Source organism: Notamacropus eugenii, chromosome 6 (assembly GCF_028372415.1).
Source record: "Notamacropus eugenii isolate mMacEug1 chromosome 6, mMacEug1.pri_v2, whole genome shotgun sequence".
Lineage (NCBI taxonomy): Eukaryota > Metazoa > Chordata > Mammalia > Diprotodontia > Macropodidae > Notamacropus > Notamacropus eugenii.
This window is the reverse complement of record NC_092877.1, coordinates 250,177,547-250,321,725: the sequence shown is the minus strand read 5'-3', so window position 1 is coordinate 250,321,725 and position 144,179 is coordinate 250,177,547. Positions and strand designations below refer to the sequence as shown.

Sequence of the window (144,179 nt, the reverse complement as noted above, 5' to 3'; positions counted from 1 at the left end):
GTTCTCTTTCTCAAAGACAAAACCTTAAACCTATTTCACTCTGGAGTTTATAGATTAGACAACAATATGTCCCTGCCCAAGTACCACTTAGTGGCTATTTTGAGGGCCCTTTTGGCTCAGAGTGAATGTAAATACTAATTGTTTCTCTTTAGGCCAGCCACCCTGAGGGTTTTTCCCTTCCAGTTTGATTTTTTTTCTTCTCTAATTTGACTCAAGAGCAGGTCAGAGAAAAGCTAAGAGGGGTAGGGCAGGGGCCTATGTATTTTCAGAAAACATGACACCTCAGTCCCCTATGAGCACATGCTTCTGGATGTCAGTGATGGTAAACCTGGTGATTTCATCCTGCTTTGCATATATGCTTACACACACTTTCATATGATTTGAATTAGTAGAAGGCACTCACCAGAATAAGTTTTGTCTGTACAGGAAAAAATGATTATCAATGAACAAATTCTAATTCTGCGATCATGGAGCTCCTACTGGAATGGCTTTGAGGATGTACCCTTGTCTTGTTAACTTTATAACTCTTTACTCTTTCATGTCTGTTTGTTACATACTCTTTTCCCATTTCCAATATACTCTCCATATTGCTCAAATCTTCCTTTCACAGATCCCTTCAGTTTCAATTCATCAAAATATGCATTAAAAAGAATTTTAATGAGAGCTGCATTGTTTGTTCTCCAGTGTTCTTTTGACTGGTAACACCTTCACACATTATCTTGAGTCATGTTTTTAGTGCTGTATTTTGACCTAGACTTACTGAGTCATGGTGGTGGAGGTTTGTAGAGCAGTAACAGACACCTGAATGCACTCCCTGTGGTCTGTGTCAAATGGAAAGCTAGCATAAGCACCTGTGTATGAATGTAAGCATTTGTTTCCCTTCTCTCTAAGTATTTTATTTAGATCTTTTTTTCTTATGGAATTATTTTGAAGACAAGGATCATTGTTCTTATACAGAATGCAGAGCAGAGATGACTCAGAATAAAGTATAGAATGTATTGTGTACCAAGCACAGTCCCCTAAACATAGCTTCAGGTTAATGAACATTCACTGAATGGAAAACAATCATATCAACTAAATGTACCCCTGAAGAAATCTTTCCTTACTGGACAGAATATTAATGAAAAAAGTTTACAAGTTAAGGTCTAAATTAGTCAATAAATTCTGTGACTTGCTTTAAAAATCTCTTCAATTTTTCCTTCTACTTCAACATTATCCTTCCTCTTCCTTTTCTTTCTCCTTTACGTTTCCTTCCATCTACTCCTTCCTTTATCTCAAATATCAGAGACTGGGTTCACTAAAATTTCATAGACTATAACTCCTAGTCTTGACAAAAAGTTGATGCAAAAAATGTGCAATTTAGAATTAAAGCTTGATGAATTATTCAGCTAAAAGAGAGAGGGCATTAATAGCAACATCAAACTTGAAAACAATAAAACCAAGCAAAACAGTGTTTAAAGTGCCATACCAATGTATGAAGAAAGGCAGTTTATATGTACTTTACCTTCATACTTTTTATCTTCCCCTTCATTTCATATTTTTCATACTCTATGCTTAATTAAATTTTACTATAAAATGAATTTTCAAATGGCATATCTGACAGAACAGATGAATCCGACTTTCATGATTATTTTAAGCTATTTGGAGACACAGTTCTTTTTTTTTTCTGTATTGAGATATTAATTAAGGCAGCATATAATCCACATCTTTGTATGACTAATTCTACTAGTGGGTATTGAAAAAAACAGAAACATCAAATCAAGTAGTAGCTAAGGATACAACAAAATAAGATAATTTTTTAAAAACAAAATCAAACCTAAAATTATAAAGGAATTATTCATATATTCATCATGATAAAATAAAATGTATAATAATAAATTATATTTGGCCTAGTGAATCAAGTAATTTATGAATTGACCCTTTAATTTCTCTGTTATAGGATTATGGTACTTTTCCAAGCTATCTTTTTTGGATAAGAAAATATAGCAATTAAAAGAACCCTTCAAGGAGTCCGGATGGCAGAGTAAGTAAGACAGTAGATATCTGTCCCTCACCCATTCTCCCATTCTCATTCCTGAACATCCATAAAACAGCATCTAAGAACAGATTATGTAGCAGCTGAGGCTGTGGAAAGATGGGGTGAACTAGTCTTTTGATTCAGTAGACTTAGAGAAACAGCGAATAAGGTCTGCATCACTCAGGTAAAAGATAAGAGCAGTTCAAGACAGGGTGAGTCATAGCAGGCTCCACATTAATAAACCAGGGAAGACATCCTGAGACCCAGAGAGGTAGAGTGGGAAAATGCCAATACCAGAACTCTCTCATGTGCCTTAGCACAACCAGGGAATCAGCATACTCCACCATGTGCACCAGAACCACCACATGGGCTGGCACAAACCTGTACAGGCAGACACCTTCTAACAGTGGAACTTCCCATGCTAGAGTGCAACCCAGGGAAAGCAGATATTTTCCTGCAGCCAAACCTCCTCATGCCTCAACACAGCACTGGGGAAGTGCAGAAAAACACTAACTGACCTCAGCACATGCCAGACATTACCACTAGGTTTCTAGTTCAGAACCAGGTGAGTCGCCAGACACCTACAGCCTATAGTAGCTGACACCAGAGGCTCCAGTGACCAGACCCCTGAACCAAAGCAAAAGGATCTTGGTTCAGTGGCCCCTGTGCTCTAGTAGGAGAACTCAACTTTAAAAGCCACAAAATAGGAAAACAAAATTAGCAAAAATCAAAAAAGAGCACTTCCCATAGAGAATTATTATGATAACAGTGAAGATCAAAACATAAACAGAATAGGACAGCATTGTCAATATACGCAAACCTGAAACCTCAAAGGGGAATATGAACTTGTATCAAGCTTGAAAAGCATTCTGGGAAGATCTCAAGATGAATTTTAAAAGTCAAACATGAGAGGTAAAGAAGAAAAATTGGGAAATGAAAAAAAATGCAAGAGAGAATCAACAACTTAGAAAAAGGACAAAAATTGAATGTAGAAAACAATTCCTTAAAAAATGCAATTGGCCCAGTGGAAAAGGAGGTACAAAAGCTAAGTGAAGAAAACAATTCATTTAAAATTAAATTTGGGCAAGTGGAAATGAATAACCTTATGAAATATCAAGAATCAGTCAAACAAAATCAAAAGAACAAAAAAAAATGAAAATATAAAATACTTCATTGGAAAAACAACTGACATGGAAAATACATCCAGGAGAGATAATGTAAGCATTGTTGCTCTACCTGAAAACCATGATCAGAAAAATAGTCTGGACAGTATCTTTCAATAAATTATAGGAGCAGAGCTAAGATGATGGAGTAAAAGCAGGGACTTGCTTGAGCTCTCCCCCAAATCCCTCCAAATGCCTGTAAAACATGACACTAAACAAGTTCTAGAGCTACAGAACCCACAAAATGACAGGGTGAAACAAACCAACAGCCCAAAACAACCTGTAAGGTTGACAGGAAGGGTAATCGCAATGGGCTGAGAGCACACAGTCAGGTACGGGCCATGCCAACACAGACAGGGACATAGTAGTCCTCATGGGAATGAATCACTGGCAGTTGTGGCAATTTCCAGAGTTCTCAACACACAAATACCAAAGGCAGCACAGAATGTTAGTGAGAAAACTCTGTGGGACCTGGGTGAAAGAGAAATGCAGTCTGGCTGGGATCTGTCCCCAAAGCAGGGGGTTAGTAGCAGCAGCAGCCCCAACACCACCACCAGCAGCAGCAGCTTCCAAAGCTCTGGGACCATGGGAGAGTGCAACTGATTGAAGAGGGATTGAGCAACTGATACAAAACCCCCTGAAGCCTTATAGTAAACCCACTCCCAATCCATAATCCAATTGGAAGCAAAGCCCTATCTTGACAAAGAGTCAAAAACTCAAGTATTTGGCTGGGAAGATAAGCAAACAGCATAAAAAGGAAAAAACACCTCACATGATAGAATCTTGTTTTGGTGAGAAAGAAGATAAAAATATGCAACTAGAAGACAACAAAGTCAAAGCTCCTGCATCGAAAGCTTCCAAGAGAAATATGAATTGGTCTCAGGCCATGGAAGAGCTCAAAAAGGGTTTTGAAAATCAAGTAAGAGAAGCAGAGTAAAAATGAGGAAGAGAAATGTGAGTGATGCAAGAAAACCACAAAAAATGAGTCAAAACCTTGCTAAAGAGACCCAAGGAAATACTGAGGAAAAGAATACCTTAAAAAAATAGACTATCCAAAATGGCAAAGGAGATCCAAAAAGTCAATGAAGAGAAGAGTAGTTTAAAAAGCAGAATTGGTCATAACATAAGAATTACGAAAATGTTTTACATAATTACACTTGTATATCCTATGCTGAAATGCTTGCCTTCTCAAGAACAGTGCATGGGGAAGGAAGAAGGGAGAGAATTTGGAATTCAAAATTTTAAGAGAAAATGTTAAAAATTGCTTTTACAGGCAACTGGAAAATAAGATATACAGGCAATGGGTTATAGTAATCTATCTTGCCCTACAGGAAAGTAATAGGGAAGGGGGTAAGGTGGGGGTGATAGAAGGAAGGGCAGACTGGGGGAGGGGTAATTAGAATGCATGTCATTTTAGGGTGGGTGGGGGAGGGGAGAGATGAGGAAAAATGTGGAACTCAAAATTTTGTGGAAATGAATTTTGAAAACTAAAACTAAATTAATTAATTAAAAAAGAAATTATCTAGGAAAATTGCCCTGGCATCCTAGAAGCAGAGGGTAAAATATTCAAAAGAGTCCACTGAGACACCAAAAATGAAAATTCCAAGGACAGCCAAATTCCAGGATTATCAGGTCAAGGAGAAAATACTGCTAGTAGTCAGAAAGAAGCAATTTATATGTCACAGAAGCACAGTCAGGATTACACACGAATATACAGATTCTACATTAAAGGATCACAAGTCCTGAAATGCGATTTTCCAGAAGACAAAGAAGCTTGGATTACAGCCAAGAATCAACCATCCAGCAAAACTGAGTATAATCTTTCAGAGGAATCTAATTCTAAAGAATAAGTGGGTCAGATAACAACTCATAGAAACAGCCAATATCTTCATATAAGAGAATAATATTAATGAGACAACATACAGAAACTTATGCATGCAGTGAAAGTAATTCTTAGGGAAATTTTATATCTCTAAATGCTTACATTTAAAGAATTTAGAGAAGGTTAGAGAATGATTAATCCCAATACTATATAAACTATTTAGAAAAAATAGGTGAAGGAATCCTACCAAATACTTTTTATTATAAAAATATCATGCTTATGTCAAAACCAGGAAGAGTCAGAAAAAAAAATCATAGACCAGTTTCCCTAATGAATATAGATGTAAAAATTTAAAACAAAATATTAACTGAAATTACTGATAATACAGTATGAAAAGGTGAGATTTATACCATGAATACAAGGCTGCTTCAATAGCAGGAAAACTAACAGCATAATTGACCATATCAAGAGTAAAATTTTCAAAAATCATATTATTATTATTTTCTATAGCCAGAAAAAATAATAACAAGATTCATCTCTAGGATAAAATATCCTGAATATCAAGAGAATTAATTATAGCTCTATAATGTTTTGTTTTGTTTTGTTTTGTTTTTGTAATTTGATTGATATGGCACTAAATAAGTAAATACATTTTAGGTAGAATTGTCATTTTTGTTATATTAGCTTGGCTTACTCTTGAGCAACTTATGCTTTTACAATTATTTAGATGTGACTTTATTTGCATGAAAAGGGCTTAAGACTAGTAGATATTTTTCTCTGAGGTTTCAGATGTGGCTATATTGACAATGTTGTCATCCCTTGAATTTGTGTTTTGATCTTCCTTGTCACCATAATAATTCTCTATGGTTACTGTTTTTCTTTGTTGCATTTTGCTCATGGTATTTGCATTTTTCTTGGCTTTTAAAGATGATCTCTGCTTCTGGGGCACAAGGGACAGTTTTCCACACTTTTTGTGCTAGGGTCTAGGGGTCTGGTTACTGGTTTTGTGTGCTGGGGATTCAGGTGCCCAAGGCTGTAGAGGTCTAGTAGCTTACCTGGTGCTGAACTGATGCTGGTTTTGGTGACTGGTATGTACCAAGGCCAGGTGGGGTTTTTCTATGTTTCCCCAGGATTAGACTGAAGCTCACTGAGGTGGAGGGTAAGGTGGGGGTGCTCTGGCCACTGGAAATTGCCTCCTCACTCAGGGTAACTTCAGCTGCTGGTAGATGTTTACTTGTTTGTGTACATGGTGGTTTTGGTGCTGGTATTTGCTAGATATCCTCACTGTACCAAGGTACATGGGAGTCCTGGTATAGTTGCTTGCCTGGTCCACTACCTGGGGGTTCAGGATCTCCTTTGTTTTGCTGAGGTGGGGATTGTTGCTTACTTTCTGAGATGTCTCCCATCTTGTGCTGGTCCCCTTCAGCCAGAGCAAAAGGGACCTTTCCCATTAATCCCCCAAACCACTGAAGCTAAAACACTGCCACACTCCATCTTTCTGCTGCTTTCACTGTTCCAGTATTTTTCCTGGGGCAGCATTTTTCTGGGTATTTCAAAGTCAATTAGAGAGGATAAGAGTGACTTAACTGCGTATTCCACCTTCTTGTGTTCTGGAAGTCCATGTCTGGCTATTTTAAATGATGCTGTGCAAGAAAATACAAGTATTGTTAATTATATTTGTGCAAATACAACATTGTCAGTTTCATAACATGTTAAAGTTGAATGATGTATTCAGTGTGGATTTGCCATATCATTCTAAAATGTGTTGGCTATGGCAGGGACAGTTGTAAGCTAAATTTTTATCTTTGTGGGAAGACATAGTTAAATTTTATGAAGAACAGAATCAGCAATGTGAATTATTGAAAGATTTCCATAAGAATATTGCATTTCTGTGTAATATCATGTCAAATCAAAACAATTTGAAAATTTCTTTATTTCTATATTTTTTACTTTTTTAATAATTATTTTATTTTCAGTGTTGTACAATTACTTCCATGCATCCCAGATTTGTTTTCCTCCCTCCCCCTTCCTCCCAATTCCCTCCCCAAAACAGCTTTCAACCTTATATAGGTTCTAAACATACATTCCTATTAAATACAATTTCACCATATTCATATTGAATAGAAGAATTAAAATGAATGGGAGAAACTATAAAAGAAAAAAAAACATACCAAAAAAGAAAATGGTCTGCTTCATTCTGTGATTCAATTTCATAGTTCTTTCTCTGGATGTGGAAGACATTTTGCCTCGAAAGACCACGGGGAATTTTTTACATCCTTGCATTGCTGTGAAGGACAAAGTCTATTAGAAAAATTCCTTGCACACTGTGCTGGTTCCTGTGTACAAAATTCTCCTGGTTCTGCTCCTTTCACTCAGTATCAGTTCATATAAGTCTTTCCAGGCCTCTCTGAAGTCTTTCTGTTTATCATTTCTTATAGCAGAAGAGTATTTCATTAAATTCATATACCACAAATTGTTCAGTCATTCCCCAATTGATGGGCATCCCCTTGATTTCCAGTTCTTGGCCACCGCAAAGAGAGCTGATATAAATATTTTTGTACATGTGGGAACCTTTCCCATTTTTATGATCTCTTGGGGATATAGTCCCAGAAGTAGTATTGCTGGGTCAAAGGGTATGGACATTTTTATAGCCCTTGGCATAGTTCCAAATTGTTTCCCAGAATGGTTGTATCAGCTCACAACTCCAGCAACAATGAATTAGTATTCTAACTCTCCCACATTTTCCCCAGCATTTATCATCTTCTTGTTTTGTCATGTTAGCAAATCTGAAAGGCATGATGTGGTACCTCAGAGCTGTTTTGATATGCATCTCTCTAACCAATAGTGATTTAGAGCATTTTTTTTTCATATTAATAGAGATAGCTTTAATTTCTTCCTCTGAAAACTGCCTGTTCATATCCTTTGGCCATTTAATTGGAGAATGACTTGTATTCTTGCATATTTGAGTCAGTTATCTCTATATTTTAGAAATGAGGCCTTTATCACAGACACTAGCTGCAAAAATTCTTTCCCAGTTTTCTCCTTCTCTCCTAGTCTTAGTTGTATCGAGTTTTGTTTGTGCAAAAACTTTTCAACTTAATGTAATTAAAATTATCCATTTTTCACTTCATGATGTTTTCTATCTGTTGTTCAGTCAAAAATTTTTCCATTCTCCATGAATCTGATAAACTATTCCTTGATCCACAAATTTCTTTATGGCATCAACTTTTATACCTAGATCATGTACACATTTGGATTTTATTCTTGTGTACAGTGTCAGGCATTGGTCTATGCTAATTTTCTGCCACACTGTTATCCAATTTCTCAGCAATTGTTGTCAAAAAGAGAGTTCTTATCCCAGAAACTGGGGTCCTTGGGTTTATCAAAGAGTAGATTGCTATACTCATTGAGTACTGTGTCTTGAGTACCTAATCTATTCCACTGGTCTACCCCTCTATATCCTCTCAAGTACCAAGTGGTTTTGATGACTGCTGCATTATAATACAATTTGAGATCTGGTAGGGCTAGGCCACCTTCCCTTGCACTTCTTTTCATTAGTTCCCTTGAAAATCTTGACATTTTGTTGTTTCATATGAATTTTGATATTATCTTTTCTAGCTTTAGAATGTAATAATCTGGTAGTTTGGTTGGTATGGCACTAAATAAGTAAATTAATTAAGGTAGAATTGTCATTTTCATTTCATTGGCTCAGCCTACCCATGAGTAACTAGTGTTTTTTTCCACTTACTTAGATCTGACTTTATTTATGCAAAAAGTATCTTGTCATTCTGTTCATATAGTCCCTGGGTTTGTTTTGGCAGGCAGACTCCCAGATATTTTATGGTGTCTACCCTTGCTTTAAATGCTATTTCTTTCTCTGTCTCTTGCTGTTGGGCTTTGTTAGCAATATATAGAAATGCAGATGATTCATCCAGTTTTATTTTGTAACCTGCAACTTTGCCAAGGTTATTTATTATTTCACAAACATTTTTACTTGATTCTCTGGGATTCTCTAAGTTTATCATCATATCATCTGCAAAGAGTGATAACTTAGTTTCTACTCTGTCTATTCTAACTCCTTCAATTTCTTTTTCTTCTCTTATTGCTACAGGTAGCATTTCAAGTACCACATTAAATAACAGTGGTGATAATGGATATATATCCTCGTTTCATCCCTGAACTTATTGGAAATGCATCTGCCTTATCCCCATTGCATGTAATGCTTTCTGAAGGTGTTAGGTATATGCTGCTTATTATTTTATGGAAAGTTCCATTTATTCATTTGCTCTCCAGTGTTTTCAATAGAAATAAGTGTTGTATTTTTTCAAAAGCTTTTTCTTCACCTATTGAGAAAATCATGTGGTTTCTGTTAGTTTTGCTGTTGATATGATCAGTAATGCTAACAGTTTTCCTAATATTGAACCAGCCCTGCATTCCTGGTATAAATTCTACCTGATCATAATGTATTATTCCCAAGATAAGCTGCTGTACTCTTTTTTGCTAACATCTTATTTAAAATTTTTGCATCTATATTCATTAGAGAAATTGGTCTATAATATTCTTTCTCTGTTTTGGCTTTTTCTGGTTTAGGTATGAGAACCATATTTGCATCCTAAAAAGAAATTTGGTAGGATTCCTTCTCTGGCAATTTTCCCAAATAGTCTATATAGTATTGGAATTAACTGTTTTTTAAATGTTTGATAGAATTCACTTGTAAATCCATCTGGCCCTGCAGAATTTTTTCCTAGGGAGTTCATTAATGGTTTGCTCAATTTCTTTTTCTGAGATGAGGTTATTTAAGTATTCTATTTCCTCTTTTGTTAATCCGGGCAATTTTTATTTTTTAAAAAATACTTATCCATCTCATTTAGATTACAAAATTTATGAGCATAGAGTTGGGCAATGTAATTTCTAATGCTTGTTTCAATTTCCTCCTTATTGGAGGAGAGTGCACCATTTTGATTTTTGTTATTGGTAATTTGGTTTTCTTCTCCTTTTTTAATCAAATTGACCAAAACTTTATTAATTTTATTAATTTTTCCATAAAACCAACTCAGTTTTATTTATCAGTTCAATAATTTTCTTAATTTAAATTTTATATTCTCATTTGGTTTTCAGTATTTCTAATTTGATATTTACTTGGAAATTTTCAATTTGTTCTTTTTCTAACTTTTTCATCTGCATGTCTCATTCATTGACCTCCTCTTTCTCTTTTTTATTCATGTAGATATTTAAAGGTATAAAACTTTATACTAAGAACTGCTTCTGTAATATCCCATAAAATTTTTTAGGTTGTCTCATTATTGTCATTCTTTTGAATTAAGTTGTTGAGTGTTTCTATGATTTATTGTTTAACCCACTCATTCTTATAAATAAATTATTTAGTTTCAAATTCATTTTGGTCCATCTTTATATGACCTTTTATTACATATAATTTTCATTGCATTATGATCTGAGAAGGATGCATTGAATATCTCTGCCTTTCTTCACCGGATTGTGAGGTGTTCATGCCCTAGTGTGTGGCCAATTTTTGTATGTGTTCCATGTACCACTGAGATAAAGGTGTATTCCTTTCTATTCTCATTCATTTTTCTCCAGAGATCTATCATATCTACTTTATCCAGAGTTTTATTCACCTTCTTAACTTCTTTCTTCTTTATTTTGAGCACAGATTTATCAAGTTCAGAGAGGGGAAGATTGAGTTCCCCCACCAGTATTGTTTTGCTGTCTATTTCTTTATGTAACTCCCTTAACCCTTCCTCTAAGAATCTGGATGCTATACCACTTGGAACTTGTATGTTTAGTAATGATATTGCTTCGTTGTCTATGGTGCCTTTTAGCAAGATATCTTATCTCTTTTGATTAGACCTGTTTCTGCTTTTGCTTTGTCTGAAATTATGATTGCTACCCCTGCTTTTTTTAACATCAGCTGAGCTGAAGCACAACATATTCTGTTCCAACCTTTCACCTTTACCCTGTGTGTATGCCATTGTTTCAAATGTGTTTCTTGTAAGCATCCTATTGTTGGATTATTGTTTTTAATCCATTCTGCTATCCATTTCTGTTTTGTGAGAGAGTTCATCCCACTCTCATTCACAATTATGATTACTATCTGTATCTTTCCCTCCATCCTCTTTTCCCCCATTTGTACTTTTAGTTCTCCCTTCCCCTCCACAATAGAGTTTTAGTTTTTGATGACTGCTTCCCTCAATCTTCCCTTCCTTCTTTCAGGTCCCCTCCCTTTTATTCTCCTTTTCCCTTACTACTTCTTCCCTGCTTTTTAGCCTTCCCTCTCTTTCCTTTTCCCTCTTTCCCTCCTATAGTCTACAGAGCTAGTGAGATTGCTATACTTAACTGAGGTTGTTGTTCCCTCCTTGAACCAAATCAGATGAGAGTAAATCTCAACCAGTGCTCATGTCCTTCCCTTTCCCTCTACTGTAATTTATTTTTGTGCCTCTCCCTGTGATGTAATTTAACATTTTCTGCCTCCTCATTTTCTCGTCTCCTGTTACAATCCCTTTGCATTGTTAAATCTCAGTTTTGTCATGTCATCATTTACTTTATATCTGTTCCCTCTATCTATGTGCATCTCTTTTATATATCGTCATAAATATACATTTCTCAAGATTAGCAAGTTTCTTCCCTTATAGGGATGCAGGCAGTTTGGTCATATTGAATAACAACTTTTTCCACCCTTTTTACCCTTCCCCCGCCCCTGTTTACCTCTTTATGCCTCTCTTGAGACTTGTGTTTGCAGATACAATTTTCTATTGAGCTCTGGCTTTTCATCAGGAAGGTCTAGAAATCCTTTATTTCATTGATTATCCATCTCTTTGTCTGAAATATTATGCTCAATTTTGCTGGATAATTGATCCTGGATTGTAGTCCCAGCTTCTTTGTCTATGGAATTACATATTTAAGTTCCTTTGATCTTTTAGTGTAGAAACTGCAAGGTCTTGTGGGATCCTGACTCTAGCTCCTCAATATTTAAATGACTTCTTTCTGGCAGTCAGGAGTGTTTTCTCCTTCACTTGATAGTTCTGGAATTTGGCAATGATATTCTTTGCTGTTTTTATTATGGGATCCCTTTCACTAGTTGAATGGTGGATTCTTTTGATGACTAATTTGCCCTCTGGATTGAGGACTTCTAGGCACTTTTCTTTCATGATTTTTTGGAAAATATTGCCCAGGTTATTTTTTTCATCATAGCTTTCTGGTAGACCAATAATCCTTAGATTTTTCTCTCCTATATCTATCTTCCAGGCTTTTTTCAATATGGTATTTTACATTTTCTTCTATTGTTTCCCTCTTTAGATTCTGTTTGACGGATTATTGATGACTCATAGAGTCATTTACTTCTACTTGCCAAATTTTAATTTTTAATAAATTGTTTTTTTCAGTTAGCTTTTGCATTATCTTTTTCATCTGTCTAAGTTTTCCTTTTAAGGAGTTATTTTCTCTAGCTAGTTTTTGTACTTCCTTGTCCATTTGTCCAATTTTCCTTTTAAATTCTTCTGTGATTTCTTTTTTCATATTTTTAAAATCATCGACCAATTTTTCTTCTCTCTCCTAATTTGGCTTTTAAAATCCTTCTTCAGCTTTTCCAAGAATGCTCTTTGGTCTTGAGACCAGTTCATGTTCCCTTGTGAAGTTTCAGGTGGGAGTACAATCTCAATACTGACTTCTTTGGTATTTGTGTTTTGGTCCTTGTCCCCACAGAGCAATTCTATGGTCTTTTCTTCTCTGCTTTGCTTCTTACTCATCATGATCACCCTTTTTCTTGCTTTTAAAGTAGATCTATGCTTCTGGGGCATAGATCCCACATCTGATCCCACAGCTCTTGTCCCTTGAACTTGAGGCTTTGTGTGTTGTGGCTTCTGGTTCTTTCAACTAGAAGTTAAAATGTTTATCTGGTGCTGAGCTGGCTGGTGTTGGAAAGTAGACACCAGGTGAAGTCTCTCTGTGTTTCCTGGAGTTATTCAAGAGCTAGCTGTATTAAGTATGGGGGAGGGATGGTCTGGCTACAGCAGGTCTCCTCTGCTGAGCTAGAGCATAGGCAAGCTCATTTGTTTGTGATCCTGTCTGCTCTAGTGTCTTCCCGATTCCCCTGGGGTACTGAGGCATGCCTGGTGTCCTCGTGTTGGTGGTTGCATGCTCCAACAGCCAGGGCTCAGAATCTCTCCCAGGTTTGCTGAAGTGGGGCTGTCTAGGACAACAGCTCTGGTTGTGCACTCGTCCCTTTCAGCCACAACAAGAAAGACTCTCCCTACGAAATTTTCCTAGCCTCACAGGCTAAGAAACTGTTTGCCCCTTCAGTTGATCCCACTGTTCTAGGATTTTATCTGGGGAAATATTTTATGGATCTTTCAAGGTCAAGAAGGGAAGGGATAGAGCATTTACACATCACTCCACCATCTTGGCTCCAGGAAGCTCAAGTACATGACTTGTAGACATTTAATCTGTGGCCTATAGTCTCAGGAGCAACTGCTGGAAATACCTGTGGCACTGGGCTCTTATTTGCTTGGTTCCTGTTGGACTTCTGTTCAGGGCTGACATGTCCAAGATTTCACAGTGCAGTTACTGCCTCAGACTGCCTGGGGCTTCCTCCTAGGCCTGTCCATTGTGGGGTCTGGACTAGTACAACTTGTGCACTGTGCACTCTGTGCTCTTACAGCCATGTACAATAGATCCTTCCCATTGACCTTTCAGATTGTCCCAATTTGAAAATTTCTTTACAAGATAAAACTAAGCCTACATATGGTATATGGCAAAAACCCCCCAAAAAGCCAAACATTTCGATAAAACTATCTTTACTGAAAATGCTCCTTTTTTCAAAAGAAAATTTCAGACGAACCTTTCCCCAGTTAGCAAAGGATGTGAATGAGTAGGATGATATATGTGAATAATCTGAAGACTATGCAGCTGTTATAGACCTATTAATTGGAGAGTACAATGAAAGATTCACTGACTTTGAGAATCATGATATCACATTCAAACTAGTACTTCAGCCTCACCTAGTTGATATCACCTAGACACTTAAAGAATTACAGATGGAATTGATTGAGCTCTCAAGAGCTGACATTTTAAAGTCATCATTTGATGGTAAGAAAGATGAAATTGAAATATGAAAAAATGCAGCAGAATACCCATGCCTTTGGCAACATGCCTGAAAAATGCTTTCTTGCTTTTTAACCACTGTCTGCTCAATTTACATTCTCCTACCTAAGCCAATTCAAGATGCCCTTGGAGTCACAAATGCCTGATATCCATCTAGAGGATCAACTGAAAATGTGGACCTCCATGCTGCAACCAATATTCAAATACTATCTAACAACAGCAAAAATAAGAAATCAGACAGAATAAAGTCATTAAAAGGTTAGTTAACATTAAAATTAACAGTGTGAAGTACATAGTAGTTAGACTTTTAAAAATAATGTACATTTTTAGGTATCTAATTAAAGTTTCTTAAATGCAGCTTTATTTGATTACAGTTAAATATTAATGTGGCCTTCCAACATAAGAAAGATTCCCTACCCATGCAATAGATCATACTATGGAATTTCCAGTTCAGGATAGGAATGGGTAACATTACCAATTCCTCAAAATACTTAGACCTAAGCAATATGGGTGAAGAAAGTCATAATTTTTTCATTCATTCACATTCCTTATAATATTTCTATATATTTCACCAATAATTAAGAAAGTCCCAAATAGCTATTCATGGACTTCTGAGAGCCAAGGTGGTAGTAAATCAGCATATCTGTACCACGTTCACCTCCAAATGACCAAAAAATAGGTTTGACCCCACCTCAGTAAACCAGCAGTATATTCTAAGCTCCCATGCAGTGGAACAGGCAAACACTAACATCAGAACCCCTCATGTGCCTCAGCATAACCAGGGTAATGGGCAGATTCTAGCTCTGAGAAACACCAAATGCATCACCTTAGCCCTGGGCAAATAGGCAACCTCAAGCAGTCAGACTGTCACTTGCTAAAGTATTTCCCTGGGGAAGTGAAGAAACACCCTACCAGTCTCAGCACATGTCAGACACTAAAAACTAGAACCCCTGCTTAGCACCAGGTAAGCTCCCAGAAATTTAAGGCCTCCAACAGTACCAGCCACTCACTATCTCATCCCATTAGCACAGTATCAGACACAAGGGTCCCCCATGGGCCTCAAGGCAACATAGTGTAGCACCAGTTACATAATCATAGTCTGGAGCCCTTGACACAACAAGACTGAGACAGTACCTCTTCCACCCTGGGAGCAGAACTCAAATTTTAAAAAATGGAAAAAGACCAAAAAGATGAGCATAGAATACACACATAAAAAAAAAAAATCTGAAAATAGGAAGTTATCATAGTGACAGGGAAAATCAAGACATAAACTCAGAAGGGGACAACAATGTCAACCCCCCCCCCCCAAAAAAAAAAACAGGGAAGTCATCTCAAGCTCAGAAAGAACTCTTGGTAGAGTTAAAAAAGGAACTCAAAAATCATATATGAGAGGTAGAAGAAATACTGGGAAAAGAAAAACAAGTGATGCAAGAGAATTACAGGAGGGGGAAGAGTCAACATCTTGGAAAACTGCTTAAAAATAGAATTGACTAAGTGGAAAAAAGAAATCAAAAATTCACTGAAGAAAGCACCTTTAAAAGCACATTGGACAAATGGCCAAAAAAACTGAAAAGTTAATTGAGGAAAACAAACCTTAAAAGTTAAATTAGTCAAGTGGAAGCTAATGACTCTATGAGACATCTAGAATCAAGCAAATTCAAAAGGATGAAAAAATAGAAGAAAATATAAAATACTTCATGGAAAAAACAATTGACCTGAAAAATAGATCCAGGAGATACAATATCAGAATCACTGTACTACATGAAAGCCATAATCAAAAGAAGGACCTGGACAGCATTTTTCAAAAATTTGTCAAGTAAAACTGCTTCCCTATCTTGGAACGAGAGGGCAAAATAGATATTGAAAAGATCCACCAACCACCTCAGGAAAGATACCAAAAAATTAAAATACAAGAAATATTACAGCCAAATTTCAGAGCTATCTGGTCAAAGAAAAAATTATTGCAAGTGGCCAGAAAGAAACCAAGTATTGGAAAGCCACAATCAGGATTACGCAGGACCTAGCACCTGCAACATTAAATGATCAGAGTTCATGGAACATGATATTCTGGAAGGCAAAGGATCTAGGACTCCAACCAAGAATCACATAGCTAACTAAATTAAACATAATATATCAAAGGAAAAAATGATCATTCAATGAAACAGAAAGATTTCAAGCTTTCATAAGAAGACCAAACTTGAAACAAAAATTTGATCTCTGACATCAGACCCAAGAAAAGCATAAACAGGTAAAAAGAGAAAAGAAGACATGAGGGATTACAGATATGGAAACAGTTTACATGCCCACATAGTAAGATAATATTTGTAATTCTTAAAATTGTACCCTTAATTGTACAGCTAGAAGGAACACACATAGACAGAGTATGGATATAATGTGAAGTTAAGGGAATGGCATTTAAAAAATTAAGGCATGAGAAGAACTATACGGGGTGCAGAAGGAAGGAAGAAGTAGAAAAGGATAAAATATTTCAAATGAAAAGGTGTGGAAGACTTATTATAGAGGATGAGACAATGGAAGAGTGGGTGACAGGCATCTCTTCAACTTTACTCTCATCATTATTGACTTAAAGAAAGAGTAATATACACAATTAGCTGAAAATAGAAATCTATCTTACCTGACAGGGCAGTAGGATGGAAAGAGATTAAGTCAAGAGTCAGATTGGGGGAGACTGACAGAAGGGAGGGCATATCAAATCAGGTGGATATGATAGAAACAAAATAGAAAAAAGAGGACAGACAGGAGGAAAAATAGGATGGTTGGAAATACACAGTTAATAATCACAACTCTGAATGGGATAAACTCTCTCATTAAACAGAAGCAGATATCAGAGTTGATCAAAAATCAGAATTCTATAACATGTTGTTTACAAGAAATAGACAAAGCAGAGAGAGACACACAGAGTAAAAATCTGTTAAACAATTGTTATAGCAAGTGTCTCTAATGAAGGCCTCATTTCTCAAATACATGGGGAACAGTCAAATTTGTAAGAATACAAGCTATTCTTCAATTGATGCATGGTGAAAGCATATGCACAGGCAGTTTTCAGATGAAGAAATCAAATCAAAATCAAAGGCACATGAAGAATGTTCTAAATAACTTTTGATTAGAGAAATGAAAATTAAAACAAACTTTGAGGTATCACCTCTCACCTTTCAGATTGGTTAATATGATAAAAAATGAAAATGATAAATGGTGGAGAAGATATGGGAAATTGGGGCACTCATGCACTCTTGGTGGAGTTGTGAACTGATCCAAGAATTCTGGAGAGCAATTTGGAACTATGCCCAAAAGATTATAAATTTTTTCGTCAAACAATGCCTCTTCTAGGTCTGTACACCAAAGAGATCATAAAAAACGGAAAGGATTTACATGTGCATAAATATTTTAAGCAGCCCTTTTTGTTGTGGCAAAATATTGGAAATTGAGGGGATACCTATCATCTGGGGAATGGCTGAGCAAGCTGTGGCATATAAAATTTATGGAACACTACTGTGCAATAAGGAATGATGAACAGGTAGATTTCAGAAAAAAAAAAAAAAAAACTAGAAAAACTTGTATGACCTGATGCAAAGTGAAATGAGAAGAAACAGAATACTGTACACAATATCAGCAACATTGTGTGATGATTAACTATGAATGACTCTGCTCTTCTCAGAAATATGATCTAAGACAAGTATAAAGGATTCAAGAAGGAAAATGCTATCTACATCCAGATAAAGATTTGATGGACTCTGAATGTATATCAAATCACATTTTTTTCACTTTATTCTTTTTGTGCTTTCCTTTTGATTTATTTCTTCTTTTGCAACTATGACTAACAGGGAGATACGATTTACATGTTAGCAAATATATGACCTATATCAATTTCCCTACAATTTTAGGAAAAAGAAAGGAGTGGCAAGGAGGGGAAAAAATTAGAACTCAAAATCCTGTTAAAATGAAAGCCCCAAACTATCTTGACATGTAATTGGGAAAATTAATGAAATACTATTTAAAAAAGATAGCCCCAAATGCTAAAAATGAAGACATAGAAAAACATAAATAGGGCATGATTATTTACTTTAGAGTAGGGGTATTGGTAGCTCTGCTGAAATGTGCTTTTAAATAGTTTTAGAATATGTAGATTTTGGTTTTATTTGCCAATTTTTTTTTCTACTCAGAAAATTCCATTGCATACCCATATTGTATACTATAATATACAAATTTTCACATATTTAATTTCAAGGTGTTTTTTGTAAATCAAATCTATAAAAGAAAAATTAGTAAAGTTCAAATTTGTCTTTCTTAATGAATTCATTATTAGGGATGCTTGTTCACATTCTTGCTAAACATGTGCTGTTTTGCAAATCAACTGTAAGAATTATTTGGGTTATATTTAGGATGTCAAAGAAAACCTATTACTGTCAAATGAAGTTATAATAAACATCATGAAATTGTATCTTTAGAATCATTCACAATGACTATATACTATAGCCATTTTTCTTAATCATCTCTAGAATAAAAGTATAAAAGCAGTTTTATTTTTGATGCTATCTCAGTTTTCCTCATCTATTTACACATACACTAGTCTTTATCTGATGCCACATCACAGAATAGAGATAGTTGTGGATATCTCAAAATCTATGAAGGCCACATAGCACTTGATAGTCCTGTCATTTTGGCAAGGTATTGTGCTGAGTACTGGGAAGAAAAAGAGACAGAACATGTTGTAGTACTTATCACTGAGGAGCCTGTTAGAGGAGAAAGACAAGTACACAAATAATTATAATACTAAAGAGAAAGAGGTAAATTCAATGCTCCATTAAAAAAAAAATAAGAGCTATGATTATAGGGAGACAATTTTCATTTAAGGAAGAAGGTTCAGGGAAGATTTCATGGACAAGTTGATACCTGTTAGTTCCTGAAAGAAGATATTTCAGTGGATGGAGTCTGCCAGGGTGGATAATTACAGCGATGGGTGCCATGATGAGCAAAGGCATATATGTGGGAAATGATAAGAAAAAGTTGAAGGACACTTAATAGAGTCTGACTAAAAAAAATCAAGGGATTTGAAGTTGAGTAATATGAGGCATTAAGAATGTGACTAGGAGAACCTGAACAAGTTAATGAAATAAAATATCGAGGTCTACCTTTGGATTTTGTTTATTGGTAGCTGTAGACATTCTCTTTTCTGACTTTGAGGATGGTGAGAAATATTACAATCCTGCGTGCTTGCAGACTGATTCACATGTCAGTGGAAATGATTGAGTGAATAAATCCAGGCATGATTTAAATGGATTAGGCAACTCTAGCCTCAGCCTTGAATTTTACTTATAAAGGGGAGTAGGAAAATCTGTAAGGAGATAATAATGAAATCCAAAGATATCTAACAATGGACAGGGACTATAGACAAAGCAACTTTCACTTCTGAGCACTAAAGATATTAGTTAAATATAAGGAGTGACATAATTTTCAGTTTATAGAGGGAGGACTATATTCCCTGAAGAGGGTAGGGAATCAAAGATGGCAGAAACAAGAAACAGCACAAGATTAATGATATCTCTAAGACATGATCTTTCTGAGGAGTGGTAGAATTAATGTATCTTTATCCTGCAGAGAAGTGAAGTACACACATGGCCACAAATAAGGAGAAACAACATAGGACAGTAACAAAAACAGTAACTAACATTTTGATTAATTATTCAGAGTTTTCAGAGTACTTAAGATACATTATCTCATTCGAGCTGAAGTAGATATTATTATCCCAATGTATATAGAACAGTTAACAGAGGCTGAAAGAGATTAAGTGACTTGCCCAGTGTCATATGACTAGTAAGTGAATTAGGTGGGATTTGAACTCAGGTCTTCCTGGATCTAAATCCAGAATTCTCTACCTAACTTTCTCATTTCAAAGTTAGAATTTTTAAAAATTAAAAAAAAAAAAATCCAAAACGGATACAGCTGTCCACTGCTGCTAGGAAGAGAATGGTCTCTCTTGTAACTTCAAGTACAAACATTCACTTTGTAAGTCCCCAAATCTTAGGGTGGTAATATAGTAGGCGCCTACTAAATGTTAATTGACTAACTGACTGACAATGTATTTGGAATGCTTTTTAATTACTTAGCAGAAGCAGAGGGGAAAGTTCTTGACAAAGAAAAGATCAGCACCACAGAGTGCCATGGCTATGGAGGATGAAATACAGCCCTGTGGAGGAAGAAAGTGAGGCTCATTAAAGATAGGTTTCTCTTGATTGTTTCGAGGCTCTTTTCGGGCCTCTTGCATTGTCTGCAGAGTGAATTGAAGTGAACTACTAAATTGGATCCACTTTTACTTATAGATGTGTATGTATACATACATATGCACACATAGATGTATACGTGTGTATACATATACATGCATAGATGCATCTATACACATACATAATACATGCATATGCTTACACACTTACATACATATACACATGTGTGTGTTTGTGTGTGTGTATGTGTATGTATTTTGATACTTGCACACACTTAAGGGACTGTTTTAACCATATCTGTAGATTCCTAGAAAGATTATGTTTACATAATCTGAAATTTTGAGAACTCATGAGTGATACCATGAATCAAAGATAATTTTATGAGAATTCCTCAACAATGAATAAAGTTGTTGTTAGCTCAGAGCTTGGGGGTGCTGGGTCACAGCTTACAGATGTGGATAAAACTGAAAAAGTAAGTTGGAACTTTGTTGAAAATGTTAAATATCTTGATAAGCAATTAGCTCTTTATTTGGTAGGTAGGATAAAGTCAATTTTTTTTTCTTTTCTTTTTCTGGTGGAGTGATGAGATGAGATGGAAGTTCATTAAGATGGTTCAGAATGTGGGGTAAAAGATGAGTGAAGGAGGGAGAGATTGGAGGTGTGAAAAGAATTAATCTAAGCTATAAGAGGTGAAGATCAGACTCAAGGTGGTTGTGCATAAGACTTGAGAAAAAAGGAAGGATGCTAAGCACTATCACTTACCATAGACTTTCATCATTTGGAATAAATAACACAAATGGTTTCTAATTCTATCTCTAGTCCTTTCCATATTTTCAAATGTATCCTTCATTTCTCTGCTTATGTTCCTCTAATTTCACAGTCTTTTGGTGGGGTCATCAATCCTTATTGAATAAAATCCAACCTCCTCATCCTAGTGCTTAATTTCCACCAGAAATTAGTGTCATTCTACTTCTTATCTTTATCTGACACCATTTTGCACATACTCTAAGCTATTTGAAAGTGGGTTTTATATAAATATGTATGTATACACACACATACACACACACATTAACTTTCTAGTGCTTTTTTTTAACCTTTGCAACTTTTTTCCCACTTGTTCACTCTTCTGGAAATGTTCTCTCCTTTTCTCTGTATATCTCACAGATTGATAAAACTTCTGAGTTAAAAGGGATTTTGGGGAAAATCTATTCAATATGGGAACATGAGGAGAACATGAATTCCTTCCACCAACCACAGGTGGTCAAACAGCCTTTACTTGAAGGTCCCTAGTGAGAGAGAGGCAGTGAGGCAGACCATTCCACTTTTGGATAATGTTAGTCAATCAACAAGCACTTACTAAGTGAAAGATAAAAAAACAAACAAACAAACAAAAAACAAAAAAAAAACCAAGCCTTTATCTCAAGGACTTCACATTTTTTCAGGAAAATATTATGCAAAAATTAATTGCAAACTGAAAAATGCCCTAAGCCCAGGGATAAACTGTCATGTGAACTGAACAAGTTCTGGGAAGTTACTAGATAGTTCCTTTTATTTCACATAGTAATTGCTTATGAAGGGGGTTTTGAATGCTAAATAGGGCATTTTATATTTGCTCTGAGAGGCAACAAGAAGTCACTGGAGTTTACTGAGTGTGTGTGTGTGTGTGTGTGTGTGTGTGTGTGTGTGTGTGAGAGAGAGAGAGAGAGAGAGAGAGAGAGAGAGAGAGAGAGAGAGAGAGAGAGACGGACAGAGAAAGACGGAGAGAGAGACAAAGAAAGACAGACAGACAGACAGAGACAGAGAGAGAGACAGAGAGACAGAGAGACGGAGAGAGAGAGAGAGAGAGAGAGAGAGAGAGAGAGAGAGAGAGAGAGAGAGATGGACAGAGACAGACAGAGACAGAGAGAGAGACAGAGAGACAGAGAGAGAGAGAGACAGAGAGAGAGAGAGAGAGAGAGAGAGAGAGAGAGAGAGAGAGAGAGAGAGAGAGAGAGAGAGAGAGAGAGAGAGAGAGAGAAGAAACTTGAGGCAGGCTTATCCATCCCTAGGTTAGTGCTACAATGAAGGCATGAAGTGATGAGAGCTTATTTTAGAGTGGTGGCAGTTTCAGAGGAGAGAAGAGGACATATTTAAGTGATCATGCAAACGTGAAATCAGTAGACCTCTGGATCACCTTGGTTATGAAGGGTGAAGAATAATGAGGAATCTAAGATTAGTGCTAGGTTGCAAGATTGAAGAACAGGGAAAATATGCTGCCTTCTACAGTAATAGGAAAAGTAGGAGGAAAAGTGAGTTTAGGGGCAAAGATACTGAGTTTTATTTTGGATATACTGAATTTAAAATGTCTACTGGATATCCAGATACAGATGTCTTAAAGTCAGTTGGAGGTGCAAGAGTGAAGGACAGTAGAGAGTTTAGGGAAGGATGAAGAATCATCGGCACCGAGATTGTAATAATCCTTGGGATTTGATGAGATGACAAAGTAAAATAACATAGAGGGAGTAGAGGGTCCAAGATAGAATCCTAAGGAATACGTTCAGTTAGAGGTCATGATCTAGTGGAGGATCCAGAAAAGGAAAGACGGAAAGATTTTTTAAAAAATTTTAAAGTAGGAGTCAAATAAAGAGGGAATGGTCACCCAAAAACCTATTAAGACGAAAATATGAAGAATTTTCATGTTTCCCCTGAATCATCTTTTCTTCAAGCTAAGTATTCTGTTTCTTGAACTAGTACTAATAAATCATAATCTTCACCATCCCTATCCCTCTCTGGCATCTGTCCAATAAATTCCAATAAATAAATGTCCAATAAAGTCCAATAAATTAGAATGCTGTAATTTGTTGTGTCCATGATTTTGTTGATCTAGGTAATTGTGAGCTAGGCCTGAATTTTTTGTTTCATTCAGTATATTCTCTCTCTCTTTCTATACACCCACATATAAACACACACATATACACATTTGTGTGTATATGTATATATAATTGTGTATGTGTGAGTGTGTGTATACATGCATATACATAGACACATATGTGTACACACACATATATATGTATACACACACACATATATATGTATATATATCCTGGATAGCTATATATATGTGGACTTATATGCATTTATACAATAGGTACATATGAACCATAAAATCTAAACTACCTTAATGACTGAAATTAAAATATTCATAATAAGAGAATGAAAGCATAGCAACTCCTTTTAAGAAATCTAGAACAAATGAAAGCACCCTATGGGCAAATAGAGATCAAGTAAATATTTCTAACCACCTTCCCCACTCCTAGGCTGTTGAGACTCAGAATAGGTGATGGGAAAAGGATAGGCAATTTCTACAAAAAATGTGTTCATTAATCCCAGAAGCCCTCTAGAGGTCTCACTACATCAAAGTCCTCTCAAGTGATGTGAATCATAACCCATTCTCATCTGTCCATTGTGCTCAAAATCTCCTCTAAATTCTCACAAAAATTCTCTCCTGGTCATACATTCACACAATACTGAGAGCCTTTCTTGCATTCTCTTAAAATGCATTTTCTCTTACTAAGGAAACAAGCAGGCTTTCCTTCACTTAATTCTTGTTCTTTCTTTTTGAACAATACACAATTTTGACCATACACTTATTTGATGGCATCCTTTTTTATCTGTTCTGCATAATCTCTTGCTTGATATGTCTTGTAGTTTGTTCATACTCCTCATATACCACTAATTTCAGTTCCTTGGAATCTGTGGCATTCTGTAACTTGTAGATATATAGTGACAGTGCAGTGACTATATATTATTTATTCTACATCTCCCTTAGTGCTTGGTGTTTTAACTTACACAAAACTAGAAATCAATATATAGTTGGTGAATAAATGAATTAACTTTTTTCTATTGAATTGACCCAAAAAGCAAGAAAAGAAACAGAAACTAGAATTTTCTTTCCTTTATCTTTAATTTTCATTTATTACTTTATTTTGCTGTAGAGAAACAATGTTTAGAAGAAAACTAATAGTATTAACAGAATCATGAATTTAATGATGGGATTTCAGTTGAGACTTAAAGGAAGCTAAGGAAGCCAAAAGGTGAAGTTGAGATGGGAGAATGCTTCAGGCATGGGAGATAAATAGACGAAAAAAAAATCCAGGAGGAGCATCCACTAAAGGAAAAGGCATTCACCATATTGAAATAAACTCTGACAGTAAGAATTCTGATTGAATCCTGAATGCTGAAGACAGTGTCTGGCAGTTGTTTATTCAATGCTTGTTGATTGATTGATGTTTGAAGTTAAATATTTTAATTATTTGTCTCTTGATTGATTGATACAATATATATTACTATGATTCCAGGGTAGCAGTTTCATGGGCTAAATTAATTTGGCTATCATATTATTACAGACTTTTTGATTTACAATTGCAAGTCACCATCAAGGTCATTTAATTCAACCTCTCCTTTTACAAATGAAGTAATTGATAAACAGAGATGATAAGTGATTTATTTGCCCAGCATCAAACGGCTATTGAGGATTTAGATCCTGGTCTTTTTTAACCCAAATTCAGTGCCTTATCCATTATTTCATGTTGCTTTTTAAGGAGCTCTATTTTCCCTAAAGGACCACCTTTGTCACTCAGAAATTCCAAATCAATCAGTAGCCTGCATTATGTTTTCACACATTCTCAGATGAAGAAGGCACAAAGTAATCAAAGTGTGAATGTGAATGCACATGGTTTAAGTGTTGTGTGTTTGTGTACATATCAGAATCAACCATGAGCAATAGATTTGGTTGTTCCAGTCTAATTCAATTTAATTTAATACCTCCCCCAGCCTTTTTTTATTTCATATTATATACAGACTCTGTTTAGGCATTGGAGGTACAAAAAAAATAAATAGTCCCTATCCTCAAGGAGTTTATATTATGAAAAAACGAAAGAAGAAACAAAATATGTACAAATAAGCATACAAAAATAGTTGCAAAAAAGAAAATACAAAGTAATATTAAAGAGAGCACACCAAAAACTGAGAGTTGGGTCATCAGGAAAGCTGTCTTAAAAACAGTGGCCCTTGACTGTGAATTGAAGGAGTCAAAGGATTCTTTGAGGCAGCAGTGAAGAGGGAAAGGATTTTTGGCATGGAGGACAGCATGTCAAGGTACAGATATGGGAGATGGGACATTGTGCTCAACAAATTTTAATCTGAACAGTTTGGCTGTAACATAGAGTACATGAAGAGGTATAATATAAATAGGAGGTAGATAATGAAGATATTCAAATGCTAAAGAGAGGACTGAATTTTTTTTTCTCAGTAGAAATGGGGAACTGCCAGGGTATTTTTGAACAGGAGAGTCATATGTCTATACTGGAAGGATCATAAACTGGAGGCCAGGAGACCAATATGAAAGTTACTGCAATAGTCTAGGTAAGAAGTGATGAGGGAACTAAACAGAATATTAACTGTGTTAGTGGAAATATGAGAGCTGATGTGGAAAACTTGAATGTTGAAGAAGATAGGTTTACTGAAAATAACTAACCATTTTCTGTTTCAGTTTCTCCAATATAAGTAATAATATGGAAGGCTTCTTTGGTTGTTGTGAGAACCAAATGTGATAATATTTGTAAAAGGCTTAGCACTGTGTCAGTACTGTATAAATGCTAGCTCTTTGATGTTATTCTTATTGCTGTTCATGCAGGGAGAGGGTCTAGAAGTGGATTTGCAGACAAGAAGTAAGACAATGCGAAGCATCGCCTATGATCTCTGGGTAAATACAACATCTATGATTTACAGATAAGTAGAACAATCTTACAAGTAATGAGTGATGTCAAGCAATATTCATTTGAAAACATATCCAACTGTTCCAATTCTGTATTTTCAATAGCTATAGCAAGAGAATCTCTATACCTATTTCTTATAGTTAGGGATTTTATTTTAGATGAAGAAAACGATATTAGTGTAATTCATTACCATTATGTTATCATACAACACTGAAAAAATAAAGTGCATTTTAGATGAATCTATGCAACAAGTTATCATCATGGTACTCATTTGCTACTGTTCACACTTCATTAGGGTTCCAGTGGAGAAAAGGACACCAATTTAATCTTGGTATACTATAGGAGTAGGATGAAATGTTCTCCTATGAAAGGAAGTTTAAGTTGTTCTTATAACACACAAATAAAGGTTTCCCACTTGTTAACTAGGACTAATAGTGCCAGTTTGGGCAAAGCAAAGATATCCTTTGTGTTTCTATTGTTACCCTAATTATTTTCTCAGTTTCGTGTTTCTTTTTTCCTCTCCTCCAATTGGGGAGATACAAAATTTCTGGATTGAGTTTTAAACTTGCTCTTTGAATGGCACAGCAATTCTTTTGTACCAAAAATGAAAATTATATAACTTGAGAGTTAACAGGTGAAACTTTTCTTTGTTTCTAGTATCATATTCACAATTTATGTTAGTATCACTTTTGTCTAAGATCATATCAGCTAGTTAGACCAGAGACAAAACCAAGAACTTTGAACAGAAACAATAAAAACAACAAAAAAAGTCACAAATTCTAAGCCCTGAGATTCATGTACTTGATTTTTGCATGAAATGAGGCTAGAAGATAGTCAATAAATTAATGGTCAGTGGTCTCTCTCAGAAACCAAAAACAAAACCATAGAGATCCCTGAATATTTATATACCTTTGGAAAAAGAGGTGCCCTTGAAAGGTGAAAATCAATCCTGATTGGTGAACAATTAAGAAGTGGGTGGACATATTAATGAGGAGACAGGCCAAAAGTCTTCAGTTCCTGCTAAAAATTTAACTTGATCATGACAGGCAGCTGCTTACAACAATCTGGACAAAAAAATCCATTTCTACTCAGACTACTGTTTGATTTTCTTCTTCTTAAGCTGTGTCACCTAAACTCTAAGGGAGAGTTCCAAGGACAGGGGCTCATTTCATAAGGACAATTATTCACTGAGATTAGATGCTGTTTGTATGGGCTTTATGCTGGGTAGGGTCAACCCAAGATTGTAGATCATGGACCCAGAGGATTTTAGGCAATCTTATCTATCAGCAATGTCTCTCAGAACTGATTGACCTTCAAGGGCCTGCTGCTGAATGAGGAAATAAAAAGGGAAAACTTCAATCTTAATTTAATATCTGGTTATTGATATAATAAAAGATAATAATTTCAGCAAAGGAAATAAACTTATTTTAGAAACAATTCATTTAAGATTTCCCAGAACTTAACAAATTAAAGGCAGAAAATTTTGGGAGTGAGATGGGAAATTACTCCTCCTGGATCACTGCCTTGTGCTGGAGAGGCTTCCATAGTTTAATAAAAGTGTGAACAGGTCATAATGGAGAGTTCTGGCCAAAAGTGATACATTGGAGAAGGTGATGGCAAACCACTCCAATGTCTTTGCCAAGGAAACCCAATGGATAGTATTAAAATAATAAGAGATATGACATCAGAAGATGAGTCCTTCAGGTTGAAAGGTATCCAATACACTACGGGAGAAAAGTGGAAGATAACTGCAAATAAGTCTAGTACTAATGAAGTGGCTAGACCAAATCTGAAAGGGAGCTTTCTAGTCTCGTGTTGAATGATGAATGAAAAGTCTGATCTGTAAAGCTCAATATATCATCGGAACCTCCAATGTAAGATCTACGAACCAAAGTAAGCTGGATGGGGTCAAACAGGAGATGGAAAGATTCAACATTGACATCTTTGGTGTCAATGAAATTTAATGGACAGGAATGGGTGAATTTAATTCGGGTGATCTTTATATATACTACTATAAGCAAAAATCACTTAAAAGAAATGGAGTAAACCTCATAGTCAATAAAGAGGTGAGAAAAACAATATTGAGTATCATCTCAGGAATGATATCTGTTCAAATCCAAGGTAAACCATTCAACATCAGAGTAAAACAAGACTATGCTCCAACCACTGATGCCAAAGAGGCCAAAATAGATTAGTTCTATGAAGATTTGTATATCTTCCAGAAATAATGCCCCCCGCCCAATGATGTTGCATTCATCCTATGGGATTAGAATGCTGAAGTAGGAAATAAAAGGATAATTGGAATAACAGGCAAGTTGGGTTTTGGAGTATAAGACAAACCAGGACAGACATGAATAAAGGTTTGTCAGGATAACTCATAGGTCATAGCAAACACTCTTACAACAAAATCAAAAATGACTTTACATATGAATATCACTAAATGGTCAAATTGAAATCAGATTGATTACATACTTTACAGCTAAAAGGGTAAAGCTCTATACAGACATTTAAAATAAGACTTGGAGCTGACTGTGGCTCAGATCATTACCTTCTTTTTGCAAAATTCAGAGTTAATTTGATAGAAGTAGTGAAGCAATCAGACTATAAGCATGACCTAAATAGCATCCCTTATGAATTTAAAGTGTAAGTCATAAATAGACTTAAGGGAATAGATCTGGTAGATAGAGCGCCTGAAGTACTATGAAGAGATTTTGCAATATTGTACAGAAGGCAACAACTAAAAAATATCCCAAAGAAAAAGAAAAGCACAAAAACAAAATAACTGTTTGATGAGGCTTTAGAAATAGGCTAAGGAAAGAAGGAAAGTGAAAGAGAAAGGAGAAAGTGAAAGATACACCCAAAAGAATGCAGAATTTTGTATATTAGCAAGTAACACTCATTATGCCAATAAATTTGGAAAACTCATTGATGACTACTGAAAAGGAAAAGATCAATTTTTGTCCCAATCCTAAAGAATGGTAATGCCAAAGAATGTTCAAATTACCAGACAACTGTGCTCATTTCACATGTCAGCAAAGATGCTTAAGACTCTGTAAGCTAGGCCTCAGCAGCATGAGAACAAATAATTACCAGAAAAGTAGTGTGGATTTTGAAGAGGCAGAGGAAGGAGAAACCAAATTGCCAATATTCTCTAGATTATGGAGAAATCCAGAGGGTTCTAGAAAAAAAAATCTTTGTTTACTTCTTTTACTACATTAAATCTTTTGGCTGTATGGCTCATGACAAAGTGTTGCATGTCATCAAAGAGATTGGAGTACCAGATGAGCTTAATTGTCTTCTGAGGAAACTGTATGTTGTAAAAGAAGCAACCATTAGAACAGAGTAGAAAACAAGTAACTGACTTTTAAAACTAGAAAGGGAGTACAACAAGACTATATATTGCCACCTTATTTATTCAACTTATATGCTGAGTACATCATGCTAAAGGCCAAGTTGAATGAATCAAGAGCTAGAATTACTGTTGTCAGGAGAAATGTCAATGATCTCAGACATTCAGATGATACCATTCTGAGGGCAGAAAGTGAAGAAGAATTAAGTAGTTTCTTGATGAGCTTGGAGGAGGAAAGTAAAAAAGCTAGCTTTAAACTTAACATCAAAAAACTAAGATCTTGGAAACTGGTTCCATCACTTTCTGCCAAAATAGAGGGAAGGAAAATGGAATCATTGTCAGATTTTATATTCTTGAATTCAAAGATCACTGCAGATGCCAATTGCAGCCATAAAATTAAGATTCCTGCTCATTGCAAGGACAGCTATGGTAAGCCTTGATTGAATGCTAAAGAGCAGAGACATCACCTTGTCAAAAAATATTTGTATAGTCAAAGCTATGTTTTTCTTTTTCTAGTAGCAATGTATGATTGTGAGAGTTAGACTGTAAGGAAAGCCGAGTGCTGTGGAATTGGTGTTTCCAAGTTATGGTGCTAGAGAAGACTTTTGAGAGTCCCTTGGACAGCAAGGACAACAAATTAGTCAACACTGAAATGTATTCACGCTATTCACAGTAAGATCAAATATGGAAGTCAAAGCTTAAGTGCTTTGATTACATGAGAAGACAAATGTCATTAGAAAAGACCCTGATGTTAGGAAAGATCAAAGGCAAAAGGAAAAGCAAAAGACAGCAGAGGATGAGATGTATAGGTAGAGTCACTGAAAACATGAATCAGGGCAGACTTTGGGACATAGTGGAGGATAGAATAGCCTGGTCTGTTATGGTTCATAAGATCACAAAGCATCAGACAACTAAACAACAACAATGATAAATGATGCACTAAACCTAATGAAAGCTGCAAGAAGTAATATTTGAGTTGTGTACAGGAAGTAAACAAATCAAATAAAACAAAATGAACAAATTTTTTTTAAAAAATTTAAAAAATCCAAGAATTGAAAATATGTATTACTGGGTGTGGTTGTGAGGGCTACACTTGAGGAGTAAAAAGGCCCCAGGCTTCTATAAAATTCACTAGACAAAACCTTAAAGTATTTCAGAAGGAGAAAGGTAACATAGAAAGAGCATTGAAGTACACATCAACTGAAGACCTGATTCAAATCCAAGTTCTGGTACTGATTACATGAGAATTTAAGCTGAGCATTGGCTTTTTCATCTCTGAAATGGGTATGGTAGTCATACTTTTACCACCTACTTCTCACAGAGTTGAGGAAAGTGGTTTGTAATTAGTAAATATTCTTACTAAGGTAAGCTACATAGTAAAATATATTTGACAGTAAATCACATTTAAGACTTCCCAAGTACTTTCCTCAAAACAAGAATTTGAAGTATGTAGTATAAGCATAACTACTTCCAACTTAAAGATAACAAAACTGAGGCTCAGAGAAGAAAGGTGACTTAACCATAGTTTTGTAAACATTAAGCATGAGAATTAAGATTTGGATGCAGTTTTTCTGGATATAAGTCTAATGTTCTTCCATCAATGATAATAATAATGGAACAATGACTTTCAGTTATAAATAATCTCATCTTTAGCATCCTACTTTCTGTGTGACACTCCTCTGTGCCTCCTAGGCATGCTCAGATAATGGCAGAAGACTCTGGGATGTTCAAGGAACTGCTATAAGGAGCACCATGGTGAAATGTTTATAAGCAAAATTTAAGCACATGCTAAAACAGTAGACTATTTAGCATGGCATCAGAATACTAGCAAAGGAAAGTTAGCATGATGAGGAACTATCAGAAATCAAGAGGCTTATCTATAACAGGATGGTTTAGTTTTTAAATATCCTAATTAGATGAACCTTCATTAGAAATAATAGACAAAACAAACATTGATGACAAAATCTAAGAGGACAAAAACACAGTTTTTTATTGCTCTTGGGTTTAGTTTCATAAGAACAGGGATACTGAGAGGGATGTTAGAGCTCAAGATTAGAAACAAAAAACACTTAGAAAGAGTTATTATGGAGAACAGAGGATGTGAGCAGTGGAAACTATGATGGGGTAGTGAAATAGGGAACAATGATGGATCCTCTGAGTCTAGCATAAAAGGAAAGAAATTCTCAGTCTACATACACATTTGGCAGTTTCTCATTGTTAATTAGATATTTTTACCTCATCCTTGAAAACATTCTTGAAAACAGATGTCTTTTCTTCCATACAGAAGTTGAGGAGACGTATTAAAATTTTATCTTGTTCAGATCCTCCAGACCACTCCCCACCCCTACTCCCCAAGTCAGTATAATAAGTATATTTATGAATAAAGAGTATGAAGTGAATAGAAGGAAGCAAGATTGCAAAAGAGAATCTGGGAGTCACATACAAATCATCCCAAAGAACAAGCAAGCCTACTTTACAAATTGCAGCTTATATTAACCAAAAATCACACCCTGGTACTATGTTCTAAATCAGGGGAAGCCATCTAAGCTTTGTTGTCATATGCCTTTGGTTCTATGATTAATAAATCTTAGACAAGTTCCTCAAGATCAGTAGAACACCAATGGTGTTAATAAGCTTTCAGATGATGTGAATGACATGTCAACTTAGAAATGTCCCACTAACACTCTTCCATCTCCTTTGGGTCATATGTTGTCATATGTTCTCACCTTTAATCCATGGTTGTGTGAAGAATATTCTCTGTTTCTCCCTCTCCCCATCCTATTCCTCATAGTGTCCTGCCTCCCTTAACCATGCCATCCTCTGTCCTCACCCCAGTTTGCCTCTTCTCGCCTTTTTACTGCTTGTCTATTTTCTGTATAGTTTTCCTTTACAGTCTCTGTACCCTAATGAAGTTTGTGTGAAGCCTCATTTCCTACTATTTTCACCCTTGTGGTTTTTTCAGGGGAGTCCCCGAAGAGTTGGATATGCCTGCCTCAATTTCATAATTTCATAAATTAATTATCAATTCAGTAAACAAAATGAAATTGAACTTTGATGAAGTTTAGGAATAAAAAGAGGTGAAAAGGGCTGAAAGTTACTTTCACTATTTTTGGATGGGCTAGAGCATATATTTAAATTCTTTAGCCTGCTATGTGTAGTGTATTGTACTAGTTACAGAGAATATGATGATGGATTAAGAGATATACCCTTATTTCAAAGGTCTCATGATAGGGATACCACTCAATGTCACTGGATCTTGGTTAACTCATTTGTAAAAAACAAAACAAAAAACAAACAAAAAATGGGGGCAGAGGTAGGAATAAATAATGTATGGGGTCCATACAAGCTCCAAAGGTATTATTCTGTAATTTTCAATTGTAATGAAAATATTACATGCAAACCATTACACTAAAAAAATAGAATGTGACAAATTCAGAGGAGAATCTGGAGAAGAGAGATTACAGAGAACATTCCATTACTTCTATAGAAGTAATGATGGTAATTGATTTGAACCTCAAAGTTGAATTGTGAAGGAGTTCATTTTAGGAAGGGAAACAAACATTAGTAAGGTCATAGGAATAGGAGAAGACAGAATGAGATCAGGGTTTGGTAAATAAAGACACTGGCCAAAAAATAAAGTGCTAGAAGAGAAATAGGTAGGGTTGTAGATAAGTCAGAAAAGGTAGTCTATTAAATCTTTTAATCTTTTTTTTCTTTTTTTTTTGGTGTAGTCACAGTAAATACTCATATGTCCTTGATAAATCTATAAGACCTAGAATGCATTCTTTCTAGTATGGGTTGAGTCATAGTTACTGATAATAATAGTGACTTTTAAAATCACTTTGCTTTATCTCTTTCGAGGAGATTCAAGCCAAGACTCAAACTGCCAGTAGAGATACTTGTAATGTCAGTAGACTTTGATCTTATCAATATGAAAGAAAAGTTCTGAAATACTCTCATTTCTATAAGGGATGATTCAAGTTGGGATTTATCTCAGCAGACACTGATAATTTGTATAGAATCTACTTCTGAAGATAAGTTGAGTGTTTATATGGCAAAATTATGCACTCAGCATAGTGTAACAGGAGTGCTGGGATGGGCATCAGCAACAGCAGATTCTCATCCTAGCTGTGCCATTACAAGGTTGCATAACTTTGGGCAAGCCACCCTATTTGGATCTTAATTTCTTCATGTCTAAAGTCAGGGGGCTTGGATTCGACGAACTTCATAGTCTTTATAAGCTCAGTATAATTGCATGAACTTCTATGTATTGTGATTGAGTAGGAAAAAGCAAAAACAAAATACCACCTTCACTTAGCAATTGTTGGGTGTTTAAATAAATACTTAAAATACTGAAGTGACATATTATCCTTTTTCTGCTTCTAAATATGTCCAATAATATAAAAATAGAGTCATTTGTTAGGTTATCATTTCAAATACATTATATAAGTAGATTAATTATTTCTTGAAAACTGACTAAAGGGCATAAGGTCATACTGGTATTTTCTCACTCTTCCAATAACATAATGAAGATATATATATATATATGTATACATATATACATATATATATATATGCAAATGCATATGCATATTTTAATTGAGTTTCTCTAGCTCAACCAAGTTTGAAATACAATAATCATTCCTGGTTCAATTCCAAAATTTATTGTCACAGAAAGCTTTAACCTACTTGATATATTTTTTCTGATTTATGCTGGTTTGCTCCCCCTTAGGAAGCCTGTTGATTCCTCATTCCAGAATATTCTCCATATAATGTCAACATTAGTGGAGATACTTAATGACTTAGATTGCAAGCTTCTTGAGGGCAAGAACTGTCTTTTTGCCTTTTTTTTTGTACTCAAAGCACTTAACACAGTATTTATCTAGGTGCTTAACAAGTGCTTATTGAAAGACTAATTTATAGCTTACTATGCCTTAGAACACTGAGATCAAGATATTCACCAGCCTCAGCCACCAGGTTTCGTAGAAGTGGGTTACCTTGCCTGCCTAGGATTTCTTTCCCAATATTTCCTATAAATGAAAACAAAACAAAAACAAAAACAACCAAAAAAGGACTTTCTCAAATCATTGCACAATTAAAAGCAGCATAGTAACTGAAGAATAAAAGTTATTTCAAGTATTGGGAACCTGTGACCTAGATTCTATAGGTGACCCTCCAGGTCCTCAAGTGCAGCCCTCTGACAGAATCCAAACTTCACAGAAAAAAGAATAATAGAAGAATTTGCTCTATAAAATTTAGATTCGGTCAAAAGGCCATACACAAGGACTTAGAAGTCCACATGTGTAGGCTCCCCACCCTTGAGTTATTCCATACAACTTCATTGCCAAAATGTATATTTTGTTTTTGTTCAGTCATTCAGTCATGTCCAGCTTTTCATGGCCCCATGGACCATACATAGCATGCTAGGCTCTTTTATCCTCTCCTATGTCCTATATCCCCAAATTTGTCCACACTCATGTTTATTGCTTCCATGACATTCTCTGTCTAATTCACTGTTATCCCCTTTTTGCCATACTATATAGAAAACAGTACATGACTGGTGTTGCTATGAAGTCATTTCTAGTGTTTCAATTGTGTCTGACTCTTTTTGTACCCCATTTGGGAGATTTTCTTGGCAAAGATGCTGGAGTGGTTTGCTATTTTTTTTTCTAGTTCATTTTGCAGATGAGGAAACTGAGGCAAACAGGGTTAATTAATTTTCCCCAAGGTCACATATCTATCTAGTAAGTATCTGAGGCTTAATTTGATTTCAGGTCTTTTTAACTCCAGATCCAGCATTCAATCCATTTGTCACCTAGCTGCCCCAATCTAATAGGTGGTGCACAATATTTGTTATTACCTCTATTTACTCTCTCCATCACATACTCTTATCTAAATCTTTTATTTTCCAATTAGGTCCCTTCTCAGAAACCAGCCTTTCTAAGTGTTACTCACTCTTTCTTAGAAATAAGTCCACCCTATACCACCCTGCCTGCACTCTGAAGGCATTCAGCCCAAGGCCATCTCAGGAGAAATAAATTATTTACTCACGCTGAGAACAGATTTATTGGCACCCATGCTCAGCCAGCTTCTGTTCAAGATGATGGATGGTGCTGTGTACATTGTTTCTCTTTGTCTGATAGAGCCCACATCCTGCTAATTAGTAATAGCAAAATTTATTGATTTGTGTACCCATCTCATTGTCCAGAGCAACACCAAAAAAGAAGTAATCCACCTCTCCTTATGAATATAGGAAGCCTGCTGATCACAGGCCTAATATGGGATCCAAATAAGGGAACAAAGCTCAACATATAGCTCCCCCCCACTTTATTGTATTCAGTCATTTTAGTCTTATCCTTCTCTTCATGGTCCCATTTGGAATTTTCTTAGCAAAGATCTTGGAGTGGTCTGCCATTCCTTTCCCCAGTTCATTTTTTTACCGATGAGAAACTGAGGCAAACAGAGTTAAGTGACTTCCTTAGGGTCACACAGCTAGTAAGTGTCTGAGGACAGATTTGAACTCAAGAAGATAGCTTCCTGACTCCAGGCTGGGCACTCTATCCACTGCGCCACCACCTAGTTGTTCCATATAAACCTCTTGGAGGAAAACTAATCATCACAGCAACAAGTAATCTGGGTTGGTTGATATGTCCTTTATGGACACTTCTCCCTTCTATGACAGACCATATTTTCTTAGCAACAGTGTTCTGTATGTGACCTTTTATATTTCATATCAGATGGTCTCAAAGAAAATTCCAGAAAACTGAGATTTGGACTTGCTATACTGAGTAATGGGGCTGCCAGACAGTTGGTAGGAATAATCTTGTGATAGGGGACTTGTGACTACTTCCCACATGATTGTTTTGCTGTTCTCTGAATCTGTAGCAATTAGCATAGCTCTTTAGTACAAACAATAGTAAATACTTAAAAATATCTGTCGACTATTGTTGACTAACTACTCCTGGTTATCTTTCAACCAATACCTACAGCCTTTTAAGTCTCCTTTGAGTAGTTATTTTTAGAACCTCGGGTTAGCAAAATAAAATGATCTTCTATCTACAATGTTATGTGCATGGGAAAATATATAATCAGAAAATGTAGAATACTCTGGTGACCATGGTCTGAAGGCTGGTATGTTAAATTCAACTCTTCCCCCAGAGCTCTTCATTGCTCTTAAGAGGATTGGATTGGGGAGGGGAGTCAGAATAGCTTTTTCTAGAGCCAGTTAGATGGTTTATTATATAGAGAACTAGGTTTGGAATCAGGAAGGCCTGAGTTGAAGTGCCACATCAGACACTATTTTAGCTTTGTGACTCTGGGCAAATCACTTAACCTCTGTTTACCTTAATCTACTGAAGAAGGAAATGGCAAACCACTCTAGTATCTTTGTCAAGAAAACTCTATACAGGCTCATGAAGAGTTTGACACGACTGAACAACTAGATTCTTCACCATTAGTTCTAAGCTCCATTGATGCTTTACACCAATTGTAGGGGTGGAGGTCCCCTGAACTCCATTTCTGTCAACCACTGGTAAAGTAGCTTTTACATAGAAATATTTACTTCAGAAGGTATAATCACAAATAGGTAAGCACTTTCTTTCAAAACTAAGGAGAGGCATAATTCTTTTCCCGTTCTGTACCATTCTAGTCTCTGAGGAGGGGAAAGAAATTAGATTCAAGATTCAATGCTTATCTTGATTTATATAGATTCCAGGTCCAAGTCCAAAACCTCTATGGGCTCAAGTCTCAGGCATCCTGTCTTCTTAAGACTTCCATGCTAGGATACGTGGCTCACTGCACCATCCTCCTATAATTCTGACTCCAAGGTCATCAAGGCTCAAAATCTTAGTCCCAGAGACATCACCTCTGGCACTTGAAACTGAGAAAGACAAACAATATATAACAAAAAAAACACACCTCCAGGCCCATTCCCTGGAACAGCCAGCGTAAAAGAGGGAGCAAAGGAAGTATTTTACCTCTCACTAAGTTCAAAGCCCATGCTGTGGATGAACTTTGATCTTTATCCTCTAGATACAGTAGATAAAAGCACATAAAGAGTGGCCAAAAAAATAGTATGACTGATAGAGTCTCAGTAGTTTAAGAGTAGGCAAAAAGATTGTTAGGCAGCCAATCAATGGTACCTGCCATAGTCTAAGAGGTAGGAGTCACAAGTGATTTTATTTTTGGCAAATTAGACAAGCTTTCAAAGCCCGTCGAGGGTGTCTCTATGTTGGAAGAACTGAGAATGCTCAGATCAGCCTGGGTTACAATTATAATAATATAATGAACATTCTTTTCAGCCCTGTTCTATTCCTTCTCTTTTCACAAACCTAAACCTAGATGCAAAAGACAGAACAGAAAAAATATACTAGCAAACAAAACACTTTTTATTTGATTTGAATTTTTGAAAATGTTAAGTATTTATTTGTGTGGACCTTGTCAGGGGTTTGCCTTGTCTGTGTTACTGTTAATTATTCTTGTAATTACATTTTGTAGAATTTATCACCAAGAATGGCATTGGTAGTCAGTAGAGATGCTTTATTGATGATAAAATGATAAATTGATGATAACATGTTAAAACTTATCTGAGTTGATTCCAAATTATATGAGTTGTTTTCATCTATTTACAGGGCAGATTGAGTTGGTTTATTTTATTCAGTTATTCCTTTTTTTATTTATTCACTCATCTATCTGTTTATTTGCATTCCCTTCCTTCCTTCCTTCCTTCCTTCCTTCCTTCCTTCCTTCCTTCCTTCCTTCCTTCCTTCCTTCCTTTCTTTTTTCCTTCATTTCTTCTTCCTTTTTTCCATTTTCTTTCTCCTACTTCAGTACTTTCTTTTCTTTTTAATTTGTTTTCTCTAGTTATATATAAAAACAATTTTTACATTCATTTTTTAAAACTTTGAGTTACAAATTCACTTCCTTCCTTCCTCCTCATCCTCACCTCTCATCAAGTAATTCAATATAGGTTATGCATGTGTAATCAAGTAAAACATTTCTGTAACAGTCACATTCTGAAAGAAAATATAGACCAGACACCATCAGTATTTTCTCTGTGGATGGATAGCATTTTTCAATATAAGTCCTTCAGAGTTGTCTTGGATCATTGTATTGCTGAGCAAAGCTAAGTCATTCATAGCTAATCATTTCACAATATTGCTGTTACTTTGCGCACAGTACATTGCACTTTGCTTCAGCTCATGTAAGTCTTTTCAGGTTTTCCTGAGAACTTCTTACTCACTTTTCCTTATAGACCAATACTATCCTGTCATAATCATATACCACAATTTATTCAGTTATTCCCCAATTGATGGGTATCCTCTCAATTTCCAATTCTTTGCTACCATAAAAGAACTGTTGTAGATATTTTTGTACATGTTATTCCTTTTACTTTGTGTTTTTTAACCTTTTGGGGAATACAGACCAAGCATTGATATTCCCATGTCAAAGTGTATGTATGATTTTATAGCCCTTTGGGCTTAGTTCCAATTTGCTCTACAGAATGGATGAATCAGTTCACAACTTTCCCAACAATTCATTAATGCCCCATTTTCCCCCACATCTCCTCCATCATTTGTCATTTTCCTTTTCTGTTCCATTTATCAATCTAATAGGTATGCAATAGTACCACAGAATTATTTTAATTTGCATTTCTCCAATCAATAGTGAGCTAGAGCATTTTTCATATGGGTTTAGATAGCTTTGATTACTTCATCTGAAAACTGTTCGTATCTTTTGATCATTTATCAGTTGGGGAAAGTCTCTTATTTTTATAAGTTTGACTCAGTTCTACCTATGTTTCAAATCTGAGTCCTTTCTCAGAGGAATACACTTCAAAATTTTTTTTCACAATTGATATTGCTAATTGTATTTTCCTCTGTCTTATTCCATATCCCCATTTATTCTATTCACCCTGTCCTTTCTCAAAAGTGTTTTGCTCCTGACTACTCTCTCCCTACTCTGCCCTACCTTTTATCTCTCTCTCTCTCACACACACACACACACACACACACACACACACACATGCGCACACACACGCACACACATACCCTTTTGTTATTCCCTTCTCCACCTACTTTCCTGTAGGGTAAGATAGACGTCTATACCTAATTGAGTGTGTATGTTATTCTCTCTTTGACCCAATTCCGATGAGCATAAGATTTATTCACTCCCCTTTCACTGCCTCCTTCTTCTCCTCGACTGTAAAATCTTTTTCTTGCTTTTTTTACAAGAAATTATTTTCTCCATTCCATCTCTCCCTTTCTGTTTCTCCCAGTACATGTTTATGCTTCTCTTGAGTCTTGTATTTGAAAACTAAATTATCTTTTCAGCTCTGTTCAAGAATGCTTGAAAGTCCTCTGTTTCATTACATGTCCATTTTTCCCCCAAAGGATTGTACTCAATTTTGCTAGGTGGGTGATTTTTGGTTGTAATTCTAGCTCTTTTATCCTCCATAATATGCCCAGACTTCTGATGTTTTAATGTAAAAACTGCTACATCTTGGCTTACTCTGTGGATTCACCATATTTCAATTATTTCTTTCAGACAAACATGCAGTAGGTTCTCCTGGACCTGGGAGCTCTGGAATTTGACTATATAATATGCCTGGGACTTTTCATTTGGGGATCTCTCTCAGGAGGTGATGAGTGAATTGATTCAATTTCTATTTTACCCTCTGGATCTAAGATATTGGAACAGTTTTCCTTGATAGTTTCTTGAATGATGATGTCTATGCTCTTTTTTTATTGTGGCTTGCAGACAGCATGATAACATTAAGATAATTTCTCCTAGATTAATTTTTCAATGAGACCTTTAATATTGTCTTCAATTTTTTCATTCTTTTTCCTCAAGTCTAATTTTCAAAGAGTTACTTTTTTCAGTGAACTTTTTAATGTCTTTTTCCATTTGGCCAGTTCTAATTTTTGTCTTCAGTGAATTCTTGTGCCTTTTTTTCCACTTGTCCAGTTCTGCTTTTTAAGACGTTCTTCTCCTCATTGGTTCTTTGTACCTCTTTTACCATTTGACCTAGTCTGCATCAATCCCTTACCCTATCTAATTCATCCTTCACATAGCTGCTAAACTGTTTTTTTGGAAGTGTAAATCTCTTCAATCCATTCACCTATTAAATAAATTCCAATGACTGCCTATTGCCTTCAGAATTAAACAGAGTTTTCTATTTTGATGTTTAATTACATTTATTGTAATTATATATGCTCACCTAGCTTTTTAGTCTTAATAAATATTACTCCCTTCTAGGAACACTGTATTTCAGCTCTAGGGTCCTTCTTGTTATTTCCTATAAGAAGTACTGCTTTTCTCACCACTTTACATTTGCATTCACTCTTCTCTTCCATCCCTAAGAATTCCTAGGTTCCTTCCAAATTCATTTCAAACATCTCCTCCTTTTCAGCTTTAATATGCTGTCTCCTTCTATGTGCTATATTTCCTTAGTAGTGTGAAACCTATCTTTCTTTTCCTTTAAGTTGTAGCCTTGGCACTTAGTGCAGTGCCATATATGGAATAAACACTTAATAAATGTTTGTGACCAACTGACTGACTGACTCACTAAGTGCTAGAGATTCACAGTCTAAGATGAAAGTCTTTCTTACATTCTCTTTTTTAAAAAACTCTTAATTGTTAGGAAGTTGCTTTTTTCCTTATGTTAATGCAAAATCTATCTCTTTGTGACTTTCACCCACTGATCATCCACTGAATTCCTTTTTGAATTCAAGCACACTACTTATCTTTTTCTTAAAGCTGTCTCTGAATTATATTCTTATTTTCAAAGTCTGAAGGTCATGCTTCTAATTAGTATTCCAGCTCTATAAAGTTATTTAAATATGTTAAAAAAAGGACAAGGGCTAGAACAACATTTTATTTTATATATTGTTTAATTGGAATTCAACCTGTCAAAAATATTAAATAGCTACTTATAACTCATCAATTGATTCAACTGTGTTGGAATAATTCTGTATTTAACTTAGTCAAGCAGGCCATGAAGATGTAATCCTTTTCAAATCAGTTGTCTTATTGCATATTTCATACTAAAATTCCTTAATGATAAAAGTGACCACTTAAAATGAGCTGGCCTTAATTTTTTTTCAGCTCAAAATCATCTTTTTGATGCTTTCAGGAAATTATTTGGTATTTCAACTAAATGTTTGATCAGCTTTAATATTTAAAAGAATTTTTTTCTTTATATACTTCTGGTGTTCGCTCTGCAAAAGAAAAACCTTTGTCTGTGTGAGGGTCAAATTATACACCTAAAACTTCACTGAGAGATTTCAAATGTATTTCTTTCATATCTGGCATTTATGGCATTTTGACCCATTTTTAATATACAATAGCAAACATGGGCAATCTTGCTATTGCTCAGGTAAAACAAATATGGATTTACTGTGATTTTGCCATTGATAAAATCTCCTTCAAGACATGAGAGAGTTGAGAAAACACAGTTTATTTGACAAATGCATGAGTCCATTCATTGACATTTTGTTTTCACTTGGCACATTCTCTGTATGGGCAGTTGATACCTCCTTACCTCTAATTAGTAGAATGCTTAGTTTTCTTCAATGCAAAGCTCAGACAATACCCTGCTCTGTGAGATACTTCCCAGGTGTTAGTACAGTTTTATGTATGTGTTGTTTCATATACTTATCTATATACATGTTACATCCTCCTGGAGATGTGAGCTCTTTAAGACCAAGAACTATTTCAGGGTTGTTGTTTAGTATCTTTATTACCTAACATACTGAGTTTTACAAAGGAAGTACTTAATTTATTGTTGTTTAATTGATTTATAATGTATATGTTTTATACTAAGTCAGAGAAGTTACTTTAAAATATATTCTTCAGAAAAAAACTTTTAAAAGATCAGAAAGTATATGACTTTTAGTGAGAATATAGTATAGGAATTTATATAAAGGAGAAATATAAGGGGGAAGACTTTTTTAATACTTCCGCTCTCAACATGAAATGGAGAGAAGTAAGAAGCAGCAATGACAAACTGAGAACCTTTCATCAAATATACAAAAATATGTATCATCATTGTCCAGGTTGACCTTATTATTATGAGACCATACAAATTATTACTTGGAGAAGTCACATCATTCAACAGTTGCTGATCACATTAGCAAATTATTTCAGACACTGCCAAAAGTTCAGTTGAGTTTATTCCAGATTTTCTAGTCAGCCTTCAACTGGAAGAGGAAACATAGCACCCAGTAGCTATTTTGGAACCTGGCATCTCATATCCTTAAATTCTGAGGAGACTTTTGGAATCTTCAAGATCACTCCATGATTTAGGCATTTTTTATCTTAAATAGACTACATGTACAAATCAGGCAATGAATGTTACTATCTTGAAAGTATAAGGGAGTGTTCCAGAGACCCTCTGAGGTTTGGGGCTGATTATAACTGAATATAAAAAGGTCAGACATATTTCAAGATCTAGCAGGTCACTGTTATTTGAAGACCTCTCAAGATCTTTAGTTTGAATGAGACAACTAGGTTTTTCTCAAGAGCACCACTACCCCAGATGGGAGGGAATTCTTTATGTCATGTGCCTCTGTTAGTCTAAATCATGTAAAATAAACTTACTGTCTCACACAAGCAAGATACACTTTTTATGTCAACACAGCACCTGTGAAGCTGTGGGACAGATTTTCAGGGGGAGTACATTCTTTCTCTTACCACTGTATCGAATTGTTATCACTATTACTGCTTTCCTATATACTGTCGCCTCTCTCACTACACACTTCGTCTTTTGTTGTGGGTTAATAAAATTTTTATCTTTGGCTTACCCAGTGCCAAGTAATGAAAAGTTCAGAAAGTCAGATTACCATACTCATTGTCAGATCAATTCATGATTCTTCTTAATGGTATTTTAACTTTACCAAGGATACTCCTGGAAGAGCTGCGTAATTTCCAAGCTCAAGCACTGAACTTTTTCAACCAAAAATCCCAGGGAATTTTCCAAATTTCATATAAGCATGAAGTCTCACATTTGGAAGGGGCATTAAATTTTATCTAAACTAATCCATATTATAGCAAGAATCCCCTCCGTATTATTTTCTACAAATTTCTCCTGGTCCTACTGAAACAATGGAGAATTCATTACCTTCAGATATGAGTAACTGCACTTTGTACAATCCTAATTATTAACATTTTTCTTTCTAAAATATGCTTCCTTTCTTACTCCCACTGACTGTTCCTAGTTCTACCCTCTGGGTCCAAGCAGAACAAATTTCTTCCCTTCTTCATAATAGATTTCGAAGTCTAAGATTTCTTCACCAGGCTAAATAACCTCATTTCTTTCAACCAATGCTTAAATGATATAGCAGTCACGGCCCTCATAATGTTGTTCATCTTATTCTGAATGTGTTCCATCTTGGCAATGCCTTCCCTAAAATATACTAACTAGAACCAAGCACAATGTTCCAGTTGTGGTCTAAAAAGGAGAATGTTCAGGAGAAGTAATGATCAAATATAGCCAATATTTCATGGTCATTCTAGGTGGTAGTTGGGTAGACAGCCAAAGTAATTATAGAAAGACAGCAATGATTAGGGTAGATCATTGCTCACTTCCAGTGTTATTGATTAAAAAAGGGAAATTTCTACTAGTAAAATGGTTTGGACAAAGGAAGTATTACTGAGAGTAACTATATAAGCAAGTAATGTAGAGTTTAATTGGAGTCAGGTTTAAAACTGGAATCTATGATTAAGGATAGCACCTACTTTTGGTTTCATGCAGCACAATGAGATACATGTATTATAAATCAATATATGTCAGGGACATGAACCTTCCCTATCAGTTTAGGTTGTTCTTAATCACAGATGCCACTTCTGGGAACTGCCACAGAACTCTCTCTTCTTTGGAAAACAGCCAACAAAATTTGCACAACCTGTCCTAGATGCCCTGGTATAAGGTAGAAGGTTAAAGACAAATGAAGGTTTGGAGAATTTTTTAAACTCTCTAAAACAACATATGGCAGTATTCAATTAATGGAGGTACATTGACCAGGCAGTAGGGGATGGTAGGGGATTTTAAACAGGAGAGATTTACACTAAGTTAGCCAGAAGAAGAAAATATGAACTTGATTTAGTAGCATGAGAAGCCAGTCAAATCAACAACTATTTATTCAGCTCTAACTTTGTGTCAAGGACTATGCCAAATGTTGGGGAGTAAAAACATAGCCCATGTTGTCAAGGAATAAATACTCTACCAGGAGAAAAACTATTAAACAATAATGTGTGTATAATATATATATATATATATATATATATATATATATATATACATATATATATATATATATATATATATATATATATATATATATATATATATATATACAAAGTAGATCAAAAGAAGTTTCAGATAGTATCTTAAGAAAATCTGAGAAACCTATTTTTGTATATGGAGGGACTGAAGGAGCTGGATATAAAATAATAGGATATTTCAGATCACTTGGAACTATCTGTCCTGCAGAGGGTAAAATACATTTAAGACTATCAGTTTATTCACCATTGTAAATGTTTTAATTTGTCTGCTGCTTGAAAAAGCTTCACCTTGGAGCAAACTAACATGGTGTCTGCAGAAATGAGGAACACTGAATGTAAAGGAATAGATACATGCCAGAAGTAAACTGATGGCAATAGGTTATGAGAAATGTGTGTGTGTGTATGTGTGTGTGAGTAGGGGGGCAGTTATCTTCTCTAGTCGCAAACCCTGATAATCTTTCATCATGGAGTTCAAGTCACAAAAGCACTGAAAGTTACAAGGAATTTATAGGATTATGGGAGGGTGACCACAGAAGGAGGAAAGAATTCTTGACTCTAAGGACTCAGGTACAAAGTCTTTTCATATCTTTTACTTTATAAATAAATGCCATTTTTATTTCATACCTGAAAAAGCCTGAAAGTGTACAAGGGGTAATAGGGAAATGTCAAATGTTGACACTTTTAGATTCTATCTACGTGGAACAAATGAACTAGATAACTATGTTGTGAAAATATATCTGGACTCATCTTGTAAGGAAGGAACCTGTAAAGCAAGTGTTTTAAAGCACACATGTAGAAAACATGATTTTCTATGGGTTATAATTGAAATCCTGTGGTATCACATGAATTTGATAAAGGTAGATGTGGCACACCTATAACTTTCCTTGAATAGGAGAGTATTTCTTCAAATACTCTGTATCTGAATAACTGTTTCAGATCTATACTGTAATTTGTATAACTTTTGTTTTTATAACCCGATTCAAAAGATTTTTATGGAAATTAAGCTTTTAGAAATGAGATTTAAACACTATCATGAAATGGTAAAAAATTTAGAGAACTCAAATGATTGTATATAGAGGTGAGAGGATCTGCTTTACAGTCATATGTCCAAATTCTACCAGAATGAATATTTTAAATCAATAGTAGGCTACAAAATATTATAACAGAAATGTGGTTAGCTGTCTCTTGCAGTAGACTATTACTTTAGAATGGGGTCACAGAAGTCACCGGGGAAGAGAGAGCTCTTCTCTCTTACAATCTACTCTCCAGAGGAAGATTCCCAAAGGCATTTGTGATTCTGTTTCATAACAGATGTGAAAAACTGTTTATAAGATTAATATTTTATCACACAGTAAAGAAACACCTGGAAAATACAATCAAGTTCCAATTATCCACACCAAAAGTTTAAACCAGTCAGGCTCTTTATGAACCTAGCACTAGTAGATCAACTCATACTATGCTTTAGCAAGTTTGAGTTCCAAGAATGCAAGGATTTAATAGTCTCTTCAGTAAAACTCAGTTAAGAGGCATATAGGTGGTGCAGTGAATCCAGCACTGATCCTGGAGTCAGGAGTACATGAGTTCAAATCTGACCTCAGACACTTGACACTTACCAGATATGTGACCTTGGGCAAGTCACTTATCCCCACTTGCCTTGCCTTCCCCCATCCAAATAAAAAAAAAGATAAAAACCTCAGCTAAAATAGGAAAATGATGGAGAAAAGATACATACATACATACATATATATGTGTATATATATACATATATAATATGTTCCAGAGATATAGGGTATAAAATATTTTCAAAGAGTTGGAACATATAAGTAACTAACATTTTACAAAAAATTAATGCATTTATTAGAGTGACAAAACTTTGAAATAGGAAGAGTTTATATTTTATTTTTAAAAAGGCCAATATCTTACTATATTCTGGACTCAAAGACTGATGTTTGAAAGCAAAAAATAAAAGTACCAGGTGTCATTTTAAAATTTTTAAGTGTGTTAATTTGGGTTTCAACATTTGTGAAACTTAGAGATGAAGTTCTTTGTTAGAACTAAAACTCATCTATTAGCAAGTAAAAATTTTTATATTTGATTTTTTTCAAATTATATATAAAATAAATTTCATTCTCCAGTTCATGTTTTACAGATGAGGAAAATGAAACAAATAGTATTAAGTGAATTATTTAGGGTCACATATAGTGAGTGTCTGAGATCAGGTTTGAACTCAGGAAGAGGAGTCTTCCTGTCTCCAAGCCTGGCACTCTATCCACTGTTCCACCTAGAGGACCCTCCTAAAAAAAAAAAAAAAAAAGGAAATGACCTAAGTGGATTCTAGACTCAAAGATTACAGGTTGAAAGCACTGAGATAAAATGAAAGAATAAAAAAAGAAACAAATAACAAAAACTCTAACAACACACACATACAACAGAAAACAAAACCTAGACATCATTTTGGAGTCTTTAAATATGATAATTATAGCTATAAAAATTTGTGAAAATTGGGGATATAGTTTTTCTCAAAGGTAAAACTCAACTATTAGCAAGTAAAAATTTTTATTGTTTTCAAAATATAAGTAAAAGCAATCTTAAGACTTTAAAATTTTTGGTCAAATTTGAATTGTGCCCTTATTTTCTTCCCAACTCCTCAAGAAGCAAGCAATTTGAAATAGATTTTACATGAGCAGTCATGCAATTCATTTTTCTATATTTGGCACTATGTTCTGAAAGAAAAACTATACCCAAAAATAAAAATAAAGTTTAAAAAATTCATGATTTGATCTCCATTTAGACTCCACCAATCTTTCTCTGAAGGTGGATAGCATTTTTGATCATAAGTCCTTAGGAATTATCATGGATCATCATATTCTTGAAAATAGCTAAGTCATTTGCAGTTGATCATCATTGTTATTGTGCACAATGATATACTGACTCTGCTTATTTCACTTTGTATCAGTTTATATGTCTTCCCAGATTTTTCTGAAAGCATCCTGCTCATTTCTTATGGCACAATAATGATCCATTACAATCATATACCACAACTTGTGTAGTTATTCCCAGGATGGGCATACCCTCAATTTCTGATTGTTTGCCACCACAAAAAAAGAGCTGCTACAAATATTTTCTACCTGTGCGTTCTTTTCCTTTTGTTTTTCATCTCCTGGTATATAGGTCTAGTAGCAATATTTCTGTGCCAATACACACACTCAGTTGCACAGTTCCAAATTGCTCTTTCAGAATGGTTGTATCAGTTCACAACACCACCAATAATGCATTAGTGTAGAACATCCCTTCTAACACTTGCCATTTTCCTTTTCTGTCATATCAGCTAATCTGAAAGGTGTGTGTTGGTACCTCAGTGGTGTTTTAATTTGTAAGTCTTTAATTAATAGTACGGGTACTTTCGTGGCACAGAGGATACAGAGGATAGAGTACTTAGCCTGGAGTCAGAAAGACTCATTTTCCTGAGCTGAAATCTAACCACAGACACAGATCCTGGCCAGATCACTTAACCTTTTTGCTTCAGTTTCATCATTTGTAAAATGAGATGGAAAGGGAAATGACAAACCACTCCAGTATCTTTCCCAAGAAAATCCCAAATGGGGTCACAAGAGTGAAATATGACTAAAAAATGACTGAAAAACAATAACAAATAGTGATTTAGAGACTATAGATAGCTTTGATTAGTTCTTCTGAAAACTGCAGTTCGTATCCTTTGGACATATATCAAATGAAGAGTGACTTATATTCTGATAAATTTGACTCTTTTCTGAGGGAATTATGAGAATTGAGTAAACTATACTGACTCAATCTTATGGTACAATTCTGGCTCTAGTTCAGTTCCCATTCTATTCAATTATGGGTCTATTCAAATTGCAGTGTTGAGGGAAAATCCTATTCAGTTATGGAAATTATGAGAAAACTTTATTGCATTGCTTGAACCTAGCCCTGAATGGCCTAGAATCTGGACCACCTCTACCTGTTACTGAGAGATGCTTACCTAAGTTTATAGGCTATGGTGACCAAAAACCAAGTCAAATTCAGATTGAAAAATTGATGGAAGGAGTTTTCTCATGATTATGCAAATCAAGAAATACATATGTTTTCTTTGAAAACTGACACTGTACTGATCAAATCAGTTACCGTTTCCTTGTTCTGCTTCTCTTTTTGTTTTGTTTTGTGGGGGATAGTTGCTTGTTTTCTGATTTCAGGGAACTGCCCCAGCATTTCTCCTCCTTCCTGACTCTTGAAATTCATTCATTCTGCCTCTTAACTCAGAAAGACTGTAATATGTCTTCCAATTAGAAATCTTGTTACCTGATATTGTAGCACAGCTTACATTTTTTTTTAATTTTGTTTTTAGCGTATAAAAATATGTCTCCCTTGTGTTTGGGATCCAGGGCCTAAGTTGAAGAGGCCTTGTCCCAATTTGTTATTTGATTAGCATGCATTGCTTAATAAATTGATATGCTCAGAAACTCAGATCTTGGTTGACTCAGTTATTTTATCTTTTACCCACTACAGTTCTCTATATATTTTAGAAATGAAGCCTTTATCAGAGAAAGTTCCTGTAATTTTTTCCCTAGTTTTCTACTTTTCATGAAATTTTGATTACAGTGGTTTTGTTTATGCAAAATCTTTTAAATTTTATATGTTAAAATTGTCCATACTATATTCCATAATGTCTCTTTCTTTGGTCATTAATTCTTCCTTTATCAATAGGTCTGACAGGTGAAATTTTACATGCTCCCCAATTCACTTTTTCTAATACCATTTTTTTTGCCTAAATCATGTAATCATTTTAACCCCATTTTGACAGAGAATATGAGATGTTGGTTTACATATAACTTTCTTTTTCTTTCTTTTCTTTTCCTTTTTTTGGCCAAACTTCTTTCCTGTTTTCTTAGCAGTTTTTGTCAAATACTGAATTGTTGTATTAAAAAGCTGGGATCTTTGTGTTTATCTAACAATAGGGAAATGTGGTCATTTTTGTACTGTAAATTGTATACCTAATCTATTCCACTGATCCACTAATTTATTTCCCAGTACCAGATTGTTTTGATTACCACTTTTAATACAGTTTGAGATCTGCTAATATTGAGTCACCTTCCTTAACATTTTTTCATTAATTCTCCTAATATTCTAGACCTTTTGTTCTTATAGATGAATTTTGTGATTAGCTTTTGTAGTTCTATAAAATAATTTTTTGGAAGTTTGATAAGTATGACCCTGAATAAGAAAATTTATTTAGGTAATATTGTCATTTTTATTATATTGGCAGCCTATGAATAAGCAAATAATATATCTTTCCAGTTTAAATCTGACTTTATGTGTCTGAGAAGTGTTTTGTAATTGTGCTAATATAGTTCCTGGATTTATCTTGGCAAGTAGACTTCTAAGTATTTTATGTTGTTTGCAATTATTTTAAAAGGAATCTCTTGCTGCTGTGCCTTGCTCGTAATATATAAAAATGCTGATTCAGAGGTGTTATTTTATATCCTGCAACTTTGTTGAAGTTGTTATTTATTTCAAATAGTTTTTAGTTAATTCTCTAGGATTCTAAGAGGAAGAGCAAAGATGGTGGAGAAAAGTCAAGGGGTAACCTGAGGTCTCTTCCATTTCCTTCAGAAATAATGTTAAATCAAGTCTGAAAACCAATTCTAGTATGACAGAGCCACTCCCTCCTCAAGCCCAAATTATTTTTTTTCCATTCCAAGATAACTTAGAAGAATTTCAGACAAAATTTGTGAACCTTGGGTAAAATGGAATGGCCACCCAGTGCAGGTGATGTCAGATCAAGCCAGGGGAAGGCTCTCAGGCACAGCACTGATCAACAACTGAGGTCCTATGTCCTAGTTCAACAGGCTGCTGAAATAGGAGGTAAGCTGTTAGTCTCCTAGACCCAGCCCATGCAAACTGCCAGTCCTGAAACCATGGGCACAGAAGACATGACTAGACCAGTGAGCATATTTCAGTGAGCAAGATGCTAGCCCCAGAGACACTGGCACAGAAAGTCAGTGACTAGGACCCTGGATCCCAGCACATGAAGTTTGAGACACTGTCCCTTGTACCCCAGGACCAAAGCTCAACTTTAAAAGTCATGAAATAGTCCAGAAATTGAGCATAAATAAACAAAAAGATCTCTGCCAATAGAAAGGTGCTATGGAAACAGGGAAGATCAGAACACAGACTGAGAAGAGGACAACAATGTCAAAATGCCTATATGTGAAGAAGCCTCAAAGAGGTCTACGAGTTGGTCTCAAGCCTAAAATCTCTTCTTGAAAAAACTCAAAAAGTATTTTAAAAATCAAGTAAGAGAGGCAGAAGAAAAATTTGAAAAGAAATGAGTGTTATGCCAAAGAATCATGAGAAAAAAAGTGAGCAGCTTGGAAAAGGAACACCCCTTTCCCCAAAGAAAAACTGAAGAAAACAACTCCTTAAAAAATAGAATTGATCAAATTTTAGGGAAAAAAAAAACAAACAATCTACTGAATCAGAAAAAAAATCCTTAAAAATTAGAATAGGCAAAATGGAAAAGGAGATACAAAAAATAATTGAAGAAAATAATTCCTCAAAAATTAGAATTGGCCAAGATGGCGGAGTGAGAGTAACTACTCACCTTAGCTCTTAGACAAACTCCTTTGGATACCTCTGAAAGGAGAATCTGACCCAATTTTGGGGGTTTGGAATTCAGTGGAAGACTGACTTTGGCAGATTCGGAGCCCAGGACAGATTGGAAGGTCCATGGGAAGGATCTGTTCCACAGGGGTGTGCCCACAGTGCACAGTGCAGCGCATCCAGTGCAGTGGAGTGGAAGGTTCCCAGAAAACCTGAAAGCAGCAGGGGGAACCAGCAGAGCATCACTGAGGGCGAGAGTTCAGCTGAGCCAGTGAGAGACGCTGAGAGCCAGATATGAGTGCAGCAGCTCCTGAGACTTTCAGTCTGAAGATTAAACATCAATAAGTCACCTACTTGAACTTTTGGTAGCCAGGATGGTGGAGTGATCAGTAAATGCTCTCTCCTCCCCACTTGATGACCCTGAAAAAATCATAAAATATTTCCTCAGAAAAATCCTGGAACAGCAGAGGGGCAAATAGTCTCATAACACCTGAGGCTAGGAAAATAGCTAAGGGGGATTCCTCCTACCATGGCCAAGGGAAACCAGAAGGACAGAGGACCCAGGACAAAGAAAACTCGCACTAGGACCCAGGTAAGCCTAAGCCCCAGGAGAGGAGCCCCAGAAGGGGTGGGAACTAGCACTAGTATCTAGGCATGCCTCAGCACTCCAGGGAAAACAGGAAGACAATAGGGCAGCTGGGATCACCATCCCCTGAGATTGCCTTTACCTCATTTCAGCTGAGGAGATCTCCTGTGACCAGACCATTCCTCCACTACACTTAACAGGCTAACTCCAGGGCTGATCAGGGAAACACAAAACAAAAACCTGCTTTTAGCTTTTTCACATGTCAGCTCAACACAAAGTTCTGTAGCGTCTAACTGAAAGAACCAGAAGCAACAACACACAATTGACATCATGAATTAAAAAAAGCAAAATAACGGTGAAAAAATCAAGAATCTTTCTGTGGGGATAAGGACCAAAACACAAACACCAAAGAGGTCAGAGCTGAGACTATACTTCCATCTGAAACTTCAGAAGGGACTAAGAACTGCTCACAAGCACAAGCAGCTCTCCTGGAACAGCTGAAGAAGGAAATAAAAGATAAACTGGCCAATGATTTTAAAATTATAAGAAAAGAATTCACTGATTAGAACATCTCTTTGAAAAGGAAAATTGAACAAATGGAAAAGGAAATTCAAAAATTAACTGGAGAAAATAACTCCCTAAAAGAAACGGTTGTTCAAATGGAAAAAGAAACACAAAACCTAATTGGGAAAATTGGGCAAATAGAAAAGAAGGTACAAAAATTAACTGGATAAAATAACACCTTAAAAGGAAAAATTGGACACATGGAAAAGGAGATGCAAAAGTTAACCGAAGAAAACAATTTGATAAAGATTAGAATTCAGCAAGTAGAAACTAATGACACAATGAGGCAGCAAGCATCAATCAAACAAAATCTAAAGAATGAAAACATACAACAAAATGTAAAATATATAATTGGAAAAACAACTCACCTGGAAAAGAGATCCAGGAGAGCAAATTTAAGAATTATTGGCCTGCCAGAAAGCCATGATGGAAAACAGATTCTGGACAATATCTTGCAGGAAATCACCAAGGAAAACTGCCCAGAAGTGCCAGATTCAGAGGGCAAAATAGTCATTGAAAGAATCCACCGTTCCCCTCCTGAAAGAGGTCCCAAACTCAAAACCCAAAGAAATATCGTTGCCAAATTCCAGAACTATCAAGTGAAGGAGAAAATACTACAGGTAGCCAGAAAGAAACAATTCAAATATCAAGGAGTTACAATCAGGACCTTGCAGCTTCTACATTAAAAGATCAAAGGAATTGGAATCCAATATTCCATAAGGCAAAGGAGTTGGGACTACAACCAAGGATCAACTACCAAGCAAAGTTCAGCATAACATTTCAGGCAAGGAGAAAGTCATTCAAAAAAGTAAGGGCTTCCTGACCAAAATGCCAGAACTTAATAGACAATTTGATCTTCAAATGCAGGTCTCCAGAGAATCATAAAAAAGTAAACGGGAGTGGGGGGAGACAAGCGACTTGTTACTCAATTTGGGCAAACTGTTTACCTCCCTATAAGGAAAGATGATACCTGTTAATCTTGAGAATTGTGCATCTGTTATGAAATATAAAAGAGATATACATAGAGGGAACAGGTATAAAGTAAATGATGTCATGTTAAAAATGTGATTTAAGTTTGAGAAGGGATTATAACAGGAGATGTGAAAAGGTGGAAGCAGAAAATGGCAAATTATATCACAGGAAGAAGTACAAAATTATAGTAGAGGGAAAGAGGGGAGGGCAATAAGCATTGTTTGAGATGTACTCTCATCTGATTTGTTTCAAGGAGGAAATAATAAACTTAAGTAGATAATCCTAACTAGCTCTATAAGCAGTAGGGGGGAAGGGGGAAGAAAGGGGAGGGAAGCTAAAGGGGAAGGAAGAAGCAATAAGGGTAAAGGGGAGTAAAAGGGAGGGGAGCTAAAATTGGAAGGGAAGGCTGCAGAAGGAGGCAGTGAAAAGTAAATACTATTGAGGAGGGAAAGGGAGACAGGAAAGTTAAAAGCACAAATGGTGGGAAAGAGGATGGAGTGAAATACACAGACTGTAATCATAACTATGAATGTGAATGGAATGAACTCTCCCATAAAACGGAGATGGATGGCAGAATGGATTAAAAGCCATAATTCAACAATGTGTTGTTTACAGGAAACACATATGAAATGGGGGGATAAACACAGGATAAAAGTCAAAGGTTGGAGCAGAATATATTGTGCTTCAGCTGATGTAAGAAAAGCAGGACTAGCAATCCTAATCTCAGGCAAAGCAGAAGCAGAAATAGATCTAATCAAAAGAGATAAGGATGGAAACTATATTCTGCTAAAAGGCACCATAGAAAATGAAGCAATATCGTTACTAAAGATGTATGCTCCAAGTGGTATAGCATCGGAATACTTAGAGGAGAAGTTGGGGGAGTTGAAGGAAGAAACTGACAACAAAACTATACTAGTGGGAGACCTCAACATCCCCCTCTCAGAACTTGGTAAATCTAACCTCAAAATAAATAAGAACGAGCTTAAGGAAGTAAATGAAAGTCTGGATAAAGTAGATATGATAGAAATCTGAAGAAAATTGAATGGGAATTGAAAGGAATATACCTTTTTCTCAGTGGTACATGGCACATTTACAAAAATTGACCATGTACTAGGAAATAAAAATCTCATAATCCAGTGCAGGAAGGCAGAGATAATCAATGCATCCTTCTCAGATCACAATGCAGTAAAAATTATATGTAATTAAAAGCCATGGAAAGATAAACCAAAAATCAATTGGAAACTAAACAATCTAATCCTAAAGAAGGAGTGGGTTAAAAAAGAAATCATAGAAACACTCAACAACTGTCATTCAAAAGAATGACAGTAATGAGATAACCTACCAAATCTTATGGGACACTGCAAAAGCAGTTCTTAGGGGAAGTTTTATATCTGTGAATGCCTACATAAATAAAATAGAGAAAGAGGAGATCAGTGACTTTGGCATGCAGCTGAGAAAGCTAGAAAAAGAACAAATTGAAAATCCCCAAGTAAATACTAAATTAGAAATACTGAAAACCAAAGGAGAGATTAATAAAATTGAAATTAAGAAAGCTATTGAATTAATAATTAAACCAGTAGTTCATTTTATGAAAAAACTAATAAAATTGATAAATCTTTGGTCAATTTGATTAAAAAAAGAAAGAAGAAAATCAAATTACTAATATTAAAAATGAAAGTGGTGAACTCACCTCCAATGAGGAAGAAATTAAAACAATAATTAGAAATGACTTTGCCCAACTTTATGCCCACAAATTTGATAATCTAAATGAGATGGATGAGTATTTTAAAAAAATACAAATTGCCCAGATTAACAGAAGAGGAAGTTGGATACTTAAACAACCCCATCTCAGAAAAAGAAATTGAACAAGCCATCAATGAACTCCCTAGGAAAAAATCTCCAGGGCCAGAGGGATTCACAAGTGAATTCTATCAAACATTTAAAGAACAGTTAATTCCAATACTATATAGACTATTTTTTGAAAATTGGGGAAGAAGAAGTCCTCCAAAATTCTTTCTATGATACAAATATGGTTTTGATATCTTAACCAGGAAGAGACAAAACAGAGAAAGACAATAATAGACTAATTACTCTAATGAATATAGACGCAAAAATTTTAAATAAGATTTTAGCAAAAATGAATACAGCATCTCATCATGAAAATAATACACTATGATCAGGTAGGATTCATACCAGGAATGCAGGGCTGGTTCAATATAGGGAATACTATTAGCATTATCGATCATATCAACAACAAAACTAACAAAAACCGCATGATTATCTCAGTAGATGCAGGAAAAGCTTTGGACAAAATGCAACACCTATTCCTATTAAAAATGCTGGAGAACATAGGAATAAAGGGAACTTTCCATAAAATAATAAGCAGTATCTACCTAAAACCTTCAGCAAGCATTATATGCAATGGGCATAAGATAGATGCATTTCCATTAAGATCAGGGGTGAAACAAGGATGTCCGTTATCACCTCTATTATTCAATATGATACTAGAAATGTTAGCTGTAGCAATTACACAAGGTAAAGAAACTGAAGGAATAAGAACAGGCAAAGAAGAAATTAAGTTATCACTCTTTGCAGATGGTATGATGATATACTTAGAGAATCCCAGAGACTCAAGTAAAAAACTACTTGAAATAATAAACAACTTTGGCAAAGTTACAAGTTACAAAATAAACCCACACAAATCTTCTGCATTTCTATATATTAGCAACAAAGTCCAACAGCAAGAGATAGAAAGAGAAATCCCTTTTAAAGGTAGGGTAGACACTATAAAATACTTGGGAGTTTACCTGGCAAAACAAACCCAGGGACTATATGAACACAACTACAAGACACTTTTTGCACAAATAAAGTCAGATTTAAGTAAGTGGAAAAATGTCAATTGCTCATGGGTAGGCAGAGGTAATATAATAAAAATGACAATTCTACCTAAATTAATTTACTTATTTAGTGCCATACCAATTAAACTATCAGATAGTTATTTTCTAGAGTTGGATAAAATAATATCAAAATTCACCTGGAAGAACAAAACGTCCAGAATATCAAAGGGACTAAGGAAAAAAAATGCTAGGGAAGGTGGCCTAGCACTATCAGACCTGAAATTGTGCTATAAAGCAGTAATTATCAAAATCACTTGGTATTGGCTAAGAAAAAGAAGGGTACACAAGTGGAATAGACTTGGCACTCAAGACACAGTAGGCAAGAAATATAACAACCTCCTGTTTGATAAACCCAAGGACCCCAGCTTCTGGGATAAGAACTCACTATTCGACAAAAATTGCTGGGAAAACTGGATAACAGTGTGGCTGAAACTAGGCATAAACTCATGCCTGACACCATACATAAGAATAAAGTCCAAATGGGTACATGATCTAGGTATAAAATTTATTGATATTTTCTGTTTCTTACATTATTATTTATTTTAGTGATAAAATATAACCCTTATGAGGATTGTTAAGAGATTGCCCAACAGAATGAAAAAAAAAAACATTTTTTGGGCAATCTCTTAACAATGCTTGTTTTGAAAAAAATGGTATTACATTACCAGTTCTTCAGAGAAATGTTTACTGTTTTTGCTTTGTTTTTCCCCTCAGTGTGAAATAAGGAGGGAAAACAATTTTGTAGTTACCAAATAAAGATCTAGTTTAAGTATCTGATACAAGGTATTCTTTGAAAAAAAAAAAAAAAACAGAAAGATGGCAGAATAAAGGCTTGGATGCACCTGAGCTCTCTCAAGTTCCTATCTAAACAATTTTAAAATATGAATCAAAATAAATTCTAGGGGAATAGAACCAACAAATAGATGGGATAAAACCAACAATTCAATCATTTTAACCTGTTTTGGGTCACACCTAACTTAGGTCATTCAAGTTTTCAGACTCTGGACTGGAACAAAATGAAAAATATTTAGCAAAAGACACTTTCCTTAACCATGAAAAAAAATTCATTTTTTTTTTACTGTATTGTTTCCTTATTGATAGAATGAACATGAAATGGTAATTGATTAAGTGAAAGACAACTTGGCAAAGTGAAGAGAAACCTGGCCATGGAGTTAGGAAGGCCTGTGTTTAATTCCTGCCTTTGATACACACCATCAACATGACAGTGGGAAACTATTTAAATCTCTATGTGACTGAGGCTACTCTCTAAGACTATGAAAACTTTAAATGTGTAAATTATAGTCATGAATGTTTGTGAGACTTGGGCATTCACCATTTGTCAGAACTAAAACTCAGCTATAAGCAAATCATAGGAAGCACATATCTAATATCACACACAAACACACACACACACACACACACACAAAATTAGAACTGAAAGTTTCATCTAATTGAAACTCTCATTTAATAGAAACCAGATCTGACTCCCAGGGAAATTTCCAATGTAAAAGCAGTTTATAATGACAAAGCAAGCATATAAAAAGACACAGGCACATTTTGAGCCCAGGTCTTTCAAAACTAAATCTAGGACCTTTTCTATTTGTCACAATGCCTTCATCATCTCAAAAATAAAATTAGTAAATTCATCTAGCACTACATGCTTTCTAGGAGAAGAAAATATTCATCTTCCCTAGGAGTAATTTTTTGTTTGTTTGTTTTCTAGGATTAATTCTCTACAATGACAAAATAATAGATTAGTATATGTGGGCTCTCTAGCTTTGATTTGTGATCTCACAAATTGAAAAAAATGAATTACTCATCTATGTGTCCATCATTTTCTATAGAATTAAATATGTAGGACATGAATTCATTGCTTGAATTTTAACTGGAGAAAGTCAGTATATTTGTAGGAATTACATAGAAATGGATTACAATGTAATAAATGAAATAAGAGCTCAAGGCAGAAAGAAATCAAAATAGGTTAAAACAATCAGACAAGTTGTCATGTGAATGTAGGGTGTGAGCACCACCTTAGATGATGGATTGAATTTATGCAAACAGAGAACTGGAGGAGGTTTTTCCAGTTAGCAAACAAAGTAGCATGGTAATGGTGTGTTGTTCTTCCTTAATTTTTTGAAGAGGAACAATGACATCATTGGTGATGACTTGCATATGAATTTGATTTAAGTGGGGCAGAGTTGTGTAAAGCCATCTTCCTCACTCACTTCATCTTCCTGAGTTATCAAAGTCCAATGGCAAGACAAAAGTCAAGATGACTGGAAATGGCCCATGTTGCAGTGGATGACCTTGTTATCTTCAACGTCTGAATAAGCTCTAAGTGCTCCACAGTACCTGCTTCAGTCACCTTCATAACCATTGGAACACATTTTTCATATTTACTCCCTAGGGTAAGTCTTTAAATGCATTAAATAGACACCCCATTAATTCATCAACAGATTTGAGGACTTCTGGTTACCTTTGGCCTGGTTTGGCTCATCTGCCAAGACAGTTTACTGGGATGTGGCTGCTGTGCATGCTATAGCTTCTCGGAGCCACAGATGAGAGTTGGGTGAAGGTGGACAATAATGATGGATATGTGGCTCTAAAAATGGCTCAGCAAGTCCTCCCAATAGAGGTGCTAGTCCTTCCTGAACATCTCCAATAGTGAATATACATAATTGCTAAGATTATCTGCAATTTACTATGATTCACAAACATAAACAAGAACCAAATAAAAATAATATAGGCAATCCTTTTAATTTTTCTAGATTAAAAAAAAGTAACCAAATCCACTTCATATATTTTGTTGACAAATATTCCCTGTTTATTTCCCTTACTAAATAACACTCACTACTTTTGCTTAAACCAGTTAGTATCTAAGTTTCAAAGATGCCTGAAAGCTGACAGGGAATTAAGTAAAAAATGTCTTCACTGACATTAATAGGCAGTAAAAAGTGTTATGGAATCACTATTCTTGTCCTTTGGGTCATGGAACATTTTTCTTTTTTTGAAACTAATTTTCTTGTTCTGGGTTTTGGAATAATATTCCTTTTTAACTCTACTGGAATCCACATTTTCAATATTCAGCAACCTAATATTGCTCAGAAATGTTATATGTTTTGTTTTCTTTCCCAGATAGAGCTTGTAGATCTTATTTCTAAATGCAGAATCAAATAATAAATTTCAAGCCTAGTGTTTAAAACTTACAACGTTTTGGTTCCCAGTCTCTGACAGAGACACAGTTCAAATCATAACTGAATCAGAATTCACATTAGGCAGTCAATCAAACAAATGAAGGCTGCCTTGCCTGTAGAATTTACTATTTAATCTTTGAGCTTTATATTTTTGCACTTTTAACAGGCCTATTTTCATAATCTTTTCACTACTTTCCATAAGTGAGTAATCAAACATTATTTTTGTCTTCATTATTACATTGCTTACTTTAATGAAATAAATGTAGAAAAGAGTATTAAATACATGTATGATTAAACCTTAGTTTTGTATGTCAGTGACATCAATTTTTGAAAGAGTAACAAGTTTAAAAGTAAAACAGGTAAACTTTTTGACTCTTATTTAATGCTTTCTTAATCAGTAATAATGAAACTTATAGGAGAGAAATGAATAGCAGCATGATTGTACTGCTGCCTTCCCCCTATAATTTATGACATAGTGAAATTGAAAAAAAAAAAAACAAACCAAAAACCAAAAAAACAAAAACCCCACAAAGGAATGTGTGCTAGCTTTAGAAAAAATATTATTGTGTTCCAGCAAATTCTTTCACTATCCAGTAACATGGAGAGATCTCATTGGTGCTGCAACATCAAGTTCTAAGATTTGCTTCCTGAGAGTCTAGAAACAGCATTGAAGGAAATAAATATGAGAAGAATGACTGGTTTACACTAAGGATACACACTGGAGGTCAGTATAAGAAGTGACACAATTTTGAAAACACTGAAGAATTCATTCTCAATATGTCAGAAGAAAGAAGGAAGGCCAAAATATATTTTTTAAAAAAAAACAAATAAAAACAGGTAGGCATGTGTAATGGTAATTTAAATGGAAAATTTTTCATATTTCTTAATAGGCCCATGTAACCTGCCTGGGTCACATGGAAGCCTGAGTTACATGAGTCTGAGTCATAGGGCGCCTGTGGTGGGAGGAGTTTGTTGAATGGGTGAAACGGGAAGAAGCAGATCTAGAGTAGAGCTGAGAGGAAGTTAGCTTTGAGAGCAATCATAGCTGGGAAAGGTTGCAGGCTCCTGGGTAGCATGAGTGAAAGAGTTTGTTTGTGATTCTGTTTAAGGGAAACTTGCTTGTGATTTGTTTAATGGAGTTAGTTTGTGGGAAGTCAAGCAGGGGTAAGGCTTGGGGATGGTTTTGTCCTCTGCACTGTTACTGTGTATGGATTTCTTGGTTACTATGATGGATTTGGCTTCCTGGTGTCTGAATAAATGTTCTGGTTCTGCCTTCCATGTGGATAGTCTGTGGTATTTCATGATTCAGAATTATGCTGGGATATTCATGGTCAACGTAGATGCTGTGAATATTGCATTGGCACCAATGTATGAAAAATCAATACCTGCCAGTTGATATCCTTATTGTCTTATTTCAACAACATTTTTTAACGAGAAAAATATGTAGACATTCTTGATAAAGATTTTTCCTTTTCATATCTTCATCAAGAATATCTTTGATATGTCTCTGTATTAGTATCATTTCCAGATTCTTACTCTACCATCATTACTTACTTACTCTTCCTCCTTCAGTTTCATTTATTTTGTTTCTAACACCCAATAATGATTCTGATAGCTGTTGTTGGCCTCAGATCACTCTCCTTCCTTCAAAACCTTTAGTACCTGGCTGTCAATCTCTCTCCTTCCCAACAACTCCTCCCCAACTTCTCTTGCTTAATATGAATGGTAATGGAATATAAGGAATATTACAGTCATTTACTTTGACTAATGAGGGGTCCAAGTAAAAGTACAAACAGTACTGGAAAAAGTGCACAGTGATACTCTGTTATTAGCAGAGAACTTGGTCTCAGCAACAACGATGAAATGAAGGGAGAGAGAAAAGAAAAAAAAGTTACATTGAAACTGTTTATTTATTATGGAGCACAGTGGGAGGTACAAGAAATTCTGTCAGAAGGAATATATCTGAGGCAGCTAGGTGGATTAGAGTCTTGACCTGGAGTCAGGAAGCCCTAAATTTAACTATAGCCTCAGGCATTTATTAACTATGTGACGCTGGGCAAGTTACTATATTCTGGTTACCTCCTCATCTATAAAAGGTGGATAATAGTCATACCTACCTCACATGGCTATTGTGAGGATCAAATGAGATACTATATCTAAAGTGCTTTACAAACCTTAAAGTACTATAAATTCTAGCTATTTTATTTCAGTGTAATAGGTAGTTGGGGATAGGGTTCAGAATCACTGAGACAGGGAAAATGTGGCAAGGTTTGAATATGCTAACCATTGAGGAGTTAGTTCATACAGAGTATTGGTGGATGAAGAGAGGTTACTTGAGGGCAGCAGGTGATAGCATATTTCAAGGCACTGCTTCAAAATTATAGCAGATAGTGAGGCTGTTTCCTTACAGGCAAGAGCTGTCAAAAGTGTGGGATAATACAGAGAGATGGCAGTACCTGGCATTTGGAATGATTCTGATTTTAGGAAAGTCCTCAAGAGCACCTAAGAAAACCATAGAGTAAAAGACAGAGGCAGCCATAGTTATTGTTCTGAAGCACAGATGACAAGGTGTGATGGGACGTCTTGGTCCCTCAAGAATATATTGTAACTTGAAAAATCTCAGCAGCAAAGAAATCATAGGCAAACAGCCTAGATCCAGGCTCAGTGAAGGGGATGTGGAAAAAACATAGGGATCCCTGAAAGGTCTCTGGAACAAAGGAGCAACAAAGGGATTCATTTTAACAAATGTACCTGTCTCTTGATATTTAAAGTTATTTTATTCTTTTAGAGAATATAAATTTATTATCTCTTTGGTATAGTCAGAAGAACTGATATCAGAAGAGCTGGGTCCAAATTTAAATTCAGTATCTAGCAGCTATGTGTGACTATGAATATGGCATTTTAATTTCCAGAGCATTTGATCAAGTTTCTTTCTCATTAAAAAATTTTTGGGCGGTACCTATGTCACAGGCCTTTTGCAAGGATAGTCTCTATAAAATAAAGCAATATGACTATCTGAATAATTAGTATTTATTAGTATGAATAAAAACACATTGCAGGGATTGTATGTTTAAATCTATACTATAGGGAAAATGGGCTTAGAAGTATTAATTTCCCATCACCAACTTCGTGAAACTTTAGTAAGCTATATAGATAAAATTATCTGCCCATTCTAATCACCATTTATTAAGGAAAATCCAGATGGATCATAAACTCAAAGAAAGAAAATCCTTTCTTTCTAGCTGTATTTTTAGTTCTTGCAGAAAAGGAATATGATGACTTTTTCGGTAGAAGCAAACATCAAAATAAGTAGGACGGTTGACAGAGGTATTGATTTAGATGTACATCATCAGTTATAAAACAAAGTTTATATCGAATGGTATTAAGAAAAAAAGTTTTATAAAAAGAACTATTTTGAGTTTGTTGTTGTATAGAAATTACTGGTTACAATATTGATTTTCTCCTCAAAATGAAATAATTCACAATATGTTCATTTGTTCACCTTCATTAAAAATAACTATATATCCAATATATGTATGCACACATAACATACATACATAGAGTTAGACTGACTGTATATGTTTATATGGACAGAGACAGAGAAAGAGAGTTTTGGATCTTGAGCAAGGAAGAACTGAGTTTACATCTGGCGTCTGATTCTTACTGGTTATGTGCAGGACAAGTTGCTTAGCTCCTCTGAACCACAGTTTCCTCATTTGAGAAATAGTCATAATACCACATCATGAGGTTATTGAGAATTTCAAATGGGACAACGTGTCTAACATGGCTTAGAAGTTTTGAGTACTATGCATGACAGAGAGAGAGAGAGAGAGAGAGAGAGAGAGAGAGAGAGAGAGAGAGAGAGAGAGAGAGAAGAGAGAGAGAGAGAGAGAGAGAGAGAGAGAGAGAGAGAGAGAGAGAGAGAGAGAGAGAGAGAGAGAGAGAGTTGCAGTCCTTAACCTCTAGCTGCTAGTCATCTTACTACCTTATGGGAGTCAGATCATGCTGCTTTGGGAGAGTAAAAGTCCCTTGCTAAATTTTCAGTTCCAAGGATTTATACCTCAGATTGTTAAATGCTGCAAATCAGGAGGAATTTCCTGATTTATTTTTTGTTGGTTGTCTCAACTCAAAGCAATGAGGTAGACAATGTTGGTAATGCAGATTATAATTAAAAGTGTGTTCTGAATATGTGAGTGTGTATATCTAAACATTTATTGGCGTACCACTGCTTCACTCCACCAATAAACTACCTTGTATTTATTTGCATGTGCCAATGTGCTGCCTCCCCAAATGGAGTATAAACTCCTTGAAGGGAGGGAGTATTTCCCTTTTATTTTTTCCAGTAATTGGCACAGTACTTTGCGCATGGGTGCAATTAATAAATTGTCATTGATGAATGAAGACTTAGGTAAGAACCTAGTCTCTGCTACTTCCAAACTTTGTCACCCTTGGTAAACCATTTAACTTCTCTGGACCTCAGACTGGAACTGCTGATTCCCTGAGGCCCCAGGTCTGACCTTATGATTTATTATCATTTTCTGTCCTGTGGCAAATCAATTATTCTCTCTCTCTCTCTCTCTCGTCCTCTCTCTCTCTCTCTCTTCCATTTCTTAGTTAATTTATTTTTCAGTTTTCGACAATCACTCCTATATATCTTAGATTTGCCTCCCCATCCCCTCTCTCTCCCCAAGACGGTGTGCCCTCTTATATAGGTTCTACACATGCCTTCTTATTAAATACATTTTCACTTAAGTCATGTTGCATAGAAGAATTAAAATGAATGGGAGAAACTATGAGAAAAAAATCAAAACATACCACAAGAGAAAATGGTCTGCTTCATTCTGTGATCCAATTCCACAGTTACTTCTCTGCATATGAGAGACATTTGGCCTCAAGAGTCCACTGGAAATTTTTTAGGTCCTTGCATTGCTGTGAAGGGTTAAGTCTACCAGAAGAATTCCTAGTACATTGTGGTTGTTGCTATGTACAAAGTTTTCCTGTTTGTGCTCCTTTTACTCAGCATCAGTTCATATAAGTCTTTCCAGGCCTCTTTGAAGTCTTCCTGTTCATTATTTCTTATAGCACCACAGTATTCCACTGCTTTCCTATACCATAATTTATTCAGCCATTCCCTAATTGATGGGTATCTCCTCAATTTCCAGTTCTTGGCCACCATAAAGAGAGTTGCCATAAATATTTTTGTACATGTGAGACCCTTTCTCATTTTTATGAACTATTTGGGATACAGTCCTAGAAGCAACATTGCTGTATCAAAGGTTATGTACATTTTTGTAACCCTTTGGGCATAGTTCCAAATTGCTTTCCAGAATGCTTGGTTCAGCTCACAGTTCCACCAACAAAGAATTAGTGTTCCAACTCCCCCACATCTACTCCAAAATTTATCATCTCCTTGTTCTGTCATGTAAGTCAATCAGATAGATGTGATATGGTACCTCAGAATTCTTTTGATTTGCATCTCTTTAATCAAGAGTGATTTAGAGCATTTTTCCATATAATGATAGATAGCTTAAATTTCTTCCTCTGAAAACTGCTTGGTCATATCCTTTGATCATTTATAAATTGGGGAATGACTTATATTCTGATACATTTGGCTCAGTTCTCTATATATTTTAGAAATGAGGTCTTTATCACAGACACTAGTTGCAAAAATTCTTTCCCAGTTTTCTGCTTTCCTCCTAATCTTGGTTGCATTATGTTTGTTTATGCAAAATCTTTTGAATTTAATGCAATCAAAATTATCCATTTTGCACTTCCTAACATTCTTTATCTCTTTTTTGGTCCAAAATTTGTCCATTCTCCAGAAATCTGACAAATACATTATTCCTTGCTCCTCTAATTTGTTTATAGTGTCAGTCTTTATACCTAGATCATGTATCCATTTGGACTTTATTCTTGTTTATGGTTTCCCAGTTTCCACCACACTGTTATACAGTTTTCCCAGCAATTTTTGTCTAACAGTGTGTTCTTATGCCAGAAGCAGGGGTCTTGGGTTTGTCAAACAGTAGATTGTGATATTCATTTACTTCCGTGTCTTGAGTACCTAACCTATTCCACTGGTGTACTTCTGTATTTTTTAGGCAGTACCAATTGGTTTAGATAATTGTTACTTTATAATGCAATCTGAGAAGTGGTAGACCTAGACCACCTTCCCTAGCATTTCTTTTCATTAGTTCCCTTGATATAGAAATGGAGATAATTTATCTGGGTTTGTTTTGTAACATGTCACTTTGCCAAAGTTGTTTGTTATTTCAAGTAATTTTTTACTTGATTTTCTGGGACTCTCTAAGTATATCATCATATCATCGGCAAAGAGTAGTAACTTAGGTTTTTCTTTGTCTATTCTAATTCCTTTAATTTCTTTGTCTTCTCTTATTGCTAAAGCCAACATTTCTAGTACCATATTGAATAACAGTGGTGATAACGAACATCCTTGTTTCACTCCTGATCTTATTGAAAATGCATCTGGCTTATCCTTGTTAATTATAATGCTTGCTGATGGTTGTAGGTAGATACTGTTTATTGTTTTATGGAAGGCTCCATTTATTCCTATGCTTTTCAGTGTTTTCAATAGGAATGAACGTTGTATTTTTTTCAAAAGCTTTTCCTGCATCTATTGAGATAATCATATGGTTGTTTGTTAGTTTTGTTGTTGATATGATCAATAATGCTGTTAGTTTTCCAAATATTGAACTACTCCTGCATTCCTGATATAAATCTTCATTGATTGTAATGTATTATTCTCATGACAGTTTACTATATCCTTTTTGCTAATATCTTATTTGAAATTTTTGCATCTCTATTCATTAGAGAAGTTGGTCTATAATTTTCTTTCTCTGTTTTGGATCTTCCTGGTTTTGGTATCAGAACTATATTTGTATCATAAAAAGAATTTGGTAGGACTCAACAAATTTTCTGAAATAGTCTGTATAGTATTGGAATTAGCTGTTCTTTAAAAGTTTGATAGAATTCACTTGTAAACCCATCTTGCCCTGGAGACTTTTTTCTTATGAGTTCATTGATGACTTGTTCAATTTTTTTTTTTTCTGAGATGGGGTTATTTAAGTATTGAACTTCTTCTGTTAATCTGGGAAATTTATACTTGCTTCCATTTTCACATCTGAAAAATGAAGATGATAAAATTCTGGTGAAGAAGGCATTTTTAAACTGTAAGGTAGCTACTTTTAAATTCACTCTGCTTTATCACTTTTGAGGAGATTGAAGTCAACAGGACTCAAAATCTCAGTAGACACATTTGATAAACAAAATTATATCTATATCTACTCTACATGTACATTCTAAGTCCATTTTCAGTGCTTATTGTTTCTCCATAGAATTAAGTAAGTGAAGCAAGCTTCATTCAAGAAACTTATTCTGAATTTTCTGGGAGATCACTGCTCCAAGTAAGTAGTTATATACTTTCACCATGCCAAAAGATACATTTTTTCCTCTTAAACATTCTCAGATACTCTTAGACAATGTGTCTCCTTAGGGTCTTAAGAGATCATCTAATGGAAAACAAACAAAAAAAAAGCATTTAAGACATAAATGTGCAGTCCTATCATATTTTCTTCCCTCCCTCTTTTTCACACAGTTGTAACTTATCATATCTTTTTAGGGTTGGGGATGCAGGTGGTTAGAATAGCTCTTGTTAATTTAGACCTGCCCCTGGTTTGCTGTTTTTTTAAGGTATAATTTGGATTTGTGCATTTTGCTAAATACCTGATTGCTATGTGGCACAGTGGAGATTGCGCAACTCAATTTCAACTCCTGCCTCAGACATCTTGATATACTATGTGACATACATGTGTCATTTAAAAACTCTCAGATGCAATTTCCTTATTTGAAAAATGGTTATATTAGCACCTACCTCACAGGGTTGTTGAGGATGAATTGAGGTTACACATATAAAGTCCTTTAACAATTTTAAATAAAGCACTATATAATACTGGCTCTGATTAAAATCAGAGAGAAAAAAATGCGGTAATTTGGGATTTTTTTATTGACGTAGAGTGTTAACAAAGAAATGAGACTTAGACAAAGGTGGCAAAGTGAAACAATGCTAAAGGACTATAGTTTGGGGACAGAATCAAAATTTTGAAATGGGCTTAAGGATTTATAATTTCTCTTTGCTAATTTTTTTCCCTAGTATTTGCCTTGCTATCCTGATATTTGTATAGTATAATATAGTACCATGTCTTCTTGTCCACTGTTAATTAGTTGCTTTGGACTTAAAAACAAATGTCTGGCAACATTTACCTCCCATTCTCTTCCAAAAAAGAAGATTCATTATATTCTTTCAGGTCTAGGATATGTAAACTTTTGCCTTGTTAAGAAAAAAATCAGAAATTCTAATAGTGATTGAATATCCAAAATTTAGAAGAAAACTAAAAGCACCTAGATGCTCTTTTTAGCTAAATTGGTTATTTGTCATAGTCAGAATAACTTATTTTATCAACTGTTCTTAAAATAATATTGTTGTTGCTTTATACGATGCTCTCTTGTTTCTGTTCATTTTGCTCTTCATAATTTTCTGTAAGTCCTTCCATGTTTCTCTAAAAACACTGAATTCATCATTTCTTATAGCAGTATTCCATGGAAATCATATACCAGAGCTTGTTCAACTATTCCCCACTTAATGAATGTAGATGACCTTGATAAGTCAAAGCCAACAGGCTCAAATGAATCAAAACTCAGGATTTTGAAAGAATTGGTGGCTATGATTGCAGAGACACTGTGATCTATCAAACACTGTTGAAATCCAAACTAGGTAAGAAATGTATCCATTTTCAAAAAAGGAAAAAGGATGGAGAATACAAAGTGCATGAAAATAAAAATGACTTTGTTAACTGGTAAAATTTTAGAATACATTATTAAAAGGATGCTAATTGAGTATCCAGAAAAGGTCATGATGATTTCAAAGATTTAGCATAGTTTCATCAAGAATAGGTAATATCAGATTAATTAAATTTTCTCTTCTGGTGTGACTAGTTGACTAGTAATTTGGGAGAATGGACTTCTTGTACTTAATCTATAGTTTTATAAAATATTTGACAAAATGTCTTCTGCTCTTCTTATGGATGGATGGAGAGTAGTGCACTAAATGGGAGTACAACTAGATGGACACAAAACCTTGTCATCATGAATGAGGATCAGTGTCAATTTGCAGGGTTTCCTGTGGAAGGCTTCTGTACTCTGTGCTTGGCTTGGATGTAGTTAATTCTTCAAAGATTTAGATAAAGGCTTAGAGGACATCGCATCAGATTTGTAAATGACAGGAATCTAGGAAAGTTCACTAGCACTGATAATCTCAATAAGCCAGGGAACTGGAATGAATTTATGAAGATGAATTTAGTAGTTGTAAATGTAAAATGGAGAAGCACTATGGTGAATAGAATGAAAGTAATAGTAACAACACCTAACTTTATGTAACACTATAATAACAACATTTGTTAAAATTTATATTGCATTTACTGTGATCGATGCTGCTAAACACGTTACATTATTCTGTCTTTTGCTGTTACAGTAGACCTGGGAGGTAGTTAACATTATTATCCAAATTTTATAGCCTGAAGAAGCTGAGGCAAACAGTGGTTTTGTGGTTTAGTGGTTTTAGTGATTTAGTGACTTACCCAGGGTCATATAGCTAGTGACTGTCTAAGGCTGAATTTAAACTAGGGTACAGACAATATCCATTTCGTCAACTAGGAGGCTTCTAGAAAACCATCTTTAGAATTGAAATCTGAATTTATTCCTTGAGTCTTACAGGCAGAATGATCTTGGGTGAGTCACATGACTTCTATGAGCCTGAGATAATTCTCTAGGACTACATGTTTCATAGCAGTTATGGACTTACGTTGGTTAAAAAAATGTTTTCTCTTTGGAAATTCTCTGTATGAATAAAGTCTTAGGTCCCTGTCCAAAAACAAAACAAAACAAAACAAAAACAAAATCTTGTACTTCTGTTTAAATTATCTTCACAGAATATGGGGAAATATATAGATAACATTTCATCTCATGAAGTAGTGCAAAGAGTATTGAATTTGGTGTCCAAAGACCTGATTATTACTTTCATGACCTTTGTCAAGTCACCTACCTTTTCTGTGATTAAATTTACTCATTTGTGAAATGAGAGAGTTGGACTAACTGAATTCTCAGATCTGCTTGAACTGTAATTCTGTGATCCCATGACTGGAAAAAAATATATGGAGGTCATAGTAGACTGAGAGTTCTATAGGTGTCAAGAATGTCATGTGTCAGCCAAAATAGCTAATTAGACCCAAAACCACAGTAAAGAGAAGAATAACTCACACAGGGCAAACACTCACATTTTGGTTAGAAGAAGTGATAAAAGGACATACTCAAGGTCTCTCTTAAGAACTCTGGAATTGATTATGTGACATGGGAGACACTAGAATAGGAATTCCTTGAGTGATGTGTCCCTCATCAGAGTAGGACCTGTGCTCTATGAGCAAAGCAGAATTGAAATAGCTCAAAAGAAATGTTGAGATGTGCAAATCTAGAGAACCTACTCCAAATGTTCACATGGACTCTTTTTGCCTGACCTGTGGTAAAACATTCCAAGCTCATATTGTTCTAAACCGCCACAGTCATTGTAACTCTACTCTAATATGGTGATTTTATTTTGGTCCTCTTCAAGAATGGACAGCAACCAAACACTCAGTAACCAGAAGGTGACAGTCTCATGGGCCTTTGCTCTATCAGCTCAAATCTTATCCCATATAGATGAAGTTTCTATAAAAGCATCATCTGGTTAACTTCATTTGAGGTTTTTGACAAAGATAATAGAGAGTAGAATTAGTAAACAAAGAGAAGGGCTAGATGCCTAAAGCCTTCCCCCAAAGTTTTATTATCTCTTATTTATTATTTTTCATCTATCAACACAAAATAGCAATACTACTACTACTACTAACAATAAGAGTTTATATGCCCATCATACTATACGTCTACAAAATATTGAAAATCATGATTTATATTGATCGTCACAAGTCTGCAAAGTATTTCTTATTATATCCTAATTTTGAAGAGAGGAAACTAAATCTCATCCAAATTTAATGACTTGCCCAAAGTGACATGGTTAATTCACAGCTGAGTTAGAAGGCAGAATCTCATCAGGCCTCATGGACTCTTAAGTCCATTGCTCAATCTATTATACCATGTGATCTTAAAATATGTCTATGTCTATGTCTATGTCTGGTCTCTGTGTCTGTATATGGGTACATGCACATATATACATATATGTATGTACATGTATGTTCATGAGAGAGAGACAGAGAGAGAGAATACACTAATAAGATACAAGAAAATCCTCTGACAGGTATTTTCTCAGTCAGTATCCCTATTTTACAGGTGAATAAATTCCATCTCATCATAGCTAGGGGTAGAATTATGGACACACAGATAAAAGATCTTAAAGCCTTGGTTTAACGTCCATTCTTTGCTAGTCCCAGGTCTGAATTCTCTCCATTTCCATGCAATGATTCTCTCCTAGCCTCTGACCGTTTACTACCTCAAAAATCGTATTTGTGATTGTCTTCACTTTGTTTTCCCTAATGTGATCCCCATTACCTGTAATTATCCACTGATCTGTAACAGGTCCAAATCTTTACACAGTTTGAAATGGTAAATTGAATAGAATTGTAGTCATTCATACTTTTAGAGTTGTAAATTATTTTCCTTATTTCCATGAAAACTCAGTTATCAAGAGTGAATGATTTAGTAATTTAATTTTTCTTCAAGTTCGTGCCATTAGTGCAAAAGCAAACTTAGCAAAAGTTAAGTTTGGAAGAGGTCTCAACTAAATGTTTATTTGATTCATATAAGCAAAATAATGAAATGAAATAAGAGGTAAGTTACCAAAACATAAAATGACCCATTAAATGGCTTTAAATGACAAATAAACCAGTGATTTAGGTAATGGTTTATAACTAGTCTCTTGACTATTCACATCTCCTTTAAGCTATCTCATCAGCTATACATACAGTGTTCTCACCTCTTGTGCCAAATTATCAGCTAGTTCAGAAGACTGATTGAAGTACCTTACTCAGGTACAATATCACCTAAGGAAAAGTGCTGGAGAAAAATTGCTCATGAGGAACATTACCAGGCATCTTCAGAATGGAGCAAAATATCCAAGGTCATTTGATTAATTTGTAACTTAGCCATTCAAATGCATCTAGAATAATAAAACCTTCAAAGCTTTCTGTTTGTCCATTTCCTCTTCTTATATGTTTTCTCTTGAAATAGCTGATATCTATTCTCTCCTATAGTTGTCCCTGGTTGTCCTTTTCCAAGTCATAGAGCAAGCCAGAAATGAAATGAGGACCAATGACCAATACTTTCAGAGTGAGAGGACTAATCCCTTTTACGTTCTCTTGTAGCTCTGTTGAAAAAGTAACTTAAAATTGCAAATATACTTAAAAGTGTTTTGCCTATCTCTAGGATGTGAGCACAAATTTTCAGAAATAGACAGTAATTGTGTCAAGGAACAGATTATGTCAAATATACCAAAAATAATACTAATTTCCAATCATTAGCATGCAAAATGTTGTAAATACGACATTTCATCTTGTCAAAATGCAACTTCTCACACTGTATATTAAAAAAAAACTAGTGGTATTCAACAAACAAACTAAAAAAATGATACATTTCTAAAAGTTTCTATGTCAGACTGAAAAATAATAGTTTTCATTTCTGCTGTGAAGTAGGAGTTTATAACTAAGACAAACTTTCAACAGTTGAGAGAATTTTATAAACAGAGAGGCAATGCATAAGGTTTTATAAAGTTCTTTTATTCCTCTTATTTATTATCCTGTCACAGAAAAATCTCTTTATTAAAAACAAATCACTTATGAGACACAATGGTGTAAACCTCTTCCAGTAAATTATTTGGGGAAGACCATGTAATTTAAAAAACATAGAACCTGTTGAGTATTATTTGTAGGGAGGCAAGTTGCTACAGAAGACTAAACAGTCAATCTAAAGAAAGAAGATCTGAATTGGTGAGCCAATATATTACAATAGAAAGATCGGATGACCTGGGTTCAAATTGTGGCCCTGCCACTGAACTATTAGTAAGTAATTAAACCTCTTTGACCTTTAGTGTCCTTATTTACAAAATGAAGAGGTTAGTGGAGATAATCTGTTAAATTCCTTTCCAGTTACAAATTTATAGTCCTATGAGTGTGTACCTTTGACTTTGGGCAAGTCTGTTAACTTCCCTGAGCCACAATATCCCTATCAGAGAAATGGGGAGAAAAGTATGTTTCCTACATATTTTATTGTATTGTTCAGAGTTAAATTACCATTCAATTGTAAACTCCTGACATGTCCCCTGAATTTTTAACATGCTAGTATTTGAGTGTCAATACAATGGATAAAAATTAAAAGAACAAATAGATATGTAGTGCAAGTGTCTCCTTGTTTCATTGTAACATAAAGAAGATAGTACTTTATAGAAATATAGGATAATTCTTTATTTGTAGAAACTATGTCATATCATATCATACGTATAATCTCTCTCTCTCTCTCTCTCTCTCTCTCTCTCTCTCTCTCTCTCTCTCTCTCTCTCTCTCTCCCCCTCCCTCCCTCCCTCCCTCCCTCCCTCTCTCTCTCTCTCTCTCTCTCTCTCTCTCTCTCTCTCTCTCTCTCTCTCTCTCTCTCTCTCTCTCTCTCTCTCTCTGTTTTCATAATACACACTACAAAAATTTTGATTTGTGTTTAAGATACTGTGCCACTCCTGCACCTGGAATTCTTGCCTTCATTCCCTTCTTATGTGATCTTACACAGCTTTCAAAACATTTCAAAGAGAAAGCTGACGAACATTATGCAAACTTAAGCTCCTCCTACAAGTAATAATAGCAGAATATGGTAGTATGCTATGTGCAGGGTGACGCCTGCACAGTTTGAGTGCAAATGGAATATAATTAGTAGTTTAAAGACATATCAGTTGCAAATGTGCATCAACACAAGTGAACATACATGTTGTGATAACTATAAACCATGTCTCTTTTCATTCATTGTAAGCTTACTCCTAAATAGCTTAGATTACCAATTCATATCACGGACATTCCTATTCTATCCACATTTTACTCCACCGTAGAATTGCTGAGAACAGCATCATCTGTATGTTATACTCATGGACTTAACTAAAATATTTAAGGTTTTAACTGAGTATAATAAGGAAATGTTACAAAACGGCTTTTTGGGGAAGTCTGTAAACATTATCTGTTAACATCTGAAGGGAATGATGGCAACAATTTTAGGTACAGGAGAGATATAAAATGCATTTACTTTTTCTAATGGCTACAGGTTTGCTGTATTGCAATATTACTGTTTATTATGTCCTCTACAGCAATATTTTGTATTGCCTTATCAGATTTTTATTCCAGTGTTAACACTAAGTTCAGGCCAGATGCAGAGATTTAATCTGTGATGCTTCAATAGCGAAAGCAAAATGCTGACACCAATTATTCAAGATCTATATGTTTCAGATCGAACACTTGTGACTCATAATTAGAATGAAGCACAGCAATTGCAAGCTGTCAGAGCCAAAAGGGCAGGAGTCCTACTCCAGCACTTCCTTGGTAATACATGGAGTGTTCATCATTTGAGTAAATGACCCACCATTGAAAGTGACTGACAACTTTAATATATGGGTAGTATCCTCTTCTTAGACAAATTCTTTTATCACACACACACACACACACACACACACACACACACATACACATACACACACAGATAGGTGTTCAGTTGGTAAAAGTTTGGGGTGTTGCGAAAGACATAATTTATTAAAAATACATTGATATAATTAGCACTTAAATAAACTGGTGTTTTCAGAGTATAAGATGAGGGCTACATTTATCACCATAACTGTAAGAATTTTTATGAATAAATACTACATATGCTAAAGTGCAAGTAGCATGGTAGATGTGACATTACATCATCTATTACTTGTCTGTAGGAATAGGACCACTACAAAGACTTCTGTCTTCCTTTCCTGTTTACCTAGTCAAATTGATAAAGACTACGACCAGGAAAAATGGCACGTATAGACATTGTGAGAAAGATACTTGGATTCTCATTTTATTTTTATGCCAATATCTGGGACACTATTGAACAGTAAACAAAGTAGGCTTCATCGGAATAAAGGCATGTCTCCAGTCAATAGCTGCTTATAAAGACCTAGAGGGAGCCTACCTACCCCATAACCATTTCTTCTTACTACCCTTTCCTCTACAGTTCTGGGAAGATAGAATATATCTATTGATGACTGTATAACAGATTTGATATTAATTATTCCCACCCCAAGGTCAGAATGCTATCATGAGAGAGACATCAATGAGTAATAAACACAGAAACACATATATAGTATATATCAGATATTTTTGAGCATAGCTATAGTATGGGGGCTGTATTAGGCTCTTGAGAAGATTCAAAGCCTAGATAAGAAATGTTAGTCCTTGCCCACAGGGCTCTTACGCTTGTATTAAAGAAGATGACAAAATCATTCCGTTATGTTCATTTAAATAAGGTTGCAGTTATTTCTCTTATTCATTTATCCATCCATTGATCCAATACCTATTTATCAAATGTTTACAATGAACAAGGCAAGGTTTTGTTATGTCATTTGAACTTATACTATTTGAATGCCCTAGAAAAGTGAGACCATACCGAGTTCATATTTTTAACTTTTTTTGTATCTTCCATAGAGTATAAATGCCATGAAGCAAGTGTTCTGCATTATCTCAACATTACGTATTTATTATCACTCGGAATACATAAAACATTTGTTAAATGAATATTCCAGAGATGCTGGATAATCTTTAGCTCCAGAATACTTTTCCCCTCCAAATATTGTAAGTCATTCATAATGTTCTTTAATTTAGAAAACAAACAAAAAAGACACATAAAGGTTACTATAGCAAAAAATAAATAAGCAAAGTTCTTCATCAATGACCAAGGTTCCACTGCAATTGGACTCTCATATCCTAACTCCACTTCACAGTATTAGAAAGTGGAATGGACGCTTAAGAAAGTGAAGAAGGGAAACAATATCCAGATCAATAACTTGGAGTAGACTAAGTATATATAAAAGTCTGTACTGGAGGCAGCATAATTGTTAGGTGCTGAGGAAATGATTCTTAAGATAAATGAAAGAGGAAAGAATACCACATGTTCGGAAAGAAAAGTAGCATGATCATCCCACCTTATCAAAAAAAGAGAGAAAGAAAATAATAATTTCTGGCCAATATCTCTACTGAGAGAAATGTTGATTAATAACCTATGATTTGGAGAGATCCAGAGTTTCCCCTTTTTCTAAAGTTTCAAAGCTCAGTCTCTGAAGGTTGAACTAACTCTTTCCTTGGATCAGACCCCACCAAACTTTAGAGGGAATCTAATTTAAGATGAATTCCTGCCCGTTGTATTCCACTCAAGCAAGTATGGGTGGAGGTAGATCCTTTGTCTAGACTGTCCTAGACCTGGAGTTCTCTGGGTATAGAGCTGTTGTTATATTTATCCTTCCTTTTCACAGGAGACCATGGCATCAGGAAAATGATGGCATGACTTGCGGTTGACCTTGATTTGAGTGAGGGAGAGCTGTGCAAGGTCACCAGCCTCACTTCCTCCTCCTGAGTCATCTGAAAACGGCTACTGGAGATGGTACAGGATAGGTTAAGGTCCTTTCAGGTACTCACTTAAAATGAGATAATACCCATTCAGGGAATATGCCTTGCCTCTGTAAGAAGTGAGTTAAGGTTTGGCCAATTTAATTAAAAAAAAAAAAAAAGCAATTGAGCTGAGAAGGGAAAACCCTCAGGGTTGCTGTTCCAAAGATAAAGTTAGCATTGACATTCACTCTAAATTCACTCAAAGCCAGGGGAGCCCAAAATACAGCCATTAAGCTGACCTTGAGCATGGATCTATTTTGGTGGAATGTATGAGCTTCAGAGTAAACTGGCAGAGGCGGAGGGAAAAAAGGAAGGAAGGAAGGAAGGAAGGAAGGAAGGAAGGAAGGAAGGAAGGAAGGAAGGAAGGAAGGAAGGAAGGAAGGAAGGAAGGAAGGAAGGAAGGAAGGAAGGAAGGAATCTAGTCAGTATACCACAAGTTAACTGGAAATTTATCCCTTTTGGAGAGGGGAACGAGAAGAAGAGGGAGAGCCGAGTTACCCAACTATCTGGATTACCATTCAGGCAGCTTAGTCTACTCACAGGTTGTGTTTGTCGTTCATTTTCAAAGAGGAACATGACTTCAGTGAAATGCAGTTGACTTTGATTTGACTGAGAGAGAGCTGTGCAAGGTCACCAGCCTAACTTTCTCCTCCTGAGCTTTTGGGTGTAGAGATAATCTTTTTATCTCAGGGTGATATAATGTCACTCTCTCAGTCCCTCACTGGAGTGAACCCACTTCTCACTGTAATACTCATTCTCTCATTAATTATGCACCAATAAGGGTTGATTGCCACACTTAGGACCACCCACTCTTCCAAGGGCATATAAACTGTGAGTCCACTACCATGAGGGGTCTTTGGTATTTGAGAGTGCCATTGACTTCATTTACTAATAAAATGCTAATGTTATTAATGAAATTATTATTTACCCAAAAGCTATCTCTCAACATTTTTAAATGTCACACTATCAAATCTTTTTGAGAAAAATCTGCACAAATATTGAAATTGTCCTGGAGATAAAAACGGAAAGTAGGCTCCAACAAATAAAATGCCAAAGCATCTTTTACATTTATACACTCAAAAGCATAGAAAATATAAGATTTCATTATGATTATCATTTCTTGAGTATTAAAAGGTCAATAAATATTTGATATTCAAGAATAAAGTCCTGCTTCCCTTTAAAAATGTATTTCACATTGCATTTCTTTCCGTGATTTCTTTAAGAATGTCTTACTGAGATAACATTATTTTATGACCCTTTCATTAATATGTAAAAGATCAACTAGCCTGTGAGGAATCAGTTCTTGAGCCAAACATAGATATTAATCAATTGATTTAATTTCAAGTGACTATGTTTGCTTATGTGTCATTGAGGGATTTATGATCATGAAAAGTCCTCTAACTGGCTGAAGAGATATAAAGAAATGAAGTAATTACACTCACTGATCCAGAACTATATGAGTATAAAGATTAAGGCATAACTGATAGAGAACTTGCTCTCCATTGGAATCCATCCTATATATAATAATAATAATAATAATAATAATAATAATAATAATAATAATAATAATATACCTGACATTTATTATACAGACATATTTTATATAGAATATCAGATATCTTTCATTTTTAAAATTTTAGTAATAATATGTTTATTAAATAAATAAAATATAGCCCAGAAGAACTATGTGAAAATACCCAATACATAATTTGGACCTTTCTTCAAAGTGTATTTAAAAAGGAAATCAACAAAAATTGTATAGGGTGGAAAAGCTGAAAGAGGCTGGTTGCAAACTGAACTAGTGAATGTAATGACCACATTGAAGAGATCACAAATATATCAAATGTTCAGGTATCAGAAAGTGGGAGACAAGGATTGTATTTTGAAGGCATGATATCTATCTTATTGCCACAGATTGAGTAGATCCCTTCTGAATCCAAAGGGCCAGGACATTTATGATGTCCTCTGGGTTCTTTTCCTCTATTTTTCTAATTTATATGCACTCCCAAAACAAACATCTTCCAGCACAATTAATCATTAATGTTCTGTATATATTGTTATCACTACTGATGGGCAGTCCAAAATTTCTCAACTTTTAAAGGTTAAAATGATTTTCTCTTATCAAGATGGTAGAAAGAGGAGATTTCTTCTCTTTCCCACCCTCAAGGATGTGACTATAACTGATCTACCACAAGACTAGCTTTCTAATACAATCCTTAATTCTAAAGTGGCTTGCTGTTTTTCATCAAAGGTATAAATTCTAAAGTGCCTTGCTGCTTTTCATCAAAGGTCCATGGACTAGTTCTCTCAAATTATTTCCAATACTACAATATAATATACTATTAATTTGTCCTTCTCATAGTCCCTATTAAAATGTGTATTTGTTTGATTTATTCATCAATAAATATATTGAGTGACTTCTGTGCAAAATGTACTATGATCATGAGATATTGTGGGTGATTATGAAAAAGAAATAGTTAAGAAAATTCTCCTATCTCCTAACAGTTTTGTTCCAGTTTAGTAAATGAGTCATAGACAGAGTCAAAGAGAAAGGAAATGATTTTTCTAAGGTCATACAACCTTGTATCTTAGTCTGGGATCCCTTCCTACTTAGAGTATTATTTTAAGGTCAGTGGGATTTTGTCCTTTCTCTTTCATTAAATTTTAAATAAGGTTTTTTTTTCATCAGTCCTTTATGAATAAAGTTCACTCCACTTCCCCTATCCAATGAGACTTGCCTTTCAGCAAAGGGGAAACGCACACACACACACACACACACACATACACACAAACACAATGTGTATTGAGTAGTACATTGCATCAGAAAGAATATTTGGCATCCCACATCATTACTCCTTCATGGAGAAAGATGTGATATGATTTGTCATCTCATTTTTTTTGCAACATCCATGGCCATTAAAATTATTTCCTATCACTTTTTTTGGTGGTGGTGGGGGAGCCTACATGCCCATTACAATTAAGAAAGGTTCAATTTTATTTTATTTTATATTTTAGCCAATGGCTTTAGACATTGTACAAATTATTGTGCTACTCAAGTAATATCAATAGATATCAATTCATACCGACTTTCTCATGTTTTTCTAATCCTTCATTTGCTTACTGTAGAGTAATAGTCCTTTAAATTCACATAATAGAACTTATTTAGCCATCCTTCAATTGCGGGGAATATACTGAATTCTATTTTTATTTTTTGGTTCAGCTTCATTCGAGTACAAAACAATCAGGACATAGGGTCCTTGATTGCTTGGCTGAGGCTTTATATCACATATAAAGATCATTAATAAGATCTGGACCTTCTCAGATAAGTCAATACTATATCTTGGGTAAATATCCTTTGCTTGTTATAACCAAGTAAACCCTTTGTAAACTAGTGGATGAATAATAAATGCTCACTTTGTTCTAGTTTTGAAATGACACTCCCAAGGAACAGTCCTGAGTGTTGTCTAGCCTATTAAATAAACCTTTGGCAATTTCATTCTTTTAGCACTATGTAAATTATTTTAGTAGTATTAACAAAGCCCAACAATTGCCAATGAATGAATGTTCCTTCAAATATTCAAGTCTTATATTTCTGTAAAGAATATTATGTCACTCAGCTTCTGGAATAAGAACTCACTATTTAACAAAAACTGCTGGGAAATCTACAGAACAAGATGGGAGAAACTGGGCATAGATCAATGTATGGCATCATCTACCAAAATAAAGTCCAAATGGGTACACAATTGATATATAAAAGCTGATACCATAAACAAATTAAGGGAGCAAGGTATAGTTCATCTGTCCACTTATGCAGAATGGAGGGATTTATGACCAAACAAGAGATACAGAACATTACCAAATATGAAATGGATAATTTTAATTATATTAAATTGAAAAACTTTTGCACAAACAAATCCAATGCAACCAAGATTAGGTGGGAAACAGAAAACTGGGGAAGAATTTTTACAATTAGTGTCTCTGATAAAGATCTCATTTGAGAAGTAGTCAAATTTGCAAGAATACAAGTCATTCCTCAAATGCTAAATTGTCAAAGGATAAGGATAGGCAGTTTTCAGAGGAAGAAATTAAAGGTATCTATAGTCATATGAAAAAATGCTCTAAATCATTATTGTTTGGAGGGATGAAAATCAAAACAACCTTGAGCTACTACATCACACCTATTATACTGGCTAACATGACACAACAGGAAAATGATAAATGTTGGAGAAGATGTGGGAGAGTCGGGACTCTAATTCATTGTTGGTGGAGGAGTTGTGAGCTGATTCAACCATTATGGAGAGCAAATTATAACTACACCCAAGGGGAATAAAACTGTGTATACCCTTTGATTCCAGGAATATAGCTTCTACAATTGTATTCCAAAGAGATCATTAAAATGGGAAAAGGACCTACATGCACAAATATACTTGTAACAGCTCTTTTTGTGGTGGCCAAGAACTGGAAATTGAGGGGATGTCTATCAATTGGGGAATGGCTGAATAAGTTGTGGCATATGAATGTAATGGAATAGTATTGTGGTATAAGAAATGAGAAACAAGCACACTTCAGAATAACCTGGAAAAAAATTATATGAATTGATGCTGAGTGAAGTGAGAAGAATCAGGAGAATATTGTACACAGTAACAGCCACAGTATTAAATCATTGAATTTGATAGACTTAGCCCTCCTCAGAAACGCAAAGAACTAAAACAATTTTGAAGAACTCATGACGGAAAATATCATCCAGATCCAGAGAAAGAACTATGAGTCAGACTGCAGAGAGAACCAGACTGTTTTCTTTTTTGTTTTGATTTGTTTTCTTTCTCATGGTTTCTCCCATTCATTATTCTTCTTCTATGCAACATGTGAAATGTGAAAATGTATTTAATAGTTATGTATGTGTAGAGACTATATCAGATTTCATGCTCTCCTGAGGTGGGAGAGGGCAGGAGAAGAAGAAAATTTAAAATTTATGGAAGTAAATACTGAAAAAATAAATGTAAATAAATTAATCAATAAAAGAATAGCATTTAACTGAATTTGCACGTATCATCATTTTGCCTTGGCAGACTGATTCCCTGAAACGATGTATTTTGAACATCTTTTGAATGGAACTTGTTTTTCTATCAGTTTCTTATGATTTTTGCTATGTAGAAATATTGATGAAGTTTTTGTACTTATTTTTAATTGCCTCATTTTATGCAAACTATTATTTGTCTCAGTTTCTTTGATTTTCTGAGTAAAATATCATGTCATTAACAAAGAGGAAATGTTTTATTTCTTCTTTGACATACCTCGTGCATTTATTTATTTTTATGTTTGTCACTGAGCAGTTAGATTGTACAGTAGATAGAGTGCTTGTCCCTGAAGTCAGGAATACCTGAATTCAAATCCTGCCTCAGACATTTACCAGCTGTTTGACACTGAGAAAGTAACAACTATTTGCCTAAGCCACCCATCTGTAAAATGAATTGGAGAAGGAAATGGCAAACCAAATCAATATCTTTGCCAAGAAAATTGAACAGGGAGTCACAAAGAGTTAGATATGACTAATATGACCAAACAATAACAATATCTTTTTTCTATTAAAAATTTTCCTTTTATACTAATGCTTTTACTAAGCTTATTTTTTTAGCATAAATGAGCATTATATGAGCATCTCATATAATCCTATGGTTTGAGACTATTTTATTACGATAAATTATTTCATTAATACTGAGCCATGTTTATCATATCTAAATCCAAATCTATCTACATATATATATTGTTTATATTTATATATATAATAATATATAAAACATAGATACCTAAATAGACATATTCACACATTGCACTATATATATATGGATATACAAATATATATTTTGTATTTGATTCATATTTTCACATTGATATCTCTTAATGGCATTAGTCTGTAGCTGTTTTTCTTTATCTCTAACTGGTTTATGTACTAAGACTAAGTTGTTTCAGAAAAAAAAATTTATAGTTTCTTTCTCATTTATTGAGTATAATTTACACAGTATAGATATTAATTACTGCTTAGACTATGGTATAATTCACTTGTCAATACATGCAGAAGAGAATTTTTTGATTTTATTAGTTTCTGTACATATTATTTAATTTTACTTTTTAACATTGGGACATATAAAATCTAGATTTATTCTGTTAGATTTTTGTAAATTTTTTTTTTTTAGAAAATCATCCACTAACTCTAAATCCTTACTTTTGTTAACACGTGTGTGTACACAAAAGTTCTGAAATTTCTTTTAAATATCCTGTCTGCTTTGAATTTTCACCCCCTTTTCCCCTTCTTCTGGGAATTTGATGTTTCCCTCTCTTTCAAAAAATATATCAACCGGAGATTTTTAAAATTCTGTTTTATCTTTTCAAAGAACAACCTAACAATTACCTTTGTCATTTCTGTTTTTCCTTTGTACCTGTTATTTTTCTACTTCCTTTGACTATACATTTAATTGTTGAACTGTTATTTTTTTTCAAATTGTTTTCTCAGTTTACTATTCCTATTTATTTTCAGATTAGTAGACACTTTCACATTTGTATGTATTACATATATATATATATATATATATATATATATATATATATATATATATATATATATATATATATATATAGACATAAATGTTTATGCACACATAAATTTCTCCCATTTCTGAGAACTACTTAATCTGTGTCCTAATTTTGCTGTACTTATAATTAGCATTCTCTTTCACATACTTTTAGTTATTTCTTTTTGGTGATTTGTTCTTTGACCCATTAATTATATGCTCTGGCCTTATATTCAACCTTAATTGCACTGATAAGTACTACATTCAGGGTAAGGATACTGCTACATCTCTCCTCAGATTTCCAGGGTGAGTACTGCCAGGCTGTGGGATTCATCCAGTGTTATAGATACTGAAATACCATCTGGTCTTTAACATCCCAATACTATCTAATAAATTGATATCTCCTGACTATTATTGGTAACCAATTAAAATTCAGGTAATTTTTACAAAGGGAAATTTATGAGAAAGATATAGACAAGAATCAAAGTACAGCCACTATTAAAGCTAAGAGGACCCTCTCCTTCTACATAGCTCTTAGTGTCCTGGGAAGGACAGATTCAAACTTAAACTACTAACTACAATGCATTTTCACCACTTTGATTTCCACTTGCAGGCACAGCTTATCTGATGGACAAGTTGCTCCTTTGCTTATAGGACATGACATCTAAGTTGCTCATCTATTTACTTCTGAGATACGTTAATTAGACTACTTCCAGGGGTCGATTCTTTCCTAGATTTGGCCATTGCGCCTCTGGTTGATCTTCTAACCTTTGAAAGTACATAATGTTCCAGTCAACTTGTCCCATTTTCGATACTCATTCATCTAAGTTCAGGAAAGAAAAAAAAAAAAAAACAGAAGTAGGATAGAAGGAAAAGAACATCATGCATCCAAGGTCACATATTGATCCAGGTCAGTAGGATGTTAACACTATGTCTCCCAACTTAGAAGTTTACAGAAATACTTGCTTTTGTCATAACTAGGGAAGAAAAAATATGTAGTCTCTCCTTTGGAGCTTTTAGTATGCACAGTCTGTTCTGCCTAGACAGCCACTTTAAAAGCTTTCTTTACCACATAGCAAGCTTACAGGGATCAGTCATAGAACAATTCTATATGAGGCATGGTCTGTAAGGGATAGGGCATCTCTGATACATAGTGTCATGCCTTTCCATAACCAGGTTCATGAAACCCACCACATGAGTTGGCAGCTAGTAGAGATATTTGTTAATACTCTGAGAGATGAGTTCCTATTGGCCAATCCACATCATTATTAAGCTATCATTTAAGGTCATTGTACTGCTCATATTCCCTATATTAATTAATTTTGTTTAGTAAAGTGTGTGTTTTTAATATCTCTACTTTTTAAAAGGAATTTGCTATTTTTTGTGTCCCAATATTTTGTGAAGATTCTATATTGTTCAAATAAGTATCTAAATTATCTATTTTCTTACTCTTTTATTCTTTCAAATCTAACTTCTTCTTAAGTCTAATCAGTTCAAAATTGGAATAAAATGAGAGACATATTTCAATAGTTAACAAAATGAGGTTTACATAGTCATCTCAAAGAAAAGATAATCAACCACAATAGTCTATCACCCACCTTGAATAAGCTTGTCTTGTCAACATGATAGGATGTGGTGACTCACAGACCTTGAAATCCTCAGTGAGTCTGTAGGGCCTTGAATATCCTTCCTATCTTCCTTCCTTCCTTCTTTTTATTTTTCCCTTCTCCCTTCTTCCCTCCTCCCTTCATTTCTTCCTCCCTCTCTCATTTCCTTCCTTCCTTCCTCCCTTCTTCCTTCCCTCCCTCACTTTCTCCCTTTCTACCAATCTTTCCTTCCTTCCTTCCTTCCTTCCTTCCTTCCTTCCTTCCTTCCTTCCTTCCTTCCTTCCTTCCTTCCTTCCTTCCTTCCTTCCTTCCTTCTTTCCTTCTTTCCTTCCTTCCTTCCTTCCACCATTTGTTTTAACCCTTCTTTCTTCATGATGAAAATGTGGTGATAAAGGGGCTCAACTTGACTCCTATAAACTGTTTTTGTTGCCTGAAATGTGCTGTCTACTCACCATTACATCTTAAAATATCTCTCTTCCCCGAAGTTTCACCTTCTTCATGAAGTATCCCCCTATTTTTTAAGCTGAAATCTATGCTTTCCCTCTTCAAATTCTAACAGAGAATTTTTGTCAAGGCCCCCTTGCCCCCATTCCTTGATACCCACTTTTGTACATTTCATATTCTCATTGGTAGAATATAAGTTACTTGTGAGGAGGAAATTATATTCTTCAAAAAATAATCATTACATCTTCATCACTAGCACATTTCCTGGCACAAGGAAGGTGCTTTAAGACTTCTTTTTTGTTGAATTTAATCAAATTGAAAATATCATCTATTATATCTCTCACTTACACCAACTATACACTGAAAAACTGAAACAGATAACTTTAAATATGTGATAAATGTAAAATATGAATACAGATATAAATGTATGACATGTAAATATTTGACAAAACAAAGCAAAATGAAAAAAGCCTACTGATTCATATCACTCTGCTATTGAAATGGGGAAAATGTGCATATATTGGTTAAAGAATGATTTGATCTCAATTACCAGGCTGGTTTCCACTAGTCATATCAGCACATCCTGCTATGTCTGTGTACATAGAATCTTAGACACAGTTTCAATAAAGCTCCCAGAATTTCACCAGCAACTCAAAAACTAGCTAAAATGTGTTTTTAATATGTAGCATGTATAAGTAGGATATGTCTATATGCTGATGATGGATTAGTGATGAAGTCAGACAGTTGCATCACTCCTTTCACTCTGGAGAGGATTGACATACAGGGAGTACTAGAGGGAATGATGAATATTCTTGAATTTAAGTTCTAACTCCAAAGGAATTTTTTCAACTTTCATGTTTACCCTTATTTGACCTACTCATGCTATGAGTATTAAAATAATAAAACAACTTACATTCTCATACAACTCTCTAAAATTTTCAGAATGCTCTGTATGCAGTCAGTTGATCCTCACAACAATTCTAACAGGTGCTATTGTTATCTATATTTTTACATGAAGACAAAAAGGTTAACGAGACGTGACTTATCCAGGATCACACAGTTAATAAGTGTTTCAAGTCCGATGTGAACTCAGGCCTTCCTAAGTTCAATTACAACATTCTAATAATTCTACCTCTCTCAGATTTGTTCACCCTACTCTGGAACATTCAACTCTTTTTGTTCATCACAGGATGAAACTTTACAATGTTCTAATGTTGATAGACCATCCAGTTGCCTGAAAACTATCCAGATACTTTTGTGTGTTTGTTGATTCAACTCCTGAAAAGTGTAGTTTCACTTCCCAAAACCAGACCAAAGCAAGAAATTAGGAATATCAGTGAGAATGAAACATACAAGTATTGGTCCCCCTTTTTGGAGGCAATCTAAGTTGAATGATTTGCCCAGTCACATGGCCAACAGATGTCTGACACTGGATTTGAACTCAGATCCTCCTAATGCCAGGGTCAATGTCATATTTTATCCCTTTAAAAATAAAATATATCTATCCACAAATTTGGTGCATAAGATTTGTTACTGATTTGTTACCCCTGACAACATGCGCTTTCTATTGGTGCAAAATAATTCAAAGTCATTGGATTAACCACATTCCTTTGGTTCCATTTGTTTTTATTACAGTTTGATATAGCCTAAGGCACACCCACAATTTTCTTGGAGAGTGAAAAAAAATTGAAAATACAACTATTTAAATGAAATCGTTTTTATGAGTATATCAATTTATTTGGTTAAATTGTCAAAATTTTTCATTGTTTTTTGTAAAATGTGCACTTGCATCTGTACTAATCAACATTTTCCAGCTTTTCTCCTTCATTTCCCAACCCAAGTTATCTTTCCAGGTTCCTAAATTTTCTGCAGTGATAATGGCTACTCAGTGGGGGCTGGGGAGAAATAGAGTAAAAGGCTTTCAAGAGATCAACCTCTGCTGGGCAATTGGACGTACTCACTTAAGGAGGAGAGAAAGGAAAAAATGAGGAGAAAATGACTTTTAAATAAATGTCTAAAAATGAAATAAAGGTCAGACAATCTAAACCAGAAAAGGGGTGAGGGGATCAATGGAAAGAGAAAAATTAAAAGTGAAAAGCAAAATAATGCATTATGTTTTTCTCTGTTCTTTCTCACCATGGACATAACCCTGCCCTTCCTTTGATTTTTGTGAGGTTTTTTTTGGGGGGGAGGGGCATTTTTTGCTTTGCTTTTAAATTTTAAAAATCAGAAGATAAAGAACAACTTGCATTAAGTTACTGGGCTCTAAGTAAACAATTTTGGTGGAAAGTATTGGTAACCCAGGCAAATGATAAGTATGAGGAATAAAAAAAATATAAAAGCAGAGCAGTTTATAAAGAAAAAATCAAATAAATAATACATATTTAAAAAGAAAGATTTAAAAATATATAAACAGATTCAAAACATATTAAAACAACAAAGCAACTCTGTCCCTGCTATGAAAATGCAAAGCAGGGACTAAACAGGCCACCTGGGGCAGTGAACAGCACAGTCAAATTGAAAATCATCTGAAGAACTTGAAAGAAAAAGCTAACTTTATAAGTCTACCCAAGCAGAACACACAAACATATCTATTAACGAATTTAAAATGTTGCTTCTCTGTGTTTGGCTTTGTGTTTGGATGTAGAAATGTAAAAAACACATCTGAAGTCAAGAGAAAATAATTAAAGCTTAGTTAAAGGGATATGAAATAAAAAAAAAATTCTGAGTCAGGCAGGCAGGCAAAAATACAGTGACCATGGAATAAGGCAATCTTGAAAAAGCTTTCCTTTTGCCTCTTACTGAGATGATAGTTCTTTTATAAGGGATTATTCTTGAAGGGAAGAACAGCAATTTGCAAACACTTAGCTGAGGTAGATAGGGAACTGTCATCAAGAATTTCAGGTCACTGATTTTCACCTTTTGATGATCCAGATGATCTGTCCTCTGGCTCATAGATAAAAGTTGTTGTTCACACTGAGTCTGTTTTACATGTCTTCAGAAGACATGTAAATTGAACTACATTAACTAGTCAACATATTCTATATGATTAGCATAGTGAAAACAGCCCTGGAAAGTAAGAAAGCAAGGTAAGATACTGCAATTTATATTTTAATGGAGACAACGAGACCAATATACATGAAACTATTAGAGACCACGACATTTTATTACAGTATGTTAATTGTATGATAATAAATAATATAGACATTCAAAAAAGCCTTATAGAAGATAGAATTCAGTATGGGGGTTAAGTCAATCAATTAACTAGGATTTATTGAGCAGTAATGATGTAAGACATACTATACAAAGTACTGAGGAAACAAAGATGAAAACACAACAGTACTTCAGTTCAAGGAGCTTAGATTCTACAAGGGAAAATAGAATGTGCAATATAAGTATATGTAGAATAGATCATAAGGACCTGATCTGTAATTTCTTTCATATAAGGAATTCCATATTGAGGAAATTCCCTACCAAAGCAAATTCAGTTTTTTTCTCTGCAACTTTTAGTCTTTGATACTAGAGACTTAGAGAGTTGCTTGAAGCACTGAGAGCTTGGATGAACTTGCCCAGAGTCATAGTCAGCATGTGTCAGTAACAGGATGTGAAGTCAAGTTTTCCTGGTTCGAGATCAACTCTATTTTGCAAACTACCTTTTATACATAAAATAAGTACAAAATAAGTATGAGGAAATTTTGGAGGGGAGAGGGAGTGAAGTACTAGCAGGATCAAGAAAAGGATCAAGGAAAGGATCAAGAAAAAACTTCATATGCAGAATGAAATTTGAATTCACTGAAAGGTCTCATAGAAGAGGTGAAGCCTGGAGTTAACATTTGGAGAATGGGAAATATATGGATAGGCAAAATGGTCCTAGATAAAGCAGACCTCTCTCTTATAGAACATTTCCCCATAACTACAGTGGAATAACATTTTCCATTCATAATAATGACCTTAAGTCATGGCTAGAACCTGAAGTTGACTACGAAATATGATATTTTAAACTATGTTCAATTTACATGCATCGTTTGTGGTCATCTTATTGTTTCAAAATTGACAACTCACATATGGTATATGTGTAAAATTTCTGGTCGTTCACAATATGTAAATAATAAGAACACATTAGGCCTTAATCATAATAGAGCGCATTGTTTTCCTATTATACAAACAAAAAGGTGTTATAAAGGCAAGAAAAACTTTATTGACATCACCCACATACTATGTCACCTCACAGTGCTAAACTTAAAATCTGTTTTTTTAAAGTGGGAATTGAGCTCTTATTTTCATGCTGACTTTCTAAGAATTGCTTGTAGTTTAGAAAGAGTAATAATTTTTTATTGTCCTCTACACAAACTACCTCTTACTCCTAAAATATACAGGATAAACCATCAGTCCTTCCTTCCTTGCTATTATCTAACCTTTCCCTGTCGGTTTCTTCCCAGTGAAACATTAAGCCCTGCCCTACTAATCTTAGACCTTTCTTGCTCCCACTGATTCCTTTTATTACCCTGCCCCTTCTATTCTAGTACAGAATGACTCCATTTCTGCTCTAGGGACCGAGAACCTTTTAAATCACAGTGTAAATGTGGTTGCCAAGTATGACCTAAGAATAGCAGACTGGACTCATAATCACTTTTAAACAGGCATGTTGAAAGGGATGGATGGTTCTTTCTTTCAACTGTTGACTTTAGTTATTCTTTATTTGCCTTGTATCCCTCCTCACCCTCAACTCTTCCCTATTTTGAAATGTGCATCTTTTCAGAAAAATTTGGACATTTTCCATCAATATCATGGAAGGTCTAGGTTTCATGTAAAGTGATAAATAAGCAAATTCTCACAAAAAGGATATAATAGGAATATAGATCAGCTTTTTGAGACTGCTCACAAGCCACCGTGGAATTTTATTTATCTTTTAGATGAATCACTCATAGACTGGTACATAGGTCTTTTGCCTCTTTATATGTACACTGAAAGATACACTCACAAAAATTTGTTTTAAAAAGACACTTCTTCCAGAACTAATACATTTTGGCATAAACTTATCAAAATCATAAATAGCCCACCTGGCTGCCAAAGTCATTCAGTGGACTTACAGTACAGAAGCAACATTAGTCACTCTCAAAAACATGGTCAGCCCTTGCATTCTGTTACACTGAAAATCATAAGCTTTATGATTGTGCAGTCCTAGGTCACTGAGTAATGTTTTACATTATGTGTTTTACAGTATGTCAACTGTTTTTGTCTTAGCTTTTTAAAAGATTTGCATTAACTGATTTCATGTCAAGACATACTCTCAATTTGTCAGTTAATTACAGAAATTTTCTTGAGCATAACAGAAATAGTGCAATTATATAATAAAATGTTTCTTTCAAGTAGTCTAAAAATTTAGATGCAACTTCAGATTATTTTCGCTGAATTTGCCCCCAACTTCCTCAAAACCGATATGGGAGTCTATATGTATGTATGTATGTATGTATGTATGTATGTATGTATGTATCTATCTATCTATCTATCTATCTATCTATCTATCTATCTATCTATTAAGAGGGAGAAAGAGAGAGAGAGAGAGAGAGAGAGAGAATTCTGTAGATGAATGGTTAAGAGATATGTCATTAGCATGGTAAATATTGTACTCTAAGAGAGAATATCAACAATATTTTCTAAGCAATGGAGGAAAATGAGCAATAACAGACTGATAGGGAAAAGGAATATAAAACAGAAGGTGAACATGAGTGGCAAGTTAGTGAGTCAATCAATCATTGAAAGAAATAGTCTTTAGGGAGCATGAGTGACAATGACAGACTTAAGGAGCAAGGTTGTTAGAAGTATAAGTAGAACACTGTAGCAATAATATTGTCAGTCTGAACAAACTGCTTTGAGGATGCAAATATTTTGAACATAACAGCTTTAGAAGGGTGTCCTTAATTAGAAATTGAAATAATCTTTCAATATGAAATTGTGACGCCACTTACTTTGATTATAGATATCTATGATATATTTTTTTAAATTAAATATGATCACTAAAACCCTCCCCCTGACTCCATTCATACCATTTTCAAATTAAGCAGAAATGCCTATTATTTTATGATTAAAGAAGAAAACACATTCTAAATCCATTTCAAAATGCATTTTCAGATTTAGTAACTGTGAGCATTTTTCTCATCCAATAGTCAACTCAAGTTACTCATTAATTTCAATTTCAAATCAGGATTAATCTTCACTATTAATGAGAAACCAGATAGTATATTTGAAGTGAGTTTTCATAAAGCCTATGTTTCTAATGGACATATAAATTCAGGAATAGATTACACATGCATTTAGACTAACATTGTCATTTTTGAAATGAAGAAAAAAAGGAATTGCTAATAGAGAACAAATTTCTTAATTTTCTCTTTATTGGCAGTGCTAAAAAATTTTCAGCACCTTTGTAACATTTATCACATATGTGTCCCTTTCTCTCCTTTGACACTGCTATCACCCTGATGCAAGCTCTAATCACCTCAAATCTAGAGTATTGAAATATTCTACTGGTTTCTTTCCCTACCCCAAGTCCATCCTTACTCCAGTACACTTGGATGTCAAATTGATCTTCCTAAAGTACAGAGTGACCATATTATCCTGCTATTCAGTCAACTCCAGTGGCTCCTTATCAGCTCGAAGATCAAATATAAAACACTTTATTTGTCATTCAAAGCCCTTCTAACTTGTATATCTCTGTCTTTTCCAAGTGGTTTACACCTTTGTTCACTCTCTTATACTCTGTGATATAATGACAACGATTTTCTTAATCTTCCAGGAAGGACCTTGTGATTCACACGTTGAGATTCTGAGTAACCATATGTTCAGATCTCCTATCTGCTCAGCCTTGATAGGCTCCCTTGATACAGGGAAGTATGTAAAGTGAATAGCAATATTACTTTGATTCAGGCAGTCAGAGCCCTATCTGTTGGTTTTTATGTTATTTTCTCTGCTTGAATTTTCTGTCTGTATTTTCTCCACATTCACAGTGCTAACCTTTCCCCTTAACTAGTGAATGCAATTAATGTAGATTATGGACCTCTTTAAAAATTTCCTTTCCTTTAAGAAAAGCAGATCAAAGAACCTGTGCTGGCAGCCATATTGGGTGTGCTAGGTGCTTGCTGTTATAGTATTTTGCATTTCCTATGTACCTTCAGTGCTTCCATAGTGTTTGGTACATATTAAGAGATTAATAAATCAGTGTTTATTGACAGACTTTATTCATGATTCTTTTCCCTAGTATCCATGGTGCTTTTATAAGAATACTTGCCACAAACTTGGTCTTGATAAGAAATGGGAGTCTTAGATACAAGGACATCTCAAGGGGGGTGTACTAAAAATATTAGTGGAATTTGATTTTACCTTACCCAAACTTTGATTTCATTGTGCCCACTATAGGGCCACTCTTTCGTGGTAGCCCAGACTAGTTGAAAACTTAGATTTGTCTGGTATCAGTCAGAATCTCAGGTACTAAATATACTTTATACATAGGACTCTGGGCTTTCTCATAAGGTGTTAACAATCACACTATCATATTCATAGATGCATAAGATACTTATCATCTCTCTCTCCAACTCTTCTTGTTACTTAATTTCAGAAGAGTATATGTTTGAAGAGGACAGAGACTGAACTAGGAGACATCAGTTCTACTTCTGGCTGTGTTACTATCTCACTGTATATTTTTGTGCAAGTCAGTTTATCATTCTGAGGATAGGTGGGGGGTAAATTGTGAGTCCTTGATCCTCTCTGATGACCCCGACAGTGATAGGTGAAATCCTGGGGTTTGACTGGTTAAAGAAGTTGTGAAGCATATCTGAAATACTCATCCTCTAGACCTCAGCCAGGGCAGCTTTGCAACAAGGGAAAATAGGTTACTTCCTTAAGTTTCTCCCTAATCGGCAATAGTTAAGTCTGGCAATATACAAAGTGGGAAATAATTTGAAATTGACACAGTGTTATAAAGTGTTGTTGAGAAAAGTAGGTCACAATTATCTCCAAAGAATGAATAGTTTAAATTTTAAGTTGTACCATTAGATCCAAAATATTATTGACATATAATAAACAATCATTCAAAGAACATTAATATAGTTCTCAAAAAAACCCAATCCCTTCCATTCAACCAATAATAGCTAATATTTAATTAGCACTTTATCTAAATTACTTCATATGGGTCTCACAACAGACTTGTGAAATCAAGATTCAGATACTATGTGATCTTGAGCAAGTCATTAAAATTCTATCTGCCTGAATTTCCAAAATATAAAATGAGGATAATAGTATCTAATTTATAGCATCACTGTAAATATTCAAAAATCTATCTTGTTCAAAAGGAAGGAAATGGGGGTAGAGCCAATATGGTTGATTAGGGGCACCTACCCAGTGAACTTTTCCAATATTCCCTTCCAAATAATTTTAAAATGAAGCCTCACATCAAATTTTGAAGAAACAAAACTAAGAAAAATGTTAAGTGGTAGACAGGAGATGTCTATAACACTGTGATAAAGGTCATCTGGTGAAGTCTGTCCAGAGTTCACACATCTGACAGAGGTAACAATGGATATAGAAGCAGAGGTTCTCAGTACAGAGATGGTGAGGGAGTCAAGTGACTGTTTAGAAAGGGATTACAGAGGAACTTTGGTTAGGATTGAATCCAGCTGGTGTTGATTGGCAACACTTTTACCAAATATGCAATTCTAAATCAAAGCTTCAGCGTGGAGAGGAATGCTGGTAATCATACATAAGGTAGGAAGGACCCTGGTCACAATTCCAAAGAAGAGAGGAATGCTGTTGGGTACAGCTGTAAGGCCCAATGACTCTTCCTTGGTAAAGACCAGAGCACAGACCAAAAAAATAGTGACCTTTCTTCTTCCAGTATCAGAACACCTGGGAAGCAACAAAAATTGGCAAACTCTCAAAGTTATCTGAAAACAAAAGCACAAAAACACCTGAAGTTTGAGACAGTGCTTCTTCACTCTCAATTGAGCAGAACCAAAATTTAACATAAAGTTCAAAGACAAGAAATAGGCTTGAAAAATGAGAAAACAACAACGACAGTGATAACAACAAAATAATCGTAAAAAGCTACTAGGGTGGCAGGGAAGACCAAGACACAAAACTAGAGGAAGGCAACAGAGTGAAAAGAGCTATAAAAAACATCAAAGAAAAATGCCAATTCGACCCATAGTTGACAAAAATTCCCCAAAGAGATAAAGAGTGAGATGAGTGCTAGGGAGATAATTGGGGGGAAAAATGATAGTGATTAAAAAATAGAAAAAGTAACAACTGAGTAAAAGAGGCACAAAATACTGAAGAAAATAACACATTAAAAAGCAGAATTGGCCTAATGATTTAAAAAAAAAAACACAAAAATTCAATAAAGAATTTTTTTAAAGAGCAGAATGGGTCAAATGGAAAAGAAAGTACAAAATGTCACCGAAGCAAAGAATTCTTTACAAAGTAGAACTGGCCTAATTTGGGGGAGGAGATAGACTACAAAATGTCATTGGAGAAAATGATTTTTTAAAAATTAGAATTGAGCAAATGGAAGCTATTAACTTAATGAACAACCAAGAAGCAATAAAAATAAAGAAAAGAAAAAAAGAAAGAAAATTAAATATCTTATCAGAAAAATACATTACCTGGAAAAAAGATTGAGAAGAGATGATTTAAGAATATTTCTACTACTTAAAAGTCACAATCCATGAAAGAGTCTAGGTATATTTCAAACAATTATCAAGAAAAACTTCTTCAATGTTTTAGATCCAGAAGGTATCATAGAAATTTAAAAAATCCACTGATCACCTATTGAAAGACATACCAAAATGAAAGTTTCCAGGAATACTACAGCCAAATACTAGAGCTCCTAGGTCAAGGAGAAAATATTACAGGCAACCAGAAAGAAACAGATCAAATATTGTGGAACCACAGTCAGGATCAGAGAAGATTTAGCAGCTTCCACATTGAAAGAGTGGAGGGCTCAGAATTTAATGTTCTGGAAGGCAAAGGAGCTAGCATTACAAACAAGATTCACCTACCCGGAAAAACAAAACAAAACAAAAAAACCTAAGTATAATCCTTGAGAGGAAAATATTAATTAAGAGTACCTTTAAGCATTCCTAGTGAAAAGATCAGAGCTGAATAAGAAAAAAATGACATTAGGACTGAATAGAAGCATAGAAAGATAAACATGAAAGAGTAATCATAAAGGACTCAAGAAACTTAAACTATTTACGTTACTATATGGGAAAATGTTATATGTAACTCCCAAGAACTTCATAATCATTAAGATTGTTAAAAGAAGTTTACATGGAGGGCATGAATGTCAGTCAACTATGTTAAAATGATCTCAATAAGAAGAAAGGGGGGAGGAAGAGGGATGTGCTGGAAGAAAGGGGCAAGGAGAAGTACAAAAAGGAAAATTTTCTCACATAAGAAAGCATACAAGGCAGAACTTCTATAATGGATGGGAAAATTGGGGGTGGCAGGCAATACTTGAGCCTCACATATTAGAATTAGTTCAAAGAAGGAAGGCTATATGTCCATAGGAAAATAGTTTAAGGAATTAAAAAGGAGATCGATGATAAATTAGAGGTGGATTAAGGAAGGCACGTGGTAGAAGCAAAATAGACCTTTGAGGAGAGAGAAAGAGAAAGTGAGAGAGAAAGACAGAGAGACAGAGAGACAGAGACAGATAGACAGGAAGAAACATGATATTGGGATGAAATAGTTGTGAATGTGAACGGAATGAGATCACACACAACATGGAAGCAGATAGAATGGATTAGAAACCAGAAGTCAGCAATATATTGTTCACAAAAGGCACATTTGAAACAGTAAAACACCCATAGAATTAAAATAAAGGAATGAATCAGAATCTAAAAAAATACAAAAAAGGAAGGGGCAGCAATTTTGATCTCAGAGAAAACAAAAGGAAAAATACAGACCTCCTTTACGGAGATAATCAGTGAAATTACATTTTGCTAAAATTATCATAGGCAATGAAGTTATATCAAAAAGTAATTACAATATGTTTCCCAGAAAAGACTTTGTTTCTCCAGTATACATTGTTGTTCAATTAGACAGTCGTGTTTGACTCTTTGTAGCTCTGTGAACCATCGCACACCAATACTGTCCATAGGGTTTTCTTGGCAAAGATACCATAGTGGTCTGCCATTTCTTTCTCCAGTGAGTTAAGGCAAATGAGTTAAGTGACTTGCCTAGGGTCATACAGCTAGTGTCTGAGGTTCTATTTGAACTCAGGTCTCCCTGTCTCTAGTCCTAACACTCTATTCACTTCTCAATTTACCAGGATTTTTTCAAATATATACTTATTTAGAACTGAGTCGAATTTATAAAACTAAGAGCTGTTCTCCAATTGATAAATGGTCAAATGATATGAACACGCACTTTTCAGAAAAAGAAATCAAAGCTATCTATAGTCATATGAAAAAATTCTCTAAAACTCTATTGTTAAGAAAAATGGAAATTAAAACACTTCTGAAGTACCATCTCACATCTATCAAAAATAAGAAATGCTGGAGAAGATGAGGGACAATTAGTTGCCCGAACGAACTGTTGTTGGACCTGTGAATTTATCCAGTCTGTTTGGAGAACAATTTGGAATGAGACCCAAAGGGGTATGAAAAGGCTTGTGTCATTTGATCTGCCAATACTAAGTCTGTATTTCAAAGAGATTAAAGAAAAAGGAAAAGAATCTATATGTACAAAAATATTTATAGCAACTCTTTTTGTGATGGCAAAGAATTGGAAATTACAGTGATAGACATCAATTGGGGAAGTGCTAGATAAGTTTTGGCATATGATTTTGGTTGTTGTTGTCAGTCATTTCTGACTCCTCATTACCCTATATGTTGTTGTTGTTATTGTTTTGACAAAAATAATGAAGTGAAAAAATACTGTAGTAGTGTGCCATTTTTTCTATAGTGGATTAAGTCAAACATAATTGAGAGACTTAGTGTGAGAAGGAGGAAATGAATTTGGAACTCAAAACTTGCAAGGAAAAGCATGTTAAAAATAAATAATCTATTTTTAAAAAAGAAACAAGTAAGGATAAGGGATTTCTCAACCTCCACCTCCCACCTCCCCGCCCCAGTCTTTCACTGCCTCAGTCCCACATCATTTTCACATCTTGCTCAAGGATTGAGAATAAAAAGAATCATATCAATATTATCAGTGCTGTTGTGAAGGGATGACTACCTACTTCTCTATAACTCCATTTCAAATTTAAGGCTTAAGGAAGGAAGTGATTATTGAAAACTGAAAATAAATAGTATAATTAAATTAAAAAAAAACTTTGCAGACAAAAGACAAAACTTTTTTTTTAAATATACTTTATCCTTTGATTTTAAAGCCTTGATCAAAACAAACACTCTGTAACTTACTTTGATGTTAGATTACAAAAAGTAGATAGGATTTAAAATAACTTTGAATTGTCTGTAGAAAAAGAAGAGTGCAAACTGAGAAATATTCCTAGTTTAAAAATGTGTAGTTCAATTGCAGTTGAATACTGACCATGTAATTGTAACTGGGATGTTATACCTAATAAACAAGATTTTATGATTACAGGAAGGTTTAATTGATTACAGGTAGCATAATTTTTACTTAACCACTTTACTTTTACTTTACCTATAGGGAATTGGACTTTTTAGACCAATTTCCGTGAACTTATGCTAGACGTACATTCTTGTAATAACTTTTGACTAGTAAGAATATAAGGTTGCTCAACATAAAAGTTTTTGGCAAAGTAACTAGCAACTGATCATGAATTGTGGTGAACTATATGTTGTCTAATTGGCTGAGAAAAAACATAGCTATCAGGGTTATAAATGTCTTTTTTTGTTTCTATTTATTTCTTGCCAAATGACTATTGAAAGAGTAAATCTCAGCCCCGAGACTCACAGATTTCTGTATTAGTTTACTTCAAGGGTTTGGTTATTTTGTTGTTGTTGTTGTTGTTGTTTTGGTGAGATGTAGAAAAATAAGAAAAAAAAACAACTAGATAATCAGTTTCAAAAGATAGAAGAAGAGACTGTGTGTTTTTAGTTTGGTTCAAATATATTGTGTAGTGATTCCAGTCATGTCAAAATCCTTACTCCTCTTTAGACTCATTTTGTTAATACAAAGTTTTGAATAGTAATTCTATGTGGTTGTAAATTATGTAAGACCTTTGACGAATCAAAATTGAAAAGTCTTGAACAGACAATGGATAAACTCATGGTGGATACACTATAATATGTCAGCTTCTAGGTGTGATAGTAGATAGAGTTAAGTACTTGGAGGAAGGAATACCTGAGTTTGAATCCTACCTTAAACACTTAAAAGTTTTATGACCCTAAGCAAATCACTGAATCTCGCTTAGGTTCAGTTCCCTTATCTATAAAATGAGGGTGATGACAATATCTATCTCAAAGGACTGTTATAAGGATCACAGAGTTTTACACTGTATAAAGTACTAGTCAAGAACCTTTATGTACAGAAAAAAAAGGCTAATCACATAATGAGAGCAAGGGATAAAAGATGAATAAATTAAATGTTCCACTGACATAAAAATGATGAAATACATAAAAAGAACACCCTCCAACATATTAGATAAATCTTCCTCATCAGTGGCATGAAAGTCAAATAGAAATGGATCTCTGTAGTTGTCTATTGATGCAGAAAACCACAAACTGCAGTGTATACATTGCCTTGTATTTTTATCATTTGTTAAACATTTCTCAGTTTCATTCTTATCTGGTTTGGGCCTTACTCCAGGTCCTAGTGTCCGTGACTCATAGACCAGGAGTTTAACACTTCTGATCTACATGTCAAAGATTTTATGGAAAATAAATGAAGAATTATATAGCATAAAAAGAGAATAGTGAATTTCACTCCGTACCTGTGGAGGAAATGATTACTTGTATGACTAATCTCTTGAATCATCTATGAATTCATATCCTTCATTTTATAAATGAAGAAATTAAGATCCAGGGTGGCCATGTAATATGCCAGGCCCATGATGCTAAATAATGGTACAACTGAAATAAAAACCTAAGTCTCTTGTTTCTCAAAAAGCTTTATTAAGCTACAATAATCAATCAGTTGATCAATATTTACTAAGCACTTACAATATGGAAGCAATGTCCAGTCTTTCCTGAAAAGCCAGATGAAATATTTCCCCTTCACTCCATATTCTTCAGTACTCACATTTCAAGGAGTGGGCTTACTTGTAGTCCCAATTAGGTGTTGATATTTTGGAGCCTGATAGGAATTCCAAAAGCTGTTGATATTACAGTGATAACCTGTCACTCTACAATTGCATAGGAAGGTTCACTATTCTTAGACCATAACAGAATTGAGGGATAGGATATTTTAAGGAAGAAAATTGCCAAAAGGGTGAATGAAATGGAAAAGTGTCTTCCTCGAACAAGAAAGTTATTTTAGATAGAGATTTCACAGGCCACCTAATCCTATTCCATCATTTCCACTTGAGGAAACTAAGACCAAAGTAAAGTAAGTGATTTATCCAAGGTGTACATTGAAAAGATAGGATTAGAACTCAGATCCTCTATCTTCAGAGAGAGTCTTTCCATTGTAACATACTGAGAGCTTACACTTCATAATTTTGCACTTAGTTTGATATATATATAAGTTTTATAAAAAAATGCCTCCTAAAAATCTTATAACATTTCTATGATTAATAATCATAACAATTAGGAAATACTTATTTATATTTAATTTCAATTCTAAAGTTTTCACTTACATGACATGGATTAGATTAAGTTCTCTTCTCCTTCTGACTCATTCTTTACTTCACTCTTGCTGAGTCTGTTTTTTCTTCTACAGTGACCATTCTTCTCCATTCACTCAACCCATTACTTTTTCTATGCTTTCAATTCCCCCCTTGCCTTACTTATAATTAGGCATTGAGATGTTCTCTTGACCCCTCTCTCCTTTACTGCCCCCATCCATTAGTTTCTAAGTTTTGTTGATTCATCCTTAAGAGTACAGTTTGTATTTGTCCACCCTAACGCATTTGCATTGCCAGTAATTTAAATGTTATATCTGAAAGTGATGCTTTTATCTTCCAATCTATTATATAATTTTGTCTAAAGTAGCTCTTTCCCCTTTTAAATTATTAATTGTAGCATATATATTTGTATATTGTCTTTCCTATTATATTAAAAATACTGACCCACCCACCCCTGTCCCAGCAGTCATGACCCTTAGAGTTTCGTGATGTAAGCATTAAATATTGCTTTACTTATTATTCAGTTTAAAGAAGGTCATGACCACACCAAGGCCTGCCCAATTATGTGAGAGCCCTATAACATTGAAAAAAATATCCAAAGACACACAGGAACTTGCTCATCTTTTCCTTTGTGTTACTGTTGTCTCTATTATACTCAGCCAGAACCTATTCTCTCCATCAGGGTTTTAATGTAAAGTTTCTTTGCAGAAGTGATATTTTTACCAGTAAGCCACATTTACAGTGTGTGTATATAAATATATATATATGTTTTTTTATATTTAAATTTATATACACACATAAATATATATGTATGTGTATATAGTATGTTTTGTGTATATATGTTTATGGTATGTTTTGGCAAAGTTCCTAGAGAAATATATCTTTTTATTCAGTTAATGCATGCTACATGTCTATTTCTTTTTTTTCTGTAGACAAATTCCCTCTACTCCCTTGTGAATCCCCTGGCATGAAGACCTATGTGTGAGTTAGAAACTAAACTAAGCAAAACAAACAAGTAAAAAGAACCTTCTAAGTAGTTCTTATCTCATTTCAAGACTTAAAATTGTTAGGACAGAAAATATGATGTTTTTTAATCTTTAGAATTCTAATACTTAGGAAAGTGACTTTTAGTTAGATAATAGCAATCTTAATTAGTGCTTATTGAGTTGAAATGAATTGATTTCAATTAATTTCCCTGCTTCCTTATGCCTTTTGAAAATTGTGGTGTCCTAGGCCATTGTGCCTCTAGGTAGATTCCATTCCTGGTGTGGTAGATTTATATGCCATTGAAAAATGAATAAAAATAATTTGGGAGGATCTACATACATAGATAAATTCAAACACACATGTATAAACACATATGCATGTATATATATGTGAATATATATACACACATACACATTCATATGTTTATGTACTTTTATTGTTATTGTTGTTTAGTAAATTCAGTCATATAAACTCTTCCTGACCCTGTTTGGGGTTTTCTTGGTAGATACTGGAGTGCTTTGTCATTTCCTTCTCCAATTCATTTTATAGATGAGGAACTAAGGAAAACAGGGTTAAGTGACTTGTCTAGGTCCACCAAGCTAGTAAATGTGTGATTGTAGAAACGAACTCAGGAAGATGATCTTCCTGACTTGATACCCAGAACTCTATTTACAGCACCACTTAACTGTCCAGGTTTATTTATATATCTGCAGGTCTATATATCTATCTCTAACTCTCTGTGTGTGCATATATATATATATATATATATATATATATATATATATATATATATATATATATATATATATATATATATATATATATATATATATATATATGTATGTATATATGTACACACATACGTATATCTGTACATAAAGATATACATATATGCATATGTAGATTTATTAAAGTACTCTTCCAAAAATCACTAATAAATGATAATTTTAGCCAACATTTGACTGGTACAAAAGAGGACTAAAGTTTTTCAAAACTTTATGTCATTCCCTCCACACTTTGGCATGTCTTCACTGGCTTTTATTTAGCTCACTATGACATAAAGTCCTTGAAATAAACTAGGCAGTATAGAGCACTCCATGGGTTGCCACAATTCATTGCCAATGAAAGGGTGTAGTAAATCATATTGAGATGTATGGTCAATACCAATCTGAACCACTGTGGTTGTGCATTACTAAGCAGATATACCATAGGAAATAATTATGTTATATAATGCAGCAAATGCTTAGTGGAAAGTTATCTTAGTTCGACCCAGTTAATGTATGAAGTACAAGCTGAATCATACCTTAATTGATATTAGATTTATTGATTTTTTTAAAATTAAGAGTATCTAATTGACATGAAATTTTTTGGGAATTTCATAGACAGAATACATCTTTCGTCTTTTATGACAAAATAAAATGCACAGATCTTTGTCAGTAGCTTTGAGTCCCTCACCCCCTCCTCCTCCCAACTGCTTGCCCTTTTCCACTTTTGGTTGAACAAATAGCAAAAATAATTAGAATTTTTAGAGGTTGTGTAGCCATAATTCAAGGAGAAGATTCTATCTCAGGCTGCTGTGAATAAATAAGCAATAAGTCACTCACAGGTGCACAACATATACTGACTGACAAATGTTCACCCTTGAGTACTTACCTGGTTTAATTATTTTTTTAACTATTTCTATGATGGGGCCTATGTAAGCCAAGCAAGTATATTCAAGAACCAACCAATCAAGAAACAAATAATTCCTTTTTAGGAAAAAGACAAAATTCATTGCCAGAAAAGCTACAAGAGGACTCCCTATGAGGAATTTTTGATGCCTGGACTTTTGATTTCTTTGTTTGGTGTGTGGACCTCTACCATGAAGGAAATCCCTTTATCAGTGCACAGTGATAACTACGTTCCTATTAAGTGAGATGCCTGGGGCACCAAGAATTAAATGACTTGTCCAGGGTCACACAGCTGATACTTCCCTCACTACTGTTCTTCTGAGTCCAAGTCCTGTCTTCTGACTCTCATAGTGATTCCATGTCTACTATATTGTTTTCATGTGAGTTTAGTAATAGTTTCTTTGTTCATTATTTAATTTTTTGTTGCTTTTTTAAACATTTTATTCTGAACCTGACATAAAACAAGCATTTCTATAAAATAATATAATTAAAAACAAACAAAAAAAGATGATTGCATATGAAACCGCAAATCTATTATGCACAATTAAGTATTCTATTAGACACAAATAGGTATGTATGCATGCTTACCTCTGTTTACCAGTTCTTTCTGTGGATTCTGATAGTGTCTTCCTCCATAGATCCTTTGTAGTTAATTTGGGTATTTAAAATAGTTAAAATGACTCAGTCATTCAAAGTTGCTCTAAAAAACCAAGTTCCTGGTTTTTGATACAATATTCTCTTAGTTGTGACTCATTTCACTCTTCATTATTTCATGCAAGTTTACCCATGTCTTTCTACAATCATTGGGACCATCATTTCTTATAGCACAGCAATATTAGATTACAATTATATATCACAATTTGTTTTGCCATTCCCCAATTGACCAACATCCCTACAATTTCCAGTATTTGCCACTGCAAAAAGTCTCTTTATAAAGTACAAAGTCAAATATAATTTTAAAACTGCATGAATAGGTAAGTATTTATTATCAGTGAGATTAATTTTGAGATTTTTTTCCCTTATTGGACTTATCATGTCTACAATGTAGGGAAGTTCTGGTGAGGTATTGTTGCTTTCTCTGAACTTTAGAGTTGTAGAAAATTTTCTGACACACTGAGATGCTTAATAAAAATCACAATAGCTAGCATTCATATCACACTTTTCGGTTTGGAAAGCACTTCACAAATATTATCTCATTTTATCACAACAACCTTGAGAAGATGGTGCAATCATTATCCTCTTTTTATAAATGAGGACACAGAGGCAGACAAATGATTTGCCCAGGGTCAAGTCACAAAATCAGTAAATTTCGTAATAATTAATTAGGCTATGATTCTGTTTCTATTTCATATATTAATTTGGTGAAGATAAGTTTCTATTGAGTATTTTCCATACTGAGCAAGATATTTATTTCCTACAGTATGACAATTAATAATTAATGGTAGCAGGATTTGACATAAGGATTTCCTGGTTTGAAGTCTATTGCTCTAGCCCAGGACTGCACAATATACAGCCCAGTGACTGCCAAAAGATTTGTCAGCTTTCACATAAACTTCAGTAAACTGAAATCCTTTGGCAGTCCATAAGTCGCCCATGGGCAGTATAGGCTTCTGTTTAGTGACAAGCTCAGGGGCATAGAGCTATGCTGTGTTAGAAATGAGACTTGTACCCAGGTCTTCTTGACCCTGAGGGCTACTTCCTATCTATTATATCAATCTGCTTTCTCTTATCGGATCCATCACAATAGATATCAAGTTAGTAAGATATAATATATTGTAATGGGAGTTGTTATAATTTTTTCACTCATCAGTGTAAATTGATATGAGTATTATGGTATTTTTTAAATGATGCATGTAGTACTATGATGTTTATGAAATGTGTTCCTCACAGATAGCCTAAGTGGCAAATGACTGAGAAAACTAAGACTATGGGAGTATGATTGTCTAATGAACACATAACTAGGACATGTTTGTGGGGAGGATGGCCTATAGTGTAATTTCCTCAGCAGAAGACGGGAAGGACCCTCCCCTTTCATTGAGCTTCCATACATCATCTTAAGTCTCAGTAGTTCCTGGTAAGTTTCCGTGTCCCAAAATCCATGTCAGCCTGGGTGGTGACCTTCCCTGCTTCCTGGTTTTTCCACAGCTAAATCTAGGCAAAATTGTTTCTGTTGGAAGGTAGCCATCTTGGTGAGATTGTACCTCCCCAAGTACTCAGCCAATGAGGAAACGAATAAGGACAGGGTTAGGGGGCTTGCTTAGGGGTATAAAAATCTATTTCTCCAGGCCAACAAGTCCACTTCCCAGACTACTGCTACTTGAGCACCTGGGGACTGTGACTTTTTTTCAGAAAAAGAATAAAAAGCCCTTTCTGTACTCGAACCCTGACTTTGGCATTTTTGAGTGTTTTCATCTGTCCTACACATTTGTGAAAAGATTACTCCTGACTGTAAGTCCAGCCCTCAGTATCAAGTCTCTCCAACTGTCAAGCCTTCACAGTCTTTCTCAGAAGAGACTTGAGAATTAATGAGAATTGAGAGGATAAGCCCATAAGAAGTTCATACTATATATCCTTCTTTCTTTTGGCAGGCCTTATCTAACCTATTTTGTTCATATGGATATTTCCCTTAATAGGTTTTCTGATAAGGATCTTTGTATTTATAATTAAGCATCTTGCTTCTGCTGAGGTCTATTGTTTTGTTAGAAATAGAGATGCAAAATGACTATTAATCATGCACTATCTAGTAGCAGTAATATTCCTTAATTCCAATATCAGCTTATTTTTTATGTTGTCTTCTTCAGAGTCCCTAATACTAATTTCTCTTTGGTTTCCAATCTGAGAGTAAATGAGGATTTTAGTAGCATATGTTTCCCAGGGTTATTGTGAGGACCAAATAAAATAACAAATTTAAAGTGCTTTGGAGAACTTAAAAGCAGTATATAAATGCTTAGACATTACTCTCATTTTTATTGGAAGGTAACATATAAGCACACATTTTAAACAAAATTTATAGTTAGTACAAAGAATTTTAAAGAGTGAGGAGAGCACTAATAGTTACAAGTAGAGAAGGTCAAGAAAGGTTTCCTGTAGGAGGTAGCACCTGAGCTATGTTTTTAAAAAGTTAGGAAATGTGTGAAGTAGAGAAAAGGAAAAGGATATTCCAGGAATAGGTAACAGCATATGCTTATTTTTGTTTTCCAGAGATGAAAAGTTGTCCAGGGAGAAAAATAAGTAGAGCATTTTGATTGAAATGTAATCCAAAGAAATGTGAAATCAATCTAGAAAGATATTTTGGAGTTAGACTATGATGGATTTAAATGCCAGACAAAGGAATTTTATTTTTATCATAGGGGCAATATGGAACCACTGAAAATTCTTGATCAAGGGAATTGCATGGTCAGGAGCATGTTTATTAGAGAGGAGAGAAAGAGGATTCAGGAATAATGGTTACGAGGCAATAATTTCATTTATCAGCATTGCTTAAGTATCAGTATAGCTTTTACTTTTTTAAATAATGATGTAATTTACTCTGATTCTGTTGTACATTTTGACCAACGTCTATTCAAAACCATGAATAGAAATTTAATGAAAGGCATTGGAGATTCAAAACCTGACAAGCTACTTTTAGCAATATTTAGATAAATAAGAAAGTTTTGGGGGCTGGTATTGCCTCTGATTGGAGAGTGTGTCTGTTTTCATGGCATCTAACATGTGATACGTTATCCTCCTGCTGCACAGTTGTTTTTGTTTTTTTTTTTTCTTCCATTCTGGAATTCCTACAGAAATGATAGTATAGGGGCAAGTGGGTAGTACAGTGAATAGAACACTGGACCTGAAATTAGGAGGACTTGAGTTCAAATCCAGTCTGACACTTGACACTCACTAGTTTTGTGACCCTGAACAAGTCACTTAACCCTAATTGCCTCACCAAAAAGAAAGATATAGTAATATTTATGTTGACAATCCGATTCCTCCCCTGAGCATAAGGTCTAAACCAGGATGAGTTCTCACCAGGGATCAGAAGGTAGGGCAAAATTTTGAATACAGGTTTGCAAAAGTGGGCTGTGTTTGAAAGCTTTGTCAGGAGAAAGGTAACCTTGTCCACCATTGCTTACAGTTCCTTCCAGTGACTTGGACGGTAATGGCTGTATGTCCTCGTTAATGAGTGAAGACTTTTTCTTCCATAAAACCAGGGCAAAAGGAGTTTCTAGGAGACTGGGAACTCTATTAAGACAAGGAAACCATGAAATTTTAGCCTCTCAGTTATTGTCATCTATTATAAACTAAGAGGAGAGTACAATGTTAATTATATTAATGAGAGTTTAAGATCATCCCTACCCATTTATGGGCCTGAGCATCTAGGGAAGCTTGATTAGGAGAGATTTGTTTTGTAGGAAGGCCCACACCTTTTATTAATTTCTAATGAGGCACTGGTTCTCAATGGTCTTTATACTGACTGGCTCTGAAAAGTGTATATATACTCTGAGATGAGGATTTGTTTTAAGGCTTACTCATTTGGAGTGTTATTTGATCAGATGAGACTCTAGGTAGCTGTTAAGGAGCCCCTTGGCTTTGAAAATCCAGATGTTGGTGCTTCTCTCTCTGGTAAATGTGAATGTATGTAATAGTCAGACAGCTGAATCCAGAGTATGAATACATACATACTCTGATGTATGTATTGCTTATGGTCAGATAGTTGGAAGCCTTGTCTATTGGTCTTTATTTCTCACTTTGTATTTTCTCTGAAGTTCAGGGTGCTGACTTTTTCACCTGAACTAAGTGAATGATATATGTGCTTGATCAAAGTAGATTGTTGACCCCTCAAAAGTTGCTTTCCTTTTAGAAAAGCAGATCTAAGGACTTGTACAGCAGGCTGTCTTGTGTATCTGTGTCCTTGCTGTTATAGGGAAGAGCAAAAGAGAAGCTATATTTAAACCTGGAGATTCGTGTTGGCCAGAAAAGTCCTCCAAGGTTGGGAACTGTTCAGTTCCAAGAAGGAAGATAAAAGAGGCTGGATAAAATTGGCCACTGCTCTAAAACTCTCAAACCATGTTGTGATTGATTGAGGCAATGACAGCCTCTGAAACTCTCTTACTTCTTATTCCTCCTAGTACTTGCCAAATGTAGCTTGGCAGGTATTGACCTCTATGTCTTTCATGAAATTTCAACACATGACTTTAACAGGCAGTAGCAAAATATATAGAATATAGAGTAAATCACACAAATATATTTTTAAATCAGTTGTACGTCTTAACAATAAAATTACTCAGTCATAGTGGCGGAGCCAAGATGGCAAAGTAGAAAGATACACATACACATAGCTCCGAACACACAAACCACAGAATGGCAAAGGGGACTAACCCAGGGCGAATTCTGGACCCAGAGACCACGGAATATTGGAGCGAAGGAGATTTCTGTTCCGGAGAGACCTGCAAACCTCTCACGGGGGGACCTTCGTGCCGGGGACTGGACGCCAGGGTGGGAAGAGGAGAGCAGCCCTGCCGCTGCAGCGACACCGTGGGAAAGAGATCCAGAGGCCACGCGGGTCCCCCCACCCACAGAGGGACCTGCAAACCTCTCGCAAAAGGTCCGTTGCGCTGCAGACACGGTGCCCAGTCCGGACCTGGGCAGCGACGGCGGCTGCGGCTCCAAGAGACAAAGTGCTGAGAGGGTTCCAGAGGCGGGATCTTCAGCAGTTGCACGTGCCCCCCACCAACAGGTGACTGACGGGGGTAGGTGAGACAGTCTCTTTGGCGGGTTGAGAGGGGAGCGTGGTGCCCCCATAGCTCGGGCCCCCCCAGGAGGTGGGGGCTGAGAGGCGGCTGCAGACTGGGGCTCCCCAAACTAGCAGGAGCCTGGATGCATTGTGGAAGGTCTGTGTATAAACCTCCTGAGGGAATTGAGTCAGAGAGGCGGCCCTGACCCTGACTTCAGCACCTGAGCCTAATTTAACACTGAATAACAGCCCTGCCCCCGCCAAAAGTCCTAAGGCGGGAAGCAGCATTTGAATCTCAGTCTCCAAACGCTGGCTGGGAGGACCAGGAGGCGAGGTGGATGTGAGGAGAACATTCAGAGGTCAGGCCACTAGGGGGAGACAATGCCAAGAAAAGGGAAAAGAAATAAAACTATTGAAGGGTACTTTATGGGAGAAAAATCACTTCCTCCCTTCCTTTCTGATGGGGAGGAACAAGGCTTGCCATCAGGCAAAGACACAGAAATCGAGGACTCTGTGCCCCAGCCCACCCAATGGGCTCGGGCCATGGAAGAGCTCAAGAGGAATTTTGAAAATCAAGTTAGAGAGGTGGAGGAAAGACTGGGAAGGGAAATGAGAGGGATAAGGGAGAAGCAGAAAAACAGATCAGCTCCCTGCTAAAGGAGAACCAAAAAAATCTTGAAGAAATTGGCACCTTGAGAACTAGCCTAACTCATCTGGCAAGGGAGGTGCAAGTGGCCAATGAGGAGAAGAATGCTTTCAAAAGCAGAATTAACCAAATGGAAAAGGAGATTCAAAAGCTTACTGAAGAAAATAGATCTCTCAAATCTGGAATGGTACAGATGGAAGCTTTGGACTTTTCGAGAAAGACAGATATCTCAGAACATACCGCGCAGATTCGAAAAATGGAAGATAATGTGAAATATCTCATTGGAAAAGCAACTGACCTGGAAAATAGAATCAGGAGAGGCAATGTAAAAATTCTGGGTCTACCTGAAAACCATGATCAAAAGAAGAGCCTAGACATCATCCTCCATGAAATTATCAAGGAAAACTGCCCTGAGATTCTAGAACCAGAAGGCAAAATAAATATTCAAGGAATCCGCAGAACACCGCATGAAAGAGATCCAAAAAGAGAAACTCCTAGGAGCATTGTGGCCAAATTCCAGAGTTCCCAGGTGAAGGAGAAGATATTGCAAGCAGCTAGAAAGAAACAATTCAAGTATTGTGGAAATACAATCAGGATAGTACAGGATCGGGCACCTTCTACATTGAGGGATAGAAGGGAATGGAATAGGATATTCCGGACGTCAAAGGAACTAGGACTGAAGCCAAGAATCACCTACCCAGCAAAACTGAGTATAATACTTCAGGAGAAAAAATGGTCCTTCAATGAAATAGAAGACTTTCAAATTTTCCTGATGAAAAGACCAGAGCTGGAAAGAAAATTTGACTTTCTAACACAAGAATGAAGAGAACCATAGGAAGGCGAACAGCGGAGAGAAATCATAAGGGACTTACTAAAGTTGAACTGTTTACATTCCTACATGGAAAGACAATATTTATAACTCTTGAAACATTTCAGTATCTGAGCACTGGGTGGGAGTACACACACACACACATGCACACACGTACACATACATAGAGACAGAGTGCACAGAGTGAATTGAAGAGGATGGGATCATATACTAAAAAAAAAAAAAAATGAAATCAAGCAGTGAGAGAGAAATATTGGGAGGAGAAAGGGAGAAGTTATATGGGGCAAATTATCTCTCATAAAAGAGACAAGCAAAAGACTTATTAGTGGTGGGATAAAGAGGGGAGGCAAGAGAAAAACATGGGATGTACTCTCATCACATTCCACTAAAGGAAAGAATATAATGCACACTCATTCTGATAGGAAAACCTATCTCATACTACAGGAGAGTGGGGGACAGGGGCACAAGCAGGAAGGGGGGGAGGATAGAGGGGAGGGCATGGGGAGGAGAATGCAATACGAGGTCGACACTCACGGGGAGGGAAAGGACCATAAGAAAATAGAAGTAATGGGGGACAGGACAGGATGGAGGGAAATATAGTTAGTCTTGTACAACACAACTAGTATGGAAATCATTTGCAAAACTAAACAGATATGGCCTATATTGAACTGCCTGTCTTCCGAGGGGAAGGGGTAGAGAGGGTGGGAGCTAAAGAAGTTGGAACTCAAAGTGTTAGGACCAAATGTAATGTTCTTACCACTGGGTAACAAGAAACATAGGTTAAGGGGTCAAGAAAGCTATCCGGCCCTACAGGACAAAAGAGAAGACAGAGACAAGGGCAGGGAGGGAGGATAGAGGAGAGAGCAGATAGGTCACAGGGGCAATTAGAAAACTTGGGTCTGGGGGGGGGAGGGGGCAAAAAGGGGAGAAAATTTGTAACCCAAAATTAAAAATTTAATAAAAAATAAAATAAAATAAAATAAAATGGGAAAAAAAAAGATATTAGAGTAGCTTGCCAATTTATTCTCTAGCTCATCTTACAGATGAGCAAACTGAGTCCAGCTCAGGCACTCTATTATGTTGCCTAGCTGCCCAAAGTCATTGAGTATCAGCCTACAAATCTTGACACAGAATATCCTCTCCTAGAATTTATCACCTTACTGTCTTCTTTTGTAATATGGTAAGAAATGTGCTCTGTGTCCTAGGCTTATGAAAATTTGCCCCCTTACAATCTATTTCTCACAAGAGCCAGAAGGGAATTTAAGAGTAGATTAAAAGTCCATCCTTTTCTGAACAATGGAGCTAATAATCCCTTAGTTCTGTTTGAGAGCACTGTGGAGGTTAAGATAATGAAGACATTCTTTCACACTTTCGTTGAATTTTGCTTTTCAAAGAGACTGAGAGCTTCTTTGTTACATAAAAAAATTCATAATATAATTATGACCTTGAGATCTTAGGATATGATAAGGAAAATGATATTGCCTCTGTATAATAGAAAAATGACATCATTATTAACTAGTAAATTAAGAAAAGTATAAACATCATTAACATTTTAATGTTTATTTTATTGATGGCTTTAAAATTATTTGGAATAAAAATATGTCAAGTATATTTCTGAGGAAGGGAAGAAAAAGCATATAAAATCAGCTGAGTTTGATTACTGTTTGGTATAGCAGGAATGTTGATATTTATTTCATTCTTTTGGATATAACTGAAATTTTATACAGTTTTTGCCGGTAGGTGGCAGATAAATAGGATAAACCAGAACAGAAATGCATAAATAGTAAAGTTCAACTAATTTATCTATCATTTGTATAAGAAAGTAAAACAAAATTACATTTTAAGAATAAAACAATAATAAGGAAACTGATATGATTTTTCTAAGATAAAGGCTTCCCCTCACCTCCAATGCAACTGAACTTCTAATAAATTTATGGAAATTTGGATGTCTATGTTTTCATTGTTTTAAATGAATTTCTTAGAGAAAGCAATTGTGGAGTGAGTGAATGTATGAGGTGAATGTAACGTTTTAGAAAAGATATAGGGTGAAATTGAGGAAAGGAAAGAAATTAGTGGCAAGAATATAAAGTGAATTAGTAAGTCAAATTTACATAGACATAAATCCTGTCCATGCAGACCTTATAATATCTAAAGTTTTATGATTACAAAAGAGTGCCTAATCATGGGTATTATAATGAACTGAAAGGAAAATATAAAATGCAGTAAATATAGGTTCCCTAATTGCAATTCCCCCTGCCTTCGGAGATTCTAAGAGGATATATGCTGTGACTACTTCTAATACCCTTATTTGTTCTATAATTCCATGAACATACCAAGAACTTCCTCTTAGGGATTTCAAGAAAGTATTTAAATATGTCGATATAATTAATATATATATACATGTGTATGTATATACATATACAGATATACACATATTTAATATATATTATAATGTAATACATTAAGTCCTTGCTTCACTGGAGCCTTACTATAATGGTAACTACTCACTGAAGTGCTAAATACAATATAGAGAGCACAAAAATGCTATTATTACAAATCTTTTATAAGATGTGTTTCTAAAATACAGATCCTAAAACAACATTTTATTTATGAAAGAATAGATGGCCTATTTATTAGATTTGTTGCAAAGATGAGAGGAATAGCAAACACAATGAATGATAGAAAAGGGATAAAAAATCTCAACAGACTAATGAAATGGACTGAATTTAAGAAGAGACAAATCAATACAGATAAATGAAAAGTCTTGCAAAGTACAAAGAACAAATTTTACAAGTACAAAAAGAGGAAGACATGATAAAATGAAGCTTACCTGAAAAACGTTTATGGATGTTTTGCCCTTGATAGAATGTGTTGTTGCTCAATCTATTTAGTCCTGTCCAGTTCTCATGATCCTATTCATGGAGTTTCTTGGCAAAAATACTGGTTTGATTTTCCATTTTCTTCTCCAGTGGATCAAGGCAAAAATATTAAGTAACTTGCCCAGGAACACACATGTACTAAGTGTCTGAGGCCTCATTTGAACTCAGGTCTTTCTGAATCTAGGCCTAGCACTCTCATCTAATAAACTACCTAGCTGCCTCCTATAAAATTAAGGTGTTTCAAAAAGGGATAGGTTATCAGAAAAGATAGAGCTTTCTCTTGAATATGGAGAGTTGAGATGCCTAATATAGACCACTATGTCATGTGAAACAGAAAATTGGAAATTTACAACTGGAAAAAAAAGAGACTAGTATTGAAATATAGATTTGGAAATCATCTGTTTAGAGATCATAATTAAACCTATGGAAGCTAATTAGGTCAACAAGTGAGAAAGAGAGTAGACAGAAGATAAGTAAGCCCCTGAAATTTACTCACATTTAGAGTGAATATGAATAACCATCAACTTACGAGATTGAGAAGGAATGGTCATGCAGGTAAGAAGAAAACCAAAAGAGAACAGTTTCATGAAAGATGAGAAAAGAGAGATTATCTGTGAAGAGAATGTTATTAGTAATTTCAAATGCTGCAGAGACATTAAGAAAGACTGAGCAAGGGCAGTAAGATGTGGTAATTAAGATGTCACAGATAATTTTACTAAGAGTAGACTCAGTTGATAACAGAATCAGGTTTGGGCATGATCAACAAAGGAATTAGTTTTGCTTAATAATATATATTTATTGCAAATATTTTGTTATGTTTGTTGTTGTGGTTGTTATTCCTATTGGAGAAAAAGGGAGAGGGAGACAAAATAAATGCTTATTAATTGAAAGAGAGGAAAGAAAAGTGTTGAGAAGTGAATGTAAAGTGAGGAAATAGAGTTAAGGGAAATTGACAGTTGATGGTTTTCCTTTCTTTTCTTGCCCTTCTTTCACCTTGCCTCTTCATGCCCTCATCTTGAATTTTCTTTTACTTTTACTTTCCTTCCTCTTCCTTTCCTTTTCCCTTTCCTTTCTTCCCTCTCCCCTTCTCTTCTCTCCTCTTTTCTCCTCTCCTTTCTTCTCTTCTTCTTCCCTCCCCTTCCCTTTCTCTCTTTTCCTTTCCTTTTTTGTTTTTATTTCGCAATCTTCATGTGACACTGGTATTCATTTGCCTTAATAATTTGGTAAAAAGGATTAAATACTCATCATCCCCAGGAGTTTAGACTTGAGATACCTGGGGTTCTCAAGGGTGGCCTTTTCTTCTGCTATTTAATTTCCAGATGGGTGATGGGGCCCAGGCAACCCCCAGTTCATCCTCTCTCCTCCCCTCATTCATTCTACTCCATTCAGGTTCCCCACACATTCCTTCTCCTTCTGTCCCATGGAGCCTGGGAAAGTCCCCCCTAACCCTATGCCAAATGGGGCCCCATCACCCCATTCTGCCCCACCTTAGGGCTCTCCTCTCCCAACACAGGTAGGTTCTCTCTGATTCTGTGTCCCCTATGAACGAGGCAGGACCATGTTGGAACTGAAGGCAGGCCTTAGAGACAGGAATGCTAAGAGTTTGAGGTGATGATGCTAATCTACCCACCCCGTTGTCCTCTTTCCTCTCTCCTCTAACCCTTGCAACCAATAATTATTCATTCTATTCAGTACCTTATTTATAAGTACCTCACCTACTTGCAAACAAAAAAAGATGTTGTCTTCCTCTCTGGTGTGTATTGCCATGGGATTTAAACAAATAAATATAATATAACTGTACATAGCTATTTGATCATAATATTTTAATTTGAATTGAAAAAAGAATTTAAGAAATGTGTTTTAGATGTTCCAATTCAAATTACGTAAAAGAAAGGAAGGAGGGGGAAAGTAAGATCCATTCAGTGCTTACTATGTTTCAGCCCCTATGCTAAGAACTAGGAATACAACTACAAATAAAAAACATTCCTTACCCTCAAGGAACTGAAAAGTTTGGGATCAAGGAGGGCATGACTTTGAAAACCAGCAAGTCAGGAACAGGGTTGGGATGGAAATGAAGGCAGGCAAGCTTGAGATCCTTCACACAATGTAGGGTCCAAGAAGAACTCACTATGGGATAATGGAAACAAGACTTATGGACAGATATTCCATAATAAGCAGGCCACAGGGATGTTAAGCTATTCTATGACAAAGAGGTTCCAAATGCTGAAAATGGTTTTAAAATTATATCAGCAAATGGGCATGCATCTGAAGTACATAAGGCTAGGAAAAAGAACATGAAAGAAAATCTAGGCAGACTAGCTCAGTTGCTACTCATATACCCCTATATTACTTAGAACCAATCTGTGCCAATATGTTAATACCAGGATCCCATTCAGGGAACAAACTCTGAACACTTGGATTACATTATTTCTGTCAAAATATTTTGGATATACCCAGTTTTCCAGAGCTAAGGCCCAGCAAGCAGATTGTGCCCTGGGCTTGACAGAATACCAATGCTTTATGCTCTGGATGATCTCACCTCTGGCAAAGTATATTGCATCAAGTGTTCACTGTCCCAGTTTCTTAGGGACCTGAGAGCCAACATCCATCATGTCTATGACAGGTTCACAATCCCTTCTCCTTGTACTATACTCCTGTTCCTGCTGCAGACCTCTGTTTCTATATCCCCAGAAGTGATCATGACCCCTAAGAATTGAGACAATGCTGTTCCCACAGGACCAGTGGAAACAACAACTCATAAACTAAAGATAATTACATCATAATCCAACCCAGTAAGTATCTAAGCACTTCCTGTAATCCAATATGTTCAGCATTTTATTCAGGAGGACTTTCACTTGCAAGTGTTTTTCTCAGTCTATAACTATCTAAACTGCTACTCGATTCCCGACACACCTACCTCTGACCTGCTCTCTTTCAGTGCCAGACATTCCTCTGTTGGAAACTCATATAGTCTGAACTGCATCCAAAATTCTATTGACATTAATTTGTGGCAGGGTTTTAAGGGGTGGACACGGAAGTAATGCCTTGAATTCTCCAAATAATGGAGGCAAAAACTAGGAACAGGTTGGAATAAGCATTTTAATTGTGTGCTTTGTTTGTATTTGTCTTGTCTTTTTGCTTGTGTCTTTGTAAGAGGAAGGATATCTGTGTTGTGTTTGTGCTTTGGGCTTGATTTTCTTACCTTGAAAGATTTAAAAATGCATCCAGCCACAAAAACTTCTAAGGGTTGTAAGGGGAAAGTACTGAGAAAGATTAACGAACTTTCAGTTGTCCCAGTAAGCAGTGCTAGCTCCCATTCTATGCTTTCTTTTGGAGATTAGGTTATATGAAAAGAGAAAAAAAAACTGTAGGACACATCTTTTCTGTCATTACAACACTGGCCAAGTTGTAACTACCCAAATAACGATAGATAATCTAGGTTGTAGAACTACCCAAAATATCTTAGCAGATTCTGGAGGCTTTGATATTGATCATTAAGGAATCTTGTATTTAGTCATTTTAGGATTGCAAGAGAGAACTCCTGAGACTCTGTGGGTAGTTCCAGGTACCCAAATTCTTCGTAAACATCTTTTTAAGCTTTAAGGTACCACTCTGTACAATTTGTTTTAAGGAAAAGTAAGGATTAAATTTTACAAAAGTTTTAAAAGTAATTGACAAGATTGATGGCTTCATTTCCCTAGGGCAATGAAGGAAAGCTAATTGAAAGAAATCCCAGAAATGAACAGAGTCAAGAAAAAAGTAAGTAAATGGTATAACAACCTCTTGTTAACCCTTCCCTGACTTTGTAATGTTCATCCTATTTTGTCCCTATGTCCCTTCTGCATCATTAAGAAAGGAAAGTATCCTCCCTTTAAATAAAAATGAAGGTAGATTCTGAAAAAGGGAATGCAGCCCAGAAAGTATTGAGATAAAAGTATTGAAATAATCTCCCCACAAACTCAATCACTAGACATGATGTGGTTCTGTGGAGAAATGGCAAGAGGAGGAGATATTCAGTAAACCCCTGTGCCTTCCCCACTCCCTTCACTTAGAAACATGAGTATTTCTCAGTTGTTGGGATTGCTAAGAAGATGATTACAACCCATGTGTCTCTCTTAACCCTTCTCATCCAAATCGGATTCCCAAATACAGATTTTAGGGAAAGAGAATGCTGGAGAATTGTGGAGAAGCTTTCTGCCTTCACATCCTGCCCACCACGTCCTAATAGCTGCAAGTGGAGGAGGGGTGTGAGGTCCCACACCCAGCTTCTTTCTTCCATAAGAAACTGCAACCAAAGGGAAGGTCCTGGCACCAGCCACCCCTGTCGACATTTCTTATAGCACATCATGAAAAAAGTTTCTGTGGTAATCTAAGGACACTAAGGCAAAGAAGACTGGTTCAATGAAACTAAGCACAAAAATATCAATTCTATATTCTTTGGTAGAACTTTAGACTTTCAGCTACACTTTCTTGTGTTTCAGGTCTATATGCAAGTGTAAAAGATCATCTTTATTCCTTCTATGGTATCACCTAACTTCAAGTTCATTTGGTCTTTTGGATGGGGCATGTACATTCACATAAGTCTATTTTGACTTACAATGTATGGTGAACTCATAGTTTGTGAGCTCTACTACTCAAACTGTTCAACTAGTGTATTAGTGTCAGTTCATGTTTACTATAGAGAGCAATGAAAGTAATCAACTAACAAAAAACTATTAAACACCTCCCTTTTGCCAGACATTGTATTATAGTAGAAAACTGAGTATAGAGGGAAAGAGGAAATTAGGCTGGACCATAGCACCTAGAATATGGGAATAATACATAAATGGCTAGAAACAATCTTGGCCACTCAAGGAGGTAAACTTTTGCAAAAGAAAAGTGAAATTGAAATTGAAAGTTTAGGATTACCTTTAGTGTATATGTCATTAGTGTCCTTATGTTTTTTTCCCCCCATTGAGCCCTCATCCACATCAATGAATAACAAAGGATATGGTAGTTTTTATTCTCTTTTGAAAAAGCAACAATGAAGAAGTCTCAGTCTCTCCAAAGAGAAAGGAAAAAAAAAAGACATAACTAGACAATAGCATTGCCCCACTTTTCTTTCACTGACCTTTTATTTTCCTTTTTAAAAATTTGCCCAGAGCAATATACTTTACCCATTTTTCCCACCTTTGTTCAGTGTCACTTATCCCAAGCCATTACTAATTCTTAATTGTTGGGTGTCTTCCACAATACTCCCTCTGGAAAAGGCTTACTCACACTAACTCCTTAGCTGAGATCTTTCTTTTTTTCTCTCTAGTTCCAAAGGGATAAATCAGGATCATTGATTTATAGTAGAAAAGGACCTCATAGGGCATATAACCCAACCCTTCTGTTTTCTAACTGATGAGAAAATTGAATCCGATGGATGTTGAGTGTCTTGCCTAAGGTTACACAGAGAGAAGTGATCAGAGGCAGGAGTTGCAATTTAATTAAAGTCAAAAAAGGATCCAGAGTGTTACAGAGGAATTGAGGAGGGGAAACTAGTTCTGGCTTCAGAGATTAAAATCTCATGTAAACTCTGTATATATGAAAGAGTGTGAATCAAACCTAAATAACTAAAAAAGGTCCAGTTATGTATGGTCACAAAAATGTATGTATGTATACATGCATGTATATATAACATATAGCTTTGTATATGTAGATACATTTATACAAGTGTGTGTATATGTACATATATAATCTAATATATTTAATATAATTCACACAACTCTGACTTGCTGTGCAACCAAGGCAATTTTAGCCAACAATTCCTGAATTCATTTGGTCACTGCAGACTTGGCATTAAGATAACGAACTCTTTTTTTGCTTTTTTTTTGTTTTTACCAAGATGGGTCATGGGTGGTAAGCTATGCGTGCACAGATAAAATATAATAGTAAGTTAAGGCAATTATCCAGATAAGACAAGCTAAAGCTCTCTGTGTCCTCTTCCTTGCTACTAAGTCTTAATTACACATATTATTCATCCATGCAGAGAAAATTCAAACTAGATTAAAGTATTTCAGTTCATTTTGCTTGTGTAGGTATAACAAGCTCTATATGAAATATTTTATTTGCAATTTTTGTGAAGAGGTGAATTTGTGTATGAAAATCTTACTTGCAAAATGATAATGCTTATTACTGGGAGCTAAACCTGAATTGTACATATACAATACATCTTTTTTTAAAAAGGCATCATTTCTTTGGATGTAGACTAATAAAGCACCCAAGTCAGTGATCTTTTTACCATACTGCCTGTTTTCTATATTAGTATTCTGTGGCTATCTCTGATATATAAATAAGCAGAGATAATTTTTTTTTAAAAAAATCAACTAGGAAATTGCAAATGAGACTGACATATATAGAAATGGAAAAGAGGAAGCTTAAGTTTCTTCTGGTTATATTTGTCAACTGAACCTTAAACTACTAATATCTAGAGTAGATTTTCCCTCAATTAAAAGAATTTAGTACAGATATTCTTTCACAATTCACTAAATAGATGTTTGAAATTATTTTTAATTTTTCTAAGTATATCTAAAGTTGTTAGAAATGACAATGTAGAAATAAAAATGGAACAAAACATTTATTGGAGGGAGAGGTAATCAGAATGCATATCTTGGAGTGGGGGGAGGGGAGAGATGGGAAGAAAATTTGGAACTTAAAATCTTATGGAAATGAATGTTAAAAACTAAAAGTAAATAAATTAAACAAACATTGCATTGACTTTTGACTTAATTATGATGGAAGCACACAATCTCTCAGACACTAAAGAACAGGTAAATTTAGTGCTTAAGGTATCTGCTCAAGGAATTTTTCTGATATTTTTTTTCTTTTATCAAACATTCTTCTTTATAACAAAATCTTGAAAGGTTCTGACATATCAAAGGGAAACACATGTAGGACACATTTCTTTCAGACAATTATTTACTCCAAGCAGAATACAGTTATCCCTTCCACATAGCAGGGATTAGGGGCTTGGCACCACAGTGTACTTGAAAATCCGTGTAAAATTTTTTATCACCTCTCTTTACACCACAGAAGTCTTAATTTTTTTCTTTTTGTTTTATGAGATGTTTATAATACCTTATTGTAAATTTTGACTACAATTATGGTATTCAAAGATAAAATATGTTGATATTATTCAATAATATACATATATTTTATGCATTTCACAGTTTCTAAACTTTGTCTGGGTCATCTGTGGGCATTCAAGGGTCATCTGTGCCTTCTGCAAAACTCTCAACAAATTTCAATTTAATTTCCTATGCTGACCCCAGATATATCAAAACCAAGAAGGGGAAAATCACCATGTGGAAGAGATAACTCTAGAAAATATTAAATAATTCATAATATGTGTTGAGTAGAAGTGCCATTATTTAAAAAAAAAATCATTTGATTCTGCAAAAGGTTGCAAGAGGGGTACCATCTTATACAAGATGCATCCCAGTCTCTCAGTCATCTTTCTGGAAGCATGTGGTGATCTACAAGAAACAATTTGATATTTTGGTATTGCATAGGAAATTCTTAGGCAATTCTTTGTTTCTACCTGTACACCACAGCTGGAGTGGGAATGAGATAGGCAAGTAGGATACTATCCCAGGTGAGAAAATGATGCTGGGGGTGGAGAGGAGGGCATGGAGGGGGTGGGGATAAGGTGGATCCAAGATGAGAAGGAAATGGTAAACCACTGCACTATCTTCACAAAGAGAACCTTAAGTGAAGTCACAGATAATTAGACACAAGTGAAAATGACAGAACTCTCTCTCTCTCTCTCTCTCTCTCTCTCTCTCTCTCTCTCTCTTTCATTCAGACACACACAGACACATCTCTATAAATCTGTTCTGAAAGAAACCATGCACACAAATATATACATATATGTACATGTACACAATATAATTTTATAGTTTCTTCAATAATAAGAGGTTATCATCAGAAGAGACAATTGCTATATTTGAGTGACTTAAGAACATGTAACAGTACAGATTTTATTATTTCACATCAGTACACACTCTAACTCTTGAGTTACAGGCATGATTTTCTATGAATATGTTTTTCTGTGGGGAAACCACTATCTATATTATATCACTGAAAATGTGACTCAAGAACTACTGTATTAAAGTTTCTGAAGATTCAACTTTGAAATGGACATGCTGTTTCAAACAGTTATCCCCTCTTCTTGCATCATGGAACCAGGTCTCTGAAAAAAAAATATTCTTTCTAAGTCTAAAATATCTGGAAGTCTCTGTGGTTAGTTTTATCCTGTGGGCTGATTTTAAAAAAGTCTTAAAAAGTGCAAACGAAGTTATAAAACATAAAAGGTCCATGCACTGAACATGATGATAGTGCCCAGATTCCTCAGTGTTAATTTAAGATTAAAACACAGTAGTTCATACTGAAGAAAAATACATCCTCTTACAAACTCAAAAGAATCTGAACTTGGAGCCCCAATAGGGAGTGTAACCAGATGAACAAGACCATTCACTGCATAAGGTTTTATGGTTTTGTTTGTTTGGGGTATTTTTTAGGAGAAGGGATGGAAAACATTTTCTTCCTTGACCTATCCCAAGGTCACAATCTCAAGGTAATTTTATGACACATCTCTCTTTGGACCATCTCCCAAAGCCTAAAGTAGAAGTTAGTCCTCTTTACTGGGACAAGTGCTTCAAACTGAAATTCTGTTCGTCTTCCCCAGCATTCTAAACTCTTTGGATAAAGCTTTTTTTTTTTTTTTTTTTTCCGGGTTGGTTGCATTTTTTTCTTAGACATATTTCAAGGTAATAGAATCTGCAAACAATACTAAATTTGACAAACAAAAAATATTTTCCCCCCAAAATAAGAAAAAGATGAAAAGAAAAAAGGTAATTCACATAATTCCCAAAACTTAAGTTCCTTCTTTAGACTCATTTTGAAACACATTTAGTCTTTTACATATTTTTCCATAGTCTGAGAGTTCCATCTTTTAGTGACCCATTCTACTCCTGTATGGGAAGCTGAATGAGAATTATTGATCTGTTTCCAGGACAGTAAAAATTTTCCTAAAGTAGTGTCAATTTAACAGCTGTTCCCATGATCTCATACCAAAAGTAATTCTTCCATGGGGGTATCCCTCAGTATTTTACTATTGTGGGAACCTATAAATATCTTCCTCCCATGGTGGAAACCCTAATCCTTAACCTAAACTTTTCCTTTCTGGTGGGACCTCTCTCTTATAAGCAAATCTAAATTTTAACCTAAATTCTAAATTTCCCCTCTCCAGGTGAGAAATCTAATAAAACATATTCCTTAAATCTTAATCCTAAACTGAAATCTAAAGTTTACCTTAGTTTGAAAGAAAAAAGGGTCAAGAACAGAAGTCTGATCTCCAGAGGCAGTCTTTCTGAAAAGAAAAAACAAGCAAAACAAAACACCTCTTGGTGAAAGAGTAATCAGAGTTCCCCAGGGAGTTTTTCTGGAAGACTTTCATCTGGAGGTGAAAGTCCTGACTCAATCTGGCTGGCCCTGTCAGTATTTTTTTGGTAAAAATACTGGAGGGGTTTGCCATTTCCTACTTCACCTCATTTTGCAAAAGAGACAACTTCCCTTAGCAGGAATGTAGGATTACTTTAAAATTAAGAAAACCATAAACTAATTTATAATTATACTAATAATAAAATAGACCCAAACTATTTCATTTTTAACAATAGGCAGAGAAAAAAAGCTTTTTTTTTTAAAGTAGAGAACTATCATTATTTAAAATGGAAATAAACTGAAATCCTTTCCAGCAAATTCAGGAGGGAAACAAGAATGTCCATTGCCACAACTTCTGTTTGACATATTGCTAAAAATGGTGTCTGTATCAATAAAACAAAAAAAATGAGGAATAAGCATACCTGAAGTAGAAATAAAATAATTATATTTTGGCAGGTGCTTGAAAAGTTGGGTATCACTTCATAAGAAGATACATTTAGACCTACACCTCACAGCATATACTAAGGTAAAAAACAGATGTCTAAGTAAACTACATATAAAAGGTCAGATCATAAGCAAAATAGTGAAACATGGAAAAATATCTATCAAATCTATGAATATGAGGGAAAATTTCAAACAATACAAAATGAATAGAGTATCAAAGAACTGAAAATGGATAAATTCAATTCCATTATTTTTATAAGTTTTGACAAAAATCTAATAAAGCTAACATAAGGAAGAAAAAAATGTTTGGAGTATGTTTCTTATATCTAAGATATACACACATATGCACACATATAGAGAACTGATTGAAATTTATATGAAAAAAATAGTTGGTTCCAAATGAATAAATGGCCTAAGGACATAAGCAGACTGTTCTGAAGGGAAGAAGCCTAGGTTATGGAGGAAAAAATTCTCATATCACTCCTAATTAGAGAAATGCAAATTAAAGCAATTCTGAGATTCCATCTCACAACTATCAGTGGCAAAAGAAGGAAAATGATAAATACCAGAGGGGATGTGGATTATCAGATACATGTATGCAATGTTGGTGGATGTGCCAACAGGTACAGTTATTCTGAAAAGCAATTAGGGATTATATACTAAAAGTTAACTACAAAGTCTGTACCCCTGGACACAGTTACACGCTGCTAGAACTATATCTAAAATGGGTTTAAAGAGAAGAAAATGTCCTGTATGTACAAAAATATTTACAGCAATTCTTTTTTGGCTGCCAAAGACCTGAATATTAATGAATGGTTCATCAGTTGAAGAATGACTGTATATACTGAGGCATATGAATGGAATGGAGCACTATTGAGTATAGGAAATAGAAAATTTCATAAAGACCATGAAAAGCCTTGTCTGAAGTGGTGTAGAGTAAAATAAGCAGATGCAGAAAAAAACCTTATGACATCAATATTAGAAACAGAAGCAATTTACAGCACTTTTATAAACTGAGGAAGAATGAAATAAGCAGAATGAGGACAATTTATACTATAACAAGAAGGTAAAAGCAAACTCTTTTGAAAGCTCTAAGAATTATGATAAACGTAATGATCATTTATGTCTCCAGAGGATGAATCATTTGGCATGAGGTAACGTATGTATGTTTATAGCAGATTTATTCTGTAGCAGAATTTAAAAAAATATTAATTCTAGATACTTACAATTATGAAAAATGAAAAGGGGAAATACACAACTAATGAAAATAAACTTAACGTAATTATAAAGAAGTGTATTGTCCAATTGTATGCCAATAAATTTAACAATTTAAATGAAATGGAAAAAAAAGTTGCAAAAAAATATAAACTACCTAAATCAGCAAAAGAGGAAATGGAATATCTAAATAGATCTATTTTAGAAAAATGATTTGAACAGGTCAAAAATGAGCTTCCTAAAGGAAAATACTAAGACCAGAGTAGAATCCACAAATTACACTAAATTTGACACAAAGCATTTAAAAGATGAACTAATTCCAATAATATGCAAATTATTTGGGATAAGAGGTAAAGAAGGAAATCCTGCCAAATTCTTTTTATGAAATAAATATGATACAGATACCTAAACCACAGAAAGGAAAAACAGAAAATTATAGACCAATTTTATTAATGAACATGGATATAAAAATCTTAAATAAAATACTAGAAAAAACTTACAATATAATTTTAAAATTATACATCATAATCAAGTGGGATTTATACCAGGAATGCAGGAATAGGTTAAAATAAGGGAAATTATTACCATAATTAATTACATTAATAATAAAAGTTTTAAAAATCATAAGATTACCCTCCCAGTCACGCAGCTTGAAACATCAGAAGCATCTTTGATTCTTCTTTCTCTCATCCTTTGTATCTAACTAGTTTCCAAGTTCTGTTAATTAAATCTCCACAGTGTTTCTGCTCCACTAAGAGACCATTCTTGTATTATTCCCTCACCTCTTCTCACCATGGCTATTTTAAAACAGTCTCTTAATTGATCCAATTTCCAGCATCTCCCTTCAATCCATCTTTTACATTACTGCTTGAGTAATAACCCCATTTTGAAAATTCTGAACTCAATAAACACCAACTAAAATGATCATTTCCAAATACCCATTAGAACAGAGAGGCTGTACATGAATGTGAATCTCTATAATGTATACCTTGATTGTTGTTTTAAAAAAAAATATAATAAATTTAGCATTACTTTTGAAAAAATCATATGATTATAGGAGTAGATACAGGAAAAGCTCTTGATAAAGTTCAAAACTTGTTTTTATAAAACATTTGAAAGTATTGGTGTGAATGGATTTTCCCTTATAATCATAACAGCAAATGTTAAAACTATCAACAAGCATTATATGTAATGAAAATAAACTTGCAACTTTCTCAATAGTTTCAGATGTGAAATAAGGGTGCCTGCTGTCACCAATATTATTCATTATTACATTAGAAATTCTAACAATAACAATAGAAGAAAAAATGGAATCAGAATAGGGAATAAGGTAATACAACTATCTCTTTTTTTGCAGACAATATGATGTTATACTTGGGAAATCCCAAAGATTCAGGTAAAAAGTTAGTTGAAACAATAATTTTAGAAAAATGACGTGATATAAAGTAAATCTACATAATCAGCATTCCTATATATCACAAATGAAAGCCTGGAAGAAGAGATAGTGAACTTTTAAATACTTAAAATAACTCTACAGAATATAAAATATCTAGGTATAAGTGTTCCAGAGCAAAAACTATGTAAAAATTATTTTAAAAAACTCTTTTTATGCAAATAAATCAGATTTAAATATTTGAGGAAATATTTAGTGTTCTTGAGTAGGCAGGGGCAATATAATAAAAATTTATAATATTCCCAAACTAATTTTTATATTCGATGCCATGCCAATTAAATTATTTTAAAAAGCTGAATTAAAAGAAATAATAACAAAATTCACTTGAAAAAATAAGAAGTCACAAATATTAAAGGAAATGATAAAAAAAGCAAAAGAAGGAGGTTTAGAAGAATCAAAACTTAAACTTTATTATAAGGTGATAAAGTAATAATCAAAACTACCTTATACTGGATAAGAAACTGTAGATACTAATCAAGTTGTTACAGAATCTATAGGCCTGGTTTATCAATGTCAAACTGAAGTGAAAAACAGTACAGTTATCTGATACAGTCATCAATTTAGAAAGTCATTTGCATACAAAGTAAAGTAAAAATATTATTTTTTCTATAAAGCAAATTAGAACTGTTTACCTAAATTATCTATATAAGCAGCTCCCACACTCTACTTCCATATATTATCCTCATATTTCATGAAAGAAATACAAGGTATACAACACCACTTATATTTATCTATTAGTTTTTTGTTCTCTGCCCTTTTTCCTCATGGACAAAATGTGAATTTTCCATTAAAATGTAACTTCAAAAGAATGCATAAGGCAAATTCAGGAGAAAAAACTCATCCATTATGGCTAATGAAAGACCTAATTTTATGTGAATGACTATGTCCTCACTAACATTTATATTAGGAATTCAAGATGAATTAACAGAAAAAAAAATGCACCATCAGATGAAATGTTAAGCATTTGCAGCAATGTGGAAAAATCAAAATAAACAAACAGAAATAAAATAAACATGCCATGAAACATTTAGACCTAAGAATTACTACAACTCATCTGAGAAAAAAACATTGTCTAAGAGATATAGAGGATTATGGTTGGGACTCCATGTATGAGTCTCAAAAATAGTTGCAAAGAAACTTGGCTATGAATAGAAATGTACTCTTTTGTCAACCTCAGGTGCAGTTTGGGGCAGAACATCATAAATTGTTCAAATATCTAAAGTAACATATGTGAGAATATGACAAAAGCTGGGATATGGAAAAATAAGAAGGAATTAAAAGAAATTGAAGAGAGTGCTAGATTAGAGGATAAAATACAAATTCCATTGCAGAGCTAATAAGGCATCATTATTAAGAGTATTATAAGGACATAAAGAGATTTGGATAAGAAAATTTCTTGAGTATAGGCAGGTTTAAGAATTCACCATTTGGGCAGAACCAAAATGGTGAAGTAGAAGCAGAGATCTGTTTGAGCTCTTCCCACAAACCACTCAAAAAAAAAAATGTAAGAAATGACTCTCAACAAACTGTAGAGCATCAGAAGTGACAGTGACAGACTGAAGCAAATTTCCATTCCATGAAAACTTGGAAGGTCAAGAGGAAGGGTCTATCACACCGTACTGGGAGCAGAGTGCAGTTCAACGTGGGTTTCACCAGCATGTACAAAACCAGAGCAGACGTGAGGGGTGTGAACTGCTAGCACTTGCAGCTGTTTCCAAAGTTCTCAATCCAAAAGCCAAAGACAGCTTCAAAGGCAATGGGAAGGGTCTCTCATCTGGATGAAAGGGGAGCTTGGTCCAGGCCCAGCCATACCTCTAGCCCTGACCCTAGCCCCAGAACAATGACAGACACTGCCTGAAGCATCAGTTGCTTCGAGAAGCTTCCACTCAACAAAGAGCTCAAAAGTCAAGTAATTGGCTGGCAAAATGAGCAAATGGTGTGGGGTGGAGGAGAGAAACAGACTATCAATTCTTACTTCCTCAGTGATAATATATTTTTTTAATATCCGTAGTGATGAGGAAAATCAAAATACACAACCAGAAGGAGACAACAAAGTCAAACCTCGTGCATCCAAAGCCTTTCAGGCAATGGGAGAGCTCAAAAAGGATTTTGAAAGACAAGTAAGAGAAGTAGAGGAAAAATTTGGAAGGGAAATGAGAGTGATGAAAGAAAATGGTGAAAAATGAGTCAACAGCTTGCTAAAGGAGATGCCCAAAATGCTGAAGAAAAGAACACCTTTAAAATTATGGTAACCTAAATGGCAAAAGAGGTCCAAAAGGCCAATTAGGAGAATAATGCCTTACAAAGCAAAATGGGTTAGATGGAAAAAGAGGTCCAAAATATCATTGAAGAAAATAATTCCATCAGAATTACAATGAAGCAAGTGGAAGAAAATGACTTTATGAGAAATCAAGAAATTATAAAATGAAACAAAGGTAATGAAAAAATAGAAGACAGTGTGAAATATCTCATAAGAAACACCACTGACTTGGAAAATGGATCCAGGAGAGATAATCTAATCTTAAAATTATTGTACTTCCTTAAAGTCATGATCAGAGAAAGAACCTAGACATCGTCATTCAAGAAATTATCACAGAAAACTACTCTGAAATTCTAGAGTTGGAAGGTAAAATAGAAATGAAAAGAATCCACCAAATTATCTTCTGAAAGTGATCACCAAAGGAAAACTCCTAGGAATATTGTAGCCAAATTCCAGATTTCCCAGGTCAAGGAGAAAACATTGAGAGCAGCCAGAAAGGAGCAATTCCAACATTGTGGAAATGCAATCAGGATAACACAAGATCTAGCAACTTCTATGTTAAGGGACTGAAGGACTTGGAATATGATATTCCAGAGGTAAAAGGAGCTAGAATTAAACTCAGTGATCACCTATACAGAAAAACTGAGTAAAATACTTCACAGAAAAAAAAAGAATTTAATGAAATAGAAGACTTCCAAGCATTCTTGTTGAAAAAACCAGAGCTGAACAGCAAACTTGATTTTCAAATACAAGAATCAAGAGAAGCATGAAAAGGTAAACAGGAAATAATAAGGGACTTAACTGATGTTGAACTGTTTACATTCCTAAAAGGAGAGATGATATTTATAACTCAAGAGACCTTTCTCAGCATTAGAGTAGTTGGAGAGAATATATTTATGTGTGTATGTGTGTTTATGTGTATGTATATGTGTATGTGCACTTGTGTATAAGTATGTATACATATATACACATATACACACAAACATATATACACATACATGTATGCATGTATATGCATGTGTATGTATGTATATAAGTGCAGGTATATGTGTGTATATATGCATATATAAATATATATGTGTATATAAATATATATATGTATATATATATATATATAGAGAGAGAGAGAGACAGAGACAGAGAGAGAAAGAGAAACAGAGAGAGAGACAAAGAGAGAGACAGAGAGAGACAGAGAGAGACAGAGACTGTAATAGAGGGCAAAAGTGAGCTGAATATGAAGGGATGGTATCTAAAATATAAAATTAAATGTTGAGAAGAATGTGCTGAGAGAATGAGAAAGGGCAAGATAGAATTGTGTGAATCATCTGACATAAAGGATTCAAAAAGAGCTTTTACAATGCAAGGGAAGAGGGAGGAGCTGAGAGGGAATTAATCAGTGTTCCTTTCATCAGATTCGGCTTCAGAAGAGAATAATATACATAATTGGGGGGGCAGGGGTAAGAGAAGGGAGACAATAGAAGGGATTACAGATTGGGGGAATGGGTAAAGGAAACTAACCCTTTTGCAGAGGGATAGATAAAAGGAGAGAAAAGAATAAACGGAGGGTGGAACAGGATAGAGGGAAATATAGTTGGTCTTTAACAACATGAGTGTTATGGAAGTGTTTCACAAGACAACACATATATAACCTTTGTCAAATTCCTTGCCTTCTCAATGAGGGCAAGTAGGGAGGAGAAAGAGAGAATGTGGAACTCAAAGCTTAAAAAAAGAATGTTAGAATTTGCTGTTACATGCAACTACAAAATAAGATATATAGACATGAGGTATAGAAATCTATCTTGCTCTACAAGAAAATAGAAGGGAAGAGGATAAGGTGGGGTGGAGGAGGTGTTAGAAGGGAGGCCCCATTGGAAGAAAGGGTAATAAGAATACATACTGTCCTAGGGAGGGAGGAAGGGGAGAGGTGGGCAGAAAATTTGAAATTTGCAATTTTGTGAAAGTGAATCCTAAAAACTGAAAATAAATAAATTTAATTAGAAAGAAGAGAACAATCAGGTTTTAAGTTATGGAGCTAGAATGAATTATGCATTATATGATATCCTCCTCCCTTCCCACATCCCCAACCCTGACTTTTTAAAGATGAAGGAACTCTGTCCAATAACAGTTAAGGAACTTTCCCAAGGTTACTTACCTAGTAAGTGACAGCTGCCAAATCACATGCTTCTCTCCTGTATCATGCTGATTTCCCCTTGTACAATTCATTCACTGAAAACATAAAAATGTTGCTTCTAGTTCTAGCTCTGCCTATAACAATTTTGGGTCTAGTTCGAATTCTGCCAATCCCTAGCTAGGTAACTTTTACTTCATTGTTGAACTTCTGTCAGTCTTGTTTTCATTATTTATAATTTTAATTTGACAACCAAAGAGTTACACTAAATGTAATCAACTTAAATATTTTTAAAATCACATTTATCCATAAAACCATCATAATTTTTAAAGACATTGGGAACCAATGATATGCGTTGTTTTGTTTTGTGTTTTTCTAACTACATTGTTTATTTCCTAATCAACACCCAAATAAACTTATAATGTGCATTTCCATTCAGACAATTATTTAAGTGGCTATTGATACAAAAAAAGTATTCATTATTTAACCGTAACAATGACTAAAAAGGCAAACAATAATATTTAATAGTAAAGATATCTTGAACCAAGATTTAATGGCTTTTGCATAATAATTCTGTCAACATGTTTCCTACCTGGCTGCATGTATATTTACTTCTCCATCATGCACCTTAAGTCTTTCCATCCTACAAGATCACACTAACCCTTTGACTCACACCTCCCTATAACCCTCTGTCCTGGGACCCTTTTTTTCTGCTAATTGAGAATTCATCCCAAGAACCCTATTCAAAAAGGAGGTTCAAACCAGCTATCTCTTTCCAATATGTCTGTATTCCTCTGGATTTCTTTCTCTAATATACCTGTTCCTTCACTTTTCCTCGATTTATTCCTGCTTTTCAACTTCTTTTTGCATGTTGTCTTACTCTTCAGTGAATGGTAAGTTTACTGAGAATAGGCACTAACTCCCTGTTTTTTTCACTTTCTTTGTATCAGTGGTGTTTATTATATTACTTCTACATAGTAGATGTCTAATAAATATTGACTGAGTGACTGAGTGACTGTAGTCATTTTCCATGTTGTTCTTTTGGCTCTATTTTCTACACTTTGTATCACTTCATAGAATTCTTGCCAAATGTCTTTGAATTTTATATATTTCTCAACTCTAAGAGTATAGTGATATTCTATTTCATTCATATGCCATGTTTTCTTCAATCATTTCCCATTTATCATACATTTTTTTTGACTACCAGCTAATTCTGGAAGGTTTGTGACTGAACAGGCAAAATCATCCTTTTTAAATGGAATTTCAAACACTTTAAATCTTTGTGTCAAATAGATTGATAAAGTGGAGCTAGGAGCCTTGGACAGCTTAAATCTTGAGGCTGTGCATTATACCCATGATTTCTCTTGGGTCCTACCACTGACAGATGTTGTACCATCACTACCACCAAGGGCAGTCTGAGGCCAAAGAACAGAATGATTTTGAAAAGGAGACCAGTAAAACACTCCTATTCTCAGATAATACCACCTTAAAAAAACCCTAAAACTTGCAGAGGCCATAACTACTTGTGAAAAGATTATGCAAAAGAGAGTGGAGCCAAGATGGCAGACTGAAAGTATGGACTTACCTGAGCTATTCCACAAATTCCTTCAGATACCTCCAAAAAGTGGATCTGAACAAATTCTAGTGTGATAGAATCCACTAGGAAACAGAGTATAGGACATTAACAGCCCAAGAGAGCCCAGAAATTTGACTGGAAAGATCTGTTACACTGGGTTGGGGGTGGGACAGTAGGAATCTGTAGGCTGAACCAGTGCAGACTCTGCCATGGTGGACCATGAGTGACCCCAGGCAGACTGAATCATCAGTGACATTGATTCCCAAACTTCTCAGCACAGGACAGGACTCTGGTGGAGCTGGGTGAGAGAGAATTGCAGGGCTCACAACAGGAGTAGCAGCTACTCATGGAGCTACCAGACCACAGAATAAAATCATCTATTTGAACTTCCAGGAGTAAAAATGGTGGAGTAAACTGTAAGTGCTCTCTCCCTCCCCTTTGACCTTAAAAAATGGAGAGAATATTGTACTAGAAAAAATCCTGGAATAGTGGGTCCAACAGAAGAGGTACGCATTCTTTTAGCTCAGGAGATTGACAAGAAATGTGCCTCTTGCTGTGGCTGAAGGCAACCAAAACTGACTCAGAAACAACTGTGCAATCCCCACCTCAGCAAACCAGCAGGAGATCCTGACCTCCATGGAGGTAGAACCTATAAGCACCAACACCAGGACCCCAGGCATATCTTAGCACAGCCACAGCAATTGGACAGACAACAGCAAAGAACGGGGTTCATCAGGGGGTGAACTTGCCTGTGCTCTACTGCAGCCCTAAGGGAGATGAGACCTTCAGCAGCCAGATCACCCATCCACTATACCTCATGTCAGAAACTTCAGTGCAACTCTGAGGAAACTCAGGAAAACTTTACCTGGCCTCTGCCTTGGCACACACCAGACAACTAAGTGTCAGACAAACTGCAGCATGACATAGGTTTTACTTGAAAGAATCAGAGGCCACATCACACGAAGACAGTAGCCAGACCCTTAGCTCCCAGCACAAGAAATATGGGACAGAGCTCCCTGTGCTACAGAAACAGAGATCTGCTTTAAAAGCCAGGAAAAAGGAAATCACCACGAGAAAGAAGCAAATATGAGAAAAGGGAATTTTATTACAAGGACAGGGAAAATCAAAATACAAATTCAGAAGACTGATACTGTATCCCCATTTGAAACCTCAAATGGGAATATGAACTGGTCTAAAGCCCAGAAAGCATTCTTGGAAGAGCTCAAGCAGGATTTTCAAAGCCAAATTAGAGAGGTAGAAGAAAAACTGACCAATGATTTTAAAAATACAGTTGACGAAATGAGAAAAAAACAAAAAAGAATTCACTGAAGAGAATAGCTCCTTAAAAAGTAAAATTGACCAAATGGATAAGGAAGTAAAAACCTAACTAGAGAAAATAACTCCTTAGAAGGAAAAATTGGACAAATGGAAAAGGAGGTGAAAAAGTTACCTGAAGAAAACAATTCATTAAAAAATTAGAATTGGGCAAGCAGAATCGAATGACTCTGTGAGGCATCAATAATCAGTTAAACAAAATCTATTGAATGAAAAAGAAAAAAGAAAAAAATCTCACTGGAGAAAACAACTGACCTGGAAAATATATCTAGGAGACAAAAATCTAAGAATTATTGGCTTGCAAGAAGGAAATGATGTAAAAAACAACCTAGTCAGGATCTTCCAAGAAATCAAGGAAAAGTGCCCCAAAGTCCCAGAACCAGTGCGTAAAATCGTCATTAAAAGAATCCACTGAACACATGATAAAAAGAGATCTGAAATTGAAAATGCCAAGGAAAATTTCAGTCAAATTCTAGAACTATGAGGTCAAGGGGACAGTACTACAAGGAGCTAAAAAGAAACAATTTGCATATTGACAAACTAAAGTCAGGATCACACAGAACCTTGCAGCTTCTACATTAAAACATCAGAAGGATTGGATTTTGAATTGTCATTACTTAAAGGAGCTTGGACTCCAAACAAGGATCCACTACCCACAAAACTGAGCATAATCTTTGAGGCAAGGAAATGGACATTCAGGGACATAAAGAATTTCCAGAACTTCCTGATTAAAAGCCCAGAGATCAACTGATAATTTGATCTTCAAATATAAGACTCAAGAGAGGCATTAAAAGGTAAACAGGAAAAAAAAAGAAAGAAAAAACTTGCTATTCAGCAAGGGAAAACTCTTTACATCCCTATAGGATAGCGTGATACTTTCGAACCTTGAGAACTGTATATTTATTATGATATTTAAAAAAGTAAATACATAGATAAAGTTCATAGGTGTAAATTAACTTATATGATGATAAGAAAACTAATTAATGAAAGTGAAAGGAGAAGAGGAAAGGAAAAGATAGGATAGGGTAAGTTACATCATATGAAGAGGCACAAAAACATGTTATAGTAGAGGGAAAGAAGGGAGGGAGATGAGCATTGTTTGAGCTTTTCTCCCTCAGATTTGGTTAAAGGAGGGAATAACGTAGTCAGTTAAGTATTGAAATCTATCTTTCCCCATATGGAGTAAGAGAGGAAAGAGGAAAGAAAAGGGAAGGGTGGTTAGAATTGAGGGAAGAAGAAGTAAGGGAAAAAGGAAAGAAAAGGGAATGGGACTGATAAAAGGGAGGGAAGAGTAAGGGAAGAGGTGGTAAAAAGTAAAATTCTTTTGAGAGGAATGGAGAAAGGAGAAATAAAAGCATAAATAGGAGAGGAAATAAGATGGAGAGAAAGACACAGATAGTAATCATAACCGTGAATGTAAATGGAATGAAATCTCCTATAAAACAGAGATAGCAGAATGGATTAAAAACAATAATCCTACAATATGCTGTTTACAAGAAACGCATTTGAAAATGGGGGGAACACAAAAATAACAAGTAAAAGGATGGAGAAGAATAAATTATGTTTCAGCCAAAGTTAAAAAAACAAAAAAAAACAAAGCAGGGGTAGCAATCCTAATCTCCGATAAAGCAACAGGAAAAATATATCTAATCAAATGAGATAAGGAGGCAAATTATAACCTACTAAAAATGCACCATAGACAATGACATAATATCATTATTAAACACATATGCATCAAGTGGCACTGCATCCACATTCTTAAAGGAAAAGTTAAGGAAGTTACAGAAAAAAATAAACAGCAAAACTGTACAGGGGGAACCTAAAACCAACCTCAAAATAAACAAGAAAGAAGTTAAGTGGGTGAATAGAATTCTAGAAAAGGGAGACATGGCAGACCTCTGGAGAAAACTGAATGAGGATAGAAAGGAATACACTTTTTTTCTCAGAGGTACATGGAGCATACACAAAAATTGACTGTGTACTAGGGCATAAAACCTTCACAATCCAGGGCAGAAAGGCAGACATAGTCACTCTTTCCAGATCATGATAAAATAAAAGTTACATGTAATAAAAGGCCAATGAAAAATGGACCAAAAGATAATTGGAAACTAAATAACCTACTCCTAAAAAATGAGTGTGTCAAACAACTAATCATAGAAACAATCAATAACTTCATTCAAAAGAATGACAAAAATAAGACAACTTGCCAAAACTTATGGGATGCAGTAAAAGTAGTTCTTAGCAGAAATTTTGTATATCTGAGTGCTTACATAAATAAAATAAAGAGGAGGTCAAAGAATTAGGCATGCACCTGAAAAAAAAAAAACCTAGAAAAAGAATAAATTGAATATCCCCAATTAAATACCAAATTAGAAATACTGAAGACCAAAGAAGATCACTAAAATTAAAAGTAAGAAAACAATTGAACTAATAAATAAAGCTAAGAATTAGTTTTATGGAAAAAGACAATAAAATTGGTAAATCTTTTGATTTTAAAAAATGAAAGAAGAAAACTAAACTACCAGTGCCAAAAATGAAAAAGGGTGAATTCACTTCCAATAAAGAGGAAATTAAAATAATAATTAGAAATTATTTTGCCCAATTCTGTACCCATAAATTTGACAATTTTAGTGAAATGGATAAATATTTATGAAAATATTAATTACTTGGATTTACAGAAGAGGAAGAAAAATCTTTGAATAACCCCATCTCAGAAAAAGAAATTGAAAAAGTCATCTATGAATACTCTATGAAAAAATCTCTGAAGCCAGATGGATTTACAAGTGAATTTTGACAAATATTTGAAAAACAATTAATTCCATATTATATGTTCTTTAATATTCCATAATATTATGTAGACTATTTGGGAAAATTGATGAGGCAGGCATCCTACTAAATTCTTTTTATGATACAAATACAGCGCTGATACCTAAACTAGGAAGAATCAAAACAGAGAAAGAAAATTACAGATAAATTTCCCTAATGAATATAGATGCAGAAATTTCAAATAAAATACTAGCAAAAAGATTATAGCAACTTATCACAAGAATAACATACTTTGGTCAGGGAGGATTTACACCAGGAGTGCAGGGTTGGTTCAATATTAGGAAAACTATCAGTATCATTGATCATATCAACAACAAAACTAACAGAAACCATAGTATTATCTCAATAGTTGCAGAAAAATCTAGAAAAGACCCATTCCTACCAAAAATATTGGAAAGCATAGGAATAAATGCAGCCTTCCTTAAAATGATAAGTAGCAGCTACCTAAAACCGTCAGCAAACACTATATGTAATGGGAATAAGATAGATGCATTTCCAGTAAGATCAGGAGGGAAAAAAGGATGTCCATTATCACCACTGTTAATCAAAATGGTACTAGAAATGTTAGCTTAAGCAATAAGAGAAAAAAAAAAGAAATTGAAGGAATTAGAATAGGCAAAGAAGCAACTAAGCTATTGCTCTTTGCAGATCATATGATAATATACTTAGAGAATCAAGTGAAAACATTAGAAATAATAAAAGCTTTAGCAATGGTGCAGGATACAAAATAAACCCACACAAACCACCTGCATTTCTATGTATTTCTAAGAAAGTCCAACAGCAAGAGATTGAAAGAGAAATTCCATTTAAAGTTACAGTACACACTATGAAATATTTGGGAGTCTATCTGCCAAATCCTAGGACTATATTAACACAGTTACAAAACATTTTTGCAGAAATGAAGTCAGATCTAAATAATTAGAAAAATATCAGTTGCTTGTGAGTAGGCAGAGCTAATATAATAAAAAATACTATTCTACCTAAATAAATTTACTTGTTCAGTGTCATACCAAACAAACAACCAAAGAGCTATTTTATATAGCTAGAAAAAAAAATAACATCAACCTTTATCTAGTACAACAAAAGATCCAAAATATCAAAGGAATTAATGAAAAGAAATGCCAAGGAAGCTGGTCTAGCCATAGTACATCTTAAATTGTCTTATAAAGCAGCAACCGTCAAAACCACTTGGTATTTCCAAAGAAATAGACAAATAGATCAATGGAATAAGTGGGGTACACAAGACACAGTACTCAAGTATCATAGCAGTCTACTGTTTAATAAACTCAAGGAGCCCAGCTTCTGAGACAAGAAGTCACTGTCCGAGAAAACTGGATAATAGCGTGGGGAAAACTGGGCATAGAACACTGCCTGAAGTTTTACACAAGAATAAAGTCCAAATACAATCTAGTACTATTCTAGGTATAAAGGCTGATTCTATAAATAAATTAGAGGAGCAAGGGATAATGTATTTCACAGATCTATGGAGAATGGAGAAATTTACGACCAAACAAGAGGTAGAGAACATTATGAAAAGCAAAATGGATAATTTTGATTACATTAAATTGGAAAGATTTTACAGAAACAAACCCAATGATGCCAGGCCTAGAGGCGTGAGGGCTACCCGAGTCTTACCTTACCTATCACAGGTCTTTGGCTGGCCAAACCAGATAAATGTATGAGAGAAGAGACTTTCCAGAGTCGAACAAGGATTAGGCTTTATTCAGGGTCTTGGTTACATGTGCAGGGGGAACTCTTCCTTAGGAGAGAGAGAGAAATCTCCCAAGGAGGCAAAGATCTTACAGTAAGAGAATGAAAGCAGAAGTGGAAGTGGGGAGAGGGGGGGAGGGAAGAGCGAAGAGAGGAAAAGGGGCCTTCTGTCCTGTAAGGGCCCCTCAGCGCTAAGAGCGCCTTCGGGCTTTCCTGACCCTACTTAAGCTCTCCTGCCGCATAGTTTGCACCTGAATACCGTGCCTGTTAGATTACAATAGGTGTGCCCAGATCTGGGCCAATCTCGAGGGCGGGGATGCTCTCTCCCATCACGTTTCTCAGGGGAAGAGGCAGAAATGTACGAGATAGCTCGGTCTCACACCTCAATTCCCTGCTGTTCCTTGGGGGGCCTCATGAGAACTCTAAGGTTTAGAAGTTCTCACCTTTACCCGCCCGAGACTGTCCACATGGAAATGAGCTTACACCCCCAACATCTCCCCTTTTTTGTTTTGCGCAGAGCACACATGGCCCTAGAGCAAATAGCGGCTGGAGGCTGAGTGGGTTAGGAAGGCCTTTAGCATATGAGTACCCCACAACAAGAACTTCATTTACACAGAAATCTGCAGCTAGCACAACTGACAAAGAGAGGCATCCAACAAAACAAAGATGAAACTAAATGGCTGAATTACAACAAGAGGAAGTGCAATCACTAATTCCAAAGCATATTCTAAGAGAAGTAGCTCAGTGCTGGTGCCTTACACTACACCAACCCCTCAGTCATGCAAATGGACCTCAATGGCCAGGCCTGTGGTATTCAGGCGAAAAGTTGGTCACACCCCCCTCCCCCCCCCCCCCCCCCCCGTGTCTCCTGGGTTCATGATATCAAAGTCCTCCTTCAGCCGCTGAAAGGAGATGCCTAGATGGAGTGGGCAGCAATGTCAGTGGTTGGGATGAGTGCTGCTTCCTCTCTGGACAGCAAGGTCAAAGCTGCCAGCAGCAGACTCAGGTGGTGCATGATCCTTCTCCGGGGTCTCCGGGCTCGTCGTTTCCGGCGTCTCTGACACCGGTTTCCACCTACGGATCCTTCTAATGGGAATTCACGAGTCCCCTTTTCCTGTGGAGACACAAATATACCCTGGACCCCATATTAGTATCTTATACGGACCTTGCCATTTCCCTGAGGCCATATCCTTTACCATGGCCCATGTTTCCTTATTTCCAGCCTGGGTATTACTTTCCTTGCGGGGTTGTCGTGGAATAGTCACAAAATGTCTCATAGCTGGAATAGTATGTGAATTTTTTGAGACAGCTGTATCAAGCTCTGATTGTGTTAGGCGACCTCTTCCCCTTTTTTGTTTAGCGAGGATCGCCTTTAAGGTGAAGTTGATAAGGCTGCATACTGGCTGTTTACTTTGGTATTGCTGCTACCTGGTGCTTACAAATGCTTCATTAACATCTGTAAGGAACCTGAATTTTACAGGTTTTTTCTTTATAACAAACACAGGAGCATTCCAGGGTGCTAATTGCTCCTTAACCAGTATTTGTAGTGCCTGGAGTTTTTCTGGAGTCAGGGGCCACTGCTCCACCCAAATTGGGGTGTCTGACTTCCAATTCAAGGGTGGGGACTCCAGTGCAACTGCAATGGCCCTTACTAAAAATTTGATAGCGTCATCCCCAGGCGGCTCATGATGTCTCTGCCCCAGATGTTAAAACTAAGTCCTGGAATCACCAACGGCCATACGGTCCCTTGGCGATCCTCTGCCTCCCACTTTACTGGGTGCATTGTCTCTAAGGTATTTTGGCACCCTCCTATTCCCCACACTGGTCTCTGGCTTTCTTTGAGCTTCCAGTGCCGGGGTACTGAGCGACCGCTAAGGCAGGTCCTATCTGCTCCGGTATGGAGCGTGCTATAAGGAGGTGCAGAGGGAAGACACAGTATATGCTCTCCTGCCTCGCCTTTCCCATCTGCTAGATGGAGCTCCGAACCTATTTTTTCTCTACACTCCTTAACTTTCTGTTGCCAGGGTTCTCCCCTCCCCTCTCTCTGCTTCCACTCTCATTCCAATCCCGCCCTGGTCTCTCCGGGCCTTCCAAAAGGCTTTTAATCACACCAAATATCAGGAAATCTAAATCCTCCAGCTCCCCGGGGCATTGTTGTTCATAAGTGGTCATTTGTTCTCCGACCGCTCCCCATCTTTCTCTTGATATTCCGGTTTGCTCGAGACCTTCCAAATCCTTTTACAAAATTCTCGGAGGTCGTTTAACTCTATAGTGACCCCTGCCTCCCTGCATTCCCTGTAAAGTATCTTAGCCCAGACCTCCTGTTCCTCTGGCTTTATTACTGGCAATTGATTCCCCATCCCTGCCCTTTTCCCATGGGTGTGGGAAGCTACTCACTCTTTCTCTCCTTCCGAATCTAGGATTCGGGACTCGCGTCTTTCACAGCCCCTTCCGGGTGTCCCAACCACCCAGGATATCTGCGCCTTTCCCTGTTTGGAATGCGCCAACTGCCAGGCCTAGAGGACTGAGGGCTACCCGAGTCTTACCTTACCTATCGCAGGTCTTTGGCTGGCCAAACCAGATAAACGTATGAGAGAAGAGACTTTCCAGAGTCGAACAAGGATTAGGCTTTATTCAGGGTCTTGGTTACATGTGCAGGGGGAACTCTTCCTTAGGAGAGAGAGAGAAATCTCCCAAGGAGGCAAAGATCTTACAGTAAGAGAATGAAAGCAGAAGTGGAAGTGGGGAGAGGGGGGGAGGGAAGAGCGAAGAGAGGAAAAGGGGCCTTCTGTCCTGTAAGGGCCCCTCAGCGCTAAGAGCGCCTTCGGGCTTTCCTGACCCTACTTAAGCTCTCCTGCCGCATAGTTTGCACCTGAATACCGTGCCTGTTAGATTACAATAGGTGTGCCCAGATCTGGGCCAATCTCGAGGGCGGGGATGCTCTCTCCCATCACGTTTCTCAGGGGAAGAGGCAGAAATGCACGAGATAGCTTGGTCTCACACCTCAATTCCCTGCTGTTCCTTGGGGGGCCTCATGAGAACTCTAAGGTTTAGAAGTTCTCACCTTTACCCACCCGAGACTGTCCACATGGAACTGAGCTTACACCCCCAACACAATGAAACCAAGATTAGGAGAGAAGCAGAAAATTGGGAAAGAATTTTTACAGCTAGTGTATCTGATGAAGGCCTCATTTCTAAAATACATAGAGATCTGAGTCAAATTTACATGGATGCAAATCATTCCCAAATTGATAAATGGTCAAAGGATATGAACAAACAGTTTTCAGAGGAGGAAATTAAACTACCCATAGTTAAATGAAAAAAAATGCTCTAAATCATTATTGATCAGAGAGATGCAAATCAAAAGAACTCTGAGGTATCATACTTCATTTATCAGATTGGCAAACATGACAAAACATGAAGATGATAAATATTGGAGAAGATGTAGAAGAATAGGAACACCAATTCATTATTGATGGAACTATAAGCTGATCCCACCATTCTGTAGAGTAATGTGGGATTGTGCCCAAAGGGCTACAAAAATGTGTATTCCCTTTGACCTAGCAGTATCACTTTTAGGGTTTTATCCCAAAGAGATCATAAAAATAAGAAAAGGTCACATATTTATAAAAAATATTTAGAGCAGCTCTTTGTGTGGTGGCCAAGCACTGGAAATGGAGGGAATACCCATCAACTGTGAAATTTCTGAACACATTCTGGTATAAATGGAATGGAAAATTATTCAGCTATAAGAAATGACAAACAAGAGAACTTCAGAAAATTGAGGAACCACTTATATGAACTATTGCCACATGAAGTGAGCAGAACCAGGAGAATATTATACACAGTAACAGCCCACAGTATATGATGACTGATTTTCGTAGAATTAGAGTCATTCTCAGCAAAGGCAAGGACTTAAAACATTTCCAAAGGACTCACAATGTAAAATGGCTTCCACATCTAGAGAAAGAACTATGGAGTCAGAATGCAGAGTGAAGAAGACTATTTTCTCTTTTGATATGTTTTGTTTTTCTCATAGTTTCTCCCCTTCTCTATAATTCTTCTGTGAAATATTGCTAATGTGAAAATGTGTATAATAAGAATGTATGTGTAGGGTTCATATAAGATTACATGCTGTCTTGGGGAGGGATGGAGGAGGAAGGGGGAGAAAATTTAAAACGTATGGAAGTGAATGTTGAAAACTGAAAACAAATAAATTAATAAATTGGGAGGGGGAGAAACAAAAGAGTATTAAAAAACCAAAAGCTTGGAACAATATCTCCATGTCTATCCCAGGTGAGCAGGACCCAACTTTATCATAAAATTCAAAGTCAAGAAACAGACTAGAAAAATGAGCAAATAATAAGAGAAACTGACAATGAACAGCTATCATGGTGATAGGATAGATCAAAACAAAAGTTCAGAAGGAGATAATGATGTGAAAAGAACCACATGCAAAGCCTCAAAGAAAAATTCCCAATGAACAGAAACCCAACACAAATTCCTGGAAGTGCTACAGAATAAAAATAGTTTAAAATCAAAAAGAGGTTTTAGAGGAAAAAGTAGAGAAACAAATGTGAGCAATGTGAGAAAACTATGAGAAGGGAATTTACAGCTTGTTAAAAGAGGTGTACATACCACACATAATACTGAAATATAACTTTAAAAAAAACACCATCGGTCAAATTATAAAAGATGCAGAAAACATCATTCCCTCCACTTAAAAATTAAGAACATAATCAATTACAAACAAGTATAGTCATACACAACAAAATTTAGCCCTAGCCATGTTCGAAAAGAAATGCATGGCAAGCAGCTTTCTTGAATTAATTTTTCTCTAATATTCACGATGTTTTATCAAAAATCTTCTGGATTTGTTGTTGGTCGTTACACCGACTTGAGTTCCTAAGTAAAGATTGTTTGTCTTCACAAAAATTTTGTTATTGTATAAATTATTATCGTGGGTCTCCTTAATTCACTTTGCATCACTTCATACTAATCTTCCCAGAATTCTCTGAAATCATCCCCTTTTTAATTTCTTACAAAATACAGAATTCCACCACATTCATGAATACTATATATTCTTCAGTCATTATCTAATTGATGGGCACTCTCTCAGTTTCCAATTCTTTACCACCACAAAAACAGCTGCCATATTTTTCTACATGTATCAATTTCCTCTTTGATCTCAGACTTAATAGTAGTGGTATTTGCTGGATCAAAGAGATGCAGTTTATACAAATGCTTTTCTTTTTTAATTTTGTTGTTATTTTTTCATACAACCTCTCTAGTATGTCATTTTCTTTTTCCTCCTTCCTCCATTCCCTCTTTTCTTCCTTTCTTCCTTCCTTCCTCCTTTCCTTCCTTCCTCCCTCCCTCCCTCTCTCCCTCTTTCCCTCTGTCTCTGTCTCTATCTTTCTCTCTCTCTCTCTCTCTCTCTCTCTCTCTCTCTCTCTCTCTCTGTCTCTCTCTCTCTCCCTTTCTTTCTTTCTTTTCTTTTCTTTTACCAGCTTTGTCAATCTGATGGATGTGAGGTGAAACTTTAGAGTTGCTTTAATTTACATTTCCCCAATTACTGGTGATTTGGAACTTTTTATATTTATGGATTCTGATAGGTTGTGTTTCTTCCTCTCAAAACTGGCTATTCATATCCTTTGACCCTCATATATCTTTAATTTGGGTAGGTGAAAAGTAGACGTTACAGTTCATGAAAGTAGACATTTGTACAAAACAGTTACTAGGGTAGATATATTATAATTGAACCCAAATTATAAGGAAATTCTACTGGCATTTTTAGTAATTAAATGGTTCAGTTGAAATACAAAAAAAAATCTTCTATAATAGAGCAGTTTTATGCCATGGTGAGTCACCAAGGCACCAGAGTATTCTAGGCCCTTGTCTACATTTCTAATTTATTAAAATGCTTTATTTCCCTTGTTTGGCTATTCCCTTCTCAAGGCCTCAGGTTTTTTGTTTTTTGTTTGTTTCTTGTTTGTTTGTTTTTTTTTTTTTCCCCATTTGGAGAATGAGCAAAGACATTAAATCTCAAGTCTATTACTATAAAGGGAACAAAAGTTTGGACTCACCAAGCTTTAAGGTCCTCACTTTGTTTGGTAACATCAACCACCTTCTCCTGATCCCTGAGGAAAGCTACTCTAGCAATGCAAACTGTGCTTGTAACGTTGATCCAAGTTTAGAAAGCTTAGATTCAAGGCAAATACATTTTCCTGAAATACTAAAAGCTTGTCATCCATGGACTTATTTTCTACTTAAATCCTTGCATATAGACTATTAATGAGAGTACTTTCCCTACGTACTTGAATATTTTAACTCTCCCTTAGAAACATCTGAAATAACTATAAGGTACAGACAGGAGACCTAAAAGGAATTATTTTACAGATCCAGCCAAAAACCCTTTTACCCAATCTACCCAGTTTCAAACAGTTATCTGAATCTAGATATGGCACCATTATACATTGAAATTATGGCACAATGAGATAAAAACTTGGTACCAGGATGATTAGATCTCAGTTATTAAGAATAAGCAGTTGAGGATAGCACCTTATTCATTTATATCCTCTTCCTCAAGTGGATTTCAAATTGCTTCATTATGATGACTTTTCTCAATCATTTCCAACAAGGAGTACACCTTGTATTAGTATCTAGAACATTTTTCATACTCTTTGCCTTCTCATTTGGTAGATTTACAACTCTAGGGTATCCAGCTGAAAGTTTTCTCTATCTGATAGCTGAGGACTGTTATAAATAAAACACCTAGGATTTGCTCTATGTCCTTTCCTCAAATCATAATCAATCCGAAGTTCAACCCAACCTCCCATACCCAATCCATTTGTTACAGTTTGTTTCCATAAATTAATATACATATAATTATCATTGTATTCATTGCATGTGTATACTGAAATGTTGAGGTAAGTGGCAAACAAAAAGGATCTGCTGTACCCTTGAAACTGACCTCTGAACACCCAAGAGTAAGATCAAAATGCACGAAATACATGGCCATCCCTGTTATTTAGTGTCTTTTGCCTGCAATAATCCAATAAAATTCTGCAAATTTATAGCCATGAATTTAAGAAGAAAAAAAATCAATCTCCATGTGTGTTGTAGTTTTGTTGGGAGGTGGGAGATGATGTAAAAATATCAGGAATGTTATAAGGACATTCAGGAATTCTTTTCCATCTTTATACTCTGGGATGATGAAACTGGAAAGCTCTGGGGGAGAATGCAAAACCAGGGATCCTGGCCTGATGATCACATTTTAAAATATGGAGATCTGGGGCATTTATTTAGGCAACCCATCTTCAAGCAAATTGCTGTCACAGCACCAGCTGGACTCCTCTTCAACTGGGG

The 144,179-nt window shown here is 35.3% G+C and overlaps 1 long non-coding RNA gene across 1 annotated transcript; it reads left to right on the top strand.

The window, feature by feature from the left end:
* Positions 1-58,616: 58,616 nt before the first annotated feature.
* Positions 58,617-119,402, top strand: LOC140512792 (uncharacterized). The gene is made up of 3 exons (XR_011969917.1): positions 58,617-58,790; positions 60,151-60,300; positions 116,101-119,402. It is a non-coding gene; the product is annotated as an uncharacterized lncRNA (long non-coding RNA).
* Positions 119,403-144,179: the final 24,777 nt, after the last annotated feature.